Source organism: Saccostrea echinata, unplaced genomic scaffold (assembly GCF_033153115.1).
Source record: "Saccostrea echinata isolate AGI-Se365-2 ecotype Australia unplaced genomic scaffold, CSIRO_AGI_Sech_v1 ptg000008l, whole genome shotgun sequence".
Lineage (NCBI taxonomy): Eukaryota > Metazoa > Mollusca > Bivalvia > Ostreida > Ostreidae > Saccostrea > Saccostrea echinata.
The window spans coordinates 12,182,996-12,304,891 of record NW_026889757.1 but is presented as its reverse complement, the minus strand read 5'-3'; the positions used below and the strand labels follow the sequence as shown (position 1 = coordinate 12,304,891).

The window sequence follows — 121,896 nt, the reverse complement described above, 5'->3', positions numbered from 1 at the left end:
TTTTCCATTGACCAAGCCAAATGCCTTTTGTCTTTTGTAGGTTAAGTTTTGCACCCGAGGCGCGCCCATACAGCGAGCACCAATACAGTAACTGGATTTAGAAGTACCTGGTAGTTTAATGCCTGAAATTTGTTCGTCTTCCCGAATTTTAATGGCGAATGGTTCTAAAACTAAAACATATAACAATGGGCTCAGGCTGCACCCTTGGCGCACCCCCCTATGTAAAGAAACGGGTTCCGAAATGTGATTATTAACAATAACTGAGGAACATACATCAGTATATAAAGTTTTAATCCACCAAATGAGAGAAGGCCCAAAATTATAGGCCGAAAGAGCTTGAAACAGAAAATCATAATTGACGCGATCAAAGGCCTTCTCTTGATCTAAAGAAATAAAAGCCACCGGGGCTTGTTTTTGCTCACAATAGTCAATAATGTTCCTCATTAAATGTAAATTATCAAAAATGGTGCGCCCACGCACGGCGCAGGTCTGATCAGGATGTATAATATACTCTAATACTTTTTTAACTCTGTTTGTAATAACTTTAGATAGTAATTTATAATCGTAATTTAACAATGAAATAGGTCTATAATTTTTAACATTTTCGGAATGTTCCTGGACATTACAAATTAAAGTAATATAAGATAGTTTTTGAGATTCGGACAAATGTCCTTCTTTAAAAGCACAATTGATAACATCTTAGAACGGATCTAAAGGTTTTAAATTCAACTAAGAAAAAAAATGACTAAATTAATTTTGATTGGACAATTTTGCAGGCATCACAATGTATCGCATTGTATTGCAGCAGAGTGCAGGATGGTGCAATTCTACTTGTATTTAAACAAGCACAATTACATTACTAGTCAATGTATTAGAAATATTCCCCACCATCCACCCTCCAAAAACAGCTTTTATATACAATTTGTCCTTGTGATTGAATGTTTATTTGGAAATTTGCATAATGTAAGTTTTGTTTCAAAGTTCGATAACTCAAATTATGTCCCTTTGAACAGCGTAGACAAAACGATCATTGACTTCTGCTTTATATTATGTAAATGTTTAATCAATGCTAACGAGTAACAGGCTTGTATACTATATATAAGACGTTAGAGAGACATTCACAAATGACCATGTGTTAAAGTCAGAGTAAATAACTGTTACGGGTAATGTCGCGTGTAAAGGACTTAGTGTGAGCTTATCTCACTAAACAAGTACTGCTAAGCAGTATTGAAAAGCGTCTTTGATTGTTCTATAAAGTCATCGGCGCTTTGTTTGAATCTCAAAATATTCACTCATCAGTCAAACAGGAAAGTTTATATTTTTTTCACTGTTTTGCCTAATAATAAAAATTGACCAAGTATGTTTTAATTAGACAGTACATCAAGCATTACAATGCATTGTATTGTAGGGCAGTTATATTTTTATTTAAAAGCAAAATTAATTAGCTTGCAATTAAAGAACTTCACTCGACACTCCAATTTTCCTCGGGATGTTTCGCATATATCCATATCAGTCTTTCAATAAAAAAAAACAGCAAAAGTAACTGTTCTTTGATGAGAACTTAGCTCTAAGTACTGTTATCAGAATATATTCTGTTTATCCTTCCTGGTGCTTATCTGCATCATTTTCAAAATTTACACTCATCAGTCAAACACGAGATTTCTCTCTTTTTCAATCTTTCATATACCCAAACTAGGCGTTGCATAAGATAATAAACAGCAATGAGAAAATTGTCGAAAAATAATCCGACATTATTACTGCATTGTTAATTTAGATTCGTATGAAATAGAACAATCATATAAGAAAATGTGAATGAAAATACTCCATCCAGTCTATTTTTCAAAACTTTTTTAAAAATAAAAATATATCAGAAAATATGTCAATTTACACCTTATTTTCATTACCATACTGTAAAACAAAAATGGACTTCATTTTATCGATTGACATTGCATTGTAGTGCAGTGCAATAATGTGCAGTTAAATTCTTATTATGGTAAACAGTATAAATTCTCTTGCAAACAGAAAAATCGACTCATCAGTCAAAAAGAAGTGTTCATTTCTTTTGGATCTTTTGCGCATACTCAAACTAGTCATTCGATAAAAAAAAAAGAGAGACCATTTACACGTAACTTTGCGAAAGTCCTTCGGCTTAATTACTGATTGTTAATTCTGATTCATATCAAAGAAAACAAATGTTTAAGAATATGGGAATAAGAGAAATGCTCTCTAGTCTGTTTTTGAAACCTTTATTTCAAAGCATAAAATGAAAAAAAAAGTGTGTGTATTCAATCAGTTTTTAAATTCAACTAAGAAAAAAAATTGACTAAGTTAATTTTGATTGGACAATTTGGCAGGCATCACAATGTATCGCATTGTATTGCAGCAGAGTGCAGGATGGTGCAATTCTACCTATATTTAAACAAGCACAATTATTTCACTAGTCAATGTATTAGAAATATTCCCCACCATCCACCCTCCAAAAGCAGCTTTAATATACAATTTTTCCTTATGATTGAATGTTTATTTGGAAATTTGCATAATGTAAGTTTTGTTTCAAAGTTCGATAACTCAAATTATGTCCCTTTGAATAGCATAGACAAAACGATCATTGATTTCTGCTTTATATTATGTAAATGTTTAAGCAACGCTAACAAGTAACAGGCTTGTATACTATATATAAGACGTTAGAGAGACATTCACAAATGACCATGTGTTAAAGTCAGAGTAAATAACTGTTACGGGTAACGTCGCGTGTAAAGGACTTAGTGTGAGCTTATCTCACTAAACAAGTACTGCTAAGCAGTATTGAAAAGCGTCTTTGATTGTTCTATAAAGTCATCGGCGCTTTGTTTGAGTCTCAAAATATTCACTCATCAGTCAAACAGGAAAGTTTATATTTTTTTCACTGTTTTGCCTAATAATAAAAATTGACCAAGTATGTTTTAATTAGACAGTACATCAAGCATTACAATGCATTGTATTGTAGGACAGTTATATTTTTATTTAAAAGCAAAATTAATTAGCTTGCAATAAAAGAACTTCACCCGACACTCCAATTTTCCTCGGGATGTTTCGCATATATCCATATCAGTCTTTCAATAAAAAAAAAAAAAACAGCAAAAGTAACTGTTCTTTGATGAGAACTTAGCTCTAAGTACTGTTATCAGAATATATTCTGTTTATCCTTCCTGGTGCTTATCTGCATCATTTTCAAAATTTACACTCATCAGTCAAACACGAGATTTCTCTCTTTTTCAATCTTTCATATACCCAAACTAGGCGTTGCATAAGATAATAAACAGCAATGAGAAAATTGTCGAAAAATAATCCGACGTTTTTACTGCATTGTTAATTTAGATTCGTATGAAAGAGAACAATCATATAAGAAAATGTGAATGAATATACTCCATCCAGTCTATTTTTCAAAACTTTTTTAAAAATAAAAATATATTAGAAAATATGTTAATTTACACCTTATTGTCATTACCATACTGTAAAACAAAAATGGACTTCATTTTATCGATTGACATTGCATTGTAGTGCAGTGCAATAATGTGCAGTTAAATTCTTATTATGGTAAACAGTATATATTCTCTTGCAAACAGAAAAATCGACTCATCAGTCAAAAAGAAGTGTTCATTTCTGTTGGATCTTTTGCGCATACTCAAACTAGTCATTCGATAAAAAAAAAAAAAAAAAAAAAAAAAAAAAAATCGACAAAAAAGAGCATAAAATGAAAAAGTGTGTGTATTCAATCAGTTTTTAAATTCAACTAAGAAAAAAAATTGACTAAGTTAATTTTGATTGGACAATTTGGCAGGCATCACAATGTATCGCATTGTATTGCAGCAGAGTGCAGGATGGTGCAATTCTACTTGTATTTAAACAAGCACAATTATTTCACTAGTCAATGTATTAGAAATATTCCCCACCATCCACCCTCCAAAAACAGCTTTTATATACAATTTTTCCTTATGATTGAATGTTTATTTGGAAATTTGCATAATGTAAGTTTTGTTTCAAAGTTCGATAACTCAAATTATGTCCCTTTGAACAGCGTAGACAAAACGATCATTGATTTCTGCTTTATATTATGTAAATGTTTAAGCAACGCTAACAAGTAACAGGCTTGTATACTATATATAAGACGTTAGAGAGACATTCACAAATGACCATGTGTTAAAGTCAGAGTAAATAACCGTTACGGGTAACGTCGCGTGTAAAGGACTAAGTGTGAGCTTATCTCACTAAACAAGTACTGCTAAGCAGTATTGAAAAGCGTCTTTGATTGTTCTATAAAGTCATCGGCGCTTTGTTTGAGTCTCAAAATATTCACTCATCAGTCAAACAGGAAAGTTTATATTTTTTTCACTGTTTTGCCTAATAATAAAAATTGACCAAGTATGTTTTAATTAGACAGTACATCAAGCATTACAATGCAATGTATTGTAGGACAGTTATATTTTTATTTAAAAGCAAAATTAATTAGCTTGCAATTAAAGAACTTCACTCGACACTCCAATTTTCCTCGGGATGTTTCGCATATATCCATATCAGTCTTTCAATAAAAAAAAAAAAAACAGCAAAAGTAACTGTTCTTTGATGAGAACTTAGCTCTAAGTACTGTTATCAGAATATATTCTGTTTATCCTTCCTGGTGCTTATCTGCATCATTTTCAAAATTTACACTCATCAGTCAAACACGAGATTTCTCTCTTTTTCAATCTTTCATATACCCAAACTAGGCGTTGCATAAGATAATAAACAGCAATGAGAAAATTGTCGAAAAATAATCCGACGTTTTTACTGCATTGTTAATTTAGATTCGTATGAAAGAGAACAATCATATAAGAAAATGTGAATGAATATACTCCATCCAGTCTATTTTTCAAAACTTTTTTAAAAATAAAAATATATTAGAAAATATGTTAATTTACACCTTATTGTCATTACCATACTGTAAAACAAAAATGGACTTCATTTTATCGATTGACATTGCATTGTAGTGCAGTGCAATAATGTGCAGTTAAATTCTTATTATGGTAAACAGTATATATTCTCTTGCAAACAGAAAAATCGACTCATCAGTCAAAAAGAAGTGTTCATTTCTGTTGGATCTTTTGCGCATACTCAAACTAGTCATTCCGCCGAAATATGGCTGAAATATTGCCGACTCGGCGTAAAACAACAATAATCAATCAAACTAGTCATTCGATAAAAAAAAAAAAAAAAAAAAAAAAAAAAATCGACAAAAAAGAGCATAAAATGAAAAAGTGTGTGTATTCAATCAGTTTTTGAATTCAACTAAGAAAAAAAATTGACTAAGTTAATTTTGATTGGACAATTTGGCAGGCATCACAATGTATCGCATTGTATTGCAGCAGAGTGCAGGATGGTGCAATTCTACTTGTATTTAAACAAGCACAATTATTTCACTAGTCAATGTATTAGAAATATTCCCCACCATCCACCCTCCAAAAACAGCTTTTATATACAATTTTTCCTTATGATTGAATGTTTATTTGGAAATTTGCATAATGTAAGTTTTGTTTCAAAGTTCGATAACTCAAATTATGTCCCTTTGAACAGCGTAGACAAAACGATCATTGATTTCTGCTTTATATTATGTAAATGTTTAAGCAACGCTAACAAGTAACAGGCTTGTATACTATATATAAGACGTTAGAGAGACATTCACAAATGACCATGTGTTAAAGTCAGAGTAAATAACCGTTACGGGTAACGTCGCGTGTAAAGGACTAAGTGTGAGCTTATCTCACTAAACAAGTACTGCTAAGCAGTATTGAAAAGCGTCTTTGATTGTTCTATAAAGTCATCGGCGCTTTGTTTGAGTCTCAAAATATTCACTCATCAGTCAAACAGGAAAGTTTATATTTTTTTCACTGTTTTGCCTAATAATAAAAATTGACCAAGTATGTTTTAATTAGACAGTACATCAAGCATTACAATGCAATGTATTGTAGGACAGTTATATTTTTATTTAAAAGCAAAATTAATTAGCTTGCAATTAAAGAACTTCACTCGACACTCCAATTTTCCTCGGGATGTTTCGCATATATCCATATCAGTCTTTCAATAAAAAAAAAAAAAAAGCAAAAGTAACTGTTCTTTGATGAGAACTTAGCTCTAAGTACTGTTATCAGAATATATTCTGTTTATCCTTCCTGGTGCTTATCTGCATCATTTTCAAAATTTACACTCATCAGTCAAACACGAGATTTCTCTCTTTTTCAATCTTTCATATACCCAAACTAGGCGTTGCATAAGATAATAAACAGCAATGAGAAAATTGTCGAAAAATAATCCGACGTTTTTACTGCATTGTTAATTTAGATTCGTATGAAAGAGAACAATCATATAAGAAAATGTGAATGAATATACTCCATCCAGTCTATTTTTCAAAACTTTTTTAAAAATAAAAATATATTAGAAAATATGTTAATTTACACCTTATTTTCATTACCATACTGTAAAACAAAAATGGACTTCATTTTATCGATTGACATTGCATTGTAGTGCAGTGCAATAATGTGCAGTTAAATTCTTATTATGGTAAACAGTATATATTCTCTTGCAAACAGAAAAATCGACTCATCAGTCAAAAAGAAGTGTTCATTTCTGTTGGATCTTTTGCGCATACTCAAACTAGTCATTCGATAAAAAAAAAAAAAAAAAAAAAAAAAAAAAAAAAAAAAAAAATCGACAAAAAAGAGCATAAAATGAAAAAGTGTGTGTATTCAATCAGTTTTTAAATTCAACTAAGAAAAAAAATTGACTAAGTTAATTTTGATTGGACAATTTGGCAGGCATCACAATGTATCGCATTGTATTGCAGCAGAGTGCAGGATGGTGCAATTCTACTTGTATTTAAACAAGCACAATTATTTCACTAGTCAATGTATTAGAAATATTCCCCACCATCCACCCTCCAAAAACAGCTTTTATATACAATTTTTCCTTATGATTGAATGTTTATTTGGAAATTTGCATAATGTAAGTTTTGTTTCAAAGTTCGATAACTCAAATTATGTCCCTTTGAACAGCGTAGACAAAACGATCATTGATTTCTGCTTTATATTATGTAAATGTTTAAGCAACGCTAACAAGTAACAGGCTTGTATACTATATATAAGACGTTAGAGAGACATTCACAAATGACCATGTGTTAAAGTCAGAGTAAATAACCGTTACGGGTAACGTCGCGTGTAAAGGACTAAGTGTGAGCTTATCTCACTAAACAAGTACTGCTAAGCAGTATTGAAAAGCGTCTTTGATTGTTCTATAAAGTCATCGGCGCTTTGTTTGAGTCTCAAAATATTCACTCATCAGTCAAACAGGAAAGTTTATATTTTTTTCACTGTTTTGCCTAATAATAAAAATTGACCAAGTATGTTTTAATTAGACAGTACATCAAGCATTACAATGCAATGTATTGTAGGACAGTTATATTTTTATTTAAAAGCAAAATTAATTAGCTTGCAATTAAAGAACTTCACTCGACACTCCAATTTTCCTCGGGATGTTTCGCATATATCCATATCAGTCTTTCAATAAAAAAAAAAAACAGCAAAAGTAACTGTTCTTTGATGAGAACTTAGCTCTAAGTACTGTTATCAGAATATATTCTGTTTATCCTTCCTGGTGCTTATCTGCATCATTTTCAAAATTTACACTCATCAGTCAAACACGAGATTTCTCTCTTTTTCAATCTTTCATATACCCAAACTAGGCGTTGCATAAGATAATAAACAGCAATGAGAAAATTGTCGAAAAATAATCCGACGTTTTTACTGCATTGTTAATTTAGATTCGTATGAAAGAGAACAATCATATAAGAAAATGTGAATGAAAATACTCCATCCAGTCTATTTTTCAAAACTTTTTTAAAAATAAAAATATATTAGAAAATATGTCAATTTACACCTTATTTTCAATACCATACTGTAAAACAAAAATGGACTTCATTTTATTGATTGACATTGCATTGTAGTGCAGTGCAATAATGTGCAGTTAAATTCTTATTATGGTAAACAGTATAAATTCTCTTGCAAACAGAAAAATCGACTCATCAGTCAAAAAGAAGTGTTCATTTCTTTTGGATCTTTTGCGCATACTCAAACTAGTCATTCGATAAAAAAAAAGAGAGACCATTTACACGTAACTTTGCGAAAGTCCTTCGGCTTAATTACTGATTGTTAATTCTGATTCATATCAAAGAAAACAAATGTTTAAGAATATGGGAATAAGAGAAATGCTCTCTAGTCTGTTTTTGAAACCTTTATTTCAAAGCATAAAATGAAAAAAAAGTGTGTGTATTCAATCAGTTTTTAAATTTAACTAAGAAAAAAAATTGACTAAGTTAATTTTGATTGGACAATTTGGCAGGCATCACAATGTATCGCATTGTATTGCAGCAGAGTGCAGGATGGTGCAATTCTACTTGTATTTAAACAAGCACACTTATTTTACTAGTCAATGTATTAGAAATATTCCCCACTCAAATAACTCAAATTATGTCCCTTTGAACAGCGTAGACAAAACTATCATTGATTTCTGCTTTATATTATGTAAATGTTTAAGCAATGCTAACGAGTAACAGGCTTGTATACTATAGAGACATTCACAAATGACCATGTGTTAAAGACAGAGTAAATTATAATTATGTTAATTTACACCTTATTTTCAATACCATAATGTAAAACAAAAATGGACTTCAGTTTATTGAATGAATGTTATTTGTTCACTCATTTTCTTTTGTCCCGAACTTGGCTCAGACTTTTTGCAGTCATTGACCCTCAGAGGAATAGGAAGTTTTTCTGATATATATATACACTGTACATCTATAGCAAGTTGAAAGACAAAATTGTGGAATGATACTCTGCATATGAGTCATTGATCTCCAAAAGAATTAACATTACAATTGTTTACCAAACTCTTTACAACAAAGTGATGGAGAGGGCATACAGTAGTATCCACGACAGTCGCACATACAAGCTATTTTATCCTCTTCTAAATATATTGTAAAGGGAGAAAAACCGAAGATAGTTGTCAACTCAAGGAAGAAAAAGATGCAAGTCTATGTTAAATATTTATTCTTCATGAAGTTCCATTCTTAAACAAATTAGTAAAGATATACTAACAGCAGGATGATTATTGAATATTTTTGCACAAATCAAGAAGATGATTTGAATTTGTCTACATCCATGCATACCTTTCCTCTGAAATAAAGGTAATATAATGTTAACCATATACATGTTAAATTTTTCAAGTGTTTGTATGTGTTACTTTGCACATTCTAATGAAGTACAGGTAAATTAAACCGAACAATGATAGAAATAATATGATTTTGCAGCCTTTGAAAAATTAACATCAACAGCCAATTTTTAAAGTTTCAGAAAGGCAAGAAATATGTTTTACGACAAGCAAATGACTGAAAAGAACTCACGCCTTCTGTATCGTTTTGGGACTACCTTCAGTTCTTCAAGCCTCTGAAAGGGAAATACGTCTTCAACACAAAGTAAATGTACTAAATGATTGGCAAGCGTAGAAGCAATTAATTTTAGGTCTTGCTTTAAATCAAAAATAGATAGTTCTGAACTGTAAGGTATAAATTCTTCTGAGAAAAAAAGGCAAAAAAAAAAAAATAATAATAATAATAAAATAAAGGCGTTATAACAGGAAGAAAAAAAAGTAGTAACACAAAAAAGGCGTAATTTAGTGAAAAGGTTTATTACGCCTTTCAAAAACATGTAATAACGTGTAAAAAGGCCTTCATGTATAATAATGCGAAAAAATGCCTTATACTAGTATTACAAAATGAAAAGGCCTTATAAAACGAAGTGATTCATAATGAGCAATTAGCCATTTGCCATTTTTTTTTTAAAGATTTGTGCCTAAAAGATCCAGAGTTCAGACAAATGCGATGCATTTAAATTGTCATTGCAGCAGGCAAACGGTTAATTTGCATGATTTTTAATGAGTGTTCTTAATTAAACTCTCTAACCAAGTTTGGGCTAGATTGGTCAAAAATTTAAAATTCATATATACTTTTGAAGTCATTTAAACCTGGACATTTACTTAAGCAACTGTATGCGTAGTGATAATGGCAATAAGTTACGAGTCCTGTGCTTTGATCCACGTAATTATGCCTTTTGAAAGGCGTCATAACGTCATGTGACTTTTTAAAAAAAGCAAAATAAGACCCGTTGTCCAGTTCTTACGCCTTTTTCTCACGCTTTGTATAACACATTTCCACATCGCGCCTTTAAACTTTTGTAGTTCGATCGTTGTAGACTTGTAATTTGTAATCAGCTTATTCTAATTAAGCGGATTATCGTTCCTCAGTGGTGTCAGTATCGAAAAAGTTAACTTTTCCAGAATGCAATTTCTGATTTTTTGCAATAAAAATTATTTTAGTTGTCAAGTTTTAACCTATTTTTTTATATTACCTAAATAAAAAGCAGTTTGTTAAATCAGAGAAAGACGTACATGTTGTCTGCGCTCTGTCCAGGCGGACGACGAGCCAAACCACGCATCGCTGGACGAGCACGTATTCCGACGGCGGCGCTCATTGTACTTCTTCCGCACCTGAAAAATGGGACAAAGAAAAAAAAATCATGTTTGTTTTAAATTCTTTCAATGTTAATGGGAAAGAATGACCGAATGTTTTACTTACAACGTTGTTGCACAAGCAATGCAGGAAAAAGATCATTGTGCCCTTGGAAAAGAAAAGAATTCCTTTGGTGAGCTTCACATGTAACGTTTAAGATTTAACAATGTACTAGTATACGATTTTAAAAAATGGAGTATATAAATTACGAATTTCAGACAATATAAGAGAAACAGTTTTAATATCCCAGTGTCTTTTGATTTCCAATGAAATATGAAGATAACAAACAGTATTCAATCTCGAAAGTTCAATGAAACGATACAAATTGGAGCAGAGCAAACACGGACTTCAAATTTAGAGGTGGGATCAGGTGCCATGGAGTGAGCATCCCCTGCCGACCGGTCACACTCGTCGTGTGATCCTTGTCATGATCGAAAAAAAAACCCGGAAAAATCCGTAGGCAGTTTAGTGTTTAAATAATGGCCTAACAATTAGCATGAAAAAGTCACTCAGCATTTGACTCAATGATAGGCTGTTTGTGCTGACAAGGTCATTGTATCGACCATAAAACTTGCGAAATGATGACTTCAAACGAGACCATTGATACCCTTGTTTCATCAATTTGTTTGTCAATAGCTTGTCTCGTTTTACAAACTGTTCATACGTAGAGCATGCTCTTGCGCATTGAATCAACTGAGAGACATAAACCCCATATGCAGGTGATAAGGGCATATTGCTACATAAGTAATGGAAGTTGACGATTGAAAAGTTGAAGTTATCATAAAGCTTTGTTGTTAGGTTACCATTAGCGTCTTTTTCTAGTAAAATATCTAAATATGAAACAGATGTGTCAGACTCTGTGGTATCTTTTATTTCAAGCTCACTGGGATATATCGAGTCCAATTTTTCGACATATGAATGGAAGTAACTATTGTTAATTGATAACACGTCGTCGGTATATCGAAATGTTGAGTTGAATGCCACAGCAAGTGTTTTCTTCTTCTCAGTTCTCGTGTAGAATTTTTTAAATAAAGTCTGCTTCAATTGAAATACAAAAATAGGTCTGCTTATAACGGGGCGCAATTGGTACCCATATAGGAATTCCAACAGATTGTTGGAAGACATTACATAGATATTGTCAATCAAAAATCAAGCGTCTTTTTAATATCAACTTCAGAGTACTTTTGTGTACAATCAGAATGTTTTTTAACAAAATAATTTTGCAAATGACCAATAACAAGGTTAGTATATTTACGAGTTCCATTTTTTGAAAAAGCTGTCTGTGATGTCAAAAGGCCTAGATTTCAATATAAGATTGAAAATGATCATGTGGCAATAATCATTTTCTATTACGGACTGAAATCGATAACCAAGTCTATTTTGCACAGGTGAGGTTAGAATATTTCAACGGTACAAACAATTAAAGAAAAAAAATTGTGAATCTCTCCCCCATTTCAATACAGACCTGCATGGAGGTCCCGATAATGAAGAAGTAGTGAAACACGTGACTGAGAGGAACAAGTATCCCCAACAACCAGGTCACCCCTAGGATCGGCAATAGTGTCACCATCACCTTAAAACTAGCACTGTTGGTATAAAAAAGACAAACTAGATTAATCAACCTTCATTCAAAGTTAGTGTGTTCTATGTGTTGTGGTTTGATTTATTTGTGACTTACAAAAGTCTAGCTGCCTCTGTTTTTCTTGAGTTTGTTCGCAAGGTGAGAAAAGCCTTCAGAACCAAACCAAGTACAACAATATTCATCTAGGAAAAAGAAAAACAAAACTTAAAGAATGATGAATGCATTTTTAAACTAGCTCATGAAACCTGAACTATGCTATGCACACTATAAATGGAAAAGAAAAAGTTTTGCTTGTTTTTAAATTTTGAAAAAAAAGGATACATATATTTTCTGTTCTGGTTTTTACAGTATAGCTGAAACTGAGATATATATATATATATATTATTCAAATTAACTTTGCATCGTTCTTTCCAGAGAGGAGTTCTAGTCAGATATTGACATCACACCACAACAGGCAAGTTTCGCAAAACATGATGACGTAAGAGTATTATTCTCATTCACAATTAATTTCAGTGGACAATTTTTAACTAATAGTAATTTTCACACAGCATTCACGTACCACAACAATTGCTATCATGGGTCCAACAAAAGACCATATTAATCCGTCATCTATTGACAACCAACAGCTGTAACAAGAAACTGCAGTAAGTGAATTAATTTATGAAAAAAATGCCTTATATCTTTAGATCTACATGTTCGCAAGATTGTTTTATGTTGAATTTCTTTCTTTATAAACAATTAATTGTAAATCAATAATGAGCGAGACAAGTCTTAGAGCAGGCAGTGTTATATCTTCGTTTACAAAATTACATGCAGACACCTTTGGCATTATGTTCGGCTATCTCTGTAATATTTTTTTTTTTTTTGCAAAATTCACCTGCTGTATTCGCCTTCTCCATAGTCTTGGAAATTGCTGCCAAGTGTAATCAAAACGATAATGGCGGGAAGTCCCCAGCCAATCAGTGAGTAGATCATGCGCATGTCGCCATACGCGCTGATGGGTCTTGTGCAGGATAGGTATAATGCTAATCCTTCTACCATCATCCAAGCAAAAGCGGACATAAACAAGTAGTGAAGAAGGGCAGTCACAATTTTACAGGCGGCCTGTAGTAAAATCAAGCAAACCAACTATTATCCGTCATTTATCTTACAAACCCAGTTGGGTCCATGCAAATTAAATGTACATGTATATATAGGCCTACATGTATACCATTTTCTTTAAAATAAGTACATTGTTTGTTGCCATTAGATTGTACAACATACATGGAAAGAATATGTACAACTTATAATGACTTTTAATTAATACATTAATTTTTTTATTGATAGTACCATGTATTTGGCAGCCCCATCTGATGTAACAAGCACCAACTGACCAAGCATCAAAGCTATTGACAGATTGGCGTGAATCAACACTGTATCATTGCTCAGAACCCTGGAAAGCGAAAGTTTGATATTCTTCAGAAGTTCCGAGGTAACATTCAAGATGTTTGTGTGTGCATGATGCAAAAAATCAATTTTGGTAAGTACCCCCCCCCCCCCCCCAATAGATTTTCAATACCAAGTAATATCCACGTACAGTAAAACTCGTTTAAAAAGAACTCGATTATAAAGAAATCTCCGTTATGAAGATTTTTTTTACAAATCCCGTAAAGGACTTTTCACTAGGTTCCTTATATCCATATAAAGAATCTCCGTGACGCGGAAGGATAATCCGAGGTCCCATGATTTCCTAATAACCGTGTTTTACTGTACATGTAGCTCATTACTCTAATACACCAGTAAGTCAGATTAGATTCTTGAAATTATCTTGGAAAACAATCAATGAGATATATATTTATTGTGGTAGAGAAATCATGACAGATTCTGGATACCTAAGATACACGTATATAATCAGAGTGAGCGCTAAGCAGGCAATAGATATACTGCAACCCAGAGTTGTCATTATATACAACACATTCTGGTGTTCCTTCGTCATCTGAAAAAAAAAACAAACCTTTAATGATTAGCATAAATTGTGACATTCATATAAAGCTCCTGTGCATGTTATTTTTAAGTTGATTTCATACACTACAGGACAACAAAAAGTCCATTCTATTTTTAACATGATTGCTTATACATGTAAATCCGTGCATCATTGGCTTTGATGCTCAAATGACAATGGAAAAAGTCGAGTCGCCAATCTTTTAACCAAAAGCATCTACTAAACGCCAAAGTGTAAATTGTACAAGATTATCGGTTCCTTTGTAAAACTTTAATTCAGTCCCTCAGTCCTCGTTTTAAAGATGCCGAAATGTCTAATTTTACATTTCTTTATTATCTACTTGCAAAATTTTTACGTATTTATGCAAATACGTTCTTGTAACTATTTACCGGATCCTCTGGCTTGTAGTAGAGGACTAAGACTGCTAGGTTGGTCAGATGGTCATATCTACATTTTGTGTGGGTATCATTCTTTTCTACCACTGTACCTCCGTAAGTGTCCCAGTATCTTAAGAGAATTAAAAATTGATTCATGAATTATGAATTGAGAGATATGATCATAAGTAGGTAAACTAACACGAGTGTGTGAATAATAAAATTTCTGATTTACAATATCTAGGTTTTAGTCATGTTGTAAATGGATAAATTAAAAATACCTTTTCTGAAAATTCCAAAACGTGCAAAACCTTTCCTTTTCCACCTGTATTTTGATATTAAAATATAACAGTTATGAGTGTGCTAATACATCATTCGAATAACATTTTATCGATAACATTGTTATGAAAAATAATATTCTCCCCAATATCTGTTTTCGTGTAAAATTTTATTAAATTGTTACCCCTGTTACATTTGTAGGAAGAACAATAGTGATGGCGCCTGTGACGTTGACTTCCGCTTTCTCAGTTTGGTTCTTGTTGATGTTCTGGACCGACACAGACATAACATTACTCCCGATTTTGGCATAGTTGTAACCTTTCTTAACGCTCCATTTCTGATTTATGGTTTTGTAAATGATGGTTGAGACACGAGCTAGTGAGTGCAAAATAATGTTGATGGTCATAAAATATCCTGAATCGATAAGTTATCTATATTTGTTTTTATGAATGGATGCAAATTAGAATGGTTATCATATTTTGTAATAAAAAATGACAGGATACTCACAAGTTTCGCCGTCGAATACGGTAATGGGCATAACAATAGTTCCAACTATTGAGCTAATTGTGATGATGTCACCATTACTCAAATTTCGCTCCACGTATGATACAGAAATATCTGGTAATGATGTTTTAAATAATGTTTTTACATTTGGAAATGAAAAGCAAGATATTCATTCTTCAACAGCAAGAATTAATCGTAAGCTTAATAAATTAAACATACCCATCTCGGATGTTTCCATAGAAATATTTTCATTAGGAGAAGCGGACGATAAAACGTTTTCCATGGAATACAATATGTTTGGCATAATGATCTAATTAAAAGAACATATGTCTAAAATGATTTAGTAAATATCATGACTAAAAATGAGCAAATACCAAATAAATATTTTGAATACGTAAGGAGGACTTGTAAATGGCTAGTATAAAGCTATTTCCTCTGCCCCCCCCCCCCCAAAAAAATAATTGCACCAAAACAATGCTTGCCTGGATCTAACATGAATCTGAAAACCGGAATTTTACTAAGTTACAAATAAGCATTTACACTTACCTCCGAGCTGTCACTGTTAGCCAGAGTTTCATTGTATGTATGAATAACCGTTGTTGAAATCCTTGAAAATGTCTGAAACGGAAATGTGATGAATAATTGATATTATATTTTAAAATAAAAAAGTGGGTGACCAAAGTAAACTTTTTGATGTTTACGTTTATAAATGATGACGTCAATTACATTTCCAGTTTGAGATAAGAGCCACGTAAATTCTAGCAATTGGATGTTACCTCTACAGTCTCTGAGTTAGTGATCTCAACCTCTGACATGTGGGACAAAATCTGGGTCACGACCTTTGTGTCAGTTTCGCTGCTATTCACAACGACCTCGAGTTGTGTCGCTAATTCGTTGACTTTCTCTAAGGTCATGTTTGGATTAAGGGTTCTGTTTGATTGTTCCTTGATCTAAGAACCGAAAAATAATTTTCACCAATTAGGTACTGTTCAAACTGTTTATTTTCATTTAAAGATACAGCTTTTCTGATTGAAATTTTCCTCTTTATGTCTAAGTTATAACATACATTTTAACTCTACTGGACAAAAAGTCTAAATTCCTATTAAAATCATCACAAGTATTTGCAGTTGTTTTCCAATTTGCATCTTAAGAAAAGTGGAATCTTGGAGCAACTACAGTCTACTGTGTAATCTGTTTCAGTTTTATTTTCCAACTAAATATGGTTACTTATGGAAAAACAAAGAAGTGTACATGTATGCATTTTTAAAAGAGTATTACCATGCATGTTGGAATCTTCAAATATCTGTATGCATATAGTCTGGCAAATATTAAATAAATGCTTAGTTACATTGGGAAAAATACTTCAAACATGTCCCTTACTTATGCATAATTTGCATAAGATTAGTGTATTTTTTTGTTTGAATACATGTATATATTTTTTAATCATTGAATTTTACAGAAAATACTGATAATAGTTTCTTAGACCAACAAAGTAGGCTTTATACCATCGTCGGAACCCATGGGTTTTCTCTCTGGTACGCTACATTCAATGTAGTGTAATGGAGAGAAAACCCGTGAATTTCAACGATGGTTTTATACACATTTCAGTTATTATGCTTAGAATACTTTTTATGGAACTTTCACTTACCGATTCGACTTGCAAGTTTTGTTTTAAAAAAAAATTTAAAAAACAGTCTGTAGAAGTTTAGCAATGTACTGAGTATAGACTGTACCACTGATGAGAAAAAAAATTATGAAATGTAATTAATTACTGTATCGAGATCAATCTGAGAAGAACGAGTTATATGAGATCCTGAAGTCGTTCTGTGGGTCGTGATGACTGGTGGTGTTGGCAGTGGAGGTATTGCGGATATATTTATTCCTCCAAATACATCTTTTGCGTCATAATACAGATTAATGGCATGTATGATATCTGAAAGATACACAACTATGAAATCAGCAGAACACTTGCGTATTCAACTTCATTTCTACTATGCAGTGAATTTGGGTATGAAATGAATTTTAAACAAAGTTTTAAGAAAATAAATCCTTTAAGGAAAAACATCTTTATTAGATCAAACCATTTAATCTTAAATGTCAATATACTTTCATCAATTGTTTTAAGAAATGTTTGACTGTCTCCTATGCAGAATTGTAAAATAACGTCATTGATGTTTATTAATTTCTTCAAGATACCCACCTGTGATATTTGTACAGTTGTATCTACTCAGGGTCGCTTTATTTATTGGCAATGGGGGCGTGGTACAATTCGCCGACTCCAGTGGTTCTCTGTTTTTCATGTGGTCCATAAAGCACTGAAACTCGATTTTGGGAGAATCTACAATCAATCATTTATTTGTTATATCTATTTTACAAATTAATATGACACATGTTAGTTGTGAAAGTTAAAACAAATATATATTGTAACCAAAACCAAATACATGTAGTTTCGAACTAATGATTACAATTTATATTTTCTGCATAAATATTCCAAATTAATAGAAACTACTGATACCGGTCATAGTTAAAATAGATAATTTTTACAGAGCTTCACATAAAATACATCGTGTCAGATGTACATGTAATTTTAATAAACGAGTAAAGGGTTTATTTTTCTCAAGATTTTTGTGATTTCTTTCTTCTTCTTCTTTTTTTTTTTTTAATTTTCATTGAAAATGTTGTAGTTGAAGTATTATTTTTTTAATTCTACTTAAATGTATTTTTGGGGGCTTTAACTTTTTATAGAGATCAGAATTCAGTAAGTAGGTTTCATACTCAAGAAATTCAAAGATCTATTTTATTAGGTAAATTTATTAATTGGTACAACTGAGATTTTTGTTGTTGTCTCGTTGTAGTTTGCTTACCATTTAAATGAAGACACCCATATGTGGTCAGTGGATCATCTGCGACAGGCGGATAAGGTGGCTGGAATATACCTAATTGTAATACGCCAATAAAGATACTATATGTAAAACATTCCATTAACTATAGGCATAATTGTTGTATCCAAAATGATTTGTATGCATAAATACATGTATACTTTCATTATACAGAAAAATATGGCGAAAAGTTGGGAAAAGCCATGATCATTTATTTTATCAGTTACTGAAAAAAAAATTAACGAACTAAATAGTATGGCATTATAGAGAAGCCGTCTTACTACTGAGCGGATTGAGACAGTTGATTTTGTCTTTTAGGTCGGCGTGTGATGCGTTCTCGTCAGTTTTGGTGCTGTTTAGAACGTGAGGGATTAGACAAGCCAGCTGGGCATCTGTTGCCAGTCACGGATTAGTGGTGAATGAAGCATACAAATAAAAATAATTATGATACTTATTTTGTGATTTTACATTTTGAATCTTATATTTCAAAATTCTTACTTTTTATTAAACTGATGCATGTAAATATTTTTCCTATACCAAATAGCTACGAACACCTACAGATAAATGAATGATACGTTAAATTGCTTAATTTTAGGTGAGTACATAATATCGGAAAATGAAACGAGGACGTCAAATCGCGGAAAATGAATTCAGAAATGGACTATTCATCATGAGGTTTTATATGTACATGTATTTCAGCAAGTGAGTATATTTTAATTTTGCGATCTTTGTTTCTTGTAGGTGATAATAAATCCCTCTTGGATATTTAGAAATCTACAGTAGACAGATTGATTTACTCTGTAGCATACATGCATTTGGATTGCTCAGTATTAGAAAAGTGAATATAAAACATTCAGTAACTCCTTGTGTGTATGTATAAAAAACTATTAATCATTATTTTTTTTTAAAAAAATGTTGTTTTATAATTATATAATTGTGATAATTTTACATTTAACTTATATCTTTGTGATCAATAAGACTAAAACTGAGCATTAAATTTCACAAGAAGAAAGATTTCTTTACGATGAAATGTACATGGCAACAATAATATAATTTTGTTTCAATCCGAGCATCTAAATTGTTTTTTTTTCCAACGAAAACATGAACTACAAAAATTTATAAACGCTTAATTTATTTTTTATAAATAAAATATTATTTTACAATTTTAAGGTAAGAATTTAATTTTTAAGCACAAAAATTGCAACTTTTATTGCTTTAAACTGAATGAACGAAAAAACAAACGTTATTTTTGTTAACAGAAAAGGAAAGGAAGGTATGTGTACGACGAAATAATCATTGAAGCATATTGAACTATCAGCCTTTACTATTGGGTTATCTCTGCCTAGCCTTTTCATTGATATCAAGTTACCAAATTATCATCAAGGTAGGAAATTAAAAGTTTAGCAAGTTCCAACAATTTGATTTATTTGTAATAACAAGGGGCATGGGCGGACGTGCATGCTAACAAAAAATCAATCTTGAAAATTGTTATTTATAGAAATAAATCGGTAGAATACCACAGAACTAACTTTGGGCATACCCAAATAGTTTTTATCAAATTTTGATCGAAACACAGTGACCCTTTTACTTCCTATTCGTGTTTTCAAAATTAATATGCGTTACATGATATCACTTCTCTTTGAGCTATTTGTAAATTTACTTTTCTCGGCAGTCAAAAAAAAAAAAAAAAGATCACCGGCTCTTGAAAATGTGTCAGTCAAAAAGCATTATTTTATTATTTTATTTATTATTATTATTATTATTATTATTATTTACAAATAATTCATAGAGATAAAAAGGTTGCATAATCAATAACTTGTTATGCACATCAGAAAACATGGTTAGGAAAAAAGTGTGCGGTCCCAATTTAAAAAAGAAATGGGGGGGGGGGGGGGGGTGCCTGTGCACATATTAATTGAATTCTGACAGAGAGGGATTAAACAACAAGGTTCATGTAAAGTTGAAATATTGCAGTCAATCGATGATTTTTTTTTCAACAGATGATCCCAGGCCATAATACATGTATAATAAAATAAAATAAAAAATAAATAAAAATCTTTATCGATTCTATTTTTGTTTTTGTTTTTTGTTTTGCCTTGCATGGGAGAGTAAAAATGATACCCCCCCCCCCCACCGGTAGGACAACTGGGTTCTTACTTTAATCCTTCGATCATTATAAAGTTTTTATATCTAAATACATTGTATTAAGAAATAATTTCTATGTCGAAATAATTTTTGTTTAAAAATTTATAATTTCCTCTTTATATTGAGAGTATATTAGCATGGTAGTTCTGCTGGGGGACTCGGCATCCCTTAACCCGTTAAATTTACGATGAATCACCGTTTCATTCCACTGATGAAATTTTCAATTTTCTTCCATTTTGATTTAAAAAGTTTGAAACCACTCAGAATGTGACCCCTTCCTCCAACTCACCACTTATGGGAGAGAGGAACGGTCATCAATGACGAGGGCCGAGCTGGGCGGTAAAGCCTAGCAGCCCTCGCCCGCTTCACGCTCAGAAGGGGCCACTCTGCCTCATCGTCATGGTTTCTGGATCACACAGTTTTACCTGGTGTCCCGGCGATACATACTATAGAAATGATCCCTAAGAGTATGATCTTAGTGCCACGTGGTTTACTGTTCACTTATATACTTAGTACTTTGCAATAGTGATAAATTATATATATTTTACATACTTAAGAAATACTTTTATGTTTTCTTTTTCGGCTTAGTTTTAATTCTAATACTGCTTCTTTAGATAATACTAGAAAGTAATGAATTCTATTATTGTCTAACAATGTTTAATATCAACAAAAGATAAATATTAACAATATTTTTATGTTGTGCACAAGCGGATCAGTATTTTCAAGGTATGTATGTTGAAGCGGCGATCTTCAAAGAAAGATAATCCAACATGTGTCTGTAGGTATGGAAAGATAACCCGTTAAGCTTGTAACATTTAAATGAAATTTAATCAGGATAAATTATACATTTATGAGTACTATTTTCTGGAGTTTATTAATATTAATATTAGTTGATTAATATTTGCGTTTATTTTGTACCAAAATTATTTATCAATATACTATTTTAACATTTTCGAGAGATCTAACGCAGATTTTTTTTTTATTGATAAAAATGTCAAATTTCAAGACAGTAGTAGTATGTAAGACTTTATTGTGTAGCTACATAATTATAATGTCATAGCCAGAAAAAGTCATAGTTTTAAAAAATTAATCAGTAAAATAATAAACAAAACATATCGCATAACTTACCAAAATCTAGAGCTTTCTTGGTAGTAGGTTTTATTATCTCTGAAAATACATGTACTGATTTGAATGTTATACATGCATATATGTTAAGAAATGTCAAAGTCAGCTTGAGAAAAAAAAACCCAATACTTAACAAGAAGATTCCTTAATTGTTATATAGATGTATTTTAATTTAATTAAATTTACAGTTTTTCTGTATAGTAGTTAGTCCCTACTACATACCTGTGATATTCTGGGCTGTATCATTTTCTGGCGTAAATAAGCGCCCCTTGATTTTTGGCAGAACATGTTTACTGATAAGTTTGCTAAAATCTAGCCCTCTAAATGTACTCTCATCTTCAAAGATAGATATGAAAAAAGAAAAAAAAAATCATAGAAATTAATAGATAATCTATTCACAATATATTTTCTCCCAAACTAGTCACAGTGCATTCTGATTGGTAAAAAATTGAACATGTTGAACGCATGCTCAAAACTTCTCATTTTGGAGAAAAAAGTATAGCAGAAAAAAAAAGAAAATTCGGAGTAACCACTCCAGTTGATTTTGAAAATAAAATAAACATTCTCAGTATCTGACTGAACGATCAATATTTATATATGACCCACTGAATGTATTTTGTTCATTTCTTCCTTAAGCATTTTCGAGATCATGTACCTAAAGGTACATGTATAGTTTATTGCACTTAAGGACACTAAAATTTTATTCCTTTTTTCTTGGAAGTTTTATCTCTAGGTTTAAAATAAAAACATTAATCACATATATGCATTTTATATTTACGGAAGCCCATTTAGGACCTATCAAAAAATATTTTCAAATTCGATATAACGAATTGTAGAATTTGTTATAACAAATTTAATTCGTTATGACAATTTCTTTGAATTCGTTATAACAAATTTAATCTGTTATAACAAATTTGTTGAATTAGTTATAACAAATTCAAAAATTTGTTATAACGAATTAAATTCGTTTAAACGAATTCTAAAATTTGTTATAACAAATTTAATTCGTTATAACAAATTCAAAAACAATCGGGGCCTATAGAAAAATATGTATGAATTCGATATAACGATTTGTCGAATTCATTTTAACGAATTTAAGTTATTATAACAAATTAGAGAATTCGTTTTAACGAATTTAATTCGTTAAATCAAGTTTTATAATTCGTTATAACGAATTTAATTCGTTATAACAAATTTTTGAATTCGTTATAACGAGTTCAATAAATTTGTTATAACAGATTAAATTCGTTATAACGAATTCAAAGAAATTGTTATAACGAATTAAATTCGTTATAACAAATTCGGCAATTCGTTATATCGAATTCAAAAATATTTTTGATAGGTCCTAAATGGGCTTCCGTATATATTCATAAATTATTTTTTATTAAAAAATTTCAAACTATCTAAAATATTTTTCTATAAAAATATCTGACTTTTCATAACACGTTTTATTAGATATCTATTTTGTGCATTTATTTAAAGTAACTTTTATAATCTAAAGCATATTATTTGCAAATATTTACATTTCCAATGTCTTTGTCCGAGATAAAATTTCAAATAGTAAAAATACTTTATTTCTACATAAATCTACTGGTTCATCGATAGGCGTGGTGAAAAAAAAAATCACGTGCGGGGCGGGACAAATAGAGACAGAAGCGGGGCTTGTAGCACGTGAATTTGCAGAATCAAGAGCATGTAAATATAAGGAATAACTGTCAGATTTTTTGGTTTCATGACGATGATCAATCGATTGGCTTGCGTGATAATTTTATGCATAAACGCCTTCGGCGTTTATGCAAATTATCACGCAAGCCAATCGATTGATCACATCATGAAACCAAAAAATTAGACAGGTATTCCTTAAATAAAACAATTTTTTACATTTTCTTTGAAAAAATACAAAATACAAAATTAAAAAAAATAAAAAATAGAAATAAAAAAATCTTATAAAATCATTAAGATCTAAAATCAAACTTTCCATCCTGAAAAACCGTGAAAAGAGATGTCTTAAACATTTTGGTGTAGCATTCCACCTCAGATTATACTTTCTCACCCCGTATTTTGTAGTAAAATCTGAGCATAGCTATGCCCAATGAACCTACATAAATGCACCACATTATATTCTTAAAAAGTTAACTTACTTAATTGTGCCTTAGTTAAAATTCCAATATACAATAAAACTGTAAAGATGAGCAGGCTTTTGAAAAGCTCCATTCTCTTTCACAAAACTAGAAATCCCACCTTCTCTTGAACTGATGTTTGTTCGATCATGACGTCATTTTCTGTTTGGACATTGAGATTTATATGTGACCAGCACATGTTCTGACAACAGAGACGGTGATGTTTTCTGTTAAAGAGAGGGAATTGTCGATATTAATACTTTGATCCTATGGTTTAAGCTTGTAGAAAAATTATTACCATGAACCTGTGAACATCCCTGCATCACGTGTGGTCAATAACTGATTGATTTTCACCGATTTGGACAACGGGTACAAAGCACTAAAAAGTGAGAAAATAGATCAATTAATAATCTTCATCTTTTATTAATTTCTCTGTGCTTCCTTGTCAACCAAAACTTTCGCTACTTTTAAAAGATGTACCCGTACACTTAGCATATAATATGTAGAATTTGATAGCTCCAATCATATGAAAATATACTCTCTAAGCCCTGTAAGCATAGAATGTTATTATTTTTGATAACTGCGATCCCCGTTTGAACCTTTATCCTTTATAAGTTCATGAAGTGCTAAAAAAGGTTATTGCCATTTTTTTTCTTCTGTATTATGGTATGTTAGAAGGCTTTTTCTTTTACAAATACTTAGTTTATTTGTAGGACTGTATAGGACAGATTCATATCCCTATATATAGGCATGTTTAAGAGTTTTGTGAGGGTTAATACGTTTAGAATTCACTGATTTACAACCACGAAGAGTCAGTTAATATCATTGTTTTTAATTTCATTGAAGTGTTATAAAAATATCTAAATTAGAATTTTAAAATATTATCAGCAAATGTAGACTTCTATATGGTTTACTTTCAATGAATCTCGCAGAGTTAAACTGGGTGCTTTAAGGAAGAATATATTCAACCGGTATTTATCGCCAATGTTACTTATGAGAACCATTGTATGATATTTGAATTGATGAGTAGATTCTCTTACATGTATACCCCTTTTTTGGTGTCCACTTTTTGGATATAAAGCATGTAAAGGGTCTTCGTATACAGACGGTTTACATGTTAACATTGAGATAAACTATTAACCGACACATTTCCTCATTGACATAGGAAATACAGCTTAAAACCCCGTCCTAGTGGTTCGAATGCGTCTAGCCATTGACCGAAGTTGATGAATATTTTTGCCAATACAAACCAGGCTGCGTTCCAGATCGTGGGATTATAACGTAATAGAACCTAGCTGCAATGAATGAACGCACATTTCAGCATATACTACTACGTAGTTCAAGATCTTAGATCTACGTAGCCGCTACCATCGTGAACGCAGCCTTGATCTGACCACAGAAAATGCACTCATATTACTGTTATAAAATCATTTTGAAAGTAGTGCAGGTTGTCCATAGTTTGTAACTATAGCCGTTTTATATAAGATTGATAAATCATATACGGTACCAGTTTTGATGCACCAGATGCGCATTTCGACAAATTATGTCTCCTCAGTAATGTTCAAGCCGAAACGTTGGAAATCCAAAATATTTAAATAAAAAAAAACTTGGAACAGCTGAAAAAAGGTGCCAAAGACTGGAGCCAAATACGTCGGAGGAACAGAGCTATGCCTTATAGGGAGATAATCCTTAATTTTGAAATAAATTTCTAAATTTTACAACAGCAATTAAATATATATCCGTATTTTCAAGCTAGTACCGAAGTACTAGGTTATACTGGGCTGTAGAGACCCTCAGGGACTAACAGTCCACCAGAAGAGGCCTCGACCCAGGGCTCATAATGTAAATCATATACAGTACCAATTTTGAGGCATCGGATGCGCATTTCGACAAATTATGTCTCTTCAGTGACGCTCCAGAGAAATATCGACTTTACAGAAAAGCATATCGACCGAGCACGAAGTGCGAGGTCAATGTACTTTTTTGGAAGTCAAAATATCTATGGATTGACTGAATGAAAGGGCTTTATTTGTTATATTTTCTATTAACTATTTTTTAAAAGGAATTATTTGTTATATAATTTTCTTTAAAGGCTGCATTATTTGTTTTTTAAAGGAAGATTACAAAACGCGAAGAAAAAAATATGGGAACATTAATTGCAAATAATATATCTTATATATTAATATTGAATACCGGTAGATATCCGAGTTTTCGCAGAGTTCGCCATGTGAATCGGAAAAGAATTCTGATTTGATTCAAAATCAGCAATTCACTTTATTTATTTATTTATTTATTTATTTATTTATTTATTTATTTATTTATTTACATGTAACAAAACTTTCCTTATCTATAATTAGAAAATACAGTCCAATCTCAGTTTTTACGTCTATAATTAGAAAGACCCGCGGTCTATCCGCAATTCTACACTTAGACACGTGGTATTAACGAACCAATGATAAAACTTATTACATGTACTATGTATGACAAAAATATACTAGTATTACGATAATGTTTAAACTTTTTGTTCAACTTGAACTACCATTTTTCACTGTCTGAACTTTTTTGATTCGGTCACGATTGAAATGGTCTCGATCTATATCTGTACAATTATTGTTTCAGGACGAGGCGAAGAAATAAAGGTGCGATACTTATGGACATGCATGAATAATGTGCTTTGTGTTGAAAAGAAAGTATTTAATTTTCACAAAAAATGATTAAGAATTCAATATACTGAAACATGATCAATGTAAAAAAAAAAATTAAGCATAGAAGATACAACATCATTAACATCATTGAAAATCGCTTAAAAAGATGTAAATATTGGAAATCACAAACTCGTCGTGACTGTCAATTCCTTCTAATTAAGTTTCCATCCAGAAAATGCTGTACGTCCACCAGGTCCGCTTTCAATGTTCCCAGCATTGGCCCCGGACTGTGTCCTAATGAAAACGTCATCCCCTTGATTAACGTGAATGACTAGCGTATCGCTGACTGTATGGTCACCCGTGGGGGCGTAGAGATAGGCCACACCCATAACGTTGTGATTGTGCACCAGTTCCGCTTGGTGATAAGCACCGTTAACTAAACGCATGGACCATGTAAAAACATAAAAGCCAGTTCTGGGCACAATGAAAGCTCCAGTGGCATTGTGATAACCATTTCCAGCATTGGTGATTATTTTATCAAAGATTAAAGTGCGCGAGGCACCAGGATTAATGGTATCACCCGTCATATACGCATAAAAAGCTATGATGTCTTTACTTGCAGAGGGTGTTTGGGTTGTATCAAGCGGTAGTAATAGCCTTTCTGTGAATAAAAATGTTGTTTAATTCATTTGCTTCAGAGTATCATTTATTGAAGACAGTAAACAAATTTAAAACATTTGACTTTACACAGGCAATAGTATCGGAGGGGGGGGGGGGCAAAGATACTACAATTAGTGTGAAAGGCCGACCCCTCTTTTTCCTACTATTTTTTCGCAGCATATTCAACAAAATTTCTCGTTGGTAACGCAATTTTTGAAAAAAAAAAATCTTGTTGGTCGAAAAAATGGAACCTACCTCCCCACCCTTCCTCAAGGACTTATGTGTTCTGGATTTTTTTTCGCTTGTCAATTTATTTTTCAGGTCAAGTATGCCCCCCCCCCCCCCCGTTCAAAAACGATGCTACGTGGTGCCTGTAACAGTGATTTATTTTTTAACATGCCTTAAAGAAAAGGTCAGGATTTTAAAACCGTATTTGAGTAATATTTCAGTAGATGGATACCTTTTCTGACTTTAGATATACCCTTCAATTCTGTAGCTTTTGCCGACTTTTTAACTTCTTGCAATAAACTCTTATTAAATCCATTTTCATATTTTAACTTTGAATGATCATCGTTGCCCATACTGTTTTGAAGCATTTTCTTAATGTCCGACAGAGCACCAATGAGGTTTTCATTTTCCTTTTTCAGTTCAATTATTTCCGTTTTCTGCTGTTGAAAACCAGCTGAAAGTTCAGAAACTTTTCTCATAAGGAAGTCAATTTGCTGAATGTGAAAAATTTTCTCTTCGGAACATAACCTTTTTTCTTCGACATCCGCCGTGTGGATTTCCAATCCTTGATGTCCGGCCAAAACACAGATTCCATGAAGGAAACCGAAAATAACACACAACATGTTCATTATTTTCATGTTAACACATTGACTGATTAACAATACATCTGATCTCTATTCTTATCAGTTTTGACTGTTCTATTCGTCAAGAGCTAGAATTTAAGGCATTGGAATACAAAAGATATTCCTCAAGAAAAAAATGCATCTTGATTTACAGAAAAGTAGCTAATAATATTTGCATTACTTAAAACTTTTCAGCAGTATTTGACACGGTAAAGGATTAGTTGATCAAATGATTCAGCATTCAAACTCCACATAGGGCAACAGTTCATCCCTTGGGGGCTAACATAATCAATGTTGGTCCATGCATCAGACTCCGTCAATATTTTTGATACTAATAATCACGCATATATAAAAATCAGACCCGTTGCATCAGTTTCAAAAGAAAAGGAGGGGGCAACCTTAAAAAAAAAAACTGTCCAAAAAGTGTGTGTGCATGTGTGTGGGAGGGGGACTTCCCAAAAAATAATCTGACAAGCAAATTTAAAAAAAAAAAGAAAAAAGAAAAAAAAAGAACTCCGTAACTGTCTAAATCATGGAGTTTGCCAGTGCTCGAGCTTACAGCAACAAAAATCGGGGGACCAGCATCTAAAATATTTTTTAAAAAAAAGTGAGGGAGGGCTTCCCCCGCGTTCTACGGGCCTCAAAATATACACTTATTATTAACATGGTTTGAATGTTAAGTTTGATGCATGCATATAACAATACTGAATCTGACCTACATTTTTATTTTTTCAGTAAAGGGCGGGATCAAAAGATCGATGTATGATTTAAAAAAAAACACCAAATATTAAAATTCAGTTAGTTAGAGGCAAGAGGTTAAGAGCCCCCAAATATTTTTTGCTTCCGTAGTCGGTAGTAACATCAAAAAGTGCTATTTAAACATGAGACATGAAATTGTTATTTGAAACATTTTTTATTATGAATAAGCAAAAGGGTATATAACTGTGAAATTACTAATTTTCATGGGGGTTAGTTTTAGCTGATTTCATGGTATAAAGGAACCCATGAATTCATGTCCCCCACAAAATGTAAAAAAAAAATCTATATAACAGTAAAAAGTCTATCCTCCCCTCGAACCAGTATTTTTTCCTCAAAACACGAAAATTTGATCCCACGAAAACTAGTGATTTTACAGTATTGTAATAAATACTATAGTACTTGTTCAAATGAAACAACATTCATCATGTCAAGTTTTGAGAGGGGAAAGGGGGGGGGGTCTCCATGAAAATTATGATTTCGATTTTTTGTCAAACATTGAACTTGAAAACAGCAATGTGGACTGGTTTATTTTCAGTACTGCAAGTTATGTCAGAACCAAATTACCATTATAGGTATATTATACACATGTAATACATCTATATCTATAGATACTGATTTTTCTGAGAATTCTATTGACAGCCGCACAGTTTTAGCACAGTCTTTTATTTGGCCTCGTAGACTAATATGGTCATAAAAAAAATCATTGTAAGTGGTACATATGCATCTTTAGAGTGCAAAGTCTGATCCAGCTTATATTAAATCTGACAAATTTCATACTTCAGTTTATCCCATGTTTACCCCTTTATCCCGTGGATATGACTCATTGGATATTTTTTTCATAACCCACAGTTAAGTGCAGTTGTGACGTCATAATGGTTTTTGCGTTAGCGTGATGAAGTAAAATAAAGTGGAGTCCTATATAAAACAGTGTAAAACATTGGTAGTGAAGTATTAAACATGGGATAAAAAGAATCTCCCATGATTTGTAGTTGGATATGACTTTTATCCAACTCGTTGTGTGTTTTTATCCCCTCGCCAAGGCTCGGGGATAAAAAACACACAACTCGTTGGATAAAAATCATATCAAACTACAAATCATGGGAGATCCTATATATAAGAGTAAGGCCTGATCACAAGTGGCTCCAAATCACCTTAAACATATGACAGAGTCTGGCACTTGTTTTAGATGCCGTAGCTGACCAATAATACACGCTACAGCGACTCCTGTTAAAGACAGCATCTGTGTATGCTAACAGCTTATTGTGATAAGTATAAACCAATCAACTACACAGGTATAGCTATAGCTGTTATTTGATGTATGGATCACTTGTTATGCTTGATACAACCAAGTGATTCTGGTAAAAATTCTAGTTTAATATATTCTGATATTCAAAATTTAATATAAACAGGATGGATCTACATTGTAACAATATTTTGCTTGACACATGAATCATATTCTTTACATGAACCCATTTTATGTGTATTTCTTATCTAAATAGATAATTTTTGGTTCCAAGGTCATTATACATGTAAGAGTTGCAACAATTTTTTCCATTTGATAAAATTCGGTCATTTTAATCTTTGAGCATCACTAGTGCTTCTTAGAAGCAATTTCACGGCCACTTCAATTCAGTACTCGTTCCTGATTTGTAGTTTTTCTTATTAATCTCAGACTATGATGCAAAGGTTTCAGAGACATATACCATGATATACACTGTATTTCAAATTGATGAGTCTCAAAATGCTATAAATAATGTAAATTTTATTAATTTAAAACATGCAGTCAATTAGAAGATTTTCTCTTGTTATGCCACCATTTAATCACAGCTTCCCTCTTCTTCCAGATGAGATCCTGGCCATATTTCACATACCAACTAAAAAACAAAGTTTTTGTATTTATTTTTTGGTATACATGTAGAAACACAAAGAATTTTAGTCAAAATATTGAAATTTACACATCGTTCCAAGTAAAATACTTACATGCCAAATAAGGCTCCACCTAAATGTGCAGCATGATCAAAAAACCTCCATCTAAACACAACTCCCAAGATATCAAAAGTTAGCAGTCCTAGTAAACCCTGGTGATGGAATTAAAATACACTGTAAGTATGCCTATGTTATATTGCATTATCTGTTAATTAAATTCTGCTACTCATGGGAAATCAGAAAAGAGTAGCATTTGAATACACACAATTATGAGGATTTATAATCAGTGGGTGAACTTAAAGGCAGAGATTTTAAGCACCGCCTTCCAAAATACCTGGTCTGTGTACCCCTGTCAATCAAGTGCATTAAGGTACATCATTGGGTGCTAGAACTTGATTGACATTTACTTACTAGTCCCTGTGTATACCCTGTACACATTGTTTGGCACTCGTGGTGACCTTCAAATTAACATTTGATCCTTTGATATTTACCACACATGGTATAAACAATAGAGAAGCTGTATTACTATAGAATATTTAGCTTGATAATATATATACACACCTTTAGTATCTAAAATAATTATGATATTCTTTATAATAATATATATCAACATTTGGTATAACTTTTTTTTCAAAGCTCAACAAATATTTTGATAATTAATTTTTTTTTAATGGGTGGGGATGCTTTGACACACATTCAATTACAATTAATAAAAATTATTTAGATTTAACTTTATTTACAACTTTTTATTTCTAACTTAAATCATCTCAAAATCCCAACATAGGTAAAGTTTGACTTCTTAGGTACTCCACTGTGTATTAAATCACTTCCTGTGTATAGGGATTTGGAGACAGATGACCACAGGTAGTCTGCTAGCCCTCAAGGCATTCACACATGTACAAAATAAGCCCCTCCCTCACCTGTAATTTACCGGTTAACGCTAGATGGTACAATGTACAGGTAGGCGAACACAAGTTATCGTTCATAGTACGAGTTATCGTTCATTATGTAGTAGATATATTCACTCGTACGTGGAATATTCGACATGTGTAAAATACAAATGAAATATTCTTCATTAATACTAATATTCACAGGTAATTTACATTTATTTCACTAGCAATTCACAATTGGTAATCAATTGGTAATTGGTATGAAGTCTTACAGGTAAAAGTAGAAATACTAATCCATATAAACAATGTATCCATTTGAATTAATCATCAAATATGGATAAATTGATGACAAGCGTGGATTTATTCAAATTCAAAATAAAATTCGTTGAACTATATTATTAGATATATTTTTTTTCAATATCCATTTGTATTTCGATTGATACAATGTTTATGTGTATTGGGAATAGAAAATCCGCGGGGGGGGGGGTGTTATTATCCCCTGCAAACAGGCACGTATCGTTATATATGAACATTTAAAAAAACATATGTCTAAAGGCTGCTTTAAGATCCCGCCCCCATTTTTACAGCCAATCCAACCCTGATGACCTATGCTCGGCACTTAGGTCCATTGAGCAGTGAGGTATCTTTTTCGTGCCAGCACCTAGTGGGATACGGGACCTCGGTTTATATGGTCTCATCCGAAGGACCGGTCTCCACGTCCCGCAGTGGACCAATTCGAACCCGCGACGTAAGGATCAACTCCTTATAATTACTCCGCGACTCTAGAGCAGACGCTCTTACAACTGCCCCATGCAGGCGACATTCCATAATTGAAAGATGGATTTTTTTTTAAATCGACCCAAGTTGTAAGATAGAAATTACTGTAGTATTATTTTCTTTATTTTAATAATATACTCATACCTAAACTACTACTGAGAAATATGCCTATATTAGTAAAGAAACATTTTCTATCTTCTTTTGATTTCAAAAGTTTTTTTTTCTATTTTACCTGAATGTCTTACTTAGCGCAAAGATTTTATTTTCACACAAAACTCACGGTTTACCGAGGTATATCCGAACGCAATACAGCAAGACATTTGTTAATATATCAACTTATATTCCTCGTCATTTGCTACTCCCAATTTTTCTAGTTCATGCACATTTCACACTAGGTGATTTCGAGCTATTTTTTCCCTCGAAAGTACAAATATATATATTTCTAAACAATGCACCTAATTTCTCTACCTATTTTTGACAGGTATCAGATTAATGTTAGACATTTGTTTGTTTGTTTAACGCCCCTTCGAGATTGTTTACTCATATTGAGACACCAGCATTTACCGGTGGAGGGCTGCAAATTTAGACCTGAACTTGGCACTCAGGGCATTTTTAGCAGTGTGGGATTTTTTTTTCTTCTACCGCGACTCGGGACTTCTGTTTATGCCGTATCGTCCGAAGAACCAATCTCTACGTCCCGTGAAGTGAATGGAACTCGTGACGAAAGGATCAACTCCTTTCTCCACGACTCAAGACTTAGTCGCTCTAACCACTGCGCCACACGGGCGACAATTTAAACTGGTGTTATAGATGTCATTATCCCAAAATCCCTGATTTATGTATCATCTGAGAGTACCTCATAAAATACGCTTAACCTACATCGCACAAACATAGGGATACTGTCTTGATCCCAGATGGTTTTTTCCAAGCTATCCGTACCTTTAAACCAGCTAAAAACTAGCATAATATACACTATTCACCTATATATTTTGGACAGTCCCAGATTAATTAACATTGCAGATATATACTAGATTTCAGATGATTTCTCTTATCTACGCAGTGATGAAGCATCGTTTTTGAAAGGGGGGGGGGAGCCAGAGAAAAAAAAAGTACTTACCTGAAAAGGTTGACAAGCAGATAAAAAAAGAAAAAAAATTGCCCAAACTCGAAAATCCTACTTCGTGGGGGGTGGGGGGGGGGAGGGGGTGTATAATTACAACATCTTGCAGTACCAAATTTTATAAATACAATACTACATCATCCGTATTTGACCTTTACTGTAACAAAAAGGGGGGGGGGCAACTGGCCTTTCAAAGAACGGGTGGGGATCCCCTACCCCTGTTCCTACGTGCCTGCTACGTTAGTTTGTTCATGTTTCAGCTAATATTCCTGCAAAAAAGGCTAATTTTCTTACAGACCTATGACAGTCAAATGGTTAATCAAACATAAAGATATTACGCTCTCTCAAAATGTTTCTCCCATGCATCTACGTAGAATGTGCATGCTGAATTCATTTTAGCATATCCTGGAAAAATTACGTTCTGAAATTACGCTTCTAATCAAAATACTTTTGCTTTTTACAAGATTAACATGAAAATATAGCCCTGATCGCAGATAACTGTAGCTTGTACCAGCTTAAAAAACTGTACAATATCCACCATTTCTCTACGTACTCTGGATGGAAACAATATTTATTTTATTTAAGAAAATAACCTTGATCCCAGATATTTTTTGTCACCTACCTCTAGTTTCATCAAACTAATAGTCCAAGACAATACCCTACCTTCTATGGAGAGTCAGAAATAAAATTAACCTGAAGATAAGTCCCTGATCTCAGAGCTTTCTCCGACCTAGCTGTACTTTGTACCAGTTAATATACCTGTTAAATATACGCAAAAATCCTACTTTCCATTGATAGATGCAGAATATATTTGGTATTGATAATATTACCCTGATTTTGAAGGGTTTCCCCAACCTACCTGTAGCTTGTACCAGCATATAGTTCAGGTCAATACTCGGTAATATCCTATCTTCTATGAAAAGTCAAAAGTTAAAACTTACATCAAGATATGTCCCTGATCTCAGATATTTCACCCACCTACCTGTACTTTGTACCAGATAATATCCCTGTTAAATATACACCACAATCCTACCTGCCATTGATACATGCAGAATATATTTGGTATTGATAATATTACTCTGATTTCGAAGGGTTTCCCCAACCTACCTGTAGCTTGTACCAGCTAATAGTTTCGGTCAATACTCGGTAATACCCTACCTTCTATGGAAAGTCAAAAGTTAAAACTTGCATCAAGATATGTCCCTGATCTCAGTGCTTTCTCCCACCTACCTGTACTTTGTACCAGATAATATCCCTGTTAAATATGCGCCAAAATCATACCTGCCATTGATACATGCAGAATATATTTGGTATTGAAAATATTACCCTAATTTCGAAGGGTTTCTCCAACCTACCTGTAGCTTGTACCAGCTAATAGTTCAGGTCAAAACTCGGTAATACTCTACCTTCTATGGAAAGTCTAAAGTTTAAACTTACATCAAGAAATGTTCCTGATCTCAGAGCATTGGCCCACCTACCTGTACTTTGTACCAGATAATATTCCTGTTAAATATACACCACAATCCTACCTGCCAATGATACATGCAGAATATATTTGTTATTGATAATATTACCCTGATTTCGAAGGGTTTCCCCAACCTACCTGTAGCTTGTACCAGCTAATAGTTAAGGTAAAAGTTCGGTAATACCCTACCTTCTATGGAAAGTCAAAAGTTAAAACTTACATCAAGATATGTCCCTGATCTCAGTGCTTTCTCCCACCTACCTGTACTTTGTACCAGATAATATCCCTGTTAAATATGCGCCACAATCCCATCTGCCATTGATACATGCAGAATATATTTGGTATTGACAATATTACCCTGTTTTCGAAGGGTTTCCCCAACCTACCTGTAGCTTGTACCAGCTAATAGTCAAGGTCAACACTCGGTAATACCCTACCTTTTATGGAAAGTCACTAGATAGATTTTACATGAAGATGTATCCCTGATGTCAGAGCTTTCTCCCAGCTACTTGTACTTTGTACCAGATAATATCCCTGTTGAATATACGCCACAATTGTATCTGCCATTGATACATGCAGAATATATTTGGTATTGAGAATATTACCTTGATCTCAAAGGGTTTCCCCAACCTACCTGTAGCTTGTACCAGCTAATAGTCAAGGTCAAAACTCGGTAATACCCTACCTTCTATGGAAAGTCAAAAGTTAAAACTTACATCAAGATATGTCCCTGATCTCAGAGCTTTCACCCATCTACCTGTACTTTGTACCAGATAACATCCCTGTTAAATATAGGCCACAGTTCTACCTGCCATTGATACATGCAGAATATATTTGGTATTGATAATATTACCTTGATCTCGAAGGGTTTCCTCTACCTACCTGTAGCTTGTACCAGCTAGTTGTCCAGGTCAATACTCGGTAATACTCTACCTTCTATGGAAAGTCACTAGATAAATTGTACATGAAGATATATCTCCGATCGCAGTGCTCTTAGAAAACAGACTATAGCAATCCCCTGTTTGCTGCCAATTTTATTTATAAAACCGGTTCTACCCTAAATAACCTATGAATGGGACAACCTACACCACGTGTCTTGAATTTAAGTCACATCAAGCAAATTCAAAGAATTGTGGTCCCCCGCTTTCGGTGTCTTTGGGGGCGAGGAGTCATTATTTATGGCATATCGTTCAGAAGTTATCACCAAAGTTGAACTTTTTGAAAATTAGGTCAATCGTGAAGGTCAAGATCAAGGGGTCAGAAATCATAGCATGCTTGGAAATATCTAGTCACAGGTAATGCAGAGTTCAAATATGAAAGGCCGGTCTCTTCTCTATCAGAAGTAATAAGAAAAATTAACATTTTTGAAAAGTAGGTCAAACTTCAAGGTCAAGGTCACGAGATCAGAAACCATAGTGTATTTAGAAAGGTCTTGTCACAGACAATAAACAGGTTTAAAATGAAAGCTCTATCTCTTCTCATTCAAAAGTCGTGACCAAGGTTAAAGTTTTTGAAAAGTAGGTCAGACTTCAAGGTCCAGGTTACGATATCAAAAATCATAGTGTATTTAGAAAGGTCTTTTCCAAGGTAATATACAGGATTAATATGAAAGCCATATCTCCTATAAATCAAAAGTTATAGCCTCTTCAAAGTAATGTTTAAATTTTTTAAAAGTAGATCAAACTTCAAGGTCCAGGGGTCAAAAATCATAGTGTATTTATAAAGGTCTTGTCACAAGCAGTACTCGGCTTTACTATGAAAGCCCTATCTATTCTCACTCAAAAGTCATGACCAAGGCATATCTTTTGAAAAGTGGGTCAAACTTCAAGGTCAAGGTCTCGAGGTCAAAAACCATAGTGTATTTAGAAAGGCCTTGTCACAGGTAATAAACATGTTTAAAATGAAAGCCCTATCTCTTCTCATTCAAAAGTTATGGCTAATTCAATGTAATGTTTAATTTTTTTTAAAAGTAGGTCAAACTTTAAGGTCAAGGTGAAGGGGTCAAAAATCATAGTGTATTTAGAAAGGTCTTGTCACAGGCAATACACATGTGTAATATGAAAACCCTATGTCTTCTCATTCAAAAGATATGACCAAGGTCAAAGTTTTTGTGACGGACGGACAGACTGACAGACAAATGAGATTTAATGTCCCCTCGCTTTCGTGAAAGCGGGGGACAATAACATTAGTAGGGGTGCATTTGGCAAAACACTGCCATTCTTTCTATTAAAATGAGGGGTACCTATTTCTTAACCGCAACTCCTCCTATACCACAGAATTAAATTTTATGGTACTTTCACAGATTCTTTAATACATAATGCCATTGTGCACCTCTTATTTTAATTTTTGATCAGACACTTAGGTCTCCCATAGCATAACATAGATTTTGCCATTTTAAACCTACATGTATCTGAGGCGCGGGGTATCATTTTGTGAGCTCAGTGCTCACAGTACCTCTAGTTTACAAATAATTCATTGACCATGCGACAGAAATAAATTCTTTAAATAAAATTGTTTTTGTCCAACTTTAACAATGAACTCTTCATGTCAAAATACAAATAAGCTCATAAGTAAGGGGTGTTTCTAAAAGGGGTGCAAGATTGGTCATCCTCTTTTGTTTGTCTTTGACATGTATGCAGACAATGCAGTCATGTTGCAGCTTCTCCTTTTATTTACTTTCAGTACATTAATTCCACTGTCAGATTTGCTCAAAACTCCACTTGGGTAAAATTTAATGTTCAATGGAAGTTCTGTTGTTTTTGTTGATGATCAGTTGTCAGGCATTTCTCTGTCTATTTTACTGATAATACATCATCTTTTGAACTACTAGTAGTTAATAAGGGGATGTCTAGTTTATGCTCAATGAGCTAAATTGCTGCATGTATAATCAATATTGTAATTTTCATTTTATAGACTACACTCCACCTTGGTGACGTTCTTGATAAGCATTTCAAATGCTTCAAACCCATACCTGGGCTTTTTTTAAAATATACTTCTATCCTGTTCCCATGATCTTTCATTTAAATTGTAAATGTTATCAAACACCCATAAATATAAGAATATTTCTTCCCAATTTGCCAATTTCTTGCAAGAATATGTAAAGCAGGCTACATTTACATCTCAAGGATTATTAAATACTGAAATGGATAACTTACTCCTTGAGTATCCTCTGTACGTTAACCTACTTGTATTTTGTGCCACATTGAATTGCACCTTCTGGGAATTATAAAGGCCAAAAATGATAAATTGTTTTAGTGATAAAAGAAATACTAAACAAAGACGGACAATCAGGATTTTTATGCCCCCTGATCGAAAGATCCCGGGGGTATATTGTTTTTGTTCTGTCTGTCTGTCTGTTTGTCTGTCTGTCTGTTGTCAACTTTAACCTAGCCCATAACTATTGCGCTGTCAATGGTAAGGCTTTAATATTTGACGTGAGTGTTCATTATGACAAGACCTTTCCGTTGGTACAGATATTTTTGATCATGTGACCTCAACTGTGACCCTTGACCTACATTTGAAACCCTTAAAACATCTTATAAGTGTATACCACTTCAGTCTACGTCCCACTCCCTCCAGAATTGTGTTACCATCGGGGGCATAGTGTTTCACAAAAACACGTCCTGTATTCCAATGCAATAATTAAAATAATTTTATTAATTGTTACAAATAAGTCTGAATTATAAACCGTTTCACTTACTCCAAAGGTTTAAATATGTCTGTACATATTGCTTGTTGTAGTTTATGCAGTATACTTTATAATAAAATAAGCAATCATCATATGGTAAAATTTATGTTGAATGATAAATAAATTTTTGGTAGAATGGGGCTGCAATACCTGACTCATGTGTTGATGAAAGAGGCAATTGTCTTGGGAGTAGCACTGTTAACTTGCCCCGCATATAGAGCTGCTCTTAAATGTAAAGTAACAGAGACAACTGTCAGGACAGAGATTGAAAAGAAAATTTAAAAACAAGATGTGTTTGTGAAACACTGATGCCCCCGTATGGCAGCTTATGGCGAGGGTTGAATTCTCTCAAATTCATGTCAAACTCCAAAGGTCAAGGTCAAAAGTGTTGGTACCCAAAAGAAGGTCTTGTTACAAGGAATACACCTGTGAAATATGAAAGCCCTAGTTCTAACTTATCAAAAGTTATGACCAAGGTTAAAGTTTTTAAAAAGTGGGTCAAACTCTTAGGTCAAGGTCAAAAGGTAAAAAATATTTATACCAGCTGAAAGGTATTGTCACAATGAATACACATGTGAAGTATGAAAGCTCTACCTCCACCTGTTCAAAAGTTATGGCAAAGGTTAAAGTGTGGTATTTTTTTGTACAAGTAGGTCAAGCTCCAAGGTCAAAATCAAGAGGTCAAATTTGGTGGTACCCAAAGAAAGGTCTTGTCACAAATAATACACCTGTGAAATATGAAAGTCATAGCCGTACCCACTCAATAGTTATGGTCTAGGTTAAAGTTGACAACAGACAGACAGAGAGATAAACAGACAAACAGGCAGGCAGACAGGACAAAAACAATATACCCCCGGGATTTTTCGATCCGGGGGCATAAGAAGTAGAATCAATTGGACATGTTTTATGTAATATTTATATTGTAATACTAGTACTCCCCACAATCGAAGTTTAGTGAGATGTAGGAATAACCTTGCTTGTCTGTTCTTGAAATTTTGTCCAAGATATTGCTCATACCTTATACAGCGATTGTTTATAACCCGAGTGTCTTAACCTTAACACAAGGTTATTCTGGTAATATCAAGGTCATTCACAGAAAAGCTATATGTTTAAAATTTTTGGCTGGTCTGGAACTTCTTTGTCCAGGAATATTGGAGTTACTTACTTCATACACAGATTTCTTATGACCTGAAGTTGTGTCATGATCTTCCTCTAAGGTCATTTGATCGAGTTCAAAGTCAATTATAGAAAAAATTTTTACTACTGTCTTTAACATATCTGGTAATGGAAAACATTAAGGCTATACTTATTTCTTATATTGCATGAAATATATAGAAATAACGAACAGTATTCAAGCTGCATGAAATATATAGAAATAACGAACAGTATTCAAGCTCAAAAGTCCATTAAAACAACACAATTCAGGAGCAGAGCAAACACGGACCTCTTAAACATCAGAGGTGGGATCGGATTAGGTTCATTGAAGGAGTGAGCATCCCCTGCCGATCTGATCTAAGAGTATGTATTAATCATGACTGAGTTATATTCCAGCAAGTTAAGGGTCACTGGCAAAATAGTTTTTTTTTATCTTATTCTGTCTATAACTCTCAAACGGGGGCTTATGAAATTGATACATAACACAAATACCTAACCAAAGGTCCTTTTTGCAAGTTCAGAGTCAATTGCAGAAATGTTTAATCCATAACAGATTTATAAAACATTGGAAGTTCATTCTTCACAAAAATAATACTTATGTTTTGTGGAATGACCCAAGATCATTTCGTCAAGGTCACTGCTAAAAGTGGTATGAATGGTTTTGGAGGTTGAAACTTCAAACAAAGAATATATGAAAGCTAAAAGTATATTATGACCTTGCCTAGATATTCAGTGTCAGTGACAGAAAAAAGGAAAATTCATTTAAGATCCATGATTATGCCCTCGTAATGGAAGATTCATGGGTATATAATTTTTGTCTTGTCTGTCCTTCTGTCTGTCTGTTTGACCATTTGGTCGCAAAAACTTTAACATTGTCCTTAACATTTGATTGGTCAAAGCTATGGTTCTCATATTTCACACGTGTATTCCTTGTGAAAGGCCTTTCTTCGGGTACCTTATATTTGACCTCTTGACCTTGAAGTTTGACTCAATTTTGCAAGAATTTACCAGTCTTTAAGCGTAATCATAACTTTTGAACTGTAGATGTTAGGATTTTCATACTTCACATGTATTTATTATAAGATCTTTCAAAGGATATAAAAATATTAATGACCTTTTAACCTTGAACTTTGAGTTTGATCCAATTAAAAAACATTGGCCGTAATTTTATAACGGTTAGTGTTTTGGGCTTTCATATTTCACAAGTATATTCATTGAGAACAAGTCCTTTCTTTGGGTAACAACATTTTTCATCCCTTGAAGTTTGACTTGCATTATATATATTTCACTCAAAGATAACTTATGACCTGAGCATCTGTCATTTTTAGCTCTACTAGTCAAAGACGAGAAGAGATTATTCAAAAGCAAGATGTCTGTCATTCGTCCCTCTGTCTATAAACATTTTTTCAAAGTCCAACTCCTCCTACAGTTTTGGTCTGATTTCAATATATCTTAATCACAGACCTTTGGATCGCTTAAAATCCGATTTAAAAAAATAGGGGTGTATAAAAAATATAAAGGTATGGAATTCCTTACACTGTGTACCCTACTTCTCTAATGAAATACTTTTTAATCAAAAGCTCTAAAATTTTCCTTTCTATTTAAATTTACTGATATATAAACAATCTTTATTACTACCAAAGTTCATTTCGATATTCTATGTACATGTACCTCCTGAGATATTCTATAATCAGTTTCAAAATTGACCTACTTTTTTTTACTCGACATTAGCTTGAATTGGGCCCCTGGTCATTCACATGTATACATACGGTGTTTGAAGTGCAACGAAGAGCTGTATAGTACTTGCACAATCTTTCAACATTTTAAAGTTGATTTTTCTTATTCCATATCAAAAGGTTAAGTCCGTAATAATTCCTTTCGCGAAAAAAAATTAGAAAACGACTGCATCAACAACTGCACCGCCATGTTGTTTATGAATATAAAAAGAGCTAAGATTGAACGAATTTTCCCAGAATGTATAATATAATTTTTAATTTTTTTTTAAAAATTAGACCGCTAAAATGTTCTTGGTGATTAAGCAAGATCATACGATCAAATAAAAGAAAATTTTGTAGAGCTCGTATGCAAATATTCATTGAGTATGAAATATATGGAAATAATGAACAGTATTCAAACTCAAAAGTCCAATAAACAATACAAAATAGGAGCAGAGCAAACACGGACATCCGAAACATCAGAGGTGGGATCAGGTGCCAAGGAGGAGTGAGCATCCCCTGCCGACCGGTCTCACCCGCCGTATGCTCCTTGTCATGATCGGGAAATAACGGAAAATCCATAGTCAATTCAGTGTGTAAATGATGAACTAACAATCAGTATGAAAAACATCAGTCAGCATTTGACTCAATGATAAATTGTATTTGCTGACAAGGTCAATGTATCGACCATAGAACTTACGAAATGATGACTTTAAACGAGACTGTTGAAATTTTTGTTTCATCAACATGTTTGTCAATATCAATAATTTACCTCGTTTTAGAAATTGTACATACGTAGAGCATGCTCTTGCGTATCGAATCAACTGAGAGATATAAACTTCTTATACAGGTGATGTAGGATATTGCTGCATAAGTAAGGGAAGTTGACGATTGAAAAATTGAAGTCATAACGTTTATCATAAGGCTTGGTTGTCAGATAACCATTAACTAAAATATCCAAATATGAAACAGATGTGTCAGACTCCGTGGTATCTTTTATCTCAAGCTCACCGGGATAAAGAATAAATTCCGGGGAAATTTTTTCCGTCGTTCCCGTTAACAGTTCGTGTAACTTTTCAAAGGCCCCAGCTGATGTCGAGTAAAAAACTAAGGTGAATTTTTAAATTGGTTTCAGAATATATCGGAAGTATACGGGATTTCAGAATGAACTTTAGTTGTCATGAAGATTGCTTATATATGAATAGATATGGATAGAAAGTAAAATTGTAAAGCATTTGATTTAAAAGTATTTTATTGGCGAAAGTGCGTCATCTATGTAAATAGTTCCAATACTTCCATACCTTTATTTTTGGAACACCTCCATTTTTTATGAGCGATCTAAAGACCTGTGATCTTAGTACACAAGTAGACTACATTAAAACTACATTAAACTGTAATCGTAAATAGGCATACACCATTTTCGATGTTACATGTACTTTAATTTATTTATCTGGTGACTCTCCAAAAAGGTAGGGCATTACTGAGTATTGACCTAGACTATCAGCTGGTACAAGCTACAGGTAGGTTTGGGAAATTCTTCGAGAACAGGATGATCTTTTCAATACCAAATATATTCTGCATTATATGATGGCAAGGTAGGATTGTGGCGTATATTTAACAGGGATATTATCTGGGACAAAGTACAGATAGGTGGGAGAAAGCATTGAGATCAGGGACATATCTTGATGTAAGTTTTAACTTTTGACTTTCCATAGAAGGTAGAGTATTACCGAGTTTTGACCTGAACTATTAGCTGGTACAAGCTACAGGTAGGTTGGGGAAATCCTTCGAAATTAGGGTGATATTGTCAATACCAAACATATTCTGCATCTATCAATGGAAGGTAGGATTGTGGCCTATATTTAACAGGGATATTATCTGGTACAAAGTACAGGTAGGTGGGAGAAAGCTCTGAGATCAGGCACATATCTTCATGTAAAATTTATCAAGTTACTTTCCATAAAAGGTAGGGTATTACCGAGTATTGACCTAAACTATTAGCTGGTACAAGCTACAGGTAGCTTTTAGAAACCCTTCGAAATCAGGGTAATATTATTAATACCAAATATATTCTGCATGTATCAATGGCAGATAGGATTGTGGCGTATATTTAACAGGGATATTATCTGGTACAAAGTACAGGTAGGTGGGAGAAAGCACTGAGATCAGGGACATATCATGGTGTAAGTTTTAACTTTTGACTTTCCATAGAAGGTAGAGTATTACCGAGTTTTGACCTAGACTTTTTGCTGGTACAAGCTACAGGTAGGTTGAGGAAATCAATCGAGATCAGGGTAATATTATAAATAACATATGTATTCTGCATCTATCAATGGCAGGTAGGATTGTGGCGAATATTTAACAGGGGTATTATCTGGTACAAAGTACAGGTAGGTGGGAGAAAGCTCTGAGATCGGGGACGTATATTTATGTAAGTTTTAACTTTTGACTTTCCATAGAAGGTAGAGTATTACCGAGTTTTGACCTGAACTATTAGCTGGTACAAGCTACAGGTAGGTTGGGGAAACCCTTCGAAATTAGGGTAATATTGTCAATACCAAACATATTCTGCATCTATCAATGGAAGGTAGGATTGTGGCCTATATTTAACAGGGATATTATCTGGTACAAAGTACAGGTAGGTGGGAGAAAGCTCTGAGATCAGGCACATATCTTCATGTAAAATTTATCAAGTTACTTTCCATAGAAGGTACGGTATTACCGAGTTTTGACCTAGACTTTTAGCTGGAACAAGCTACAGGTAGGTTAGGGAACCCTTCGAAATCAGGGTAATATTATTAATACCAAATATATTCTGCATGTATCAATGGCAGATAGGACTGTGGCACATATTTAACAGGGATATTATCTGGTACAAAGTACAGGTAGGTGGGAGAAAGCACTGAGATCACGGACATATCTTGATGTAAGTTTTAACTTTTGACTTTCCATAAAGGTAGAGTATTACCGAGTTTTGACCTAGACTTTTTGCTGGTACAAACTACAGGTAGGTTGAGGAAATCAATCGAGATCAGGGTAATATTATCAATAACATATTTATTCTGCATCTATCAATGACAGGTGAGATTATGGCGAATATTTAACATTGATATTATTTGGTACAAAGTACAGGTAAGAGGAAGAAAGCACTGAGATAAGAGACATATCTTCATGTTAAATTTATCTTGTGATTCTCCATAGAAGATGGAGTATTACCGAGTTATGTCCTGGACTCTAAGCTGGTACAAACTACAGGTAGGTTGGGGAAACCCTCTTTGATGAGAGTATGTTTTCAATGCCAAATAAATCCTGTATCTATCAATGACAGGTACATTTAGGGAGTATATTTGACAGAGATCTTATGTGGTACAAAGTACAGGTAGGTGGGAGAAAGCTCTGGGATCAGAGACATATCTTCATGTTAAATTTATCTTGTGACTCTCCATAGAAGATGGAGTATTACCGAGTTATGTCCTGGACTCTAAGCTGGTACAAACTACAGGTAGGTTGGGGAAACCGTCTTGGATGAGAGTATGTTTTCAATGCCAAATAAATCCTGTATCTATCAATGGCAGGTACATTTAGGGAGTATATTTGGCAGAGATCTTATCTGGTACAAAGTGCAGGTAGGTGGGAGAAAGCTCTGGGATCAGAGACATATCTTCATGTTAAATTTATCTTGTGACTCTCCATAGAAGATGGAGTATTACCGAGTTTTGTCCTGGACTCTAAGCTGGTACAAACTACAGGTAGGTTGGGGAAACCCTCTTTGATGAGGGTATATTTTCAATGCCAAATAAATCCTGTATGTATCAATGGCAGGTACATTTAGGGAGTATATTTGGCAGGGATCTTATGTGGTACAAAGTACAGGTAGGTGGGAGAAAGCTCTGGGATCAGGGACATATCTTCATATTAAATTTATCTTGTGACTCTCCATAGAAGATGGAGTATTACCGAGTTATGTCCTGGACTCTAAGCTGGTACAAACTACAGGTAGGTTGGGGAAACCCTCTTTGATGAGAGTATGTTTTCAATGCCAAATAAATCCTGTATCTATCAATGACAGGTACATTTAGGGAGTATATTTGACAGAGATCTTATGTGGTACAAAGTACAGGTAGGTGGGAGAAAGCTCTGGGATCAGAGACATATCTTCATGTTAAATTTATCTTGTGACTCTCCATAGAAGATGAATATTGTCGAGTTTTGTCCTAAACAATTAGCTGGTACAAACTACAGGTAGGTTGTGGAAACCCTCTTTGATGAGGGTATATTTTTAACGCCAAATAAATCCTGTATCTATCAATGACAGGTACATTTAGGGAGTTTATTTGGCAGGGATCTTATGTGGTACAAAGTACAGGTAGGTGGGAGAAAGCTCTGGGATTAGGGACGTATCTTCATGTTAAATTTATCTTGTGACTCTCCATAGAAGATGGAGTATTACCGAGTTTTGTCCTGGACTCTAAGCTGGTACAAACTACAGGTAGGTTAGGTCTAAATTTGCACCCCTAGACCGAAAAATGGTGGTGCATGTCTTAATAGGAGTGAAAATAATCTCGAAGGGACGTTAAATGCTTCAGGTAGGTTGGGATAATCATGTATTTATTTTTTACTTTGACAAATGTCAACCTTTTATATGACCCTTTCTAAGACTTCAAAGAACCTTGAATCATATTCAGATACATAAAACGAAAATTGTTGCACAAAAAGTTTTCAATTTCAAACTTCATGTTGAGACTTTGTTTAATAAAATTCTTTACGGGATATATTTCTCTTTGAAAGGAAAGCTGTAAAACAAAGTATTCAAAAAGGACGTTTACATGTTACATAAGCACTGTGAAGGGGTGAAGTAAACAGGATTAAAATTTCTTAATACTGTTAAGTGGTCATGAGAATTCTATTTTCATAAATTAATTGCTAAAAATATGTATATATTACTATATCGACTGGTCAAATGAGGATCATGGATGTCTTTCAACTTCACAGAAAATTTCTACACCAAACAATTACTTAGACTAGAATACATGTATCACCGAACAAAATTAACATTTTTGAAATAAATAACTTTTTCATATATTATACTAAATTTGGACGTTTATCTGTTTTATTCTCCATCTATTTTCATTGTATGTCTATTATTTAGTTAAGTGTGTCTCATGCTCTTTGACATTCCAATTGACTTTAAGTGACTGTCAAAAGAATATTTACTTGTTAGTTGTAAATGCCTTAGGACCTGTTAATCTTATATCAATAACTTTGTTTATATAGTTATTTAGCTATGTCTTTTATGTCCATTCTATCAAAGAAACACACCTGTCCATCAATTAATTCAGCCAGTGTCATAATTCAATTATTGTTTAATCTCTATCTAACAAAAAGCTATGTCCATTATACGTTCTTCAGTTTGGAGGCCCGGTGCTCTATCGGCCACATCCAACTCGGTTAAGACTCGTAAGCTATTGTTGAAATTTACGTTGATTGTTATTTACCATCGTCTATAATAAATTCGGAAACCTGATTTACCAATTCTTGGACTTTATATTGGAAGACCATAAGGAATACGGCACCTTTCTCGTTTGCATTGTATTACGGCCCCACAGCGCCGTTACTGTATTACCCGCCAACATTCCTTCTTCCCCGTTTACGCTAGCGCAACGGATGTAGTCCAGGAATTACTTTCATAACTTTATAACCAAAATGTATTTGGTTATAATTGGTGAATGAATCATAAGGGTAAAACAACGCCCGGGCCGCTGCATATATTTTGCAGTGGTCGGATCCCGAACCTCTACATCAAGCGAGTTCCCTCTATTGAACCACTCTGCTCAACGTGAACTGTTCGACCAATGCATCAACGATGGACAACACCAGTTCAACATCCATGAACAACGCTTTCGGCATTCCTTTGTTAACCACCAGGATAGTTTCATTAACTAGTGTTTACCGGTGTGTACGTCTACAAGAACATCAAAGAACAGAATCCAAAAAATAATTAAAGTGAAATTTCTTTCCAAACACGAGGACGTGTTTTTCCCGGAGCGGTGGGAAATTATCACAGTGTAAAATTCACTGTTCCAGAAAAAAAAAAAACTTTATTTTGGACTTTACCTATCAATTTCTTATTTATTTGTCATATTTTATTTCTCACGATATGTTCAACGAATCTAATTGTTTAATTTAATTTACAAGTGACACTTTTGTCCAGACATCAAAGAGTCATTAAATATATTTAATAACTCTATACCTGTGAATCTTTCACTCATTTTACTTAATGTCAACACCTGCCATTTATTTACTCTTAAGTTTATGTACATTCTTGTAAATAGTCATGTATAATTTCAATCTGGAATATACGTAGGCCAGTCTCGGCCACGTCCGACTCGTCAGGACTCTTGAGTCCGGGGCCACTTCGGCCAAATCCGACTCGATCTATTTTAATATTTCTGTTTGTTGATTCATGTAAACTGCTGCCATCGTTGAGACTCATCTAATAAATACGGAATCCTTCATCATTTGTTTTATCTCTGGAATTGCATATTGGTGGACCTTCGGGAATACGGCATACCTATTCTTCGTTTTTACCTTACGGCAACACAGCGCCTCTACCTATACCTCGTACCCCCTACGCCAACATTCCCTTACCCCGTTCGTTCTGCAAACAACGGATGCAGTTCCAGACGAATTCCTAAGTACCGTTCAAATCTACACGGTCACACATGAGTAAAAATGTAATATAAATAGCAAACCAAAATAAATCCTTTCTTTCATTTTTCATGACATACAATTGCACCATTCTGGTCTTTTTCCGTATTTTTTTTTCGAGGGTAACCCCCCTCCCCCTCAGGAGAAGTGAACCTTCTTATATTGACACTTCTCGCCTGTTGAAGTCTTCGCCTTTACATTATTCTACACATGAATAGAAAGGAATATACGCATATATATAGGTATGAATATTTCATGAAATTACAAGGAAAAATCTAACTTACAACTTGAGTCGAAAAAAAATGATTAATCTTTAAATTATTGAATGACATGTGATCCACCTGATTAAGAATATATTGTATTCCACGTGTTTAACGCGACTTCAAAGATACTGCTTACACGGTGGTTCTCTTCTCAATCCTTAGGTAATGCTATATCAGGGTTGGATTGGGTGAAAAAATTGGGGAGGGGATCTTAAGATAGCCTGTAGACATATGTTTTTGTTTTGTTTTGTTTTGTTTGTTTGTTTGTTTGTTTTTTTGTTTTTTTTTTTGCAACGATACGTGCCTGTTTCCACTCGATAATACCCCCCCCCCCCCCTCCCCGCATTCTCTATGCGCAATCCACATAAACATAAAATTGCATCACTCGAACAACAAATTAATATTGAAAGAAAAATAAATATGATTATATAGTTCAACGACTTTTATATGAATTGAAATAAATCCACGATTGTCAACAATTTATCAATATTTGATAATTAATTTCATTTATACATTGTTAATATAGACTGGCATTTCGACTTTTACGCGTACGACTTAATATAGAATTAATCATTGTAAATTAACAGTGAAATAAATATTATTTAAGAATATTTTATTTCTTTCCGTATATTTTATCACATGTTGAATATTCCATGTACGAGTGAATAAATCCGCACATATTCACCCTACGTAATCAGCACACTTATGAAAGATAACTCGTGGTCATGAAAGATAACTCGTGTTCGCCTACCTGTACATTGTACCATCTAGCGCTAACCTAATTTTTTACCACCCGGTAAAAAATCTCTGCCTTTAAGTGACCCAATATAGTGACTCAATATGAGGTATGTTCTGTTAGAGCAAAGCATATTTGTGCAATACAAGTATATATTGACTACTTTATGCTTATTAAGAGGTAATGCTATTATAATAAATATGTACATGTATTATTAATGGTCGTTGTAAAATGACTGGTTGGTGTGTACTCAATCAGTTGGAATTATTTTATGTACAACACTAGTGCAACTAGAAGTGAGTCACCTCTAAATCCACTAAACTACATGTATTATGCACTAACAATAATTTAAATGAAGTGTTTTATGTATACTTCAACTGAGCTTTTAATATTTATACACACTGACTGTGCTGTGAATGAGTGTGGGATAATCTGGTCTATAAATGTTATACTGAGTTAACTGTCAGGGTAGATTTAATGTTTATACTCACTGATTGAGCTGAGAATGAGTGTGGGATAATCTGATCTATAAATGCTATGCTGAGTTGACTGTCGGGACAGGTTTAATGTTTATACTCACGGACTGAGCTGAGAATGAGTGTAGGATAATCTGATCTATAAATGTTATACTGAGTTGACTGTTGGGACAGGTTTAATGTTTATAATCACTGACTGAGCTGAGAATGAGTGTGGGATAATCTGATCTATAAATGCTATACTGAGTTGACTGTCGGGGTAGGTTTAATGTTTATACTCACTGACTGAGCTGAGAATGAGTGTGGGATAATCTGGTCTATAAATGCTATACTGAGTTGACTGTCGGGGTAGGTGAGACATGTGGCTCCAATCAAGGCACATATAGCTCCTGACTAAACATAAATATAAAAAAATCCCATAAACTTACTTATTACTAGTAAACTACAGGATTTCTTCATCAGTATTTTGTTAAATTGGTAACTATATAACACAATTTAAAAGAATGTAGATAATATGCACTGATGTGAAATACATCCTGGGACTTGAATCTTTCAAATTTTGATTGTGAAAATAAACTCTAAGAAGATTAACTCAAGTGTTCTGTCTTAAACATATCAGATCTGATAGACTCTCCTATACAAAATATACTTTTCTAGAAATGAAAACATAATTTGCTAGTAGCAGTATCAGCTCACCGCTCCTACAGAGGGGGTTGGAATCTTCCAAGCAACCTTGTTGCACATGCTCACAAAAGATGACACAGCAGCTATAAAAAGAACAAAGGAAAATGAAAAAAAAAATATAGAAAATAAAAAATTCTCTTTTACAAAACCCAAATAAAAGTCACTCATTAACCAACAAAAGGAGGCAGTATTATATAGATCTGCATTTTAAGAATTGAAAACAAACATGTGCATTTGAAGGGCAGTTTTGAATTGAAAACAAACGTGCATCTGAAGGGCATTTTCCTTGGCAACAGAAACTTATTTAAACTGATATATTACCATTTTAATGAAACCTATGCCACTTTTAAATGACATATATGCCACTTTTAATGACATAGAAGAGGTGCATTTTCTGTTTAAAATGTAAAAGGTACAAGGCTGTTGTCCAGCTTTAATGGCTGACAAAATTTTGCCAAAATTGATAAAATCCTTTTTTTCATAGGGGAGTGTCCATCACATTATACATGTACATAGTTTTTATTTATTTCTTTTTTTTAAACAAATTTTCTTAAGGCTATAAACTGGAAAAAATTATTGGGAAGTATGAAGAGGTTTTTTTTTTTTATTGGGGGGGGGGGGGGGGCTATGACAAACTGCAATATATATAAATATTAAAATACTAACCACCACTCAGATAAACTCCTAGAAACTGTTCCTTGCCAAACATACTAAGTGTGACAGTAGAAAAACTCAACAGAACATACATATTACAGAACAAGTGAATAAAGTTTTCATGGCTGAATGCTGCGAAAAAGCTCCCCAGGACTGACTGTTCTGAAAAAGTATAAACATTAAATTTTTACAAACAACAGTAAAAAAAGAATGTCTGAAGACACATTCCTCAAATATCTGAATTTGAATCTCTTTGTGTCATACCAAAAATATTATTATCTTATGATTTCAATTCTGTTTTTAAAATGTCTTAAAAAATAGAAAATGTTTAACACCAAATATTGTCACATCAGCAATCACAGTGATATTTAATAGAATTATATAGGAAATACATGTACTATCCTCTGGTATCTTACATGTACATAAATGCTTAATGTTTAAGAAGCTATACTTCAATCACAAGTTCTTGGGGAAAAAATATACGATTATACATGTATATTATAGAGGAAAATGTTGTCTGACTTTAATAAATTTGACTTGAATAATAAAAGTTATAAGTTTTATAATAGGTTTAGATTGAATAATTGACATCTTACAATTATAAGTATTGTATCTAGAAATCTGAAAACACACACTCAAATAACAAAAATATTGTTTCTCCAATAAAAGGAACTCTATCATAGAACTGCCTGTGTACCTTTACAAGGAGAGCATAAAAAGTATCTCTGCATGAAAGGATAAATCCGTGGAACCTTCCATAAAACATACACGACAGCATTAATCACGACAATCCCACTCACTAAGTTTGTCTGCAACCGAAAAACAAAACATAAATCTTGTCTTAGAAGAAAACATAAATTTCTTTATTCTTTTACATCTGATTCCAAGGATGACTGCACTTAACGCCTGTTTTGGGGTCTTTTTCGGTTGCTTCTGTTGCTTTTACATCTAAACCTTATTTCACTTTTGTATGTTCATGAAAGACTCCTGTCAATTTGAAACCAAATTTAAATCTTAAAATGATTTTAGACTGTGATACAATAAAATGATTCAATGTTTTTTATCCTTACTGCTTTCCAAATATAGTGAATTTACACTTACCTACCCTTGATTGAATATCAGATACGCATGAGAGGTGGAGCTAACATTGTAAGAATGGGTCTAAAATTAGACTTGATAAATAACAATGACATGTTTGGAAAAAAGAACGTGATCACTCTTTCCAATCTCCCTCTCCATTCTGTATGGCACAAATACACTTCTGACAAAGTTTCAAAACGAAATTAACAATATGAGCACATCAATGTAAATAAAGCAGATTTTATATCAATGCCAGATGACTTAACTTGTTCGAACACAATGTCCTAGTTAGCACAAAACATGCTACCCTACAAGTCACGTGACGGAATTTAATATTCACAAAGTTACCTGAGGTAAGAAATCACGTGGTGAATTATAATATTCAACATGTCACAATCCTTGGTTACAACACAGAGAGCGAATGTAAGAAGAAGCAGTTTTTTCTCTTTTTAACCATGAGCGCATGTTTGTCTATTAATCTCCTTTTGATACATTATTATTTGTGCAAATATACAACTACTGTTAAACATAGAACAAGACAAACATGCGCTGACTATGTATAAAGTCAGTAAAAAAGTGGGCATCCTCATTATCGAATGGAGATTCAAGAAATTGTGATGACCCTTGCCTTTGAAACCGGATTCGAACTTCGTAAATACACATTTTTATTAAACGTAATTACATAAAGTTGTAGATTGGATGTTGACCATTCTTGCAATGAAAAGAAAAATGCTTGTTTTGAAAGTTTATTTTGTCGCAAATTTCGAAGGTCCTTAAGTGCAGTCATCCTTTATAGGATTTATTTTCTGCAATAATAATTAATAAAAGAAAATGTATAATTACACATGCATTTAAAAGGTAATATCTTTTTCTCACTTTATAATTGATGTACAATTTAAAAAAAAGAGTTTCCATCACACATACATGTATATGTATTAATTAACTAAGTTTACTTACAACTTCTATGAAGTGGTTTTTGAAAACTCCATGGTTGAAGTACAATTGTTGCTTCATTGCCTGAATTTTTTTCTTTATGTTTTCATACTCCCAAATCATGGCACCTGTAAAACTGCAACCACATACCTACAAATAATGTAACACAAAGTATTGGAAACTTTAAAATATTTAATAAAACAAAGAACTATTAGAAGAGGAGAAAATGTGATGGATATAATTATAAACAAACTCTCTGCTAGTTGAAGAGCAATATGAAAGAAAACGAATAAAGATCATCTCAGCTTTCTAAATGCTTGTCTTTAAAGTTTTTCTATAAATTTATAATTTAAAAACCTTACGGTGGCTGTTAATAGGAAATGCTTCACGAGGAGAGAACTGTCACTCTCATAGTGTTGATGTGGACCGAGTTTTGTGCCACGAGCCCCTCTGATAAATTGTTTGTGCGTAAAAGAACAGTTGTTTCCCTTTGGCAATAGCAGTCTTCCTTGACAAGCTTCATTGAAAACATGACTGTGTTTGCATAGAGAAGTTAAACTGAAACATTAAAAAGCAGAGATAATGCATGAATTTATGGTTAATAATGCTTTTACCAAATCACTTCAATGACAAATTAAAAATAGCAACCGTTTACAGAAGAAGTTTGATGAGATGTTTTAAATCACGCATCACTTTATATTTACCCATAATTTGGTAAGGTTGTCTATAAATACAAAAATAAAATAAAATAAAATAAAATGAAGTCCAGTTAACATGGTTAATGAATATGTAGTTTTATAAACTTATATTTATTGGGATTAAAAGAATGTGTAAAAAATGAAATCTTGAAAGTATAAATGCACCACTTATTACCTTAAGGGAAAAAAAAGAAATTTAAAATGCAATTGAGACAGAGGAAGATATGTATTAACCATGTTACAAATAAAAGCCAAAGTTAACCTCAATGTCATTTTTGTATTTGTCCAACTTACATGTACATGTACATTTTAATATCTATGAAGTTAGAGATATCATATTAAACAATTTTAGATATTTATCAATACTAGTAATGTTTAATATACCAACTTCATTCAAAGTTTAGATCAGCTATATGCAAGGCATATATAAGGATTTATATTCAGGATGGTGTATTTTGTGTATTGTTAATCACTGAAAATAACATTTAAAAAAATATTGGATTTTCTAGACTAGACATAAAAAAAATTACCCTTTATTTTTGCCCTTTTCGCTCTAATCTGAAGTGGGCGAATTTAAAAATGAGCGAATTCAAAGAAAACAGCATTATTTTTTAAACAGAAAGTAATGCTGTTTTCTTTAACAGATCTTTGTCTAGGTGAATTTAAAATGGGGCAAAACTGTTCGCAAGAGTGAAAGGGCAAAAAAAACCCTGCATAAATTAATATCTAAATGTATATAAATAAGGTATTTTAGTCTCATTTTAATTCATCTACTATTCACCCATCTACCTGAATGAATGAATTTCATAATTATGGAAGGGGCACCTTTGCTCATCATAATTATGTATTTAGTTTTTTCTGTCTAATACTGTGGAATCATTTAAATTCGTGGGGGTCAATGTTCGTGGGCAAGCAAAATTTTATTGGTTCGTGGGGATGTAATTTCGAGGGCAGCTCGTTTATTTGGTATATTTAATTAATCAGTACGTTGACAAAAAATTGTTCGTGGGGATGTAAATTCGTGGGTAAGGGTGACCCACGAAATCCACGAACATTGATCCCCCACGAACAATGATGGTTTCACAGTACCCAGAAACAGAGCATCTTCACTAGCCAAGGGTTTTTGGTCCACTATGGGGAGCAGAGCAGACCCAAAAAACCCTTGGATAGCGAAGATGAAAACAGAGATGATATTTTTGAAGAAGTTATGCATTTTCACTATTTGATTTATTGAACTCCCCCTAACACCAGAACCCCTGACCCTGCATGGAGGCATGAATTTTACAATTTTGGAAGAGGGCTTAATACTCATTAGAATCATGCCAACAGTTTGACTGCTTATGACCAGGAGTAAGAAATTGATAAAAGATTGCATTAATTTTGATTGTACATGTATCAGCCCCACCCTTCAAGTCTGGAAAGGGGGGGGGGGTGCAGGGACAATAAAATTCACAAATTTTGTTCCCCTTCACCCATAAATGCTATATATAAACCAAACTTGCAGGGTCAAAATTGGTTCAGCATTTCAATAGAAGAAGCTGAAAATGTTTAAATATTATGAGACAATGATTGATGATGGACAAAAACAGATAGCAATGTCATGTGAGTGACTAAGGTGACCAAAAATGCTCATTTGAATGATTTTTGATTTTTATTTAAATTATCAAAGTCATTGAACAGACATAGAAAAACACACAATACACAAACACAATCCTGAAGACGAGCCCCTGTGACCCAAGGGCTTAGTTTAAATAATCTAACTGTGTCTCGGGATAATCCTTCACCAAAAAACCGGATCCGCAGGACAAATATCATTTTAACGATAGGCCTAGTCTAGAACAATCTATTTGGACCAACCAAAGGCTTAACAAAACCGTTTAAGCATGCCAAAAATCGGAATATAGATATCACTCATTCATGGATAACAATATGGTCATCAAAGTTAACTACAAATTATATACATGTAATGACTGAAAAAGTTTGTTATGGTTTGATAACAACATTGCATAAGGGTTACTGGAACTGAGGAAATTCGAACTGCAAAAGATATACTTGCACAAATTAAAAGAGAACACGTAGGCGTATCGAAAAAACTCTCACCTTTCCAGTGATCGCTTTGCTGGAAATCTACATAAAAGTATCAAAGATCCTGGCATTTTGAACGATTCTTAACTTGCATAGACTAGGGTAGAGTGGGGTAATTTCGACCACTTTTGCTGATTTGTGGCTTTCAATCCACAAAACACGAATGTTTTCAAATGTACTAGTTTAAAAAAAGATTCAAAGTAAATTAATTGATTTTTTTCTTCATATTTTTCTGCTTTAGGATTTAAAAATGCATAAAAAATAATGAATTGGTTTAAAAATAAGTAAGCATGTTGCATGGGTTAATTTCGACCGCACTTGGGGTAATTTCGACCACAACAAACATCAAAAAGAAAGATAACTCTTGCAATGCAAGTAAACTCTACATGTCGCATTTAAAAAAAAAAAATGGTCCGAGAATTAATACGTGTCTCTGTCTCTCTCTCTCTTTCTCTCTCTCTCAATAAAAAGATTAAAATGGATAAATTCTAGTATCCATACAGTAAAGAAATGGGTTGGGTTACTCAAGCTTTTCAATGCTGCCTTATAGACATCTTAATTCTTACCCTATTCTAAATTCTGCATTTTCATTCGCTAACTCTGTATTTTAAAATGGTGTTATATAGTTAAATGCAAATAGATAAAATTTTCTCAGATTCCACAAATAATTTCTTTGTTATAATTTTTAAATTGTACAACCCAAAAGGGACTTTATTTAATATCGTCTTTTCACAACAGATTCATTCAAATTGTATACACACGTATATGTATAAGGTTTAAGCATAGCATTAGAATTGCGTATATTTTTCTTCACTAATTCTTATCATATACAAATTCATTTGAAATGCTTTGTTTTACGTATTTTACGTGTTAAGTTAATTGTTAAAAGAGATAGATCCTGAGAAATTCGATCAAGTCACTCATATAAAACGAGATTTACAGAAGCAAAGTCCTCTGAAATCCTCCTCCACCCCCCACCCCCCGAAAAAAAAAAAACCAAACTCAAACAAACAAATCATTAATTTCGTAACATCATAGTGTTTTTTTTGGTTTTTTTTTTTTTTTTTTTTGTTTTTGTTTTTTTTTTTTTTTGTTTCAAGATTGTTGCAGCTCTTTTGGTGTGGTGTTCTAATATTTTGGGTACTATTTGGATTTGTGTCCCTGGACTGTGTGATACGATCTTAATACGGCTGGTTTGTTCTTTTTCGATAGCCTCAAAGTCTTGTCCGTCAAACGCATTCGTAATAATAAAAAAAATTACAAAAACCTGATTTTTTAAAATATATTTAATAATATTGCCTGCATCCTCTCTTTTGTTAATTTGACGGTTTGGAATCTTTTGGATTGCTCTCGTCATGTGTTATTTCATAGTGCCGACTCCGTGTTCTCTCGCACGTCGATCAGTGATGCACCCTTGTGAACTGCCCGACGATATATATAGCTAGGCATGCATATGTTAATTAATCTGACATCTCGTATTTTTTTTGAATGTAAAAGCTTATATGTAGATAATACATAATATTGTACATATACAGTATAATAAATTTCATTTTGAAGATCTAACTCTGCATTGCATTAAACAGCTGTTAAAGACAACTTGCACATATTTCAGGATAAGTGGTCGAATTTACCCCGCGTCCTTAAAATCAGTAGGGGGTAATTTCGACCAAAATCAAATGGACATTTCTTGTGCATTTTGAGAGAAATCCAATATAAATTTGTAAAATTCTGCAACTTAAAGATACTCCATGAAAAAATAAAACAATTTAAATTTAATTCGTGCTGTAGACTGTTGAACAAGGTTAAACTTAAAAAGAGGTTGTACGAGTTGTCTCTCTTGCATTTCCTTGATCAAATCAAGTGCACTGAAAACGGGGACTTCGAACGTCAAACTGGAGACATAAATAATAGTAAAAATGTTATTTATATCTCTGATCGAACCATATTTGCGATGAATAATTATATTAGGAAACACAATATGAGGAATAGTTTTCTTGAATTCCAAATAAATTAAACTTGTCTCAATACTTCCGTAGATCTTTGTGTGGTGCTGTGTTCCTGTGGTCGAAATTAAACGGTGGTCGAAATTACCCTGACTTACCCTACATTCCTGTTTTTCTTTTCGAGAGGTTATTCACTTGAGTTATTGTTATGAAAGTAAACTCTTGAGATAATCCGAAAGCCACGTGTTGGGATCACCAAAACGTTTTATTCATAGGAAATTTAAACTTGTGTTTAGTTTATGATTTAATGACTTGGATCGACACATGACAATATTCCGACATAGCAGTAAAAATGTAAACAAGTTTATTGAGCTTTTTCCTCCAAAAATATTACAAAGGGCGTAGATTTTTGAATTACGAGAAGATGTCAGATGAAGTACACACGGATCATAATTACAGGTTAATTAGAAATCTTTGATAGATAATCAATGTAAATATTGTATTTTCAACACAAATATATGATGGGCGGAGACGATATTTTTGCGTGTTTCTCTAATTTTTGACAATCTCATCGAATTCCAAGCATCGTTAAAAAAGATGAAGCCTATAAATTCAATTCATTTTTTTTCACAAATAATTCAAAAGCGATGAATTCAAAAAGACAAATACAATTATATTGATCGACCGTGGACAGGTGGGTGATCAGGATCATACACAGGTCCGGCACAATCTCTTGATTAAGCTATATAGCTTGAAATAGCTATATAGCTTTATCAAGCTATTCAAAATAGCTTGATAAAGCTATTTATATGCAAGTTTTCACAAAAATGTTATTTGTACAAAATAGACAAAAAGTCGCAAGTATTTGACTATTCATATATGTAATATGGGTTATCAAATCAACAACCCAAATCAAAGATAGTTTTAACATTGCAGCATTTGAATACTTTTAAGAAAAAAGATGAATTTCCATTGTTTGGGTAACTGTACACTACCTTGTGTGCCTTGAGGCATGGATAAGTATGATTGCTTCTCATTGTACTGAATTATTACCAATCAATTATCTTGTTGACCATAATTGGCCTCCTTTATAATTTCATTGAAGAAGTAACTGTATCAATTGCTTTATATAGCCCCAAAACTTTTAGAACTTTGAGTACAAAGTCTCTTAAGGAGACGCAATTTGATGAGTGATTTTTACATCACTCATTATCACACATGCATTATTTTCATAAGAGTTCAAGGTTAAATATCATCACTGCACCAAGGTGCGACTTTTTGTGCATACTTGGAAAATAACACATTTGAGAAAAAAGTGTGATAAAATAGCTAAATCAAGCTATTCTGAATAGCTTAATAAAGCTATATAGCTAAATCAAGCTATATAGCTTAATCAAGAGATTGTGCCGGACCTGATACAGTCAAAGTTAACTCGTTATCTTAAACTTAATGGGATTGAGAATTTTTTTTTGAGATATCCGAGAGTTCAATATACTGACATTAAAATACATGATTAAAAAAGTTGTAGAGAATTTCAACTCACTTTGACATATCCATGGTATCTGAGATATCGATGTTCGAGATACCCAAGTTCCAGAATATCAATTTTTGTTATAAATTATCTGTTATGTTCATGATATGTTTTAAAATCACAGGGAATAAAAATCATTTATCTATAAGTATAAGCATGAATTCAAAATGTATGTTGGCTGTATTAATTATAACCATGTTTTACTGTTTAATTATCTCTATCAACTGATCAAAAAAGAGAAGCGAGTCTTTCTGAAACAGAAATCCCTCTTCGAATAAAGGGATATTTCTCAAAATAAGGGGATACATGTATTTTTCAATATCTAAATATATCTCTAATAGGGACTACTGAAAAGCTTTCCGGTAATAGAATGAAAAAAAAAACAGCCAACAAAAAACTAATGGATGATCTCTTGAAGATTCAAAGTAAGATACTACATCTTTTTTTCCTCAAGGGAGAATGTATCAGTCATAACATCTACTAGAACAATCCATTTATAAAAGAGATATCTCAATCTTTAAACAAAGAATTTTGTCAGTGGAAAGAGATATCTCCATCTGAATAAAAAATACATATACCACCAGGAATTTCTTACATTTTCATTTGACTGGTAAAATTTTTAATTGTCATTTCCTCAAAGACCAAATGCATGACAGGATTAAAAAGTTTGCTCTTAAAAACAATCAACTATATATATGGTAACCCTCTTGAAATATTATATATTTCCCTTTTTCAAGATACATGTAGACACTTGTAGTTCCTTGGGATGTTGAAAGTACTTCAAAAAATTAAAAATAATTTTATCTTGTGTTTTCAGTCCATATTTCAGCTCACTGAACCCAAAGTATATCTGTATCTTTATCTACCTTTAGACACTGACAGATTATGAGGATAAATGAGATCACTATGTTTGTGCTTCCTCATTCCAGAACAAGGGAGTTAATTATGCACCTATTTCAATTAAATTCATGCATCTTGTTTTTTTGAATAGATCATGATAAAATGGCATTTCATAGCTTATTGGCACAAGTTTTTATTAACACATTCAATAAAAATTACATGTAGCAGGAATATAAACAAGAGGCCCATGGGCCACATCGCTCACCAGAGCACATTGGCTGGGCAAAAGCACAAATGAGTTCAGTATTGAAAAAATTACCACCGCGTGGGGGGGGGGGGGGGGGGCTTGAATTTTAAACTACCTGATGATGCTTCCATGTCAGTATAACAAATGGTTTTCTTGTACTTGAGATTTTTAAAAAAAAATTTCCCATATATTCCTTTGTAAAAATTTTATCCCCCATTGTGGCTCCTCCCTATCCCAGGGGTCATCATTTGAACAAATTTGAATCTACACTACCTGAGGATGCTTCCAAGATATTATCCTATATATTTCTATTTAAGACTTTGATCCTCCATTGTGGCCCCACCCTACCCCCGGGGGTCATGATTTGAACAAAATAAAATCTATACTACCTGAGGATGCTTCCACATAAATATGATCAATCAGGGCTTTGCTGTACCTGAGAAGATTTTGAAAATTTTTCCTAAATATTTCTATGTAAAACTTTGATAGTCAATCATGGCCCCGCCCTACCCCCAGGGGTCATGATTTGAACAAACTTGAATCTACACTACCTGAGGATGCTTCCATATAAATATGACTCACCTTGTCTTTGCTGTTCTTGAGAAGAAGATTTTTGAAGGTTTTTCCTATATATTTCCATGTAAAACTTTGATCCTCCATTGTGGCCCCGCCCTACCCCCGGGGGTCATGATTTGAACAAACTTGAATCTACACTACCTGAGGATGCTTCCATATAAATATGACTCACCTTGTCTTTGCTGTTCTTGAGAAGAAGATTTTTGAAGGTTTTTCCTATATATTTCTATGTAAAACTTTGATCCTCCATTGTGGCCCCGCCCTACCCCCGGGGGTCATGATTTGAACAAACTTGAATCTACACTACCTAAGGGTGCTTCCATATAAATATGACTCAACATGTCTTTGCTGTTCTTGAGAAGAAGATTTTTAAAGGTTTTTCCTATATATTTCTATGTAAAACTTTGATCCTCCATTGTGGCCCCACCCTACCCCTGGGGGTCATGATTTGAACAAAATGAAATCTATACTACCTGAGGATGCTTCCACATAAATATGATCAATCAGGGCTTTGCTGTACCTGAGAAGATTTTGAAAATTTTTCCTAAATATTTCTATGTAAAACTTTGATAGTCAATCATGGCCCCGCCCTACCCCCAGGGGTCATGATTTGAACAAACCTGAATCTACACTACCTGAGGATGCTTCCATATAAATATGACTCACCTTGTCTTTGCTGTTCTTGAGAAGAAGATTTTTGAAGGTTTTTCCTATATATTTCCATGTAAAACTTTGATCCTCCATTGTGGCCCCGCCCTACCCCCGGGGGTCATGATTTGAACAAACTTGAATCTACACTACCTGAGGATGCTTCCATATAAATATGACTCAACATGTCTTTGCTGTTCTTAAGAAGAAGATTTTTAAAGGTTTTTCCTATATATTTCTATGTAAAACTTTGATCCTCCATTGTGGCCCCGCCCTACCCCCGGGGTTCATGATTTGAACAAACTTGAATTTACACTACCTGAGGATGCTTCCACATGAGTTTCATCTTTCCTGGCCCTGTGGTACTTGAGAAGAAGATTTTTCAAAGATGCTATTAATTTTTCACTAATTCTTTATTATCTCCCCTTGAAAAAGGGCGTGGCCCTTCATTTTAACAAACTTGAATCCCCTTCACCCAAGGATACTTTGTGGCAAGTTTGGTTGAAATTGGCCCAGTGGTTCTTGAGAAGAAGTCGAAAATGTTAAAAGTTTACAGACAGACAGACGGACGCCGGACAAAAAGTGATCAGAAAAGTTCACTTGAGCCTTCGGCTCAGGTGAGCTAAAAAAGGCCAGAATTATTATTAAAATGTGATTTGAAGACAGAAGTCATGCAGCCTTCAATTATATACATTTTTGGATATAGGGACTAGAGATCAAATTCTGTTCAGGTCCATCAAATACTCTTCTTCTTTTGACAATGGGGGCTACATGCCTTCACTTGGAATTGCATGACATTACATGTAGTCTTCCAGGGACAAACATGGCTCAGTGACTCACTGTAAGGACATAGAATTTAATTTTGGTTGGGGAAAGAGGGGAGGGGGTGTCTGGAAAGTATATGTATTCAATGTGACCAGATACAGGTAGCTCAGTCAGTAAACTTTTTAGAGTAAGCAGTAGAGTTTAAATTTAATTAGCAATTGCATATTTTCCCATAATTTCTATTACACAGCATTATATGAATTAATATACCTCGGTGTTTACATGCAAGAAATTTGTAATGTTTGATCTGCAAATAGTATATAAAAGAGATTTAAGTTCAGTACACTGTTAGCCTTTGAAAAAACAAATCATTGTAAATATACATTTTATCTATATATGATCACTGTAGTATTTTGATTTCCTTTTAATGAAGGTAAGATGAAAGAGAAAATTTGTGTCCCTATTCCAGGTCAGAACACAAGAGCTTGCTGTTTGGATTGAAGACTGTAACTGAAGGATTATTGTCTGGACAGAGCAGTAATGTCTGGAACATCCACGGAGGGCTCAACAGGATGTGTGCTCAACTGGAGCACATCATGTATCATGGTTTGAAAAGCATTAAGGTAGGTCTAGTGAAAAGTTAAGAAGATTGATTGATTGATGTAAACTCATATATGATTATATACATGTACATGCATGTATATGTGTCTTCTTATGGTGTCAGTGTGAAGAAATGAGTTATTATGATATATGTCAGGTAGGGAGATGAAGAAGGTAGGTAAATTATCATATGTGATTTTTCTCTAAATGTTTAGTTAAAAGCACGTTTTTGTGTGTTTACTGAAAGCATTTTAAAGAAGACTTCCTTTCATTCAGAAATCTTTGTATGTTCTATGGTTGGCATCTTTTTGTATGTTTTATTGTTGGCATTTTCTTTAAAAAACCTGTTTTCATAAATGTACCTTTACACTAAAAAAAAAAATATTGATAATTTTTCTCCTTTCAAACAGGGAGACCTTGGCATACAGCTGGACTTCTGGCCAGTTGTGTACAGCCTGAAGACATTGAACCCTGTCCTGGCCCCAGCACTGGACAAGGTCAATAGGTCAGGTGGAAACAGGGGATCTACTTGGCTTAGAGAGAGCTTAAGGGATCACACCTTATCTTCTCAGTTATCTACCCTTGTATCCAACAAGTCACTGATGAACAAGTTTTACTTTGGTAAGCATTAATATCTGAAAATTTAGTGGTAATTTAAAAGATTTTTTTTTTAGCCATTAATATGAATTGATTTTGCTTATTGTGAATATCTGGCATTTCAGAGTTTGCTTTCCTAAATGATGAACAGTACTTCAAGGCTTTATGTGTTTGTTTGAAAGCCATTGAGCTCAACAGAATTTCCCTGTTAGCTGAACTGGATCTAAAATTGGTAAGGGGAGAATTTACTTTATAAAATATGAAGATAAATATGAACAGTAAGTGTCTTCTAATTGATGCAAAAATTTAAACAGATTTCCATATAGTAAGTAATTTCTGCAGTTGTGTAACTTCAAAGTTCTGTGGTAACAATCATTATGAAAATTGAAACTTAAGGTTCATTGACCCTCTTGTAAGGGATAACTCTCACTGTGAGAAATAATTATTTTTTCTCAATAAATTTGTCAAGTTAAAAGCCATTTCTGTCAAATTTTGCCCCTGCAACATGCAATTAATTTGTGTGCATTTTAAATGAATTATTTTTTTTGGGGGGGGGGGGGGAGAGAAATCATAAGCATAACACAATTAAGAGTGAACAGAGGGATGATAAACTTAAAGTACATGCATAAAAATAAAAACTTTTTTTGCTGATTGTTTGGCATTGGAAAAATTAAAAGCCTTCTGGGAAAATTAATTTGAATGCTAAATATTTGCAGGATAGAATTCCATCATTGTACTAAGTCAAAGGGTTGATGAATTATTCAAAAAATACAAAATTTGAATTTTAAATTGCATAAAAGCAATAATATAATTGATCATTTGCATGTACATGTATCTACATGTATTTTAATCTGTGGAGAAATAAAGGCAAGGTACACACAGATCGGTTGTACATGAATAACTTTATTTCATGATCATACATGTACATAAATTAGTTCTCCAGCTTTTTCTTAGTATTTCATTTTTGCTTATCTGTCTTAGCTGAGTCACAGCCATGAGCAAGATATTAGAGGAACTAGGAGCAGATCATGGGCTGTACCAGAAAGGAAACATCGCAACTCAGTGGGTGATAGGAAGTCTAGTTCCCATGATGCTATGGCACTTGCACCACCTTTTGCATCTCCAAAACAGGAGAGCATCTTGTGCATGTCTGATGAGCATGCAGTCCCTTCATCTATAAGTATGAAAATATTATACTTATTTAGAATTTTTATGTTTGATTTGTGAGAGATGCACAGGTGCCACAGTATGTCATAGTTGTATTTGCCTTCTAGTCATTTTGTATGTAAAGTTCAATCCTCTAGCTGCTACAATATTATTCAAAATTTTTATCCCATTCAAATATTACATGAGTGTAATGAACAATATATAATTATTATGTCATGACATTTTAATAATTCTTATAAATTGCAGCTGTGCTCTATGTAGATTAATTCATAAATCAATATACATGATGTTTAAGCATTTATGATGACTGAATAATATCTGTATTACAAATATTGATTTTAATGCACAATTGATATGTGTAAATAGGCTCAAATTCAGTAACATGTTACATGTATAATACAGCACTGTTTAATTTGAAAATATTGACCTCAGAGACATAACAAATATTGACAAAGTCATGATACAGAAGTGAAGGCTAACGTTTCTCATATGTGCAAGTCTCTATCTGCTATGAAGACTAATGTTTCTCATTTGTGCAAGTGTGTGCTTTTTATAACAGGAGAAAGCACAAGTCCAGAAGAAACCAAGAGCTTGGCACGTGAATCTTTAAGGACAGTTTTACGTAAATCCGGTTCAGAGTCTCCAACAGGGGATGCCCCAGATTTTAGTTTCTATGACAATCTGAATAGTGATCCTCTTCTAAATATAGAATTTAGTGATGAAGTGAACCATATGAATCCCTCCTTAAAGGAAGTGGTGTCCACTCCACAGCTGGTAAATCATAAGTCCAAGAAGGTCATTGTCAGGAGCCAGTCAGAAACTGGAATGTCCAAAACCTCAGCTGTGATAAAAAATATTTACAAGGATAATGAAGATTTTAGCCATGAAACTCCTGGGTCTGTGAGCAGACTTGAAGATATTTTCTCAGACTCTGAATGCCCACCAAAGGGAGAAGAAAAGGAGAAGGTCAAAGTGAAATCAAAAGGTCATAAGAGGTCAAGGTCAGATCAAGGAGGGATCAAGGTTGAGAAAATGACACAAAAAGAGAATAAGGTTTCAACAGAAGCAAAAGGAGTAGTAATATATGAAAATAAAGGTTTGTAAACAATTCTTTATCCTACATGTTAATATCAATGATCCTCTATATCAACCTTCACAATTTTTTATGAAAAATAATATGGGCTTATGGATATGTAATTATAGAGATACTCTACTTAAATGTGGTAATCTATTATTTTCATGTACAAGTACGTGTATATGTATTTAAAATATATATATCAAAAAAATAAATGTTATGTTGCAAGTATCATGTTTAGTTGTTATATTGTATATGTAATCCTGCACAATAGATGGTTTGACATTACTGGAATGAAATGTTTAATTTGTGAAATAGTTTAAAATATGAAAATGGATATTGAAAATGTCACATTTTAATACATTATGTGGTTTATGAATTACAGATATGCCAGGGGAGGGAACATTTAAACAACCTTTACAGGGACAGTCCCTCATTAATTACCTATCCTCCCAGGATTTCCACACCTGTGCCAATCTAGATAAAGTAAGTAGTTTTGAAATAATGTTGTTAAATTTTTGATTTTACAGTGTACATTTGCTTGACTTTGTACTTAGATTTGAATTCTAAGTTGTTGTTTGAAACACCTGTGAAATAGTAAAGCTTTTGCAAAAAAATTTTCATTTTAGAATTGGAAATTTCATAATAGATATTTTTCCTTTCTCATTAGGATATAAGTTTTCAATCAAAAGAAAATGTACAGCCTAGAAGATTACTTTTTCAGTAACTGAATCTTCTTTTTTTTTTTACAGGAGAATGCACATTTTAGCATTTCTGAAGCCTTAATAGCAGCCATTGAGCAGATGAAGTGGAACCATGTGATCAGTCCCAAAGTACGAGAAGATCCGGACGAAGAGGATTCTGATGAGGAAATCAACAAACTTAAGCAAAGAATCCGGATTAGAAAGCAACAGAAACTAAGGGAGGTAAGAACAAAAAACAAACAACGGATCTGGATCAGTAAGCAACAGAAACTAAGGGAGGTAAGAACAAAAAAAATCCATGTTCCAAAACTTTTAAAGGGAAGAAGCAAATATAAAAAACAAATTACCCAGATCAGTAAAAAGCTAAAAAAGTTATTGTAAGTTTCAAGTATTTTAATCAAGTTTTTAAGAAAGGTTTAAGAAATTTTATTTTCTTTTTCTTTCTTTTCCTGTTTTTTTTTTTTTTTAAATTTTGGTGTCCCTTTCATGGAATTTTTAAAGTTAGAATTATTAATTTTCAAGTAATGTATAATTTCCAATATTGTGATCATCAAACAAACCAAATAAATATGAAGAAATTAGGCTATATTACAGTATACATTTATATTTAAAAATCTTAAACTTGTAACTTGAGGATGTCTAACAGACAGACAAAATATGCATAAAATAATTCAATTTTAAGTGTCAGTCTTAAGTCTTGCATTCATGCCTTTGCAAAATACGGTATATACTGGTACTGTTTTTACAAGCATAAGCAAAAGTAATGGTATTTTATATTTTCACAGAAAGCCAAATTTTTTCCAACATCCAGTGATGGACTGACTGAAAGTAAGTATTATAAACTTGAATGTTAGAAGAATTTTTTTTATTTATTGCAGATGTACAGTACATGTTTATTTTCTAGACTTATTTTTACTTTAAATCACACTTCTTTACATCAAATACTTCACTTTCAATTGATATATTTTTTTCATCACAATTATTTTATTTATAGTGTAGATGCACTTAGGCTAATAATTTTGTTGTAGTTTAAGTTGTTGATGCAACTGTAATTTTGTATGTGCAATTCATTTTTTTGTTTTGAATTGAATCATAATTTTGTTTGTACATTTTTGTTTATAATTCAAACTATATTTTCATTTTGTCAGCTGCAACAACTAGCAAGAGTCCTTCTTCAGTGTTAAGTTCATCCTTCCAAAATATTACAGGTGTGCATTGTTTCTCATTTCTGTAGAATAAGATTTCCCCTTGATGACCCCACAATTCAGATATCTGATGAGAATCAATAGTAACTTATTCAGAGCCAAGAAGGCCTTTAACTATCAAGATATGTATTGAATGAGTCTATAATTTTAGATAATCTACTGTATGAATTATTGTGGAGTCATTTCAATTTCTGGAGGTCAATGTTTGTGTGTAATCTTTTACTTGTTCATGGGGAAATGATTTCATGGGTAACTCATAGGTACATGAGCTTTAATGGACCAGTAGGTTGACAATGTTAACTTTAGTTTGGGGGGGGGGCATATTTGTGGGTATGGGATTAACCAACAAAATGCTTGAACATTGGTCCCCCACAAATGATGATTCCACTGTATTGTGGTGATCAGAGTGATATACTGTAAATGCTGAAGTTATGGTAGAACCTGTGATTTAAAGTATCCCCATTGTGACACCAGCATATTTAATCTCCAAAATAAAGGGAAGGAAACACGAACATCAAGAATCAAAGCATACAGACATTGTAGGGCACAGTATTTATCTATTTATATCTTTAAAACAATCGAGGTAAGAAACCTGATAAAATAACTACTTTAAGATATTTAAGACATACTAAATTAGTTTCATATGAAATATTAAAAAATTTAAATGACAATATTGAATTTGTTCAGCTCAAGGTCCTTCTTCCCCTGTAGAAAATCAGATGTGAAATTCAATTCTGACATACATCCATGCATTTTGTTTGTGTCATCATACTTGAAATGAAGTTATGACCTATCTAGAGGATTGAGTTTGATTATACATTCATATGATTAGTTAACTTTAGATTATTTTTTCATTAGACAGCAGTGGTTCTGATGTTGAAGTGGATGAAATAGAGTTTACAAGTAAGTCTGTTCAAATGCATTAAAAACATTAAAAACCATGGAACAATGCTGCACATTCTATTACAATGTATATGATTTACACTGTAATTTACTGAAAAGTGTGTACAAAGCATCAGCTGAGAAGAAAGAAGAATATGATAACAGTATTTTAAAGCTTTTTAAATTCAAAATTTCATTAAATTTTATCCACATGGTAGATGTAATGCAGAAGATCTTTTAAAAAGCAAGAAGTTGAAAGTAGTTTTACATGTAAAATATATGTCAGAAAAAAATCCTTTTAATTAAGCACCTCTAGTGACTCAAATATATTTGCCAGCTTTATCTTACCTGAACACTCAGCACTGAAACTTGTAAGTCAGAAAATTGATATAACAAGGGAAATAGCCTGGTAAGGCAGCGTTAGATGAACTCAAACCAGTCAAGTTTAAAATTTACCTTGAACAACAACTTAGATTATCTATACATGTACATGTAGTTGCTTCTAGATATTGTATTTTACATATTACTTGGATACATGATGTCAAAAAAAGTATAAGTTAGAACTGCACTTTAATATCAATGAAAAGAATACTAGTGAATCCTTCATATTTTTTCTTTTATTTTCAAATAATCATTAAAGCAGAGTACAACATCAGACCATTCAGTTGGATTCACATGACATGATAACAGATGAATGTTAGCCATAAATAAAAGAAAATTTAAATTAAGTTTTACACAAACTTTTTGAATATGACTAAAATTATGCAGTTTCAGATAATGAGCAGGAAAATGAAGGAAATTTGAGTTTGCTCAAATCAAAAGGGCTTTCACTTTCCCTGGCTTCACTGTATTCAGGTATGCACTTCAATTGAAACCTTCCCTTAGCTGTAGAGCTCACCTAGCTTGCTACTGATCAGTTGAGATTTAAAGCCTATCTGAAAATGAGACTTGAGTCAAATTTTCTGATAAAAATTTCACCCATCTGTCTGCCTATATGACATCCCCCAAACCAGAATTAGAGTGGTTGAAACCATGAACTTCATTTTAACAGTTTATAGCAACAATAAGAGATTTTATTTATCTCCATTAGTGAGGAATAAATGTTCGCTTAGGTGAGTGTTGTGGCCCAAAAGCCTCTTGTTAATATTCAGATACTGTGTAAATTTTGAAGAATCATAGGAATGCAATTTACAATGAAACTGACTTCTTTCAGATGTTTTTAAATTTAAAAAAGGTTAGACTAACCTGTAACCTATAATTACATGTTGTTCATTATGCTTACTGAATGACCTTTTCTTTTCAAGATGCTGATTTGCAAAAAGTTAAACCTGACAGACAAAGGTTAGTAAGTTACTGTAAAAGGTCACAATAATCTGATGTAAAAAAATTTCATTATAGCAAGATTTTTGTCATAGTATTAGTTATCCAGGTTCAGTCAAGGGTGTAAGGGGATTTACCCTGGGTTTTATTCTATACACCCTGAGGCCAAAGGGTGTATGGAATAAAACCCGGGGTAAATCCCTGTACACTCTTGACTGGACCTGGATAATAAATTTGTTTCTTATGTATCCAAATAAATTCTATCTAAATGCAAGTCTAGTCAATGGTGTTTCAACCTATCGATAAAATTTACTATGTGCTACCATGCCATCATGTTATTTTGCTTTTTGTGATAAACTATGCATGGTGACGTCACATTGTTTACCCCGGGCTCAAGCCTGGTGTACGGAAATTAACCATGGCTTGCAAACCAATCAATCTCGTGTTACAAGCTAGATAGGAAATAATTTTTTATGCATCAGTAAAGTGTTTGAATGGATTCCCCTAATCATGCTAATAGTATTATCATGTTGAAGAAGGAAGACTGATGGATGAAGCATCATCATTATGTTGAAGGGGGGGGGTCTTATTTGCTTGACTGCACATTTTTATCATGGTGAACTTTTGGAGACTGTTTTTTTCTTCAACCATAATGATGCCAGAGTAATCTTTTGAACAAGATCTAGATTGCATCTATAGGTTAAATAACTATACATGTATTTTGTCATTGAGATGCGGGGTATTGTGATTAGTCAAAATTGATTGATTATTGGTCAATTTCTTTTCTGAACCATACTTCCCATAGTCTGTTACCTTAATCTAAAAAATATGCATTATGTTCTAACTCCTGACACCACAGTAAGTCTGTGATAGCATTTGAATTCAGAGGAGGAAACTCATAAAACACATGGTTCTAAAGATCTAAAAAATGAGTGATGTTTGTATTTTATCTGTGCAGCTCAATGGAGGTTTCAGATCAATCTGGTGTATCAGCAGAATCAGTGGCCATTCTTCTTCTGAAAAAGTTCTCAGAAAAGCAACTTCCCAAAGCATCTGATTTAGAGTGGCTTGTGCCTATATCAGAGGCACCTCAAGAGGTAAGAGAGAGAGAGAGATATAGCACATACAATTCAATGTACATGTACAGTATGTGTGGAACTTGAATCCAAAGTGTTGATTTTTTAAAACATTTCTTTTTCTGTATTTGCTTTTCAGTTACTTCCCTTGCCAAAATCCTATCCAATATCACCTGATGATGGTGAAACTGAAATGGAAGGATTTACAAACTCGGTGATTGGGGTAAGAAACATGGGTAAATTTATTGGCTGCAAATCATGTATTTTTTCAAATAAACTTTTAAGATTGTCATACTCTTTGGCAATGCATGTAAATTGCCTTGTTTATTTCAGGCATTGAGATTGAGGGGAAACAATGAATGGGCCCCTCCCCGATCTCAGATTATTTTTGACATTCATTCAAATCAAAAGTAAGTGATACTTTAGAATTGATCAGATCATCAGAAAGAAATTTTGTTACATTCTGTGTAACCTATGACTTTTAATGTTGGAAAAGTAGGGTCTATTTGAATTACCCGATGAACATTAAAATAGTGTAGGCATGGAAAGTTTGTTTATAGACTTATAAATGCAGTGAATTTCAGGAGAGGGGATGTGATGGCAAAACAGAATTTCCGGTGTGCTGGATGTGGAACTAGAGTTGAACCAGGTATACTGACTGAAAACTGATTTAAAATGGATAGAAGGCAAAATTTTAATATACTCTAAATAAATTGTCATGATTTTTTAAATAATATACATGTACAGTGATTTTTTTCCTATCCCTCTCCTTTATTGATACTGTATTGGAAGAGTTTGATCAATTCAGCTAAATGAACAGTGAATTAAAGGGCTATAAAAAAACAGGTTTCTTAATAAAGGATTTTGCATTTCAGCATATATGAAGAGATTCCGATACTGTGAATACCTGGGGAAATATTTTTGTCAGTGTTGTCACACAAACAAAGTCAACTACATTCCTGGACATATAATTAGGAAATGGGATTTTAAGCAGTATGCAGTGTCCGACTTCTCTTGGCGTTTACTCTCACGGATTTTTAATGAACCTTATTTTAATTTATTGACAATTAATCCAGCATTGTTCAAGAAAGTGAAAGTACTGGACGCTATTCAAGCTTTAAGATTACAGCTGATGTACCTGTGTAAATTCCTTAAGATTTGTAAATATTCAGAAAGGTAATTTGTACTTTTTTTAATCTTAAGGAATGAACTTATATAACTATATAACCTGGGTTGTGGCATTTAAAACTGTATAAATCTTCACCTTCGAAATGCCTTCAAATTGTACAAGTTTTAAATGTGATGTCATGCAGGTTGATTATTAGTTTTTGATGCTAGTCATTGTGGTGTAGGCAAAACAGGTTATATATAAACTAATTTTTGTTTCCAATCAAATAGGGAGGTCTAACCAAAATTAAACTATTAATTACTGAATCACAAAAATAGTACCTAGCTAATTTAACACTTATAAATAGAATATAGACAGCTTATTATTTTGATATATACATGTATTACACATGCAAACTTAATTCATGAAAATCAAATCATAATTCTTATTCAAGAAATATTGTACTTTTAAAGATAAAAAAACTTTACAGTGTTTTAAATACATAAGATTACATTACTGGTAATATACATTTCCTTTGATATTTTCTGAAACATTGACACAACAGTTTGAACATTTCTTTAGCTACATTGTATGTTTTCACAGTATTATTAGCAAGATAAAGAAGGAGCCTTCCCACTGGCACGAGGACGTAGATGTTTATTCTATCTGTGATCTTGTTAATGTAAGTTGATCTTTCAGTTATTCAAATTTGGGGATAAAAACTTGCTTATAAGGAAGTCCTGGGGACCTGAGTTTTTAGTTCCTTACAACCAAAATTCTTTATATTCTTATAAAAAAAAATATAGTGCAGTGATGTGAGGGATTGGGAAAATATTCAACTTCTTTATTAGTGAGAATTCCATATATCTGAGTTCTGTATTTATAAGCGAGTTTTACTGTATATGTTCATGTAACAGAAGTAAAATGTTCCAAGACTGCATAGGTATATGAAAATATGATAATTGTGTGAAATGTGTGTTTGTTAAGTGCACTGTGATCTTATATAAAAACATGTATAATACTGGAGTTTGGTCCCACACTAATACATGTAAAATGTAAATGACTGTATTGATTTCTGCCATTTGAATTAAATAGATTACCGTGTTTGGCCGAATATAATATATACTTTTTTCCTAGAAAAAGGGGTGGGTATTTCACATCACAATAGGATTTTGACAGGTTTTTTCTTTCAGGTGAAGTACAGATATCATTATTGTTGGAACATTAACTTGTTGAAAATGTTATATTTAAAATCTGTTGATTGTTACATTGTATACCATATAAGCAGAAATTTTAGCAAGGATTCAATTTTGTTGAGATCGATAAAATTTAATATTGCTAACAATTCATTTCACATCGGAGGTTATCATTATCTTTCTATGGATCACAAAATCGCTAAAATTACTTTTCACTAAAATAAAATATCGAATTTTTAGGAAAAATCGCCAAATTTGCATCTCGCTAAAAATTCCACTTGTACTGTATATTGATGAGCCAGTTAAAATTAAAATGTCTTTTTTTAGATAAAAAATAATTCCATGTTTACCAAGCTCAGGGATTTGGTGAATGAAGCTACAGATCATGTAGAAGAATGCTCGGTAAGGCAGATTCTGTCCGGGTGTAAACTGCATTATTTTCATGAACATTTGATCATGTTCAGAGTATACTTACACCTGTCTGATGATATAACTGAACTTTTGTAGTTCTGCCAGGGATTTGGTTATATTTGTGAGCTCTGTAGAGATGAAAATGATGTTATCTTTCCATTCCAACTGCATACTGTCACAGTTTGTAAAGGTTAGAAACATTTCCTCTTTAATATAAGAATTCATACAGTACGAGGGGCATGTGAAAAGTTCTGAGTATTGTTTTGTGAAATGTTAAGCACTTAAAGGAAGTTGAAGTTTTTGATGTCATTTAAAACATCAGAAAAACTTGATTTTTTGAAGGCTACTCTGGTCTTTGAACCCCAGTAATAATAAAGAATGACTTTTGAATTTAGCATTCAGTCAGACATTTAATTATACTGCATGAAGTCTAGCTGTTAATCTTCCCTCTGTTTTCAGACTGTTCATCTTGTTTCCACAAGGCATGTTATATAGAAGGAAAGTGTCCAAAGTGTTCAAGGCTTGAAGCAAGGTAAAATTGCCTATAGCATTAAAACCAGTGTATGGCATTTCAAGAATCTTTTCGATTTACATTGTTTTAATTTTTGTTGGGAGACTTTTAGGCTAATATTTTACACAGTCCAAAACTTGTATTCTTTATTTAAAGTCTTGCTGTGTTTTGGGAGGGGGGGGGGGGCTCTGATTTTGTTTTCCCTTAGTTATCCTTTCAGAATCTTATTTTTGCCTTCTACGAGGGCTGTCCAGTAAAATTACGGACAAAAAGTCTAGAGCGAAAAATAATCAACACTGCTTTCTAAAATTTCCCTACTCCTTAATACATTTTTCATCAATATACATAACAAATTTCAAAGAGTTTATATGCTCAAAAATAACAAAATATGGGATTTTATGTGTGATATTGGCTTACGGCACACGGATGATAACGTTAAAATCTCTGAAGCAGCTTCACGTTCATCTTTGCATAAAAAAGCAGAAAAAGTCCCACTTTAATTCCCGGACTGGCAATTTTAATGATGCACACACTTGAGTTCCCCTTTCTTGCTCCAGAAACAGTCGATGGACCAATCTCACACACACATGGGGCCCTATGAAAACTTGTAAAAATAAGTAATGGAAAGTACTCTCACTTTCACTGCCTATTTATGTGGTCATTTTTCAACGATCTGCATCACTGCCAAAAGCTCATTTTTGTATGTTTTGATCTACCAGGGGACTCGATCAAAAAGCTTCCGTTAAAAATAAAATGCACATTCCACTTGTGTTCTAAAGTATTAGGGCGTCATTTCTCAATCAGTATATAATTGAACTGCTCTCCCGTGGCCATAATGTCATCAAACATTGCCATTTTTCTGGTGCTGCGTTTACACTTTCCCATTTCAAAGTCTTGGAAAACTGCAAAAAATTAAGCAAATCCCTTGGAAATTTCTAAATGATGACATAATAGATTGGGAATAAAAAATAATTTTATTTTTACCCCAACCTGATCTATATTTAAAACTTTCATTTTGAAATAATACTGGAATATTCTCAGAAAAAAAACCCTGATTTTTTGGTCGTGCGCGGTAGGGCAATACCCTGTGCAAATTCAAGTATAATAAAATCCTGGGGCCCGTTTTACAAAAGAACTTGAGACTAAGACCAAAAACTTAAGTTGATTGAAAAATTTTGCAAATTAATTATTCTGTTTAAAATTACTATTGTAAACATATCTTACTACATTCTTTTTAAAAAGATAAAATCCATTGTCAATATAATGTTAATTAGAAAGTTATATATGCATGAGAATTAAATTTTGGTCTTAGTCGTAAGTTCTGTTGTAAAACGGGCCCTTTATTTTTAAATATGATTTATCAAGAATACAAAGATGTTCTTAAATATGATAAATAAGCATTGCTGAAAGTTTCAGCTCAGTGCATGCATTATATTTTGATAAAAATGCGATATCCAAGATTTTGCAGGACAACCCTTGTATTGTGAGCAGGGTAGCTTACAGTACATGTACCTGACAAAATAAATGTACATTTAAGCTAGAGTAAAGAATTTCCACAAAATTTGTACTAGGATCTGATTTTTGCCAATATTTTGCTGGAATTAAAGTATAAAATGATGGGGTTTTTTTTTTTTGGGGGGGGGGGTTGAGAGAAAAATTCAGAAATTAAACTCAGGTTGTGTTAGTAGATAGCACTTATTTATCAGTTATTAATGCTAAGGGCTAAGTCACACCTTACCAGATGGTGCTGACAGGTGTCAAATGGATAAAAAAAAAAGTGCAGCAGAATGGAATTCATTGGTAATACTAGACTAGTATGTTGATGAACATCCCTCAACTCTGCATTTCAAGGCTCTTGCCATCAATGTATGAAGCTTATAAAGTGGACAAAAGCTGTGCAATTAACAGCCATTTACTGTGCAAGCTACAGTCAACTAACAGATTCCACTGTATCAGTCATGAATGAGTACCAAGAACAATGAATTTGCAATGCATGAGATACTGACGAAACGGTTTTCCAATGTTAGACTGATGGTCGTCTAATTTGGGTATTCAAAGCACGTCCTGTTTATCCATTTTCACAAAATTGTTCATTTGTGACACATATTCAATGGATAAGCAGACCAGTCAAGTACAGGAAAAGAAGCACACAAGTTAGGTGAAAGGCATGCAAAGGCATACCTCATGTACTTAAATGAACCTACCGTACTTGAAGCAGACACCTTAATTAGTCCAGTGATTAATGTTTTCCAAGTTTTGAACCTACCATAAATAAAATTTCACCATACTTTCAACAAATTTGCAGAATGAGAAATGGAAAGACACATATGGGAATACATTGCAAATTTTGCCATCATTTTACATCTGTTAGAGCTACAAAATGTATCCGTTAAAGTGTGATTGAGCCCTAATATATGATTGTATATCAGATAAAATTTTAAGGTGCTTGGCTATATTTTGTAGGAGAAGACAATTGCAAGAAACTGAAGCACTGGATTCATCTGGCGAAAGTGACACCTGAATGTATAGAACAAATTCTTTATGGAGTTGTGCAATGATTGTGATATTATTTATTGACTGTAGATTGTTAATATTATTCAGTGAAACCTTTCGTATTCTGTTAAGCTATTAAATAAATGTTTGATTTTTAAGTAATTTTGTACATAAAAAATCATACAAATAAGTGTGTACAAGTATGATCTACAATGCTTACATGTATGTTTGAAATGTGCCATTTTGTCATTAAATCAATTTATAAATTTTATTGTCCATGAAAAGATGGAGCTTATGTTTAGCTCTTATTGTAGGACAAATTATTATATAATATTGTTCATTATCAGTGCTGTTGCAGTTTGATAATGTATTATAATTGAAAAAACAACATGGCAAATTTTGCATTAAAAAGAATAATTTAAAAAATCAAATTTGCATGCAAATTTATATCAATTAAAAAAAGTAGCTATTACATGTATATATATTAAGATAATATATAATTGAATAAATTTTATATATTTATTTATTTTTTTTTGTTGTAAACCATCAACCACTTGCTCTTCAAAACAAAAACTGCAACATTCTTCATTAAAATCAGAAACTATGTACCAACTAGAAATCAGTCAAAAACAAAAATGTACGGGCTGAATTTTTTAAAACAATTTGTCATGTTACTCTATTTTATCAACCATTAAAACAATGTTCATTGAAGTTAAAAATGAATAAAAAGAATTGTGCATCTTGATGTTTTCTACATGTGTACCAAGTTGTATTGAAATTTGATCAAAAATGAACGCAGGGTAGCATTTAGACAGAATTTCATTCATTTGATAATTCTAATTTAAGTTATGCCAGCACCACTGAAATCAAAAATTGATGTACACTTAAGCTCGCCTCAAGGAAGTTAGGGAGAGGTTATGTGATACTGTACTTTACCAGTAAGGTTTTTGGAGGAGTTTTCTTTAAGTATAAAAACTACCTGCCTTATACTCAGTATTTATCAGAGTTACATGGTTGATGCATCTAATACTGATGATGTTCATTGTACCAGTCACGTACCAGATGCTGCAGCTTCAGCCAATACTTTCCAAAAGAATGGCCAGGAGCAGGTTAATGCTTTTGGAACAGGTTGTATTTACTTGGAACTCTTTTATAGGAGCTATACATCTACAGAATTTTTTCATTTAATATAAACTTATGATAAAAGTTTCTGATATCAAAAACTCATACCAGGCAAAAATTGACAGCTAGGTTTCATGGTTACCATGGCAACATGCACCAAAGTCTAAAAATAGCATTTTGAACATATTCAATCCCATTTAAAGGAAATTAATTCTTCTTCATTAACCTTTATAAACTTGTTTTCCAAATTCTGGGCCGTAGTTAAGATTAAAAAAAAATTCGTTTTTGATTTTATTTCTGTTTGCTTTCCCCTCCCCACTTTTTCTAACATTAATAATCCCCTCTTTGCACTTTCCCTTTGTGGCGAGCCACATAAGGGGGAGGGGGGAGGGCAGTCCACTGCCTGGATGCATGGTAGCTGCTACGGCGACAGGGTAAGAAACTTGCTGCAATTGTTGCGCATTTGAATTTCTGATTTTCATTTTCACTTGATGCAAGTGGAATACTCCTTTGACCTCTTAATTTTCTGTGTTTGGCAAGAGATCAGACTGCTAGGCAGATGAAGAGTACGGATAAGAGGGTGCACTGTATCCAAAAATACAGGTGTCGGTAAGATACAGTGTTTACTCCTTTCTCTCTCTCTCTCTCTCTCTCTCTCTCTCTCTGATGTAAAGAAGCACCAGTACTCCTTTTGATGTACTTCTGTCTTACCAGAAGCAGGGTTTCCCCAAACAATTACTACCAATCTTGGAAGATGCAGTAAGGCTAGGCTCGTCTTCTTGCACACTCAATATTTTTGAGTTGCTTTCATATGATCCAGACTACTCGCAACTTTGACCCCCTGTCTTTTTAGTCCAGTCAGTTTAACAAAGGTGTGGACCCAACGTCAAACAAATTGCATCATAAATTATTTCATCATAAATTAAATCTAAAATGTACAAAACATTTGCAGTAAAAAAATCTTAAGAAAATCTTATGAGGGGAAAGTATAATTTGGCATGATTTAATTAGCTATGGGAATTACTATAGAAAAGGGGCAAAACTCTGCAAATCCATCCAATGTTTTGCGGATGTGATTACATTATAAAAGAAATTCTTTTCTTTTTTTCATGAAAGCGTAATCTGATTTAAACCTTTCTGATACAGTTTAATTGATCATTATTTCGCATAGATCATATAATTTGAAACGGGTACTGTGAATTTAATTTCATATATTTTTTGATTTTTTAAAAATATTAGCATTTTTAAAAGATATATAGTGAATATAGAGTTTAAAAAAGAAAAAAAAAATGAATAAATTACCCCTAAATTAAGATTTAGTATGCATTGATCATTTCATTTAGTACATAAACATGATAAATACTAAATATAACCGTAAAAAGAATACCCATAAAGAATAAGAGACGAATATTTTGATCTATGTTTTGATAACCACTGCCCTAAAATTTATAATTATGAGGCGAAGAAATGCAACATACACTTTGAAATGCGCCTAAACATCCATGGGAAGAAATTCTGTGGATTTTCTCCGGTGTTGCTTTAGACTGAATTCAATCAAAGCGCAATTAACGCTAATCTTTATATTACCCATGAGAGTGATGCGAGACAAATGATGGCAGCACTGCTGAGGGAAGGATCCAACATTTTTTCAGATTTAAAATTAAAGCTTTAAAAGAACAATATAAGGCCTTTCATTGGAGGTTGGGGGGGGGGGGGCGTGATTTCAATTTCCTACGTGCTCAATAATAATAATAACGAGTTTAAAATGAAACATATGATTATAGAAAATAAACGAGTAAACGATAAACAAATTCAAATAAAAAGGAAATTAAAATACATGTTTGAGTTTGTAACCCTTATTTTTTTTTTTTTGGTCCCCTACCGGTGAAACCGGAGGGGACTATAGGTTTCCTCTGAGTCTGTCCGTCCGTCTGTCCGTCCGTCTGTCTGTCTGTCTGTCCGTCTGTCTGTCTGTCTGTCCCTCTGTCTGTCTGTCAGTCTGTCCCACTTGGTTTTCCGCACTTTTTTCCTAAACGCTTGCAGATATTGAGCTGATTTTTGGTATGTGAGTGTATCTTGATGAGTTACAGATCAAGTTTGCATTTCGTTCCGCTTCATTGATTTTTAACGGAATTACGGCCTTTTCAATTTTTTCGGGTTTTCCGCAATTTTCTTCTAAAAGCTTGTAGATATTGAGCTGATTTTTGGTATGTGGCTTTACCTTGATTAGTTTGCATTTCGTCCCGCTTCATTAATTTTTGACGGAATTATGGCATTTTCAATTCTTAACGGGAACGGAACCAGATTACACTTGCCGGTAGGGGACTAGTATTGCTAATGCAATACTCTCAGAATGCTTGTTTTAGAAAGTATTTAAGCGTATCACAGGTCACTAATTTTACCCCTTTTCATTGACCACGCAAGTAATGTCATATAAAAACACTGGTTTTTTTCATAAATATGTCTTCGGATGTATACGGGGTGGAATGGGCTGATTTTAGGGCATAGATGGGAAGGAGAGTGTCTGGGGGAAAAGAATTGAAATTTCAAATATTGAGAAATATTGCCTTTGAATGCGTATTAGGAAGGGTGTAAAGGTATCACACCGGTAATTGACCAATCAAAATGAACAATTGTAGTTCCATACATAATAAAGAAATATTTTTTTTATTGTGAGAAATTTTTTAATTTCCCTTATTCTATTTTTACATTTTTGGTATCTGTGCTTAGGATATTTTATGTACTTTGTAAAATATTAAAGGCTTTTGACAGGAACTATTTCTTTCGGGGCATAGGAGGCCACTTCCTGGGGTGCACACAGGATGTTTATAAACACATTGAATACACGTGGTTTTGAGGGTATTCCTGTTTGCGGATGGAAAAATCAGAAAATGCCGTGTAGGTACCCTATTTTTTGGTGTCAGCTGATGTGACTGGTAACGTTTAACACTTGCTGCTAAATATTTTTTCATGAATTCGAATACCTGATTTTTAATGATTTTTTATTCTATATAGAATTACACAGTGAAAACAATTACCGGTGTGGTAAGTTAAATATGCAGGGTATGGGGTAACTCACGATGTCTTAGAGGGACTTGTACACCAGAGATTCTCCTTAGATTTAAAAATATTTTAAGGCTATAATAAAAAAGAAATCGCTAGATTTCAAGATATATTTAATTAATTCTAAATAAAATTTAAATAAATTCCACATGCAAAAAAGGTAGAAGAACGCGTGGTAGCAAAATAATATTGAGCATATTAAAGGAAATAAATGCTATAATTATCAATGACATCCGAGGAAAATATTTGTAAAAGTATTTTTTTTTTTTAGATCCACCTCTACAAGATTCTGCCATAAATTGTCTCGAATCACTCTTAGGGGAATATCGGTGATTAGTGTTAATAGCACTTGTATTGAGTTCAGCTCAAAGCTAAATCGGACGGGATTTCTTGGGATGCCTAAAATTTAAAAAATAAATAAATATAAAATTGGGTATAGAAGGTTTTACTTCATCTATAAATGTCATCATACACAGTTTCTTCTCTCTTTTTATGTATCAGTCGAAAACGATATATTTAAAAACAGCTTATAGAGACAAAAGAGTTACATTATTAATAACATACAGTGCATAATAGAATACAAAAATAGGAGAAAGATGACTCGACCCCAGATTTAAAAAGAAAAAAAATGGAAAGGGGGGGGGGGTCCATACCCCAAGTGCCTGTGGAAAAATGCACCAAAATTTTATATTGACAAGAGTTATGCTTCTTTCCTATAGTAATTTTCACAGAAAATATATGAGCCCCAAATAATAATTTTCCTTCATCCGATTTTGTTAGATTTTGTTACATTTACTTGGTGCATGCTAGAGTTTATAACAAAAGGTATTGTGTTGCAATTGGTTTGACGTTTCATGATAAATTGATTGGACTATTTAATTGACAGAATAAAGAGGAGAAGATCCCACGAAAAGCAACCCAACATGGAGCCATTTCAGCAGCCAGGAAGCCAGGATGGAAATGTATTAAAGAGCAGAAATAAGACGAGTCATATTGTTTGATTGTATTTTTCTTTTTTCTACCCCCTTTCCCTATTTAATAGCGATTCTCTGTAACCACTTAAACTTCTTTGTCACGCATGGTCACCGATTTTGATAAAACTTTGCCCATTATTACAACTTGACACCAGAAACATATATCAAATAAAATTTCGTTGCTATGTGCCTTGGTTGCCATGGTAACAGCCAGAAAAGTTGAAAAAATTGAGATTTTCAGCTACTTTAAATCTTTATTAAGCCTTAATAAAGACTAAGAAAAACAAACAAACCATTCTCCCCAAAACATGACACCTTATTGCCACTTATGCTATAAAGAAACTATTTAGAATTTATCTCTTATTAAGTGGTAACCATGGGTACATTTGGAATACATTTTAGATGCTGAAAAATGCTGAAAAATGTTCTTTAGTCACAAATGATAGATGTTACATGATCAAACTCAATCAACAACGTAAGAAAAACAATGAAAAATATTTGACCTCATGTAGTTAGGTATTGGCAATATTATTCTAAAAATAACTTTCATGGTTGCCATGGTAACACAGTGTCACCATGCAAAATCTGTTGCTATGATTGGGTTAATGCTACTATCGTGAGGAAAAACAATAAAATTCATGACTAGCACATATGCATCCTTAGGACCTTGCAACACCGACAACATAAGAAAAATTGAGATTAATTGTTACTTTGCAGTGTAACCATGGAAACAACGTACTAGTTGTTTAAAGTGATATTTTTTGCTGCTTTAGGAATTTACTAACCTTTTAATCAAGAAAAATATTATTTGAATCACCTTGAATTGTACTTATCTCGTAGAACTAAAGTTGAATATCATATATTGATAAAGGTTGTTGAAAAATACAACACTGTTGCTATGGTTACCAAGAAGATAAAATGTTCGATTTTGTTAATTTTTTGTCAATATTAGACCTTATGTGCCAGCTTTTTGCATCCAGTTAGAGATTGGGTGATAGTCAAAATTGAAAGTCAGGTTAGTTGTTCACATATATCAATCATTAAAGTTTTGGGAATCTACATACAACGGTACGTATCCAAGGAAACAGAGTATTTTTCAGATTTGTATGCATGTTTTTTCGCCTTGTTTCCATAGCAACGCACTACTTAAAGAATTGAAATTGAATTTTTTGAAATATGAAAATTAGGGCCACACCAAGGCCTTTAAAAATTGATCATCAGTTATATAGAAATATGCTTTTTAAAAAGATAGGATAAGATTAAAACACTAAGAGTTTAAATTTAAAATCCCTTCGTGGTATTAAAACCATGGCAACCATTGCCAACCTATAAGAAATATCATATTTTGTCCTTGGTATATGTTACAAGGATCTCTTCTCTATTATTTGCTTGCATTTCAACCCATAATTGTTTTTATTCTTAAGTGTATGACTTTATAAAATTAAATGAACAAAATTATTACTTTTGAATACTTTGTTTCCATAGTAACGTATGATATAGATAATTTACCAAACATGTTTATCATGCATTTAAGACACCAGGCCTTCAACTTTCAGAAACAGTCATTGCCACTTGTCTGCAAACATTAACTGTGGGACTCTGAAGATGTTGGAAAGTGCCATTTTTCAAACTTTAGGACATGTTGCTATGGTAACCATGACACGTAGCAACCAATTTTTGCCTGATTTGAGTTTACGGTATCAAAGACTTTTATCATAGAGAGTTTGGAGAAATTCTGAGACTATGCGTGCCACAGCTCCTATATAAAAGTTCGTCATTACAGAGAATGGCTCTTAATTACTAATACCTCCTTCAGACTTTCCCTTTGTAATTGTTTGTTTTGCATTTCCTCAGCTTTTCGCAAATTCTACGGTCGTTATAATGTCCTTGTTTTAAAAATAAAAATGATATTTGGTGGAAGTAGATTTTTTTTTTTTGACAATTTAGTGTATACTTGATTTTGTGCGTTCTGAATTTGCTTATACTAGTATACACAAGACATTTAACAACATACACTGTACTTAATTTAGTGGAAGTTGCTCTCCGCGAAAGGCGTTAAATAGAATCCACTACCAAATATTAATATATGTTTTAGTATTAGTAATAGATATATTTAACAATTCTAACTGTTTTGTGGTGTTTTGTAATTTATACCATGATTTGGGTTTCCCGACCCCAGGTTTAAAGCTGAACTCTTAAATATGCGTTATTTTCATCCTTGTACGACATATTACATTCCTGTACGCCCCTTTCCACCACATTTCTTTCTTATACCCATCTTGTTCAACCGGCTATATAAATGACCCTGGCTGTCGGCATGTACTCATCTCCGATAGCAAAGTTTTGGACACACCAAACTGACCTAAAACATGTTTTAGACATAAATTTCAACCAAAACTAGGACTAGTAAGAAGTAAATAATAAATTTTGAATATTTAAGATGCAATGTAGAAAAAAATCAAAACGGCACATGCAAGTTTGATGCTCATAAATATTCGAAAATAAACAGGAAAAGATTACGACATGCATCTTTTCCAATTACTCTGTATGTACTGTTAGAGCTATTTACATGATACACGGTACTTGCACATATTATGTATTCATGTGCAATAAATTCTGATACACGGTATATGCACATATTATGCACTCATGTGCAATAAATTCAGATATACGTGCATGCATTCTGAGAAAACGCTTCGAACGCTGTAAACTCATCTACCTGAAATACTGCTAAGGGTACAGGGATGTGTACATGTCGAGAATTACATCCTATTTTCCATTTATTGAAATATGCATCAAAGAAGTAATTAATTCCATTAATTGTAACTGAACGGAACACACATTTTCTTTATAGCACTTGGACACAAGCCAGTTTCTGACATTACACATCCAAAATGCAAGATAATTATGTTGACATGCGACTTATTTATGTCAACAAGTGATATAATTATGTACAGATGGGACTTAATTTATTAAAAATGCGAGATGATTTTGTTGGCATGCAAATAATTATATAGACATGTTAAATTGTATGACAAATGAGATGACTTCAACTTTTCAATCGTCAACTTTCCTTATATACATGTATGTAGTAATATCCCGTTATCACCTGCTTATGGTGTTTACATCTCCCATCTTATCCGAGACTCAAGAGCATGCTCCGAGTACGATCAATTTTTCAAACCGAGACAGGTTACTGACAGATAAGTTGATGTTACAAGGATTTCAACAACCTCGTTTAAAGTCAGCATTTCGTAAATTTTATGGTCCTTATAATGACCTTGTTAGCAAATATAACCTATCATTGGGTCGTATTTTGGCTTACCTGTTTCATACCAATTGTTAAGCCTTTGCTTTTACACTGAATTTGACTACGGAATGTTCCGTCTACCTGATCAAAACAGGGCTCATGGCGGGTGTGACCGGTCAACAGAGGATGCTTACTCCTCCTAGGCACATGATACTATCTATGGAATTTCAGGGGTCTATGTTTTATGCCCTCTTCACAGAATTATATTGCTTAGTATAGATTTTTTGAGATCGATCAGTGTTCGTTATCTTCACGTTTTTTTCATAATGTCATCATGTGATATAATTATATACACATGGGACTTATTATGTTAACATGCGAGATAATTATGTTGACATGCGAGATAATTATGTTGACATGCGAGTTAATTATCTCAACACGCGAGATATTTATGTTGACATGCGAAATATTATCGTGCATGTTGACATTGATAAGATGCATATCAACATAATTATCGTGCATGATGACATCAATTCATTTATTTTGCATGTTAACATATAACTCGCATGATGGTCTTAACTTTCGCACAAGAACATATCTTAAAAATATAAAATTTCTTTTAGCACGATGAGCATCTATGACAGTTATGATAAAGTGCGGGTATAAAATATACTTACAGTGTATCAACAAATATCTGTAATAAATGAAACGACTGCTTAACTTAACCTCAAGAAATAAAGAACTCCACAAAAAAGCACATGTGTATTAATATTTATTTACTTCAAGCATACAAAATAAAACGAAAGTTGTTGTTTATGCATACGATATGATCTATGGAATAATTATAGCAGGAAGAATTAGAGCAGGACTATCTAAATCACAGACCAAAGCTTTTGCATCTGTCGCCGAAACTGAAAGAATTATTCATTATGTAAAAACGTGCAATTCAGAAATTTATGACCAAACATTTCTATAATACATAATCGAATGAAAATTATTTCTAGATTTGAAGAAAAGAAACTTGTTTAAAAAAATATATTAAAAAGGTTTTTAAATACTATATATCTTACTGTATTCTTTCGATGGTTGTAGTATGATCGGTCCTGATGTTGGGCCACATTCGCCGCACCATCCAGTACAGATAAACGAGATCTGAGCGCCATCTGTCGATCGATTAATATTTTCTATTTTCGCCCACCAGCCACTTATTACACCCCATGTTATCTGTGGATACATTAATTTATATATTATCTGTGGATATATTAATTTATATATTATCTGTGGATACATTCATTTATAAGTTTTCTGTGGATATATTCATTTATATATTATCTGTGGATATATTAATTTATATATTTTCTGTGGATACATTCATTTATAAGTTATCTGTGGACACAGTAATTTATATGTTATCTGTGGATACATAAAATATATTATCTGTGGATACAGTAATTAATATCTTATCTGTGGATACATGAATTTATACTTATCTATGGATATATTAATTTATATCTTATCTGTAGATACAGTAATTTATATGTTATCTCTTGATACTGTAATTTATATGTTATCTGTGGATACATTAATTTATATGTTATCTGTGGATACATTTATTTATATGTTATCTGTGGATACAGTAATTTATATGTTATCTGTGGATACAGTAATTTATATGTTATCCGTGGATTCTATTATATATTTGTTATATAATACAGGATTTTGCATCCCTAATATGAACACAGGCACGTGCCCTGTAATACACACCCTGTATCAGCATCCTTTATTTCACCCTTTATCACACCCTTTATTTCACCTTTCCGGAACATCTCTGTATTTTTCATTCGAAGTTCCTCGGATTTTTTTTTTAATTTGTTTATTTTATTTAAGTTTATTTAAAATGTAATTTATTTCATCATATATTTATGTTATTCAAAATAATCATTTAATTTATAATTATCGCTGAATGCATTTCTTTGGGAAAAAATTATACAAACGGAACACACTCAACTATTAAAAATTCAGTAATTAATTTTAAGTTTATATATGATTTTTAAACACTTATTTTCAAAGATATAATAAAAATATACATAACAAAATCTGTATCACATCTTTGGCCCCCGGGCTGATATTGAAGTCTCCGGTTGATATGGCGTGTGATACAGATTTTGCCATGTATTACTCTCAATTAATTTATATGTTATCTGTGGATATATTAATTTATATGTTATATGTGGATACAGTAATTTATATGTTATCTGTGGGTACAATAATTTAAATTGTTATCTGTGCATACATGTATATTACATGTAATTTATATGTTTTCTGTGGATACGTGGATACAGTATTTTATGAGTTAGCTGTGGATACATTGGTTTAAATGCCATCTGTGGATACATTTATAAACATGATATCATTAAGATGCATTAATTTATATTTATGTTATCTGTGGATATATCAATTTACGAGATGCTATCTGTGGACACATTTATTATTACGGTACCTTTGGATATATTAATTAACTTGATAACAATTCTGTGGATACATTTATGGACATGTTATCTGTGGATACATTAATTAACATAATATATGTGGTTAAACAAATTAACTTGATATATGTAGATACATTCTTTAATAGTGTGACCAAATATTTCAATATACATTGTATTCTATTTAGGCGAGTATCGAACTCACTTTTGTAAACTTATTTTTTATTCGATTATTTGAATTAAGTCGGTGAGATTCTAACATTTTGTAAAGGCTTTTGTCGAACACTCTTATGTAATCTTATACCTGACTGGTGTATTTTTTAAATCAACTCAATCCAGTTGCACAGTAGATCTGGGTATAAATACACAGGTTCGATTAGAATTACTTGTCCCGTCAGCCAATTTCAAAGTCACACCTCGTGGTCGTGTTGTCCATATGGGTATTTGTTTTTGTAATACTTTTCTCTTTCATAACTTATAATGTTGTTATTTATTTTGTAGCTATTTGACGTTATATTTTGTCTAATGGGTAGAATATATAATATGTGTATTTTTTTCTAGACACAATTCAGTCATTCTACAAAAACATGACCAGTTAAGAATTTTTTATGTCGCTTACAAATTTACCGTTGTAATATCTTAACTATAAATTCAAAGGTCGATTTCAACTATAAGACTTAACATATACACATGGTTTTGTAAATATTCTCCGATATATATGCAGTTCAAGTTTTGATATGAACGTAATGTTGAAAAACGTATTCCACTGCAAATCGTAATGTCGCTTCATTTATTTACAAATTTCAAGATGAAATTTTCAGTCGTAAAATCGTTCCGAATAGATTGCAATGAATGTTAAAAAATGTCTTTTATCCTATATAAAAAGAAATCAAACCACTTCTCGCAAAGGAATGCATGGATCTCCTTTCATGCGAATTCATAAGCATGTCGCTTAAAATCGATTAACTTCCGTAACGACTTTGTTTTAAATTTCACGCATAGAATGCAGATTTCAAAAAGAACTGAAACCTATCTGAAAGTGACCACGGAACCTTATATCATCGATTCTAGTTGCGAGTTAACTTTTTTAGACGATAACATTTTCGACATAACAAAATGAATTAGACAAAAACAGTTGTCTCTCTTAAAAATTTAACTTCCGTAACGGTAATTCAGGAAAGTTTTTGCATTAAAGGTATAATTTCTTTTATTATTTTGGGAGCGAAGTGCTTCATACTTTTGTTTAATATCCTAAAACAAACTTTGATTTTAACTATTGAAGAGAATTTTAACTTTTATTGCTGGGAATTAACTTCCGTAACGATTAAAATTCCGTAACAATATTTTCCCCGAAAATTTAATTTAAATTCGGATTCATGCGAAACTTCATGAATCATACTTTAGCGTTCTTTACTGAACATCAGAAACGAAAAATTGGTCATATTCAGCTAATTATTTAAAATATAATGGCTTGATCAAGCATTAACTTCCGTAACATTACCTTAAAATCAATGGTATCTTGAAATTGTGTTGTAAAAAGTTAGATACCAGATTTGTGGACAATTCCTTGTTTTCAAGTTCACTGATATGTCCTTTAGAGAATTATGATGTTCATTTTGCTATTTGAAACAATTATTTTTTTTCATGTTTTTTACTCTGAATTGGTCCATTTATCGTAGAATGACTGAATTGTCATTGCCGTTATTTGTTTGCTGTTAAAATAAAGAAATCAACGTGAACCTAGCTGCGTTGTTCTTCTGCTCGGTTACAATAGGTTAACTATAGATTGATTCATTAAAATGATTTCTGTGGATACATCAATTTAATTATATCTGTGTATATGCCTTAAATGGTTTAATTTACGCGGTATCTGTGGACACATGAATACACATGACATCTGTGGATACTTTTATAACATTGATTTTTTTTTTTTTTTTTTTGGAAATATGTAGTCTCATAACTGCAATGGTGTATGCAAGAAATATGTTTTCCTCCTCTGTTTTTTTGTCTGTTTAACGTTCCTTTCGAGAATGTTTCACTCATATTGCCAGTGAAGGGCTGCAAATTTAGACCTATACTCGGCACTCATGTAGGGCCGTTGAGCAGTGAGGGATCTTTTTCGTGCCAGCACCTGCTGCGACACGGGACCTCGGTTTATACGCTCTCATCCAAAGGACCGGTCTCCACATCCCACAATGGGATTCGAACCCCGCGACGTAAAAGATAAACTCCTTACTTTGCGACTCTAGAGCAAAAGTTGTAACCACTGCGCCACGCGGGCGACCACTCTGACGCAGTTATGAGACTACAAAAAATAATAATTCAATGCTTTTATTTAATTTTTTAAACTCATGCCTTGCCTGCAAATATGATTTCTATTTCAAAATCCCTGTATTATCATTTGGATAAATTATAATAATGGAAGAGTCATTCCAACAGCTACTACCGTTACACTCTTCAATGTGAGCGTGAATTTTGATTTTCGCTCACAATGTTGCACTTGAATGGCGTTTTGCTTTTGTGACGTCAAAATAAATAAAACAAAATAAAAATCATAAAACTTTGAACACCTCGTCCGTGTAATGGTGTTTTGAATGCCAAAGCTTTCCATATACTTTATAAACAAAATACATGTAGAATGTAAATGTATAACTTAACATGACATATTTACGGATACATTCATGAACGTGATATACCGGTATTTGGATAAATTAGTGGACATGATATTTGAAGGCACATTACTTGACATGTTATGTGTGGACAGATTTATTGACATCATATGCCTTTGTGGATGCATTAATTAACCTGATATCTGTGGACAAATTAATTTATATGTTATCTATGGATACATTTACGTTAAAATATCATCTACGGATACATTGATAAACACTATGCACATGTATTATACATACGTATGTTTTTATAAACGATTTCCCCAAACATAATAGTTCACTAAATGTACATTTCAAAACAAACATAACACCTTTTTTATTTCTCAACATTGATTAATAGCGAGCGTAGCGAGCGGCGCTAAGCGCCGCTCGTCACTGCGAGCTCTAACGACAACGCCTGGGCGAAGAGAAAATTCGGACTACTGCACATTCATTCAATAGAATTTTTTTCCGCAGTAATTCTGACCCACAATGCATCGCTTCTTGTTCTCGCTGCTAACTTCGTTCACGCGGTGACAACAACTAAATTTCACAAAAAATAAACTCACCTTAATTAATGGCTATTGCATGCAGATAGTAGATTAAACGTTCTTTGTTAAAATATTTGCACTTTTTAAACTTTGTTTATGGAAATGCAGCTAACATACGACGTCATGTGACGTCACAGTCTAGACGTTCCAAATATCTCGTGCGGTTTGAAGAGGCGGATCTTAAAATGAAGTGAACAATGCGCTCGCCCCAACGGTCGCACCGTCAACATATTAACTAAAATAGAAATTGAAAGTAAAACTTACAGTAGGATCTACAATCAACCCTGTTCCTCTTGTGTCAATTACAGCTTCCGAGAAACGTGGACAGGGGTTCCGAAAAGATTCGCCATTGCAGTCGGTGCTTTGTCCATATTCGACCGTGGGAGAACCAGTCAAAGAGGTGAATTGATAATCATTCCCATCGATTTCCATATTCTGAATATAAATTAAGGTATTGTTATATGCATTGACTCTAAAATCATTGAATTTTGAAATAATTTTCAATGTAATTTAGTAGTAAATGTCTCTAATGCCAGACTCAGGAAACTTATTTATACAGAGTTTATAATATATAAACCTGTTGATTAAATAGTCCTTTGTTTATTCAAACAGTTATCTTCATGCATAAATAGGAGAGTTTAATAAGAAACAACGGCAGACAAAAAAAAGGATTTCTGTGCCATATTTGGAATACTAAAAATATTTTCCATCTGGGATCTTGCTTTTGCTTACACGCAAATTTATACATATGTACTCGTAGGGCCTACGTATACCTGGATGTTTATTTTGACTTTTGAAAAATGGACCGTTTTTAAGGGTGGTTTGATTGTCGATTGACATTGTATATACTTCAGTTGCCAGTTCGATTGATCGTGTTGAATAAAATAGTTTGTGTTCCTCAAAGTGATGTATTCAGATGGAATGAATTGCATATCGTGGCAATAGATCTTGATTCTTTGTCCGTTTGTTGCTTTGGGATATATCCAGTATTCCCCATCCGTCTTTGCTCCCGAAAAAATAACGAGATCTTGGCAAGACTCGGGAACTGCAAATTAAAGAAAAAAAAAAATAAGCGCCGAATAAAGGATATCAAAAGGAAGGAAAAAAAATTCCCGTAATATTGTGTCTTTGGAAATCAAGTGTTACATATGTAAACAAAAAAAAATGTTACATACATGTATGTAAACAAAGCTTAAATGTACATGTACATATTCAAGCTATGTTTTGTAGATTACACCGACAAGCTAGGTTGGAAAAACGATTTTAAAATACTGTATACTTGTACTCGTTTGTTGGTTTTTCTTTTAATTAAATCTTATCATAACAAGAAGTTTTGCAAGGATTTTAATGGAATAGTAGGTAATGGAGGATCCGTGTAATTAAGGTTCATCGATACACTGATAAGAGAGATAACCCTTAATGGTATGTCTATTATTCCTTTATAAATTTGTCAAGTTTAAGTGTCTTTTTTGTCCAATTTTGCCCCGCAAGCTATACTATAATTGTTTGTATTCTACTTAACAAATAATTCCTTTGGGAGAATCATAAGAGTTAAAGAAACATTTTATATGAGTGAGCTGAGGGTTTATGAATCGATCCCTTCTGCTCCATAAACGTCATATGTAATTTTGGACAATTGTGGTGCTAACAAGTCTTTGCTATGATGATGTCTTCTTATAAAGACGTCATGTCATCATTTTTACATTCTACTAAGAGTTAAGTTTCACCTTTTATGATAATTATATGTTCCTACAGTGTTTGACATTCAGTGACATGAATGACATCACATTTTTTCATACTCGGTATCTGGTATAATTTTTTGCCCCTTAGCAATAACCTCAGTATTCTAAATTCTAATTTGTATATCTGTGAATGACAAATGCAAAGAATTTGAAAGACTTGGTATGTAAAGAAAAATAAAGTTGATGCTTTTACCATATTTTCTCTTGTTCTTTAGGATCTACGTTTAAGCAAACTTCATATGATCATAAATGCTATAAAAGGCCTCGTCGCAGTTAATTTCTGAAGATTTGAAATTACCAGAAATATATTGAGATTAACTTGATTGTAAACAATACTCTCCAATTCCTTAATCGACCGTCAATCATTTTATAGAGCCATCTTATCCAAATGGACATTTTATCGCTTCTTCTACATGTAAATAAAATGAATACTTATCTAGGCCTTATCCAAATTGACATTTTATCGTTTTCTATTATAAGAGTGAAATTTATGTTTCATTCAGACTGCCTTCAGTTCATTTTCAGGTGAGCACACAAATTGTTATCCGCTTTTCAATTATGCCAAATACCACGATAAAGAAATAAATGCAATGGAGTAATTTTACGTTTGTCATTTAAGCTTGGTCAATTTGATTATCTTTCGATTGTAAACCACGTATTTTCTACAACTGATTATGGAAGTATTTTTTTAAAGAGTGAAGACATAAAAAAGATGTCAAATATTTTTATATTCTCAAATGATTGTGAAAATGAGCCCATTGAAACAATTGTCAACCGAGGCTGCGGTGAAAATTTTTAATGTAACCCTCAAGAACATGCAGTATTTATTATAATATTTTTATACGATTTTTTATGTATATGTTTTATTCGAACCGCAAGCGCATAGATTCCGCGTAGTCAACATTTGGAATCCACCCGTTGTCAATCAATGTTAACTCACTGTTGCTAAGTTCTATCGCACTGGAAAGTGTAGTTTCATCATTCAAAGGGTAACTGTTTTTTAACAAATGTTTCTTGACGAATCAAATTAAAGTAATTTATATGAAAGTTTAATTTAATCAAATATCCACAGCATATTATATAACTATTGGATGTAGCTGAGGGTAACATTGAAAATCCCCCCCCCCCCCAAAAAAAAACCCATTGTCAACCGAGGTGCAGCCGAGTTTGACATTGGTTTTCTTGGGGTGAGAATTTTCAATGTTACTCACAACTTCATGCAGTATTAATGATATTAGCTTACAATTAAAAAAATATAGCTTCTTAGGTTTAACATACCCCGACGGTTGTTGCTGCTTTCCAGAGTATAGTACACGACATCTTCAGCACCCACACTCCCATCAGCATTGTAAATCACGTCAAAAAGCTTACAGGACGCCTCAGTAAAATCGTACAGTAAAGAAACACAGTTACTTTTGTGCAAACACATAACACTACAGTCAGCTAGGCTAGAAGAGGTTCCAGACCAAACCGAAAACTTTGTCTCATCACGATCTATTGTTTTTTTTATCTGCCGAAGGTACATTTCGTCTAAAATAGATTATTGTACTAATACTTGTTAAAAATGGGTTATGTCCTTTTTTCTTTTATCTAAGTTTTTTATTCGTGTAATCATTAATATATTTTAACTTACTTGTTTTTCCATCTGATTTAATCAAATAAAGATACAATACAAAGAGTATACAAAGTGATGCCAGAGTTCGTCCCATCTCCTAGCTATAAGCTTTGCTTGCAAGGAAATCAAGAACAGATATTTATACTGAAGATAGTTGAATCAATAAATAAGGGTACCTTCCATAGTGGTATGTATAGGACTAAATTTTGGTTATAAAGTAGGAATTGGATTAGATTTTGTATAAATCTTTTTTTTTTTTCTTATTCTTTAGTATTGTAGGTGTATTAGAAGCAATGGAAGCACTCTTTAATGATTGATTGATTGTATATTGTTTTACGTCCAATTCGAGAATTTTTCACTCATATAGAGACGTCAAAAAATGAGCGGCGCTTTTGTTCACACTAGATGGTACAAACTACAGGCTTTCCTTGGGTTTTCCCTGAAGAGTAATTGTTCCATATGTAGTTTGTGTTAACTGTGGCATTCCGCCTCAGATATTTATTTTTTATTTCCACAATGTATACATGTAATAATTAAGTTATATATATATATATATATATATATATATATATATATATATATATATATATATATATATATATATATATATATATTTGGAGGGATGTCTGGCACAAAAATTTGAATAATTATATGTTTAAATTTTGCAATCTAAATGAAAATACACCTGTCTTCTAAAGCTTTGAGTACTAACTCCATAGTGTCCTCCCATATTTCCCATAACTTGCAAATGATTTTTTCCCGATGAAATCTTTTAACAAGAGGCCACTTTCCTTGACAGTCATCTGATCATATAGACGATAATGGCCAACTAACAACCAAACTGTATGACAAACGAGGGGATTCCATCGTCAACTTTCCTAATTTATGTAGTAATATTCTGCTATCACCTGCATATAGTTTTTACCTCTCCCAATTTATTCTGTATGCTCTAAGTACGATCATGTTTTAAACAAAGGCAGACTAATGACAGATAAGTTGATGTTTGTTGTACATCCTTATACTTTCACGTATCAAATTTTATCCTGTGTCTGGAAACCTGCTGGATCCGTCTCTGTCCTCACATAATTATCAATTTTCAATGGTAAATGTCATGCATTTAAATGAATTAAAGATTATTAATTGAATTTTTTATGAAATATCTCACAACTGTTGACAGTCATATAGCATGAACTTCATAGGGGTACAAATACGTGCATTTTCAAGCCTACAGTTTTATTTTACGTACATGTATGTTTATGTATTCTTAATACATGCGTCTGGTGTTTTTTTTCCTTTTGTTCGATCTGTTGTATAAAATTACCAATTTTCTGTGGACTTGCCCTGTGAAGAATTTCCTGACTGGTCAGAGTCATGTTCGCTACCCTCTGATTCCGACTCGGAATCCGATGATATTGGTAACAGGCTCAAAGATATAAGGGTGAATTTTCAGACTTAGGTCAATCCCTGGAATTTCACCGTCACTATCCACGGTTTCGCCGAATTCGCCATTTAATGACTTATCTGGTATTATAAATCTACGTAAATATTTAGTGTCATTGCCTTTGATGACGTCATATCCAGGGGCGATATCTCGGTCACTCATGTCTATAAATAACGATATTTGAACAGGTATTTTGTGTCTATACCTGGTTAAAAAACAAACACAACTATAATTTTTCTATATTTGTTTTTAATGAATGGTAAACAGGATTTTAAAATCTATTTTACTAGGGATGTCAACGAATATTCGAACATTCGAATATTCATTCGATAAGTTGATATTCGAATATGAATTTAAGATTCGAATATTCGGTGTTTTTCAGGTTTCATAAAAAAAGTACTGTGATTAATAAATTTTGATTGGAACAGTGCTGAAATTATCCCTATTTAATCTACTAGCGATCAATTTCGATCGCCCGATTTCTTTCGCTATTTTCTTATCTTATATAGATCTACTATATTATTTTGTTTAAGATTTATACAATAATGCTTTATGTATAATACAAAACGTACTTTCATAGTTTTTCATAGTTTTTATTAGTTAAATACGATCGAATCTAGAATCGAGGACAACGAAATGAAAACCTTCTTAGAATGTCTACAAGACGTGAACAGTATACTTATCAAAACAAATTTAATTGATCATTCAAATAAATATCCGATAGAATTAGTCTGTAATTAATATTGTAAAGGGCTCAATTTTAGAATAAATGAGTAAATTACTTGATTATCTCAGGTTGTACATAATCCTGAATTTTATATTCATTATCGGGAAATTAGTCAATTACCTAGGAAAATTGTCTATGGAATTGTTTGTTTATATTTTTAAAACATTGTATCGAAGATTATAATCATATCTCTTATTAGGCTGATAAGTGTAATTAATTACACGTATTGAAATCTGAACAGTTTACGACTATCTTGCCTTAGGTAAGACGACTGGTTCCTCATTTGGAGCTACTATAAATACACATGTATCATTTGTTAAAATTATACTTTTCTACAATTAAATCACTTATTTATTTCAAACATTGACAAGTACCAAATGGAATCCCTTATTGTACACCTACAAAAGTTTTCATACAATTTTATTTTAAAATATAAGAATACCTACACTAAACCTTTCATGAGAGTAGGATGATGCATTCAAAATATACCAGATTTTATTTATTTTATCGAATATTCGAATATATTCGAATACTTTCATTGAATATTCGAATATGAATTATTCACAAAATTGACATCCCTAATTTTTACCGTACTTGACCTTTAAGAAAAGTAAGAAATATATGGTGTTATAATAAAATATATTAAAGCAATATGAGCTGCATTTTTAAGAATTTTATTTTGCTGTTAAAATGTGCTGTTATGATAAATTTGTATATAATTAAAACCTTTATGATCAATTAGACTAAAATAAAGTATTAATTTTTTTTTTTTCAGAAAAAAGGTTTCTGGACAATGGAGTGTAAAGTATTATGAAATCAATATCGTAGAGGACGACAATAATGTAATTTTGCTTCAATCAAAACTTCTAAGTAGTTCTTCCATCGCAAATATGAAGAATAGAAGTTTATAAATGTAATTTTTTCCTGTCATTGAAATTGTTGATTACAATTTTGCCACAAAAATTTCCGACATCAAAGATGCAGTTCATATAATCAACGAAATGGAGATAACAAACAATAATCAATCTCAAAAGTCAATTGAAGCATTACAAATCGGGAGCAGAGCAAACACGGACCTCTAAAAAACAAATGAGGTGGGATCAGGTGCCGTAGAGGACTAAGCCTCTCCTGTCTTCCAGTCACACCCGCCATGTGCTCATTGTTATGAGCGAGCAATTGGAATAATCCGCAGACAATTCGGTGTTTAAATAATGGCCCGACAATTAGTATGAAAAACGTTAGTCAGCATTTGACTTAATGATAGATTGTATTTACTGACAAGGTCATTGTATCGACCATAAAACTTGCGAAATGATGACTTTAGAAGAGACTGTTGATATCCTTGCTTCATCAACTTGTTTGTCAATGGCTTGCCTCGTTTTAGAAATTGTTGGTACGTGGAGCATGCTCTTGCGTATCGAATCAACTGGGAGATATAAGCCTCATATGCAGGTGATAAGGGTGTATTGCAACATAAATTAATAAAGTTGACGATTGAAAAATTGAAGTCATCACGTTTAGCATCAAGTTTTGTTGTTAGGTTACTATTAGCGTCTTTTTCTAGTAAAATAAGATGTGTCAGACACTGGTATCTTTTATTCAAGTTCACTGGGGTATATTGAGTGGACATACGAATGGAAGTAACTATTGTTAATTGATAATACGTCGTCGAAATATCTAAATGTCGAGTTGAAGGTCACAGCACGTGTCCTCTTCTCATGTATGGTTTTGAATAAATTCTGCTACACATGAATACAAAAATAGGTCTGCTAATAACGGGGCGCAATTGGTACATGTACCTATGGAAATTTCTACAGACTGTTGGAAGACCAGATCTCCAAAAAAAACTACAAAGATATTGTCAATCAGAAACTCAAGTATCTTTTTAATACATGTATCTATTTCAGAGTGCTTGTGTGTACAATGAGAATGTTTAAGTTTGAATAAAAATGTAGGAAAGCAAAACCAACAAACCAACTCTTTCAGTTCATATTTAATGATGAGTGTAGTAGTAATAAATCGAATACACCTGATAAAACGTAAATAATAGCAATAACAGCAAATGTAAGTAACCGAGCTTAAGGACATACGCAACGTAGTTTTTAACTTTATTGCCTTTTTCACTGGAGTTGAAGAGTTCCAATACTTAAAGGAACTGTGTGCTACATTTTAATATCTATATATGCTGTTGTACACTTCTTCTAAAACAAGTTTGGAGAAACAAAACATCTAGAATATATGTTTCGTAATTTTTGTATATTTTCTTTGAATTATACAAGAATTTTCATCAATTGATATCTTTTCAAATTCCCTGGTAATGCATGCTGATATTTTGTCTAAGAACATCTGATGGCACTATAATCTTAAATTAAGAATATCTTGAAAAATTATCAGTGGGTAAGGTACGTTGCGTGTCCTAAAGCCCATGTTTACAAACACAGGAATTTGGTGTAAGGTTGTAAAAAATGCCGTTGTCATTGAAAATTAAGGCTTAAGTTTTCAAATCATTTACCTACAGTTATCTCGAAAATAAATGGATAAAATCAAAATTGTAACTGAAACGACAATGGAAGTGTACATGTGTCTAGGCCCCTCTAATGCTACAAAACCAGGAAGGTAAGAATTTAAATGAAATAATTGTGTAAAAATAAAATTAAATTCCATTTGCATGTAAAACTTGCCTCGAAAAAGAATGAATGGTGCAGACTTCATCGGCGAGGGAACAAGATCAAACATTCTGTTTATATTTATTTCAAAAAGCTATAATAGGTGTAAGTTTAACATGAAAAGTTAAAAATATTTGTAAATTTTTAAATGAAATGTAGGAAAAGCATTAAAATTAATAGACTTTTCTATATTAAATACGTTACTTTGAGATTAAACTGATTTTAGATATAGAGAGATAGGTTAGTTATGGCAGATCAATGCTTGTGCATCCGCAGCTGATACTGAAAAAAAAGAATAAAAAACAGTTATTATAAATCGCTCTGACCAATGAATTAAAAAAAAAAAAATCAAATATCCACATGAATTCTTCGGTAATCTTGTATGATAACTATATAACGACATAGATTGAATTCCATACTTAACATGCTTAAGCTAAAGACTTCAATATAATTTGTATGCTGAATACAGGGTTATTTTCGACCTTTCAAACTTGCAAACAATTTTGTGCCATTTTAAATTCGTCCAGACAGTGTTTAAGAAATTAAACTGTGTTCTTTGATTTCGCTCCGTTTTAAATTCGCCCACCTAAGAGTAGGGCGAAAGGGGCGAAAATAAAACGAGGTCAAAATTTTCCCTGTATACAGTTTACATAAATATTGATATACGAAAAATGGCTCACTGAATTCGTTTGATACTTGAAATACAACGGGCCCTGGTTTTGGTCCACATGTAGAACACCACCCTGAACAGGTAAAAGATATCTCGGAATCATCTGTTGATTTTTGAAAATTTCTCATCTCTGGGTAACTGCCATCAATAACTCCCCAGGTCAGCTGAAAATACGGACATCGATTATCATACATAACGTTTGAAATTACATAAACGTAAAGTAAAGGAATTTCTGTATCTGAATCCATATTTACAGAGAGCTTGATGCACATAAGTAATTTATTTCCGATTTTTTATAATTAGAAAACAACAGTTGGCACTCTTGTAACAAGAAGCATGTGTGCCATGTTGGATGTCGTTTCAAAATTCTGGACAACAAATTCCTTAAACTTGACATGAAGTTGATAAAATATTTTTTCGTAAAGTTTTGAAATTTTTACCTCTTATTATATTCTTTCATTATCATCACGGTGTTTTACTCGATATATTTAAAAAAAAAATAATTCCTGTTAAAGATATAAACAACACATGTTTTGACGTGTAATATATAAAAATCCGAATTCTTAACAAGAATGACATGTATATCGTTTACAGGAAACATTGTCTTAAAGAACAGACTTATAAAAAATATCAAAATTGCTTATATTATCTTTCATCTTCTATTAAAGAGTCGCGAAGTAAGGAGTTGGTCCTTACGTCGCGGGTTCGAATTCCACTGTGGGACGTGGAGACCGGTCCTTCGGATGAGACCGTATAAACCGAGGTCCCGTGTCGCAGTCACTGCTCAATGGCCGTAAGTGCCGAGTATAGGACAAAATTTGCAGCTCTCCACCGGCAAGTGGTGGCGTCTCCATATGAGTGAAAAATTCTCGAGAGGGACGTTAAACAACAATCAATCAATCAATCAATCAATCAATCAATCTATTGAAGATACTGATTTGATCATCATCAATGTATTTGAAGTTAAGCCGAGGATTTTTTCACATATATCGGGGCTAAAAATAGAAATAGGCTATGCCTTTTGTCGAATCCAATTCACTTTTTGTGAATAAAATTATGCATAAATAAACATATGGAACACGAAATAAAAAAATAACAATGCTTGCAGAATAATTATCAAGGAAATGATGTTTACATTTAACAAAGTTCTTGAAAAAAACCCACGTTAGCCATAATGGTACTGTGGGGAAGAAATAAACATATAAACCTTGACTTTTCACTTTGATTACTGTTACGTGAGATTTTAATAAGACAACATTTAAACAATTCAAGTTATTTAATTTCTCTTTTATAATTTGAATTTACTTTGTTAGGTTGTTGAAAGGAAACATGGAGATAAAGAACAGTATTCAAGCTCAAAGTCCATTTAAACAATACAAAAGGTGAGCAGAGCAAACACGGACCTCCAAAAACATCAGAGGTGGGATCAGGTGCCATGGAGGAGTGAGCATCCCCTGCTGACCGGTCACACCCGCCGTGTGCTCCTTGTCACGAAACGGGGAAAAACGGAAAAATCCGTAGACAATTCAGTGTGTAAATAAAGGCCTAGCAATTGGTATGAAAAACGTCAGTCAGCATTTGACTTAACGATAGATAATATTTGCTGACAATATCATTGTGTCGACCATAGAACTTGAGAAATGATGACTTCAAACGAAACTGTTGATAACCTTTTTTCATCAACTTGTTTGTCTTTTGTCAAAAGCTTGCTCGTATTAGAAATTGTTCATACGTAGAGCATGCTCTTGCGTATCGAATTAACTGGGAGACAAAAACCCCATATGTAGGTGACAAGGGTATATTACCACATAAGTAGGGGAGTTGACGATTGAAAAATTGAAGTCATCACGTTTATCATAAAGCTTTGTTGTTAGGTTACTATTATAGTCTTTTTCTAGTAAAATATCCAAATATAAAACAGATGTATCAGACTTTATGGTATCTTTTATTTCAAGCTTACTGGGATATCTCGAGTCGACATATGAAGTAACTATTATTTATTGATAATACGTCGCCGATATATCTAAATGTCGAGTTGAAGACACAGCAAATGTTTTCTTCTTCTCATGTAGAAGATTTTGACTAAATTATACTTCATATGAATACAAAAATAGGTATGCTAATAAGGGGGCGCAATTGGTACAAATGGGAATTCCAACAGCTTGCTGGAAGACCTGATCTCCAAACACTACATAGATATTGTCAAATGGAAACTCAAGCATCTTTTTAATATCTACTTTAGAGTACTTGTTTGTACAATCAGAATGCTTTTTAACATAATAATTTTGAAAACAAAATCTTACAGAGGGATCAATAACCAGTCCGGTTCCTTTAGTATTGATGGTTGCACTTGCGAAGTGTGGACAGGGGCTCCGAAAGGATTCACCATTGCAGTCTCTTATCCTCCCGTACGATATCGTAGGAGTGCCAGTTAACAATGCAAAAGAGTAGTCCATCCCATTCACTTCCATATTCTATGTAAAAAGAAAATATACACTTAATTGATTTCCACTGGTACATGTAAAATGTATACCATAAAATATCTGCGGATTTGAGGACTGTTATAAAGCCAAAGTTTGCAGAGTTGTACAATTCAGATTGTTTTAATAGTTTTATTTTTTTGATTTTAAAGGAAATACTCACTGTCATATATTCCTTATACATCGGAACTTTTAAAGATTTTTTTGTTATTTAAGAATTTAGTTATGAATATGTTGTGCGACAATATCAGTGGCGGCAGCACCATTATTTTCTTCATGTACCTGAATTTGTATTCCAACTTTCTGGAAATCTACCCTCTTCAAAGGTGGTATGTAACTAGACTGACACTGCTGCCACATGATTGGCCAGTTCGATTGATCGTGGTCAATGAAGGAATTTGGGTTCTTCAAAGTTATGTATTCAGTTGGATTAAATGCCATGTTGTTACAGTATATCTTCACTCTTTTTCTGTTCGTTGCTTGAGGATATATCCAGTACTCGCCATCTGTCGTTGTTCCTGAGCAAGTGGTTACATCTTTACAAGACTCTGGTACTGCAGCAGGGAAATAAGAAATATGGTATTAACTTACAAAATTTAATCTAACTTGATGTTAAAAGCTATAAAAAAGACATTTTTCAAAAAAAAAAAGTTTTCTAACATTTTTCTGCCAATTGAAATTAAGACATTTATCGGATACAGGAATATCATAACTATTACTAAAAATGTAAAACATAATGATCAAGGTTAGGTAATATTAAGATACCAATATGCATAGATGTATAATGTCTTTGAGGTGAAATGCCACTTTTTGATTAGGTCTATGATATGTACATAAAAATCTGAAAACATGAAATATTCCATGTTTCTTTTTAATTCTCTACTTTAAGGAGAGAGAGCAAGTAAAACTGACATTAGTACTGCGGATTATTTCCCCTAAGCAGTATTTGTTCACGATTTAAAACAAACAAAATATGCTCAGTTATATTAAGTTACTAAGTGCCTTTTCTTGCTCCCCAAAAATCAATTTTGTTTGCACCTTTGTATAATGCTGCAAACATTCTGTTTTGAGGTGATTTGGCTTCATGAGGTGTAAAATATTCACCGAAACTAAGGGGTATTTTGAGGGTTGTAATTATCGTATTGACCTAACAAACACAACAATAATTGTTTATAATATGATTCAATGATTGAATAATACAAACTCTTAAGCAAACGTCACCATCCTTCATGGTTGTTTACGTCTATAGCAGTTCTAGTCGTATGCAGAGAGAGAGACGCAGGATTTTATCGGAGAACAAGAATGATCATTACCAAAAAATCAAACTGGAAGTCCCCAGGTTTTTTTTTTGTCCAATATAGAAAGAATTTTCGAGAATATTGTGGACAAGCCGATTTCATCCAATCACAAAGATAGGAATTTTCTCATATAATAAATTATTTTATTTACTGTGAATTAGTTTGAATTAAAGTCAGAATAATAATATCTTATACATGATTTCTCCCTTTAAATGAATAAATATAATTAAATGTAAATAGTTGATATTGCAAAAATTAAATAATCTTAACTTTTTCAGTTTACGGGTATTATCATACCCTTTAAAGAATATGTTCTCAGAACTTAAAAATACATTTGTATTTTAATTTAGTTTTGTAAGAATAAAACTCCCAAGTGTATGCCCGTCATTAGTTTTGTCAACTAAAATAGAAAAAAGTATACATAAACAGTTACTTTTTATTTTCATATGATTTAATGATCCATAACTCTCTGATTGGTTTAGTTCCAACATTGTAGAAATCTTTCTACGTTACATTCACCTGCACAAGACCTTCAAGTGAACATTTATATTTTTTTCCACGTTGGACCAAAATTTGACCTAGAACTTCTAAATTGAAACATGTGTGGTCATGAAGCCGCAACCGACTTTCAGATGAAGATTTTATTTACTTTTTCTACATCACACCAGAAATAGGTGAAGAAATTCTAAAACAATACAACTGGTTGTTTATTTCATCTGGCTTTTATCAATTCGTGTTTTAGGCATTCAACAATCAGGAAAGATGGCAAGATTTACTTACCGAGTTTTATCATTTAACTATATAACAAAAAACAACAATAATTGTAAATGTTGTTTGGATTAATATTCAAGATAAAAGTAGTAACATTTATTTCTTTCTAAAAACACATTTCATAAATGATCATAAATGTGGTTCAACTAGGGTACTTGGAAAAATAGATCCGTAAAACTGATTCAAATTTAAAACAAGGAAAAAAATAATTCCCTTTATAACACAAAAAGTGAGTGTTTTGCCTTATTACGTCATACAGTCCACAAGAAAAAAAAATAGTCAAGAAGAAGAGTTTTTTCCTAAATGGTTGAAAATTTGATACTTAACCTGTATCGTCTTCACGAAGGTCGACAGGTTGACAGTTGACACCTAAACTCTTATCCCTCAAAATAAAGGTCGACAGGTCGACACCACGTGCACATTGCTAAATCTTATCTATCACAACAAAGGTCGACAGGCCGACAGTTGACACCAAATTGGGACACTATCTTCACTTAATACAAAAGTGAACAGTTGATACCCGTTCGGTTTCCTTTATAACTCAAAACAAAAGTTGACAGGTCAAAAGTTGACCACCTCTCGGTATTCTTTTTACCCTCATAATATCCTCTCGAACTAACAAGCTTTGTCTTGCTGCGAACAAACACAAGACATTATGGTAAGTCTTGTAAAACCACTCGATTGATCGATCCCACCCGAGTTTAGGGTTAATCCTCGAACACACCTGATGGATAAGGGTTAATTCTCGAAATCTCCCGAGATTATAGGGTTAGTCCTCGAGTCAATCGGAAAGATTAGGGTTCGTCCTCGAACCCAACGGAAAGATTTAGGGTTAGTGCTCAAACCAACTGGAGATTATAATCCGTCGACCTGTCAACCTGTCGACCTGTCAACCCGTCCACTCGTCTACTCGTCGACTCTTGAATACATGTAGATCTGTCAAGCAAACAATCTGTCAACCTGTCAACCTGTCGATTCGTCAACCTGTCGACCTGTCAACCCGTTGACTCATCTACCCGTCCACTCTTCTTGAATACATGTAGACCTGTCAAGCAAACAATCTGTCAACCTGTCAACCCGTCGACCTATCAACCTGTCGATTCGTCTACCTGTCGACCTGTCAACCAGTCGACTCGTCTACCTGTCGACCTGTCAACCTGTCGACTCGTCTACCTGTCGGCCTGTCAACCAAACATTTTTTTCATCCTGTCGACCTGTCAACCTGTCCACCTGTATACATGTCCACAATCTTGCGGTACATACAATTTTTCCAAATTTCCTCATATTCTTTACACATTAATTCTTCAGCCATTTGGCGTATGAAAATATTTACCGGTACTACCTATCCATATATCCTAGTTGAGCCACAATTGTTACATTTGAAATAAAAAACCAAATAGCTTTAATATATTCTGATATTGAGTACATAGACTATTTTCCCCCGTTGACTATACTGTAATAATATTTTCAAGACTTTTGACTTAATAGATAAACTTTGCTTATAATAATATTTGATGCTACCAATGTAGGTTTCATGCAATTGCAGGGTTCAGAATCAAAGAAAAATCAACTTTAAAGGCAAAAAATTATTGTTTTAAATTGTAAATAATATATATATATTGTATTACGAACGTATTTATTTGCAAATTTTATTGGTTTTAGAGAAATGATGACATTCCTGGATTTATTCCCCCTCAACTTATCCTTAAACCCACTGGAACATGACTGTTCTGTAACAAATCTTAAAATTATGTAGTCTTTAACATGTATTCCTGAGCTTGAGACTCAAAAGCTTGGCCAAATCTAACATATAAGACCATCTGATTTGACATTATTCAAAACATGAACTCTGTATATTTTTTAAATGCAAATGATGGTACTGAAAACAGACATCATTTGCATAAGATATGAAGAGCAATGCTTTGATTTAAAAAACAGACTTGTTCTGGAATACTGATATGTTCATATGGTAAATATTGCCTGCTTATATTTGAAAGACAATTGTACAAATCAACGAATTTTTGTTTAGTGAAATATGAAGACAACGAACAGTAATCAAGCTATAAAGTCCATTAGAACAATGCAAAGTGGGCGAAGAGCAAACACTGACCTCTAAAAACATCAGAGGTGAGATTAGGTGCCAAGGAGGAGTAAGTATCCCCTGTCGACCGGCCACGCCCACCGTGTGCTCCTTGATCAAGCATACTTAAAAATCCGTAGACAGTTCAATATGAAAATAATTTGCTAAATCATATAATTTGTATGAAAAACGTTAATCAACACTAGACGTAATGATAGGTTGTATGTGCTAACTACATAATTTTATCGACCATAGATTTTTTTGCGAAATGTTGACTTTAAACGGGATTGTTGATATCCTTGTATCATCAATTTGTTTGTCAATAGCTTGATTTGTTTTAGAAATTGTTCTTACCCAGAGTATGCTCGTTCGTTTCGAATCAACTCGGAGAAATAAACTCCATATGCAGGTGATAATGGTTTATTGCTACATTAACAACGATAAATTGCATGACGATGGAAAAAGTTGACGCATCACGTGTATCATAAAGTTTTGTTGTTAGGTTGCTGTTTCGAGTTCAAAGTTTAAAATGAAAAAAAAAGCTCTCGTTAAATTGATTTATTTTTGTAAATTGTATGCCATGGAAAAGTGCATTAGTAGCCCAGTATATACATGGTATACATGTATCTATCGATATTCTCCAAAAGTATAAATAGAATACCCGAAACTCTTCAGAGTGCATATGTATACAATGCTTTTTAGCATTTATTTCCCAATCTATTACAATTAATATGACAAACAAAGAATACTTAAATACTCAATTCACTCTTTCAATATTGAGATATAAAAATCAGGGGATAAAAAGCAGATAGATATTAAAAGCAATTTTAATGCAATTTATTTGGCTTCACAATAGGATTTCTATGTTAATACCCTTTGATCTTCACATAAAATGGATAAAATATTTAAAACAACGTTCAATCACTCTTTATTAAATCAATATAACCTTTGATTACCTATGATTGGCAATTCTTTATAAAGATTAATATCAAATTTGAGACGAGATTCCAAATAAGAGAATTAAAGATATATGTAATATATATATATATATATATATATATATATATATATATATATATATATATATATATATATATATATATATATATATATATATATATATATATATATATATATATATATATATATATAGCTCGAGGAGGGGTGGTGGTGAAATGTCCGAAAATTTTGTATAAAACTTCGACATAAGGGTACCTGTGATGTGATGGACACGGCAAAGATGAGATATTACTATGATACATAAATAGCATAGTCCTGAAGTTCAGTCTTTACAAATTTACAAATTAATAACTCAAAGTCAAATTTTAAGGGTAGAGTGTTTGTATCATCAATGTCAATGTTAAAAGTATTTTCTTATAATCGTCATTCATATGTAAAACATGAGTTTCACTACAATTATATTAAAATACATAAATTTACATTTACCAACTTTTTTTTCAAAAGTATAATACCAGTGAATGCTAGCAATGTATCTTAATGATTAAAAAACATTCATTAACAATGTCGTTTACAGATAGAAGTGTCGTGCATTAATAATAAATTTGTTACAGATAAATCATTGGTGGTATTTAATATAGTGTATTTTGATAAAATATGCCTTAGAAATAATTTTAATGGCGACACAGGCATTTCTCCTTAGTAAATACTTTTATTGAGAAATACATAGTATATGAGGATATTTTCTTTTTAAATATTGAATGTACAAACAGTCTGAAAATGACATAAAGTTTAACTAATGTGAGAAAAATAATTTCAATGAGTACTCGACTTATGATTTTTTGATTAGGCTATCCAGGTGAAATTCACATCACCACTTTAGACTAATTTCCACATTAGTGTTATTTTCAATCGTCTGTTAACAACATGGGCAAAATAATGTTTAAAAGTTTTAAAGGGATATTTGTGAATTACTCAATCTTTATTTTTTTATTCATTGTGAACATATGAATGAAGGCAATCAAAGAGGTATGACTCCCCTACCAGTAAAACTGGAGGGGAGTATAGTTTTCGACTTTGTTTGACCGTTTTGCAGCCTGTCTTTCTATCAGTCAGACTGTCCTATTTGGTTATTACACGATTGCATATACTAGTATTCAGCCAATTTTTGATATATAAGTTTAGTATTCCATTCTCCTTCAGCATTATTTATGAAATACTCTCAAAATGGTTTTTTTGTGATTTTAGAAGCTCTTTATTACTTACTCGAGCGGCTATTCCCTCTATCCAGTATAAAATACTTAACAATGTCCTCTTCTCCTTCCTCCACGCTGTATATGACTTGAAAAAGCTTACAAGACTTATCTGTAGAATTGTACAGTAAAGACACACAGTTACTGTTTTGTAGACACTGAAGACCACACCATGTCAAAGGGTAATTAGATCCAGACCAAATTGCTAATGAAGGTTCAATGAGGTCAAGTCTCGTTCTTACCTGTCGTAAGGAAATTTCACCTAAAAATCAAAGATATGAATTTGTAAATAACTAATTCCTTATACTGAGGCATTAATCTTAAAAATACTTATTAAATAATCTCTTGATGTACGTTCCAATAAATTTTTGGGTTGTGGAAAAGTAGTTCTATGAATATATCTATACTCACTTGCTTTCAAGACTATTATTATCCCAAGAATAACGTAAAACACTACTAACAAATCTAGCTTATGCATCGCCTTTCCTGCCTTAAATTTTTTTCATATAAACTACCTTGATAAAAATGTTCGGATTATATCGATACTTTAGAAAGCATAAATATGAACAAATCTGGTCTTCCTTTCTTTTTTTTTTCTATACATTGCCTGGATCGAAATTTTTACATTATACATGTATCGATACTTTAGAGAGCAAGTCAATAATGGGCTCTCAAGAGTAATAATGTAAAGGCAAATATATTTGTTATTCTTTTCATTTTTGTTTTATCTTCAAAGCGCAAATATTGTCTTTAATGCGGTGCAGAAAGGACAGTTCCCAGTAAATGGAACAATATAATTACAAGTAGATGTATACATTTGCCGTATAAGCGAAAACATTATATTGCTTATGTAACTTTTTGTTATGAAACTTATCAGTAGAAAATTCTTTATTTTTCTTAATTATTATTAGTATTATGTTCCAGAAATAATTCATTATGTGAATTTATGATGACTGTGGTGATTTTATTCACAAATATAACCCCTCATCGAGCTTCTAATCTATATTCAATAATGATATTTGCTACATGCATTCTTTATTAAATAAAATATCCTCAACCATTTCTCGATGTTTCTCTATTTTTTATAATTTTCATTGATTAATATATTTACTAAGCATTATTCTTTGATGAAAACAAGTTTTAACGCCAATCCTTAGAGACGTTGGTACAGGGAAGTGAAACTGAATTGTCACTTTAAAATTAAAGATATTATGTAAGTATTGTTTTTACAGGTAAAGGAAATTCAATTCCAATATATATATATATATATATATATATATATATATATATATATATATATATATATATATATATATATATATATATATATATATATATATATATATATATATATATATATATATATTCCGTTAGGTTTATTATTTATTTGCTTGTGTACACATTTAAGTAGAGCTAAAAGAAAAAAAATGATGGTCAAGAGATTTTGAACGGGGTAAAGAGGATCTTTTTTTTTTCAAAAGATTTAACGATCTATTTTTTCATGCATGTTTAAATTCCCTGGATAAAAATATTTGGATTATCACTATTATAGCTAATGGGTTTTGACTGGTTTTAAAATTTAAATGGAAAGGCATTGTATTTGATATTCACTTCACTTTCTTTACCTTAAAATGCAAATATTTGATAACATTCCCTCTAAATATTTATCTTTGATACTGTGCAGAAAGGACGGTTCCCTGTGAATGAAACATTTAGTACATGGAAATTTATAGATTAATAGTGTAATATATATCATTATCTCGTTTATGCAATTTTCCTATGAAATTTTTCAGTACGAAATGATATAATTTTTATATTGTTTTATTAATATCAATTAATGTTGTTGTTGCAATTTTTTAATACAGGTCAAACTCCAAGGTAATGAAGTAAAAAAATTATTGTATAATTGGAAAGAGCACATGTTAAAATTTTAAAGCCGTGTCTTTTAAGGTACAAACGCTACAATCAAGGTTAAAATATCTGAAAAGTAGATAAAACTTTAATAGATCAAGGTCAAAAACAGTAAAGTATATCCAGAGAGGTCTTTTCACAGTTATTGCACACAAGAAATATGAAAGCCATATCCTCTCGCATTCAAAAGTTACATGTATTACATAACCTTAGGAACGGGGGGGGGAGGGGGACACGGGGGGCCGTGCCTTCCCCAAATAATTTTGCTGACATATAGCATACTATAATAAACATAACTACTTTATGCTTGTGTGTCCTCAATATTAATCTAATGACCTTCTTTTTTTAAATTTTTTTTTGCTTGTTAAGGGAATTTTGGTGGTTGATAGTGCCCCCCCCCTCCAAACTGAAAATATATGGTGGTGCCCCCTCAAAGTGAAATTGCTTCCTACGGACCTGTATTACAAATGTTGAAATTGGAAAGAGTCATATTTTGACGTCAGGGTCATATTCTCTCATTCAAAAGTTATGACTAAGATTAAAGGTTTTGTGACAGACAGACAGATAGACAGACGGACGGAGAGACAGACGAATGAGATTAAATTTCCTTGAGCTTTCGCGAAAGCGGGGGACAAATACAATGTACATCTAAAGTTGAGGCTGAATATTTTTTATTATTAATTCTTGCTATAAATATTCTGAATAACATAAGGAGGTTATCCTCAACTATTTCTATGTATTTTTTTTTATTTTCATAGCTTTGCATTTTTTTTTTAAATTATTCCCTGTTGCAGGCCACAACTTAAGCAACGCTGCTACAGGAAAGTGAAATGGAGAATCACTTTTTAAGGTGTTGAGTAAGTCATATGGTGAAATTAGATCAGTCTTTGAGACTGAAACCCATACTCAGATTGCATGAACAGAATGTTGCCATTTTAAAATAATGACAATTTAGTACAGCTAAAAGAAAAAAAAAAAGTTTTATTTAAAAAAAAAAAATTATAGAGGTGTAAATGCATGTTTCTTATTCTAAAAGATTCATTTTGCTATATTGTTGTATAGAATCTAATATTAAGGATTATGTTGTATAGATTCTATTATGAAGGATTATATATCGAGTTAATGGTAATGAACCTTTATGGATTTATATATTACAAGGCAAACTTACAGCTAAACTTTATGATAAAAGTGATTGTTTCAAATTTTCTATCGCCAACTTCCCTAATTTATGTAGCAATATTCCATTATCACCAGCAAATGTGATTTATATCTCCTAGCTGATTCGATACGCATTAGAATATTGTGCGTACGAACAATTTCTAAAACGAGGCAGGCTACTGATAAAAATGTAGATGATACAAGAAGTCAACAATCTCGTTTAAAGGCAACATTCAGCAAATTCCATGATCGATACAATGAAAATTGCAAATACAGTCTTTTGTCAGGTCGAATGTTGACTGACGTGTTTCATATAAATTGTTAGGCCAATTTTCATACGGAATTGTTGATGGATTTCTCCGTTAATCCAATCATGTCGAGAAGCAGTGTGACTGGTCGACAGGGAATGCTTACTCCTCCATGGCACCTGTGCCCACCTCTGTTTCAGAAGTACATGTTTGCTCTGCTCACAATTAGTATAAGTAATACCAGGAAAAATTAAATAACAGGACAGGTATGTGTTTTTCTTTTCTACCTAACTTGCTTTACTTTTAATTTTACCCTTGCATTGATCGTTGGTATTGGCGACACCTTCAACTCAACTATTGTACAAATTTCAGTATTTATGAGATCTGTTTCTCTAAGGTTAATGAAGGTCACAATGAATCTTTTTCAGTGGATGGAGATTCAATTAGGGAAATAAAATATATTTTCTCTTTTTCTTTAAAGTTATGAAATATTAATGCTATTTAATTGTTGATAAATGCCATACTAAAACACCTGATGAATACTTGCAATTAATTTATATTTTCAATCCTCTTGATTCAAGACCGTTCACGGTAGCTCAGTCGGTAGAGCGCTCGCTTCGTGATCGGGAGGTCGTGAGTTCGAATCTCGGCCGCGACAGACCTAAGTCGATAAAAAATAGGTAGCAACTGTTCCTTCGCCATGCGCTCGGCACTTTGAAGTGAAAGTTGCGGGTCTTTCGGATGAGACCTTAAAAACCGAGGCCCCGTGTCACGGCAGGCGTTGGCACGATAAAGATCCCTCACTGCTCAATGGCCCTGAGTGCCGAGTAAAGGTCAAAATTTGAAGCCCTTCACCGGTATATGGTGACGTCTCTATATGAGTGAAAAATTCTCGAATGGGACGTAAAACAATATACAATCAATCAATCTTGATTCATTGAACTGTAAATAATATTTCAATTTAGAATACAATGTTACTTTCTTTCGATGACACAATAGCTTTGTTTTGTGCCACTATAAACTTTCAAAAAATAATTGTCCACCACATTTTGTGCATATATGAGAAATAAAATTACATGTACATCAACGCAAAACAAAAACAAAATAGAAAAGAATAGCTAATTCCTAGGAAAATTAGTGTTTTTAGAAAGAAGGAATTCTGTGCTTAGAGTAATCATAATATTATTCACGGAGGGTAGACTGAAGAATTTCTTGTTTATTTTTTTTCTGTGTATTTCTTTGAATTATATCAAAATTATAAGGGATAACAAAACTCTCAGAATATTTCAGCATATCATTTATATTCTGAAACTCACTAAAAGAATTCAGTACATGTATAAAATATTCTACACTGTGTTACCTAACAGACAATAGGATCTCTGCGAGATGTGCCTGACCATTATAATATTTGGGTTGATAATTATCAATCGAAGCAAGAAATTCATATTTTGTGACATTCAAAAAATTGTTTTCATTCTGTAAAAAGATTAGAACAATTTTTAATTCATTGATTTATTTTATCAACAATAATACATGTATCATTGGAAATATTTAGGGAATGAGGTAAGTCCAGCCAAAGAGAAAATAGAAATTGTACGCACATTTAAATTACGCTTGAATACTGATTGAATGGTGCAGGTTTTGATTGCAAAAACATTTAAAAGAAGTATTACCGTTGAAACGTTGACAACAGAGAATTATTAAAAAATAACAATATAACTAAGAAAAATGTTCATTTCGAATTTAATTTTACCTCTAAAAAACATAGGTATAAGTTTAACAAGAAAGAGCTAAAAATATTTGCATATATTGTGTGAATAACGTGATATACAGAGAGTATTGAAGTTTTTATTTTTTGATTCACCATTCTAACTATTGTCTCCTGTATTTTCACACCTACTGTGTCTTCAGAGATAGAATGGTAGCTTAATTATGGCAGATCAAGGCTTGTGCATCCGCAGCTGATACTGAAATAAATGAGATTAAAATTAAACATAAACATCTATTGCTTTGTTTAACTAAAAAAAACTCATATCAACAGACAAGTAGCCACATAAATTCTCCAGTATTTTACTTTAACAACTTGATCTTGTGAATAATCATCCAGATTGAAGCTCATATATAAAGTGTTTATTATGATTTGTCTTTAAGAGTAGATTAAAAAAAAACGATCTACTGAATTCGTTTGACACTTGAAATATAATGGGTCCCGATGCTGGTCCACATCTTGCACACCATCCTGCACAGGTGAAGGATATCTCAGAATCATCTGTCGATTTTTGAAAATTTCTTATTTCTGGGTAATGGCCCTTGATTACTCCCCAAGTCAGCTGAAGAAACGGGAATTGATTAGCATGAATTTGATGTTTACATGAATATCAAGTGAAGAAATTTCCACAGTTAACCAGAGTCAATATTGAAAAAAAAGCCTCGAATATTTCCATTTCTATTTGTTTTCTCTGTGATAACTCTTTGAAAGTTAGGAGAGTTGATTTCTTGATCATTCTACCGGAATGCAAATTTCGCCAAGCGAAAGATCAGGAGCTAAGAAGACCTAATATGCATGTAATTCTCGTGCGGCTGTCTTTGTGTCTGACTCTAAGGAGGCCTAATATGCATGTAATTCTCATGCGGCTGTCTTTGTGTTTGACGTCAATGGGCGCGGACTATTGAAATTGAGATGTGAGGCCTCGTGTAATTTAAGTCTGTTAGTCTACATTTTTAAAATCTAAATTTACAATTTTATTTCACGTTATGCAAATTATCACACGTTTCCAACTATCGTTGATGCCCTGGCATACTCTACTAACTAGACAGTGATTCCTTAAATATGCAGCTCCATTTTTTTTTTAAATTGATTAGGAAATTAAAATGAGACTCTTTCGCAATAAGCAAAATCTGTGGCTCGCAAATTTAGATATGTTTTGTTCTAAATTTTGAGCACAAGATGCTTCATCTTTGACCCGAAGTTGATCAAATGAAGTTTTCTTCTAGTTTTGTGATTTGTCTTTTATAATATTATAACCATTGTAATACTCAACGATTTTTAAAAAAAATCGATCCCTGTTAATACAGAGAGAGGTCTGATTGCTAGTAAAAACAAACATGAATGGGAGAATGGACGGGTGATAGAAGAATACTCAAAATTCTAAACTTTAATATGATAACTTTTTATAGCAAGCATGGTCTAAAATGTCATTAAACTTTGCAAATCAGATTAGAAGCATAAAATTGGTTTCTTTAATAGAAAAACAGTCCCTTTTGCATAGATAAATGCTGCTTATGGTTCACTCCTTTCTAAAAAAAGATATTGTATGATTAATGGTTTGATGTTTACAGTAAAGGCGATTTTTTTAACATAAACGAGACAGGACACAAGAAAATTAATGTAGAGATGGCATAGTTTCTATTTGTTAATGGATTGTTTTTGCTTTCATTATTCAAAGGATAAGTAGTTGGGAAAGCCTTCTAAAATCTATAATCAAAGTAAACGCTGACTGAGATATTTGCTTTTTGCATTTATGAAATATTTTTTGAAGCACATGATTTTTTTCAGAAATTAAGATTGAAATTAGGAATTTCTTATTAGTATATCTTTGATATGCTGTATTTCATCAAGATCGTACAGAGGGATCAATAACCAGTCCGGTTCCTTTAGTATTGATGGTTGCTCTTGCAAAGTGTGGACAGGGGCTCCGAAAGGATTCACCATTGCAGTCTCTTATTTCTCCATACGATATCGTAGGCGTGCCAGTCAACAATGCAAAAGTGAAGTCCAATCCATTAACTTCCATTGTCTGTGTAAAAAAATGTACACGTTCATTCCTTCTGTTAAATATGCAATCCATTAAAGTTATCTTGTGATTTGACGTATGTTATTTTGCCCAGGTTGTATACTTTAATAGCTCAGACGGTTATTTATTGTTTGTTTTGAGTAGTTGGATTTTTGATTTCGATGAAAATAACCACTGTTATATATTTCTTATACTATTCTGAAATTTTAAAATAATCTATAAATATATTCAATGAATTACATGTAAATGATGAATATGTAATATAATTCTGATATATTATCAGTGGCGGCAGTAAAACATTATGTATCATATGTACTTGAATTTGTATTCCAACTTTCTGGAAATCTGCCCTCTTCAAAGGTGGTATATAACTAGACTGACATTGCTGCCACATGATTGGCCAGTTCGATTTATCGTGTTCATTGAAGGAATTTGTGTTTCTTAAAGTAATATATTCTAATGGATCAGATGACATGTTGTTACAAAATATCTTCACTCTTTTTCTGTTCGTTGCTTGAGGATATATCCAGTACTCGCCATCTGTCGTTGTTCCTGAGCAAGTGGCGACATCTTTACAAGACTCTGGTACTGCAGCAGGGAAATAAAAATCAAACAAAAATTGAAAGCTGGAAAAGACTATTTATTGTCCAAGCATTTCTCTGTTACCTGTGTTTTATACAGGATTTTAAATTATGTGTAAAAAAAAAAGGGATACAAAATTCATTTTCCAAATTTCCAAGGATTCAAATAACTAAAAGAATATCATTAGATATTTATCTTTAGGATCGATGGGAATATTTTGATATATAAGAATGACTGTTAAAGGGACCATTCCACACTAAACTGATAAATATCAGTTAATATATTTTTTGTTGCAGCTATACATAGAATCAAAACCGTGTTGATAATCTCTTCGTTTGTCATTATGGGTTTCCAGAAATAAAAAAAAATCTATTCTAAGCTTTAAAGAAATGTTTGGTCTTTTTTCGACTTTGAATAAGAATCTAAAACTGATTAAGGGTATACACTAATGACATAAAATCCTCAAAGATAAAATTGTATCAATTTCGATGTGTGAATTGCACATTTATCCTTATATGACTTGGTTTAATGATGCTGTACCATTGAATATTAACACGGTACAATTATATCATTAATAAACTAATCTACTAATGCTATTTCTCAGGTCTGACCAGGTGCTGTGATTTGAGATCACAAAACTCGATCCATTTACTGTTGAATTATGTTCATTTCCTCATAACTTTCATTATTTACAATGAATCTGCAAAACATTAACTAGCCCCCCAAAATTATATTATATTTTCTTATTTATTATTTCCAGATTAAAAATTAAGATCAATTTCAAAAAGAGACCCTCTTCATACATCAAAGGAAATAATTTTTTTTTAAAATGTCTCCCAGTTAATGATTGAATGTGCTTTAAATGCATGAATTCTAGTTCCCTCCTGTGAAAAATAAACGTTGTAGAAAAGCTATGAGAAACCCTTTTGTTCAAGCAAAGGTATCTTTTTAGACTGTTTTTAATATCTATATAAATTTGATCCATTTTTAAAATCTAAATATTGAAAGAGTGGATGAACATTCTTGTGTTTGTTTTACTAGTTGTTATTGATTGAGACACATTTTTTCAATTCACTCTGAGAAGATTTTAAATTGTTATTTTATATCGTTTTAGGGTATCAAATGATATATATAGATTTAAATTTTCCTGAAATTTAACTGGTTCAACTTTCAAACATTGCTAAAAAGAAATATGAGTATTATTTGAATTGTAAAATGACAATACAAACAATGCCTTCATGAAAAGAGATTTTTAAAAATCTTAGTCCATAGACTTGGGAGTTTTGAAAATTGCTACAGAAAATTTTATGTTACAAAAAGTTTGAATAATAACCTATGTAGATTATGCTATAAAAATTTTGCATCAACATTATTTAAAAAAAACCCACAAATACACTAGAGAATAATGCTTATGATAGTCATGTTATGTTTAAGATAAACATTCTTTTTTGAGAATATTATTTGTAACCAAGAAAAAAAAATGACTATATATATATATATATATATATATATATATATATATATATATATATATATATATATATATATATATATATATATATATATATATATATATATATCGGTCAAAAGGTCAAAGGAAATAATTCAAACATGGCGTACAGTAGTATTCAGATTTTTTTTTAAGGCTTTATCATTGAGACTTCAGATGTTGAGTCTCTAAATTTAAATATTTATAATTATTCAATTCAAAAACTGTTCACAAAATCATAAGGAAACAAGATTTATGGGGGACTATCTTTTGTCGTGGAAGGATATTTGGAAGAAAATTCTTTAAATGCACACTTTTTAAAACTTTAATATCTTTGAACTTTAGCCCAACACATTTTTACTCAGAGAATTTTTTCCCGCGATTATATGCTAGGAATATTAAATATAGGTTTCAATCGATATTTTAGAACAACTTTTACACATTCACTTGACAAACTTTGCCAAAAAATGAAGATATATTGAAGAGGTCACGATAAGATTTTCCTTGCTTTTTCCCTGAAAATCGCATATTTAAACCAATGTCTCAAAATTCACATCACTAGGCATAACATTTTCTCTCATTATTTTAAACTACACGATACTTCCAATCAATCATTACTAGAGTAATAAAAACTTGATACAAGAAAATATTTTACCGCCTACTTAGATTTTTACAACCCAAAATATGATATTCATAGAGTGCAAAAAGGTCACCCAATAATTTACACGAATTAATTTGCAGATTTTCTTGAAAAATTAATATTATCCAAGCCATTTTACATAAAATTAGATGATAATTGTTGCCATGATTACATCTTTCAAAATATGTTAAAAGATTAAAGTGATAAACCTAAAAGTTAAAATTTAAGTGCCAAAAGGTCAAGTTTATTGTACTGTTGCTCAGTAAGATGTAACATAAACATTTTGTAGCAATTTTCAAAACTCCTAAGTTGAGGTTCTCCGCTACTTACCCCAGCGGGTTCTTCCTCTATCCAGTATGTAATATTTTACAGTGTCATCTCCGTCTTTATCCTCATTGTATATGACTCGAAAAAGCTTACAAGACATCTCTGTAGAATTGTACAGTAAGGACACGCAGTTATGTTCCTTGAGACATTCCAGACCACACCAAATGAACGGGTAATTAAATCCAGACCAAATTGCTAATGAGGGTTCAATGAGGTCAAGTCTCGTTCTTACCTGCCTTAAAGAAATTTCACCTAAAAAAAGACATAAACTCGTTTCAGTGATCTTTGAATTAATCTCTCGATATATTTGTTCAAATCAGTTGTTTTATCTAAAAAAAATTCTTATGAATAATTTCAGACTTACTTGCTGTCCAAACTTTTATCATCTTTAAAATAAGGCTAAAGAATATTATCTCATTTAGTCTAAGCATTGTCTTTCCTGATTTTTTGCACCTGAACTACCTGAATAAAGTATTTAAAGTAGATTGATGCTTTAAATTATATAAATCAATCACAGGTTTAATAAAAAAAAAAATTAAAATACATTTTATTTGATACAGACTTTATTTTTTCTAGCTTAAAAGTGCTAATATTTGATTTCCATTTGGTCTTTTCCTATACGTTTTAACAAATTGAAATTTGCAAAAATGCAATGTTGATAAAAATGTTCACATTTTATCCTCATTTAAACAAAGCTTTAGCTCAAGTAACCTCTCTGTATTTGTCGTCTACCTGCCTTGTTGATATTTAGATAATTTAATATCATCCCAAGAAGTGTCTTTTCGTCATTTGTTTGTTTGTTTCAGAGTCTCTCCGAGAATTTTTCACTATTTTTCACTTGCCGGCTGGGGGCTGCAAATTTAGACCTGTACTTGCCTCTTTGAGCATTGAGGGATCAGTTTTGCCAGCGTCTACTGCAACACGGGACCTCGGTTTATACTATACAGTCTCATCCGAAGGACCAGTCTCCACGTCCTTCAGTGGGATTTGAACCCGCGAGGTAAGGATCAGTTCCTTACTCTGCGACTCTAGAGCAAACGCTCTAGCCACTGCTCCACGTGGGCGACACAATTACAACTTATTGTTGTAAATATTACTCATCAGTATCCGTTATCTAGAAAACAGTCATTTTTAAGTGCATTGTTATAAAAGCAGAGAAAATATATCATGAAGGAGAGAAAACCAAACATTTGATTCAAATTTACTCTGACTTTTAATGACGTTTTGGCCGTCTATTATAGGAAACAAATTATGATTAGTACATAATATATAATAAACACAACATAATATAAAATTTTAGTAATAATAGTGCCACATAATTAGTGTTTTCTTTTATTACATAACTGTTTGTTTACTATAAGAAAGAAAATGGTGATAGTGCAGATACAATTATGCTGTTTCTGGGTCAATATTATGGTAAAGGTGTCCAGAGAATTACATGTAGTTGATTTCTATGATTGCTAAATCGTCGTTTTGAAAATAAAACAACAAAACAAATTTTTTTAAAGATTCAATGATTGAATAAAACATACTCCTTTGAGCAAACCCTGTCATCTTTCTTGTTTGATAAAGTCTTTGCCAAACACCGTTGAAGACGTAGGATTTCATAAGATGACAAAACTTAATATCATAAACATTACAAACATATATTGATCTGGAAGATTTCGATCTATATTTGGTCCAATGTAGAGAAAATGGATTACTGAAATCGCTATGACGTTACTTTTTGGTACCCATTTTCAGTTCATCCGCTTATCTTTTCAACCTCCCATGTGCGTCTTTTTAAAATAATTTTGACTGTCATTTTGCTATAAACCGTGTTGTTTTGAGTTGTAGTATTTCCTAATTCATTCCTTTTTGTGGAAATCTTATGTATCATCAAATTCAAATTAATTCAAAATAACGACAACGGTACGTTCTTGCCGTGGGGCGATAGACGAGACCCAACAATGTGTTTATTTTAATATTTTTATAAAGTAGAGCTTATATCCGAATGAAATTTTAGGACAGAATTAAAATAGGCAAAGGTATTAGTATACAAAATTTTGTTGAATACTTTTGATTATTAAAGATTTCATAGTAGCTGTGACATTACTTTTTGAACAACCCTCGTATTAAGAACCATGTCAAAAAATACCCCGACTTCATCATCACTTATTATGAACTAGGTTCTTAAACGTTTTTGTAGTCTTATCTTAGAAACTGGAAAAAAATGCCTGTGCATTGCAAGATTAAGACTGTGATGTTTTTACTGTTGCAGATTGAAAATATTTTTGAAAAAAAAATGTCCTCCCTGACCTTGTTTGGACCATATGAAGAAGCAAAGATTCTCGTTTGAACAAAGAAATCCATTTGTGGTCATAGAAAGGAACGTCAGCACACAGAATAAAAGTTTTACAGAAAGCCAACAGAAGTACTAAATGACTTCATAGGGAAAGCTGTTTTTGTCTAATCAAAAATCTACAACACCTGAGTCTCATTTGAGAATTGTTGTATTTTCGGCAATAAGTCACCTTCATTGTGTGAAAACACTATATAACCGCTTGCATTGTGTGCTTCAGTGCTGCCAACCACGCACGAAACATGGAGGATAGGCGAGCACGTTTAATATTATTGACCCTCTCATTTTGTCTCATTTCATCAGAAGCTAGACCTTCAAACAAAGAGAAGTCTAACTCGAATCTTGAAATGTTTCTCTATAAGCAACAAACTCCAGATAGCATCAATGGTCATCAAAAGGAAATCAAATGGTAAGATTTTGTTTATTTCTTATTTTTTTAAGAGAAAGGGTGGTGGTATCTTATTTGTAGCTTCTAACAAATCATTCCAAAATAATAATCTTTTTTTCTTCGAAAATCTTTCGTTTTATGTAAAAAAAAAAAAAAAAAAAATTAGTAAAGTAGTTGTATGCACAAATATTTTTATGACAATTCTTAAGATAGATTCTACTTAAATTGTTCTCATTGATAATTTTTGAAGAAAAAAAGTCAAATACTATCATAAAGACGGATAAATCTGTCTCAAAAATAACTAATATTTTTGAACGGGAATGAAATCATTCTATTTCCAGGAATTATCAATATTCCACAGATTTGAACTATTTTTTGGACTATCTATTTTTTCGGAATTCATCTCTAAGACATTAAAGAATAATCCGGACCTTTTTATGTATACAGTAAAACTTGTCTAATCCGGACACCATTGGTTCCATAGAAATTGGCCAGATTAGATATTTTAAACAATTGAATTTACTGAAATGGACTTTGTATTAGGCAAGATTTTGGAATACACAGCATCCAGATTAGACAAGTTTCACTGTATTTAAAATAAATTTCCAGATATGGCATGGATTTTTGTCCATGACAGTTATGTGTAAGACTTAACAAATATATGTAATGCGTAACCATAGGTCCTTGGCGACCATTTAAGATTTCTTCAATTTTTTTGATAGGATCTATGGCTTATTGA

The 121,896-nt window shown here is 32.6% G+C and overlaps 7 protein-coding genes and 1 non-coding gene across 8 annotated transcripts; 1 reads left to right on the top strand and 7 right to left on the bottom strand.

Annotated features, from left to right (window-relative positions):
* Positions 1–9,216: 9,216 nt before the first annotated feature.
* On the bottom strand, positions 9,217–18,616 carry LOC133180880 (adhesion G-protein coupled receptor D1-like). Its single transcript, XM_061315324.1, has 21 exons — positions 18,511–18,616; positions 18,215–18,286; positions 17,551–17,688; positions 17,123–17,283; positions 16,127–16,300; positions 15,897–15,968; positions 15,570–15,660; positions 15,354–15,464; positions 15,031–15,221; positions 14,849–14,892; positions 14,583–14,700; positions 14,084–14,187; positions 13,542–13,644; positions 13,090–13,316; positions 12,772–12,838; positions 12,309–12,394; positions 12,096–12,216; positions 10,697–10,738; positions 10,510–10,608; positions 9,467–9,509; positions 9,217–9,239 (listed from the first exon to the last, which is right to left on the bottom strand). Exons 3-21 carry the CDS (start codon positions 17,657–17,659, stop codon positions 9,217–9,219), a joined length of 1,986 nt encoding a protein of 661 aa, XP_061171308.1. The 5' UTR covers positions 17,660–17,688; positions 18,215–18,286; positions 18,511–18,616.
* Positions 18,617–20,629: 2,013 nt separating this feature from the next.
* Positions 20,630–20,851, bottom strand: LOC133181454 (small nucleolar RNA U3). The gene has a single exon (XR_009720474.1). It is a non-coding gene; the product is annotated as a small nucleolar RNA U3 (small nucleolar RNA).
* Positions 20,852–26,476: 5,625 nt separating this feature from the next.
* On the bottom strand, positions 26,477–27,790 carry LOC133180879 (uncharacterized). The gene is made up of 2 exons (XM_061315323.1): positions 27,385–27,790; positions 26,477–26,925 (listed from the first exon to the last, which is right to left on the bottom strand). Exons 1-2 carry the CDS (start codon positions 27,788–27,790, stop codon positions 26,477–26,479), a joined length of 855 nt encoding a protein of 284 aa, XP_061171307.1.
* A 2,491-nt stretch (positions 27,791–30,281) lies between these two features.
* LOC133181451 (presenilin-associated rhomboid-like protein, mitochondrial) lies at positions 30,282–55,687 on the bottom strand. The gene is made up of 9 exons (XM_061315960.1): positions 55,603–55,687; positions 53,167–53,362; positions 52,829–52,954; positions 51,489–51,600; positions 50,804–50,953; positions 50,150–50,220; positions 49,736–49,846; positions 30,515–30,612; positions 30,282–30,408 (listed from the first exon to the last, which is right to left on the bottom strand). The coding sequence occupies exons 1-9, from the start codon at positions 55,656–55,658 to the stop codon at positions 30,318–30,320; spliced, it is 1,011 nt and encodes a 336-aa protein (XP_061171944.1). The 5' UTR covers positions 55,659–55,687; the 3' UTR covers positions 30,282–30,317.
* Positions 55,688–57,862: 2,175 nt separating this feature from the next.
* On the top strand, positions 57,863–76,924 carry LOC133181090 (run domain Beclin-1-interacting and cysteine-rich domain-containing protein-like). The gene is made up of 23 exons (XM_061315636.1): positions 57,863–57,989; positions 62,607–62,760; positions 63,148–63,358; positions 63,460–63,566; positions 64,316–64,514; positions 65,061–65,597; positions 65,962–66,062; positions 66,329–66,502; positions 67,066–67,108; positions 67,429–67,488; positions 68,344–68,388; positions 69,136–69,222; positions 69,672–69,708; positions 70,646–70,784; positions 70,903–70,986; positions 71,097–71,173; positions 71,348–71,412; positions 71,639–71,939; positions 72,475–72,553; positions 73,395–73,469; positions 73,575–73,668; positions 73,938–74,010; positions 76,453–76,924. The coding sequence occupies exons 1-23, from the start codon at positions 57,955–57,957 to the stop codon at positions 76,508–76,510; spliced, it is 2,835 nt and encodes a 944-aa protein (XP_061171620.1). The 5' UTR covers positions 57,863–57,954; the 3' UTR covers positions 76,511–76,924.
* An 8,798-nt stretch (positions 76,925–85,722) lies between these two features.
* Positions 85,723–95,309, bottom strand: LOC133180878 (A disintegrin and metalloproteinase with thrombospondin motifs 9-like). The gene is made up of 7 exons (XM_061315322.1): positions 95,258–95,309; positions 93,955–93,966; positions 93,600–93,851; positions 91,353–91,624; positions 90,844–91,014; positions 85,962–86,115; positions 85,723–85,802 (listed from the first exon to the last, which is right to left on the bottom strand). The coding sequence occupies exons 1-7, from the start codon at positions 95,307–95,309 to the stop codon at positions 85,723–85,725; spliced, it is 993 nt and encodes a 330-aa protein (XP_061171306.1).
* Positions 95,310–99,011: 3,702 nt separating this feature from the next.
* LOC133181410 (A disintegrin and metalloproteinase with thrombospondin motifs 9-like) lies at positions 99,012–108,757 on the bottom strand. The gene is made up of 6 exons (XM_061315922.1): positions 108,691–108,757; positions 108,293–108,541; positions 102,203–102,474; positions 101,744–101,914; positions 99,451–99,604; positions 99,012–99,052 (listed from the first exon to the last, which is right to left on the bottom strand). The coding sequence occupies exons 1-6, from the start codon at positions 108,755–108,757 to the stop codon at positions 99,012–99,014; spliced, it is 954 nt and encodes a 317-aa protein (XP_061171906.1).
* Positions 108,758–113,536: 4,779 nt separating this feature from the next.
* Positions 113,537–118,814, bottom strand: LOC133181405 (A disintegrin and metalloproteinase with thrombospondin motifs 9-like). Its single transcript, XM_061315919.1, has 6 exons — positions 118,793–118,814; positions 118,432–118,680; positions 115,707–115,978; positions 115,223–115,393; positions 113,789–113,926; positions 113,537–113,563 (listed from the first exon to the last, which is right to left on the bottom strand). The coding sequence occupies exons 1-6, from the start codon at positions 118,812–118,814 to the stop codon at positions 113,537–113,539; spliced, it is 879 nt and encodes a 292-aa protein (XP_061171903.1).
* Positions 118,815–121,896: the final 3,082 nt, after the last annotated feature.

Excerpts from the sequence above, each read along its gene's own strand:
- LOC133181405 (XM_061315919.1), bottom strand. The coding sequence starts at position 118,814 with ATGATAAAAGTTTGGACAGCAA. Across the intron at positions 118,681-118,792 it reads GATAAAAGTTTGGACAGCAA|GTGAAATTTCTTTAAGGCAG; the intron begins GTAAGTCTGAAA and ends GTCTTTTTTTAG. Across the intron at positions 113,927-115,222 it reads GACTGGTTATTGATCCCTCT|CTGACTTGGGGAGTAATCAA; the intron begins GTACGATCTTGA and ends CCGTTTCTTCAG.
- LOC133181090 (XM_061315636.1), top strand. The coding sequence starts at position 57,955 with ATGTCAGATGAAGTACACACGGATCATAATTACAG. Across the intron at positions 64,515-65,060 it reads TGCAGTCCCTTCATCTATAA|GAGAAAGCACAAGTCCAGAA; the intron begins GTATGAAAATAT and ends TTTTTATAACAG. Across the intron at positions 67,109-67,428 it reads CAGTGATGGACTGACTGAAA|CTGCAACAACTAGCAAGAGT; the intron begins GTAAGTATTATA and ends TCATTTTGTCAG.
- LOC133180879 (XM_061315323.1), bottom strand. The coding sequence starts at position 27,790 with ATGAAAATAATGAACATGTTGTGTGTTATTTTCGGTTTCCTTCATGGA. Across the intron at positions 26,926-27,384 it reads TATATCTAAAGTCAGAAAAG|AAAGGCTATTACTACCGCTT; the intron begins GTATCCATCTAC and ends TTTTATTCACAG.
- LOC133180880 (XM_061315324.1), bottom strand. The coding sequence starts at position 17,659 with ATGGACCACATGAAAAACAGAGAACCACTGGAGTCGGCGAATTGTACC. Across the intron at positions 15,222-15,353 it reads CGTATTCGACGGCGAAACTT|CTCGTGTCTCAACCATCATT; the intron begins GTGAGTATCCTG and ends TGCACTCACTAG. Across the intron at positions 9,240-9,466 it reads CCCAAAACGATACAGAAGGC|AGGAAAGGTATGCATGGATG; the intron begins GTGAGTTCTTTT and ends CCTTTATTTCAG.
- LOC133181410 (XM_061315922.1), bottom strand. The coding sequence starts at position 108,757 with ATGCATAAGCTAGATTTGTTAGTAGTGTTTTACGTTATTCTTGGGATA. Across the intron at positions 102,475-108,292 it reads TAGAGGGAATAGCCGCTCGA|TACCAGAGTCTTGTAAAGAT; the intron begins GTAAGTAATAAA and ends TCCCTGCTGCAG. Across the intron at positions 99,605-101,743 it reads GACTGGTTATTGATCCCTCT|CTGACCTGGGGAGTTATTGA; the intron begins GTAAGATTTTGT and ends CCGTATTTTCAG.
- LOC133181451 (XM_061315960.1), bottom strand. The coding sequence starts at position 55,658 with ATGCCAGGATCTTTGATACTTTTATGTAGATTTCCAGCAAAGCGATCA. Across the intron at positions 53,363-55,602 it reads GCAAAGCGATCACTGGAAAG|TTTAACTTCTCTATGCAAAC; the intron begins GTGAGAGTTTTT and ends TTAATGTTTCAG. Across the intron at positions 51,601-52,828 it reads AAAACCACTTCATAGAAGTT|ACAAACTTAGTGAGTGGGAT; the intron begins GTAAGTAAACTT and ends TTTCGGTTGCAG.
- LOC133180878 (XM_061315322.1), bottom strand. The coding sequence starts at position 95,309 with ATGACTCTGACCAGTCAGGAAATTCTTCACAGGGCAAGTCCACAGAAA. Across the intron at positions 91,015-91,352 it reads AAGTCAAAATAAACATCCAG|AATATGGAAATCGATGGGAA; the intron begins GTATACGTAGGC and ends ATTTATATTCAG. Across the intron at positions 86,116-90,843 it reads GGTTGATTGTAGATCCTACT|ATAACATGGGGTGTAATAAG; the intron begins GTAAGTTTTACT and ends ATGTATCCACAG.